The sequence below is a fragment of the Furipterus horrens genome, unplaced genomic scaffold, assembly GCF_987537825.1.
Source record: "Furipterus horrens unplaced genomic scaffold, mFurHor1.1.pri manual_scaffold_15, whole genome shotgun sequence".
NCBI lineage: Eukaryota > Metazoa > Chordata > Mammalia > Chiroptera > Furipteridae > Furipterus > Furipterus horrens.
In genome coordinates this window covers 7275765-7419943 of record NW_028327185.1, presented here as the reverse complement: position 1 = coordinate 7419943, position 144179 = coordinate 7275765, and the positions used below count along the sequence as shown (strand labels likewise).

General features: G+C 42.1%; 1 protein-coding gene and 1 long non-coding RNA gene across 2 annotated transcripts; one reads left to right on the top strand and one right to left on the bottom strand.

Annotated features, from left to right (window-relative positions):
• Positions 1 to 25963: 25963 nt before the first annotated feature.
• On the bottom strand, positions 25964 to 47736 carry LYPLAL1 (lysophospholipase like 1). The gene is made up of 5 exons (XM_090263216.1): positions 47622 to 47736; positions 41956 to 42055; positions 32392 to 32561; positions 26881 to 26996; positions 25964 to 26306 (listed from the first exon to the last, which is right to left on the bottom strand). Exons 1-5 carry the CDS (start codon positions 47713 to 47715, stop codon positions 26067 to 26069), a joined length of 720 nt encoding a protein of 239 aa, XP_090119342.1. The 5' UTR covers positions 47716 to 47736; the 3' UTR covers positions 25964 to 26066.
• Positions 47737 to 47849: 113 nt separating this feature from the next.
• LOC149992329 (uncharacterized) lies at positions 47850 to 143579 on the top strand. Its single transcript, XR_016508344.1, has 3 exons — positions 47850 to 47939; positions 49369 to 49462; positions 143501 to 143579. It is a non-coding gene; the product is annotated as an uncharacterized LOC149992329 (long non-coding RNA).
• Positions 143580 to 144179: the final 600 nt, after the last annotated feature.

Genomic DNA, 144179 nt, shown 5'->3' with positions numbered 1-144179 from the left:
CTGGATTTTTTTGAACCTTACTTATTATGTTGAGGTTTGATGGCAACTAGTTTATTCTTCATCCTTTTCTCTAAAAATGAAGGGATTTAAAGCTATTCCTTTTCCTCTGAATATAGTTATTCCTGTACCCTCTGGATCCTGATGGAAAAGTATTCTTTTCCATTGCTTTTTATATTGTTTTATAGTCCTTTTTGATGTTTTCTTTGTTATCCGTGGGTTCTTGAAGGGCATGTTTCTTAATTCCCAAGTATTTATTATTCCAAATAAAGTGCTTTAAAGAGAAAAGGACCACCTTCTGTCTGTTGAATGATTATGACTGAAGAGCATGGCCCACAGAATCCAGAGTTTTGAAGTTACAATGTAAAGCTAAATTTAAACTTTTCTCCGTGGTCACAAACATGAATTGTTTCGACAAATTTTCTCCGTTTGGGAATGTAAGCAAAGGTTCGTCTCTCTGCGCACATACATGTATCAACTAAAGTTGTTCATTGTTCTTATTATTCACCACCTCTATGTTGGTACCATCTGGAGCCGACTAAGTCTTTCTCGATCTGGAAAAGATCTATTTTTTACCAAGTTTTTCTTGTAATGCAAATCATGTTGCTCTAATTATTTCGCTGCTGTGCCCCGTGGTGCATATACGTTCTGACTTATTGTGCATTTTATTTCCCCCTTGTTTATCCTGATTAATCCTTTGAACCCCTGTCTAGCACCTGTGTTTCCCATTTGTTTCTCTTTGCATTTGCCTGATATCTCTCTGGCCCTTCCTTTAATTGGATTTTCTTTTCTTTTTTTACTTTATTTTAATTATATAGCTTCTCACCCATAGAGTTTTTAAAAAAATACCAATCTGACTCTCTGACTTTTAATGGGAGAATTCAAATCAATTACATTTATTATAATGATTGCTATTCTAACTTTATTTGTTTTACTTCCTCTTTGTTTTTCTTTTATAAAACTTTCTGCTGTTGTAAGCAAATGAGTATAGGCAAGTTGGACTGCAGTTTCATTTTAATAGCATTACACTTCTGTCTCCAGTTTAATAGCCATACACTCCTTTTGGGATATTTGAGAGAATAAAACTAATTATTCTCTTTCAGGAAAATACACTTCTACCCCCTCCAAAAAATCTGTTTTTTCCTTAACATCTCGTGCTCCAAAAGGTAAGCTTTAGAATGTGTGCTTCTCACTTCTCCTCCCCGAATGACTCTGAAGTGTCTTTACATAATTACTCACTCAAGTTTTTCAAATATAATTTCATTATTTTGGTTGTAAAATTCATCATAATTTATTCATAGTAAGTCCCTTCCCCAGAATTCCTTTTAAGAACGTATCCTGGACATTCTTTACCCATTTGTGCATTGAGTTCCATTGCTCTATTTTAATTTCTCTCTCTGTTATCTCTCTCTTAAGGTCTTAACAGCTTTATCAGGACATAATTCATAAACTATACAATCTATCCCTTTAAAGCAGTCAATGGCCTTTAATATACTCACATAATTGTGCAACCACTGCAATACTTAATTTTAGAACATTTTCATCACCCTGCACAAAATGCCATATCCATTTGCAACCTCTTCCTGTTTCCCCCCAACCCTCCCAGCTCTAGGCTGTTAAACATAAAACTTTTTACTTAGATCCATGAAGGGATCCAAAGTAGTGTTAGGAATCAACTATATATAGATAAAGTCTCACAAAGACCGAAAACTAATTAAATTTGCTTACTAGGTAATTGGATTGTGATATATCTTTACCTAGGCTCTCTGATAGAATAACGTTAACCCTCTGGGAAAAAGTAACATCATCAAATTATTTCTCAAGCTGGTTATTTCAAAAAGAAAATTAGCAAGAATCACAAGACTGGAGCGAGAGAGAGAGAGAGAGAGAGAGAGAGAGAGAGAGTGAGTGCTTACATATTAGCCTCCTGGTAAAAGCGGCCATCACTACATTTTGTACAGATATTCAGAACACAATAAGAGACAATAATAAACAATTATATGCCAATGAATCTGAAAATTTTAAATAATTTTAAATTGTCAATAAATGCGAAAATAAAATGTACACATTTCTTGAAAAACACACCTTACCAACACTAACACAAGAATAAAGAGATTATCAAAACAGTCCCTTTCCTATTAAGGAATTGAATTAGTTATTAAATAACCTCCCCACAAAGGAAACCCTAAGCCCAGATGGTTTCACTTGTGAATTCTCTCAACATTTAAGGAAGCAATAAAACTAATATTATAAAAACTCTCCTAGAGAATAGGAAAAAAGGAACACTTCCCAACTTATTTTATGATGCAATTAAACTTTGATAGAAAAACCTGATAAGAACATTACAAAAAGGAAAATTACAAGCAAATTTATCTCATGAAAGTAGTTGAAAAATTTGAACAAAATATTAGCAAACCAAACACAGCATTACATAAAAGGAATAGCACATCAGGACCGAATGTGCTTTCAGATTCAAAACTCAATCGCTGCAGTTTATCACATTAAGGGAAAAGGAGGGAAAAACCATGTGGCTCTTCTTTCGTTTATATCATCTTTATAGATATAAAAGAACACAATGCAATGCCCATTAATAGCAGACACCCTTAGAATCTAGGACTAGAAGAAAACTTTGTTAATTTGATGAAGGGTATCTATCAAATATCTACATCACATTTAATTGTGATTTATTGAAAAATCTGTCCTTGATGTTGGGGAAAGGAGGCAGAGTTGCCCACTCTTGTCATTTCTATGAAACATCCTACAAGAGATCCTAATTAATGCAACAAGGCAAGAAAAAGAAATGAAGGGCATCAAATTGGAGAGAAATAAATAAAATTGCAATATTTTGAGACAAAATGATTTTAAACACAGAAAACCCAAATGATTTACAGCCAAACTATTGGAATTAATAAGTGAATTTAGGAAGTTTGTCTCATCCTAGGTCAATAAAAACAAATGGAATATTAAATTTAAAAACTACATTGACAACAGCTTCAAAAAAGCATACATCTCTGAATAAATAAAAGATGTACATGACCTCTACCTTAAAAACTAAAATCAAACAAAAAACATTATTGAGAGAAACTAGTTTCCATTCAACAAAAGACGCTATCAAGGAAAACGATAAGGTCAGAGAATGGGAGAAAATATTTGCCACCAATTTATTCAATGGCAAACTCAGAATGTGCTCTTTAAAATGCCTGCAATTAGATAACAAAAGAAAAAAGCCAGTGGGAAATGGGGCAATGGTACAGTAGACTGTTTCCAAAGGAAAACATCAAAACATCTAATACATGGGTGAACAGGGGCTCAGGGAGACGCCCACTGAAGGACAGTCCACAGCCTTGAACCTCAACAAGAGCAGCTGAAGTGGAAAGTACAAGGAATATCCAGGCTGAGCTAGAGGATGGAGCAGCTAGAACGTTCACGCACAGTAGCGGATCTGGGGTGGGAGTGTAAATTGGGAAATCATTTGACATTTTATTGTCTAGCCAAATAGTAGCATGATCTGTGATCCAGTGTTTTCACTCCTAGACATTCCTACCCATGTGTCAGGAGACACGCACAGGCCTATTCATGTCAGTGGTGTTCATGAGGGCAAGACACACACACACACACACCTCTTACTTCAAATGTCCGTCAACATCAGAATGCATAAATGAGGGAACCTGCTCAAGGATGAGTGGCATTCAATAATAAGGATGAATGCTCAGTCCATTTATGTTGAGTGATGATAGAAAGAAGGCCATGAGCAAGGTGACCCCATTTTTATAAGGGCCGAATGCCAGCAGAAATAAGCCACATGTCACTCCTACTAAGGCTCCTGTGTGTGTTTGTGTACGTGTGGGGCTGGTTTTCTAAAAAGGTAGAGAATGATAGGGTAACCCCCCCAAACCTCCTGATAGCAGTGTCCTAGTTCCTTGCCTGGGAGCTGGTTCCTTTTGTAATTTTCATGTCAATGTCTTGCTTTGCTATTCAGAAGTAAAATGCCCCTTACCAGCCTCTAGCCTGGTCTGCCTCATGCTTTGTGACGCCCGCTGCTGGCTTATGAGATTTCAATTGTTGAAAGCAGTGCCGGGAACACAGGACTGGCTTTTCTTATATTAAGCAATGGCACCCATCCACATCCATGTACCGGAACATTGTGCAGTCATTAAAATGATCATGTGTGTGCATAAACACTCGTCCCAGAAAGAGACTGATTTTGAACGTCGTTCCTCCAGTGTTACCTAACAAAACCACTGTCTTGAATAATTTGTGAAGGGGTCCATGTTGTTTTCTAATAATATAGACACATATGGATGTGGGTGTGAGAGAAATCATTGTATACCAAACTGTTATTTCTAGATGGTGGAATTCATGTCCTTTGAGCTTCATCTGTGGCATCGAAAGGTTCTATAGTAAAGACAGAATGAAGCTTTCTTAAATGGGTTACTTGTAGGTGTCCAGGTCGTCATCACAATATTCCTCAGTGCTGCGTAAGATGTTCAGTTTTCCTACAGTCGTTATGCCCCGAAGCAACTACAGAACGGAACGGTTTACAATGAAAGCATTCTCTGTGGAAATCCACCAGTGCCCACAGAGGCTGAATTAATTGTACCAACACCCTCAACGTCCACGGGCCACGATGACGCAGCCCCAGCAACTTCCCTAATTCAGCGCTCGGCAGCTCTGACTCCTGGTGGTTTTTTTCCAACTGCCCTCTTCCAGACATGGAGAAGGACACAGTCAGGCCAGGGGAGTTCACGAATTCTGATGACGGGCATTCAGGACGTAAAGAAAATAAGGATACCCAGGTCAGCACCTGAACCTGAAGCTGGACGTTCGCTTGTATTTTAAAACCCACCACGCTCACCTGGGGGAGGGCCAGGTGCGGCGCACAGACGCGCTCGCAAAAGTCCATAAAGCAGACCTCATCGCTGAGTGCGTTAGAGCCCAGAGATTTATGACAAAGTGATATATTTTCAAAGAGCGGCGCAGAGAGTCTTTTAACGCTGGATTTGTCAGAGACCTCGCTGACATCAAACAGCTGCTTTTCGCTCAGAGCCCTGGACTCTTAAACTTCAGTGTTTCATATGGTAAGAGATTGGAAACTTGGGAACCATGAAGTAATACTTTTCTCTGATTTGGAAAATTTGACTCTTTAACAATGAAACTTTAGATGCATATTAAGAAATACTTTGAGAAGTGGTATATAGTGTTTTCTTTACAGAGAGACTATCATCTGGACCAGTAATATTGCTCTTTCAAAGTTTAAAAGAAAATCTCTGAAATTGATTTCATCATGTTAACAAGAGATTGACTTTTTTAACCCTCTCTACTCTTTCCCCCTTAAACTCACCTACATTTTTTGTTGATTCCTTCTAAAAGTCAAATAAGTACCACATGCCTGAGGCTTTAATAAAAGACTTCTAACGTGGGTCATTTGGTTTTGGGCCTTAAGAAATAAATCATATGCCAGGAGCTGGATTGCTGTCATGCCATATTCTTGAATAAACACGGTGCCTCTCCTCGGCCGAGGCTGCTGCCAATGTTTATAATTTTGTGCGCGCTTTAACCCAGATGCAACGAGCTGGTCTTAGCGCACTTTCCTGGTTACCGATCGCATTATAAACCACGGAAAGCGTGCGAACTGAAAGAAGCAAAGCCTAGCTTTGGTTTATGACTCTATTCAACTTTTGGTCCAATGGACTCTCCATCTTGAGCAGGATCAGAAGGGAAAGAGCTATTGCTTTTGGACGTAAGAAGCATGCGGTGCTCGGCATTCCAAATGCACAGGAGGAGCAGCTGGCCCACCCAACATGATCTTAACCCTGCACCATAAATAGCAGAGCATGAACTAGAACTTCCCCAAGTGAAGAAACTTATGAATTCCACTTGACAGATGTTTCTTTATAGGATTTTTACATTGCACTTTTTTGTTTAACAAATAAAGCAAACCTTCTTTAGTTTGGATTCTATTACTCATTCTTCAAGGAAAAAGACTGAACTAAAAAGAATGAACATATATTGATTATAAGGTACTAAAAAACTGTGATCCATTACCTCAAAAGTTTGCTTCTTGGATGTAGGAGAGGGTGAAGCTAAAGAACTTCTATGCACAATCAATGGACATGAACTAAGGGGGGTGGGATTGCTGGAGGGAAGAGGGGTACTGGACAGAGGGGAGCAAAGGGGGGAAAATTGGAATTACTGTATTGTAACATAATCAATAAAATATACCCCCCCAAAAAAAGAAAAGTTTGCTTCTTCTGGAGAAGGCATTACTACTACTAACAAGAATAATATATTCTTGAACAACTATTGTATCGTGCATGGCACTATTTAAATGTCTCATTTAATATTCAGTGCTAAACTGGAGAGAAAGCAGTTTCTGCTCACGTTCACATCACGATGGACCCAGAACTCTAACTTAGGTGTGGCTCTCCTTAGGTGTCTGGTCTTTCCACTACATATTTTCTTTATTTTATGGAAAATCTAAATTCAGGCTAAGTCTACTCATTCGTCAGGCATTTGTCATAAAGGGGGTGGGGGAGTTTTCCAGGCTGGGGCAATAACACAGGATGCACAGGGTGGCGTACTGGTGTTCTGGGAGGCAGTCAACAATATCCTTTGCTTCTCCTCTCACGTTTAGATCCGCCTGAGAAATCAGACCCAGGCGGAGAGGAAACTGTCAGCTTGGTTACTGATAAAGAGGGCTGGATAACGTGACTTTAGACCTACGGATGACAGACTGTTTCCAGTCTAGATCTTGGGCCAGCCTGCCTACAGGGGTCTCCAGGACTAGGAAAGAGGGTTCCTGCCTCTCCTTGATCTGGGGCTGGCTGCTGCCAGGGGTCAGTTCCACTCAGTTGAAAACACAGACTATAGACACCATCTCCCAGTCAGATCACTCGATTCTCCTCGGGGAGCAAGTCAGAGGTGGGGCCAGCAGCCAGGACTGCTACGCTGGCAGAAGTTTTTTAGAGAACTTGGAGGCAAATCAAAAAGCAGTTCTCTCTCAACATTCTGCAGCCCTTTCTTTTCTTAACTGTTGAACCTGAAATAAACTCTCCCCTTGACGAGCTGCTCCCCCTAACTCACACCGAGAAGAATCCCTCGCGAGAGTCCGACGCCTGTCCTCACAGAGCCGCAGCCCCTCAGGGTATCCACTTCAGTCCATAGTGTGCAGTTCAGGTTTTGGCACCAGAAGGCACTGAAATGGGTCCAGTTTTGTCTTGATCAAATTAATGTGAAGCCCAGTTTTATCCTAGGGTGTAAATCCTCTCCTTACCCTCTTCCCTATTTCAAACTAGGAGACACCTAGCTCAGTTATCGGAGCAAATGCATAAAACAAATAGACACAATAGGGGTCCTTTAGTTGCACATCGAGAGTCAGCATAGAGATGTCTCCAGGCTGGTTGGAGTCCCTTTCGTTACCAAGTCTGCAGGGAATGATTAAAGTAAAGATTTCCTGCTCTAAGTGAACATGCAGCAAATATCAGTTTATGATCATTAACATCCGAAACCGTGCTCCCCACTGACCACTGGCACTCCGGCGCCTGGGTAGAGTTGTGACTTGTTCGGCAGCTGCAGGTCAGAAAGGATGGAGTTCCTTCAGGCCCTCAGAAACTGAGTGGTCTAAACATCCTGAGATGCTGGGCTCCCTGCCCTGCGTGTCCACAAGCGTCCCGGGTATCACGTGACTCCCCCTCTGGACCCTGTGATCCTGACACTCATGTATACTAAAGATGACGTAACGGCCCAACTCTAAGTGAAGACATGAGTGAGCGAAGGATCGGTTCATGGCAAAGAGGCCTCTTCAGACCCGTATCATGGTTACTACCGTGGCCTCTGCCTATGGAGTTCTAGGAACAAGAAAAAGTGACTCTCGGGCATTTTTTCCAGGGGGAGAATCCCCTTTGGCACATTTCTCACCAAAGGAGCTGGTGATGCTTCTGGGCCCCTCTTGTGGAGACTTATCCTTCCACCATGTGCTCTAAAAGGCAGGGTCCTCCTCCTCTTTGGACTTAAACAATGAGCACTATGTCAGTGGCAGGACTCGAGTAGTTCTTTTACCCAGGAAGGTAATCTCCACCGGACCCACATCTCAGCCAGACCCTCTCTGTTAGTCATGGGCCTGCCTGGCTTTCCTGCCTTTATATTCCTTTATTGGACAAGTTCTTTCCGGGCACAGACAATAACTGAGCCCCACCCCCCACCACACTGTCACACTGTGCCATCACCAAGGCCACCTAATAATTAATGCTCGATCTTCAAAGGCTGGTTTTCCAGCTGCACTTACTGACTCTACCAGGGACTTCTTGGATTTCAGGCTGCATCATATAGGCTTTTGCCATTTGGAGTCATTGTTTGACAAGTGGTTAATGGTAGTAGAATACTGTGACCCCCTCTTTTGCCCCAGTTAAAAATGTGTACCTTAATGAATCTTCTGTAAATCCGTTGAGTACCCTCTGAGTTGGGAAAAGTCCAATGATTATTTAAAAATGAGCAAGTGAACAGATTCAGTTACAGTTACCAGATTAAATGCCTGTCGGGAAAACGCTGTAATTTAACTTTACTCTAGGCCTCAATATAAAGAGTTAAAATCTTATGATGTACTCTAGAAGCATACTTGAGGAACTGCCAAGATTTCCATTATAACCCCTTCATGTCAGGAGTTTATATTCTGTCACATTTAGTTTGGCTATAAATTGGAATATGATCCTAAATCTTACTTTTAAGTTTAGACCTTATCATTTTAAAACTATTATATGTGCTAACACAAGAAAACACACACGCACATTGCAAGTCACAAACACACACTGAAGGTCACAAACACACTTGTGTGACAAAATCCTTTCTCTCTATCCCAAGAGAGTGCTTCCTTCACAGAGAATTTCTCTGCCATGGTGAGCAACTCCCTGAACTATGTTACATTCCCAGGCTCCCACCCACTTCCCGAATCCTGTCTTTCCATCTAACTACTCGTTTACGGATTCAGCAAACAAGCTGTGTGCTTGCTGTGTCCAGGAGCTATACTGGGAATACATCGGGAGCAAGCAGGCGGCAGAGGCGACAGGCAACTCTCTTACTCCTGTTTAGGTTATACTTTCTAATCTGTAAGTGGGAAATAACACACTTCCGGTCACCATGCCCAATACATTGTAAGCTCTGAACGAAGGCTAACTCTTATCGTCTGACAGCCTCCCCGGCTAGGCCAGGGACAGATCAGTTAAGAGAGACAAATCAAAAGATCATTAAAGTCATTTCTCCTGATGTACAACTTTCCTGGGACAGACCCTCATCAGTACCTAATCCACACACGTTTGAACACCTCATGGGTATTCACTCTATGCTCAAGGTACATCTGCCATAGTCTTTTTTTTTCTTTTCTGATAATTTCTGGTTGGATTCCCATAGTGGCCAAAACATTTTAATATAAATAATGGTAATAAAATTATATATTCATCTTCATAGTCCAATCGCCTTATTTTATATTGTTTTAATGGCTAATACAATTGTTAAATGAGATAAAATTTATAGTTATTTATCGGTGCTGGTATAGGAGAAATAGGGCCCTATTTTATTTTATTATTTACTACTTGATTTTCCGTGATCGTCTCAACGTGGTACAACAGGTAGTACGTACGGTCTGCAGTAGTTCCAGACCTTGCCGCAGAAGTTAAATGCTTTACATTCTGGGTTATTAGGGACAACGTTTGCTCTTGTAGGAGGGCATTTGAAGTTCAGAAAAATGCTCCTCAGGCAAACAATGGTTCTCTTGGGGACACTGACAGAGAGACATTTCCACTGAGCTCTGTGATGTTTTTAGAAATCATCTAAGGTACATATCTCGCATTAAGCGTTCAAATAGATTATTCAACTATAATCCACTCCATTGTTTTGGTATTTCCCATGATCACAGAAGACTAGGGGAGCTTTGAGGGATAGAAAAGGTATTGTTACTGGGATTAAACGAATGAATGGACCATTTTGGTAGAGATACATAGGGGATACTTTGTATTTACTAGGAGGTTGTCTCATTGATAGGTTTTCAGTGAAGGTTTTGAATGAATGAATGTCTGAAACTATTAGTGAATGTATGAAGTCATCATGAGGTCTGAAGTACACTACTCAAACCTTGCAGGTATTTGTAAGATAACTCTTCATATGAAACAGAGGCATCATTACTTGCTTTGGGATAATAGCAAATGTTCTAATTGCTAAGGCTGCCTGTGCTATGAATCTTAGTATCCCATGATCTGATAAAATGTGTTGAACAAAACGGTTGAAAACTTTGCCTCACCCCTTCCCCCCACCCCCACCCCAGGAAACCACATCTTCTCACATCCAACACCCCTAAACAGTAAGAGCAGTCCCCTGCCTGAAAGAATCGTGTGCTCTTAAGTGGATAGAACCCAGACACACATGTTAGTGGATGACTTAAATCATCCCACATGGGATCCATATAGTGCACATTTCACTTAAAACAAAATTTTTTTTAATGTCCATATGTTTGTTTGGCTGGAAATCAAGTTTCATTACATGCTCCTATTATTCCTCTGTATAACAATTTTATTTATAGGCCATTCACACGAGGACTAATTTCTTTGATAGAAAGGCTGCTAATGCTTATTTAAGTTCACTATAATGAAAACAACATTGTTGGAACTACAAATAAATGTCGAACCTTCAAGCTATGCCTTTGGTCCTTTCCCTGATCATGAAACGTCACCATGTCAACCTAGTCTTTTGGCTCCTTCCACAAATGTGCTGAAGGTAGACGGGAACTTTATTAAATGCTGGCAATTCATATATAAAACAAGCACAGTGTGCTTAATCTCCAGTGGGCGTGAGAAGTCTCCCTGATGCCAGACTGTGTTTGAATTTAAACCTCGCGTACATAATGAGCGTATCTTAGAAGAGTACACAGGAAGTAGGCAGTTTTACTTCTGACTACCCCGTATGTGTGCAGACACAGAAGAAATGACAAGCCTGATTGTTGTGCTACTAGGCACAGGTATTTTCGGTCAGATCACTCTCTCCAAGGCCGAATGTAAAAGATTGTCTGAAATATTAAAAGCACCCTGACGTCAAGTCAGATGCTGGCCTATTTTCCCACACTGATCCGTAGGTAATTAGATTATGCTCTGTAAACAAAGACTTGGCTTGACAACGTCATTTTTTTCATTCAGCATGGTCTGGTAGTAATCAAAGATGCCTCAGTATTAACTTTAGAATGTGTATGTTCCCAGCGAAAGACGTTTTCTGTTTCAAGATCGTCACCTTTGTGTTTCAGATGTTTACATTTTTGCTTACAGATGTAGCTGTGAGCAAATACATCACTTAGTGTGTGATTTAATGGTGTGGTTATTTCAACTTCTGCAAAGTGTCTTGTCAGCCAACAAAAACCATATGTTCAAAACGAAGCCCCAATAATATGTTAATTACATTAACATTTTCTTCTTCCTCAGGACTTCTTGGTCAAAGAACACAAACGAGAGATCTTGTATTACACAGATCTACACAGAAAAGCCAGGGTGAAAAATTGATACTTTATAAAAATCATTTTGAGTGACTTTGATCTTTGTCACATTCTTACTTTTATCAAGTACAAAGATAAAGAAATGAGTAAAGTATATAAAAAAAAGATGTGACTGTCATTGTACCTCCAAACCAGAGGCTGCATATATTTTATCCATCATCTGTTGGCAAACGAACCTTCTTAGACTCCACCGTGGACACTCAGTTAATGTTCCTAAGTGATAAAAATCCCAGTTCAGTAATCAAATGTTTTGTTCTACAGAGGAACCAAATCTATTTCAAAATGTCAGAATCTCCTTCCTTTTCAAAGCTGAATAAGAATCCACTGACACACACCCGGCATTTTGTGTATCCGTCCACCCTGCCGTGGACACTTGAGTCGCTTCCCCGTTTTGCTATTGTGAATAATGCTGCCGTGAACACGGACACGCAAATACCTCTTTGAGACCCTGCTTTCAATTTCTTTTGGTAATATCCCCAGAAGGAGAACCACCGGTCACAGAGCGGTTCTATATTTAATTCTCGGAGGAACCGCTACCCTGTCTCCCACCGCAGCTGCGCCGTCTTCCGTTCCCACCAACAGCGCGAAGCCGGGTTGTCCCCATCGTCGCCGACCCCCGCTGTCTTTTCTCTGCTAGTGCGGGGTCCCCTTGCTCAGTGTGGTGTGACTTGCGTTTTCCTAGTGACTATGATACTGAGTCTCCTTTCCTGTGACCGGTGGCCATTTATATATCTTCTTTGGAGAAATGTCTACGTGAGCGTTTTGTTCATTTTTTAACCTTTTCATTATTGTTGTTGCTAGTTCTTTATAAAGTCTTTATATAGTTCTTCATGTAGCCTAGGTGTTGACCCGCCTACCAGGTACGTGATTTGCAAATATCTCCTCCCCACTCTGCAGGTTGCCTTTCACTATGGTGACTGTGTCCCTGGCTGCACAGAAGCTTTTAATTTCGATAAAGTCCAATTTATATTTTCTTATGTTGCCTGTGCTTTTGGTGTCATATCCAAGAAATCATTGCCAAATCCAATGTTAGTGAGCTTTCCCCCATGTCTTCTTCTAAGAATTTTATAGTTTCGCTCTTATGTTTAGGTATTTGATCCGAGTTAGTTTTTTGCATATGACGTAATGTAAGGTCCCAACTTCGTGTTACACTGCTTTAAGAAAGAAAAGCGTGTGTATGTGTGTGCGCGTAAATAAGCCGTAGCGAGGGTCGCTGAGCTTGGGCGTTTCTGTTGATTTATAGGAGAGTGAAGTCATCTGAAGTAAAGAATACCACGTTCTTTCAAATCTGTGTAATAAATCCCTGCCGCAAACCACAGGCTGTAGATGATCCAGGTGATGCTTGTTTATTTACAAGTAAAGTTGTTTATTTCTGAAACACCTAAAAGTTAAAATGGAGAATTTCAAGAGTAAACTTGTCTCCTGAAAGCAGATGGCCAGTTTTATGGGAAAAAAAACCACTGCAGTGGAGACATGTAATTTCAATTACATATGTGCGGACAGATTCTACAGTGCTGTGAAAATTCTGTGCTAACTATTCTCCATGTATGTGTCATGGGGAGCAAAGGAAAAAAATCTCTTTCTCAAAGAGCTTCATATTTAGTGAAAGTAAGACAGCTAGTATCTGCCACATAGAAATAATTCCATATACATGCTGGTAGTTGTTGGGCATGCCTTAACCGTATGAGAACATATATGTAGTTGCCAAGAGATACTGATGTTCACCATGCAAGGGAGGTTGCCCAGAAATGCCAGCTAGTCTGCATGGAAGCCGGTGCAGATAAAACAGCAGTCTGACGGAACTTCCCCAGGAAGTGCTTTTCCATCTGGTTACAAAGTGATGACCCTTTTTATTTTTGTGTGCTCTCGTTTGGGTGGCATTGTTAAAAAATTAGTAAATAAAGGAATAATCATGAACATCTTCTATCATTACCTAGTGACATCTGTCCTTTAAAAAAGACACTCACACATATACAGCAGTCCCTCTCTGTGTTGCGGCTGGCTCACTTATCGTGGCCTCACTGTATCATGGGATTTAAAAAAAAAAATTTAATTACTTATCACGGATTTTTTGTTATATTGTGGGATTTAGCTGTACTGTATATGTATGTTGTTAAAGTTATATGGGTTTAAGAGTGTAGAATAAATGTGAGGTTCCTACTTCGCGGAGGGGGGGATCTGGAACGTAATACCCGCGATAAGTGAGGAAATACTGTATGCACACATATGCAATGTATGTAATATAGGTAACATATATTCCATGCATTGTTTTTATTACTATGCATGCTTATATGAATATATGTATTGAAGATAATTTCTTGCTGACAGAAGACAAGTATTTTTAGTGCCCAGAAAGACCAGGTTGAGATACCTCGGGTGCAGGCATCTCCGTGTTCCTATACTGCTGGACTGTTCAGGACGGTCACCTCTGTGCTTAGTCAGGGTTTGATGTTTCAGTGCCCTCCCCGGGCCTGTTTCAGATGACCCTCTACATTCTTGTCATCTGGATTTCATCTCCATGCATGCAAGATATTCACCCACGTGGCCCTCCATCTGTGCAAAATTGTTAAAGGATCTTAAGGATGATTTACTTAAAATTCCAAGCGTTTCAATGTACTGGCAAGAGAGATTATTTTAAACATAGAATTCTGTTTCTTTTGAGATGCTTTATTCAAGTTTGTGGTCATTGTAGTGGTCTTCTTAGCTATTTTCAAAGATTGATTTAACTGAATTTTGACAAGTAATTTTTTTAAAGGGCCTCTAAAAATGTCTTCGGCCTCAGAACTGTGTCCCCACATGTCAGTGGCCGGGTGAGATGCTGTGGGTCTGGCCTGAACATTGGCTTGAGACTGGCCCAGGCGCGGCTCTGCTCTAGAAGTCAGCTCTTCCCCTAGACGGCCCCCCATGAAAACAAGGCCCCCCAACACCCTAAGGAGATTCTCTGCACCCGTCTGTGGGGATTTAAACTAACCAATATGGATCCCAGCCAAGCACTGACTGAGATAACATTTCAGGCCCTAAAAACCAACTGAGGTAACAGAATTGGGTTAAAGGAGACAGATAGAGACAGATTATTACATTTGAGGACAGGGAGTTGTCTTTTAAACTTTAGTTACAATTATACGCAAGATTTTTAGTGACATGAGATTAGCTTTATGTCTGTTTTACTTGTATTTTGCTTTTAGATATTATTGAAACATATGGTCGGGACAATACAATCTTAGCTAAACTCATTTTCTTTTGACCAATGGATTGACATTGCTAAACCAATCAAACAGCAGCAAGGACTTACTTGGCAGGTATTAAAAGTAGCTCAGGTCCTTTGTTTTTGTTTTCAAAATGGCCCCCATACAGAATGGTTCATTACAGTCCATAAGAGCAAACTTGGAAAAGTTAGGAGAAACACAGAGTAAGTATTAACTAAAAGGAAAAATAGTCTGCTATAGGCTAAACATTTGTGCCTCCCTCATCAAATTTGTACGTGAAAATCCTAATGTCCAACATGGTTTTAGGAAGTGAGAGTCTTTGGTGATTGATTACATCATGAGGGAGGAGCCCTCTGGAATGGGGATTAGTGCCCTTTGCAGAAGAGGCTCTGGAGAGATCCCTCCCTTTTTCACCATGTGAGGACACAGCCTGCAGCCTAGATGAGGCTCTTCACCAGAACCCAGTGGTGCTGGCACCTTGATCTTGAATTTCTAGGCTCCAGCAAATGAGAAATAGATTTCCACCCAAGCTGTGGTGTTTTGTTATAACAGCCCAAAGGACCTAAGACAGAGTCTGTATTTTCTATTTCATGCTGTTCCAAAGCATCAAGGCTGACAAAATGTCCTTTTAAAACAGACATTAAGGAGTAAGTGATTATTTAAATGTATACTATTCTCCTTTAAGAAAACCATTTCATGGAGAAAGAGTGATACAATAACAGTCCCCCTTTACTTCTATAAAGTGTCAAAATCCAAGGATTATTTTTTAATGTCATTCTTCAACCGATTATTTTCATTGCCAAGTCCTATACCATCTAAAAACATTCCTGTGGCACTTTTCCAAAGCCATTTGTAGCGCATACGTTTCCATTTAAAGCGTAAGTTTTTTTCCTCCAACAGGACACACAAAATTTAAGGAAGAGGGGCTGTTCAATGTGCAAGACTATAAAACGCTCAGCACCACAGTGGAGCAAAAGGAAAGTAGCCTTGCCAATGCCAGCCCTTAAAAGTAGGATGAAACCCAAGTTCATTTCACAAACTAAGAAATATTAGCCAGGAAAAAGATAATTTAGGTCAGAGTCAAAACCATACCAGAAATCAACACCCAACTCCTGTTTTTGAAAGAGTAAAGCATAGTCCCAGGAAGTAGAAGTAACTCGGAGAAGATCTTATCTTTTCTGATTAGATTTAGATTTCCTCTCTTGAAGCACAGATGTGTCCCAAGGAAAATATAAGCACTTTTGGGGCAGAGGTTTTTAATCTATGAATGCTCATTGACTTAACAACTATATATTCTGTAATCTGGGTGGAACTGTGCTCCCAGTGTAAGGATGTGAACAAATTTAGAAAGAACAAATGTGGATTTCTCCACATATCGTTCACCCAGCAGAAAAAGAGAAGAGTTGGCAGAAACTTAAAACCAACAATATGTGTACATTTGTAACAGTCAGAGAACTTTGGCTACGCACGACTTCATCCTTGGAAAGATGGGGCCCAGTGCCCTGGTTCCGAGAACCGGGGCGGAAGGGGAAGGAAGGCAGCTGGGAGATTTCTGGGAAAGGCTACATTGTCAGGAAGAGGACAAGTGAGGAGACCTTTCTCATGTCACACTGCCTCTTTCTTCTTGCACTGAATTCTGGGGTGTGAGGATGCATTGTTTCGTCCTCCGGCAGCCACGTGGTGGCCCCAGGATGGCAATTGCCAGGAAAAGGCCAGTATGTGGGGAATGGCAGAATGAATGGACAGAAAAGGCTGGGTCCTTGATGTCAGCATTGGATATTTATACCAAACCTGAGAACATTTCTCTGTTCTTTGTGAGACTAGTAACTGTCTTTACTATGTAAAGTCATAGTTGACTGGGATTTCTAAAGCCCAAATCACTTTGTATCAATCATTTTAGTTTTTCATGTTTCAGAAGAGTGAGAGGATATTCTATTATGATACATTATCTTTCATTCAAGGTTAAGAAATCTATGAATTAAATTGATCAGGCAAGATAAAAGTAAAAGACTAAAATAAGGCCGACCCAATGATAGCAGGGGTAAAAAAGAAGGGGATAGATATATAAGAAACAAATCAGAGATGGACTCAAACAGAACTTGGGGACCAGATATGGGAAGGTTGGGAGGAAGGGGTAAATAACAATTATTCTATTATTCCTTGTTGTAGGGCTGGCGGCAAAGCTGCACTCAGCTGTAGGAAGAAGAGCATCAGAAACAGAAGCAGGATTGGGGGGAAACACGATCAGGTTATCTGCCTTGGGACTGGTGCCCATGGGACGATATCGATGGGAAGGCAGAGACCTAGCAAGGGCAGCTGGGTCCAGTGTTCAGAAGCAAGATTAGTTTCCGTTGCAGTTGTGTGAATCGGACACATAGAAGGGAGGGTTTGACAATTTCCGTGTTGCAAAGACGCCCACCGTGGCCAATTTCAAGCCACCAGCTTGTGAAATTCTGAAAATGTTCCAGTTGGAAGCCAGTACAAGCTGTCTAAAAAGCAACTCAGAAGAAGAAGCATCACTATTATTGGAATTGGAGGTACATGCATTAACCCATTACATATATGCGCATGTATACTGTATATGTATGAATGTATAGATGATGTAGAATATACAGAGAAAAAAATATATATATACACATGTAGATATAGTTGTATGTATGTACATACATACATTTATCCCCAGTTCTTTCCATTGAGGGCCCGGGAACAGCTATACTCCAATGGAATGAGTCTACTTAATGTCCAGACCCCGATTTCTAAATTCCTTGTTCCATTCCATTGGAACCAGCAGGCCTTGGAGAAACAACTGAGGCAGTGGGCAGGGCAAGAACGGCACATGATGGGCCTGACGCATCTTTCTGAGCTGTAAGGTAACGCGGTGTTCAGAGGATGAGAGGAAGATGCACACCGAGGCCAGCTCAGCTCTCGGCTGGCCAGTTCTGGGACAACCTCAGTGTCCAAAGCGACAACATCATGTTACAACTCACTGAACAGGGAGCCATGAGTTGATTCTGATATAAATGAAAAAACCAATTAAAACTTGGGGTGGGGGATTAGTTACTGCCATAGTCTTCAGATAGGTCTTCAACCCCTTGCTCGCCCTCTTCTCCTTCCTGCACTCCCGTGGGGGTCAATGTTGGTACGCTTGATGTTGGCCAAGAGGCCCCTTAAACTCTCCTCCTCTTCAATTTTTTTCTTTTTGCTGTTCCTTTACCTCTGAATCACTGATTTGAGCCTCTGCTTCATCTATGCTACTGCCGATTCCCTGTAATAGTCTTCATTTTAGTGATTGTAGTCTTCATTGTTGACTACTTCTTTTTTATGTTTTCTATCTCCATTTTTAAGTTTCCTATCTCTTTGTTGAAGTTCTTCAAACCAGCTTTCTCTACTCTTTCCTCTAAGTTCATGGAGCATCCCTGTAACCAGTGTTTTGAACTCTGGTCGACTGCTTGCCTCCATCTTGGTTAGCTCTTTTTCTAGAGTTGTATTCTCTTCTTTCATTTGGGATATGTTTCTTTCCTCATTTTTCTGTGTATTCGGTAGGGCTGCTCTGTCTCCCAGTCTTGGTAGTGGCCTTATGCAGTAGGTGTCCTGTGGGGCTCAGTGATGCAGTCTCCCTGGTCACCTGAGTCGTGTGCTCCAGGAATGTCCCTTCTGAGGGGCCCTCCTGCTGTAGCTGAATCCCCATTGCTGTTGGTACTGCAGTGGGAGGAACTGACCCTCAGCTAGAGTGGCTGTGAGGACTCCCCGTGACCACCGTGGGTCTGCCCTGGAGGAGCAGGATTTGCTTTAGCAGGGCCCTGGTGCCTGCTGAGTGTGCCCTCTGAGTGTGTCATTTGTGAAGGTGGCTGCGTGGTGCCCTGGTGTGACCCGAAGCTGTGCTGGTTCTGCATCCCCTTGAGCAGTGCAGGCTTAGGGCAGCTGCCACCTGCGCCCTGCTTGGGACCACCTGCTATGAGCTACAAAGTGACCCGCAGATGGTTCCCACTTGTGCCTGGGAGGGGCCCAGCTGTGGCTGGTGCTGGGTGTGGCGCTGCCTAGCGCACGGTGTGAGGCCCACTCAGGCCAGGTGCTGCTGCTGTGGGGTTTGCAAGCTTTGTAGAGATTTTAGGACAGCCCACAGCATGAGTGAAGCCAGGCTGTTTTTATAGAAAAGCCACTGGAAGTGGCTTGGGTGAGCCAGCAAGTTGGGGGGGGGGGGTCTCACCGAATCACAGGGTGGGGTTAACAGCTTTAGGCAGGGTGATGGAGACTCAGGTATAGCTCACACCTGAGCCTGCAGGAGGCGTGCTCAGCAAGGAATGATGGCGTCTGACTGCACCTCAGTGTGGGAGAAGCTGCCCCTCTAGCCCTCGCTGGACAATTCAGTTGCTCCTTGTATGTCCCTGGTGTCTTTTGAGCTGGACCTCAGAGCGAGCAAGTCCCTTAGCAGGTAAGTCCATGTGCGGGCACTTTAGGAGGGACGCCTGGGGCTCCGGCAGCCCCCCCCCACCTCACTCAGCCCCAGTCCCTGCTGGTTTCACAGCCAGAATTATGGAGCTTTCTCTTCCTGGCACTGGAACCCCGGGCTGGAGGGCCTGGGACCCCTCGCTCCTCAGGGGGGACCTCTGCAGCTGAGCTATCCCTGATTCTCACTCACCACATGTGAGTGTGGACCTGCCTGCCCCTTCCGAGCCTGCTTCTCCTGCTAGTCTGGACTTGGCATCTGTATATCCTTAGTTATAGGATTTCTGATGGGCTAGATGTTAGTCAGCTCTCAAGGACGGTTGTTCTGGGGTTGAACTGTGGTTTTGATGTGGTCCTGGGCAGGGGTAAGTACAGCATTTTCCTACTCTGCCACCTTGACGGGAAGCTCACTCTCATTTTAAAAAAAATGTTAAAAAATGTACTGGGTGAGAGTAGTTAATAATCTTGTATGTGCTCAGTTCTGCAGTACACCATCTATAGTGCACTGTGTCCTCAGCCCCCGAAGTCTGGTCTCCTTCTGTCACTATGTATTTGACCATTTTACTGCCTGTCCTCCCCTGCTAAGCCCGTCTGGTAACCACCCTTGTTTTCTGGGACTGAGTTTGTTTGCTGTGTTTGCCGCTTTCTGTCTTCTGTTCCGCGTATGAGCAAAATCAGATGGTTCTGTCCTTTTCCAGCTGACTTACTTTGCTCAGCGTGATACTCGCAAGGCCCTTCCATGTTGTTGCAAATGGCAGTATTTCATCTTCCCCTGTGGCTGAGTACTGTTCCGTTGTACACATGCACCACGTCTTTGCCCCGTCATCCATGGAAGAACATGTAGGCTGTTGCTGTGTGTCGGCTATAATGCTATAATAAACATAGGGGTACATATATACTTAGGAATAAATGTTTTTAAGATTTTGGGGTACATACCCAGGAGAGGGACTGCCAGATCCTATGGTAAGTCTATTCTTAATTTTTTTGAGGACACTCTATACTGCTTTCCATAGTGGCTGCACCAGTTTATGTTCCCACGAGCAGTGTGCAAGAGACCTTTTTCTCCACGTCCTCTCCAACACTTGGTGTTTCTTGTCTTGCTGATGACGGCCATTCTGACAGGTGTGAGCTGATGGCTCATTGTGGTTTTCATTTGCATTTCCCCTAGGGCTAGTGAAGCCAGCATCTTTTCACATATCTGCCGGCCATTTTCATGTATCAGTAAAGTATCTGCCCATTTTCTAATAGGATTGTTCTTGTTGTTGTTGCTGTTGAATTGTACAAGTTCTTTATATAGTTTGGAGAGTGGCCCCTTGTTGAAGGTATTGTTTGCGGTAACTTCTCCCATTTGGTGGGCTGCCTTTCTGTTTTGTGATGGTTTCTTTTGTTGTTATTTGCCAACATGCTGACTGTAAAGTGTTGTCTTCGTAAAAATTAAATCTGAACTTGGGGGAACATTTGCAGTTCAGTGAATCTTTAGCTATGCTTTCTGAACAATACCACCGTGGCGCTGTGGCAGAGGGAAAAGAGCGTGGGGAGGGAGAATTGTGTCTGCCCTGCTTGCTGAGCGCTTTGAGTAGTCTTCTTTTGGTCTCCACTTCCCTGTGTGTAAAATGGTAATCTCTAAATTTCCTCCAGCAATAAGAGGTTCTGATTCTGCCTTGGCAGGTGTGACTCAGTGGGTTGGGTGTTCTCCCACAAAACGAAGGGTCGCTGGTTCGATTCCCAGCCAGGGCACATGTCTGTGTTGCAGGTTTGGTCCCCTATTATTTGGGGCGTGTACAAGAGGCAACTGATCGATGCTTCCCTCTCATATCAGTGTTTTTCTTCCTCAAATTAAATTTTAAAAAGATAAATATAAAAAAAATTGTTTTATTCTGTGGCTGAACTAAGATAATGTTAACCAGCTGCCCTAAATCTCGCCCAACATTTCACAGGATAATTAAGAAACCTAAAAAAAAAAAGGAAAGAAAAAGAAAAAGAAAAATGAATTTCAGCTACTATTTGAAATCAATATATTTTTCATTTGCCATTTAAAAATCCTGTTTTTAGACTTGACTAAAGATTTATTGCCGTTGAAGTGAAATTTCTAAAGAGAACCATTTATTTGCTTCTGCCAGTTCACCGTGAATTAGGCTTTAGCACTTCTCTCCTGTTACGTGGTAGAGAAACTGGCTTAATAGTTCATGCCCAAGGGAAATGCTTCTGTCTCTTGCGGCCGCCCCCACCCAATTTTTCAATTACAATAATTTCGTTGGCAAAAGAGAGCATACCAGAATTGGCAAAAATTTATATGTCAAATAACTCATATGTCAAGCGTATCTCTAGTTTCAATTGGACAAGCCAACAACTGATTTGAAAAAATTGGGATGGGAAGAAAGAGGAAAACAAAATGAAAAGAGTGGATTTAAGAGCAGTACTACGCCCTTAAGACGAGGCAGTGACACACTGAAACAAAACAAAGAAACAATTAGGCATCCGTCACAACAACACAAAGTGAAGTAACAAGCTCTTTTGAATCACTGTTAAGATGAATTTAAATAGAATGCAAAAGCATCAGATTTTTTCATCACTTCTTAAGAGAGACACAGAGAGAGAGAGAGAGAGAGAGAGAGAGAGATCCCAGAGGCCCTGAACTAAACTACTGGCAAAAACCTAAGTCACTAATGGGCATTTTGCCCAAAGCATGATTTCTTCAAAACAGGATGTCCACTATTCATCATAGAACCATTGATTCCATTCCCAAGATAAGACTCATGCTGTGGCTTTCACAACCAACCCAAAATAAAAGGCCTAAATAAAAGCACAAAGGTAATGCACACAGTAACTCGAGGGCAGCACACAACTATGTTTTAAAATAATATTTCACATTTTTTAAAAGTCTACTCGATATCTCAAAGGAAACTTCACACGCGTGTTCTAACATCCTCAAGGACGAGAAAGGAAAGCATGAAGGCCTTGCAGCGGGATTAACAGAATTTGAGGGAAGTGCCCGGGAAATCGTAGTGAACATGTGGACCAAACTGTAGGGTCAACTGGGGAATAAATGGTTTTCCATCCTATTTCCCTTTGTGAGAGGAAATTAGGAAGGCAACTCTATGTGCCCCCCCAGTTGTCCCTGAGGGTCAAAATGGGGGGCATTTTGTTATATAAAACACCCTTGTCCCTCCTGTACCCACCCCTTCTGGATGAACAGGTGCGCGTAAGGGACAACTGGAAAAAGGTGAAGTTATACCTACTAGAATAGGACATAAATTACCTGTAAGTGGAGGAAAGGAACAATTATGGAAACTGAGGACCCCTTAGACTCCAGGAGCTTATGGAGAGAGAGAGACCCTGATGAACAGTCTTTCAGGACTATCCCTGGAGCCGTCCTCAAAGTGGGAAACACCCCCCTGTGGTCTCCCCAAACTGTCACGAGCACCCAAAGTCACCTGCCTGCCAGCCCTGCCATCCCCTCACAGAGGACTCAAAATTTGATTGCCATTTTTTTTTTCTTTTAAAGAGGTTATTTACTTTTAGAGAGAGGAGAAGCGGGGGAGTAAGAGAGGGAGAGAAACATCGATTGGTTGCCGCTGGCACCAGAGACTGACTGGGACTCGAACCAGCGACCTTTTGCTTTGCAAGATGATGCTCAGCCACGCCGGTCAGGGTGATTGCCATTCTCCTTCACCTTACCCAGAAGTCTGTGGGAACAGCAAAGGATGGCTGCAGCCCCTGTACAAACCCCCTCCTCATGCAAACAAAACATAGCTATCAACCCTCCCCCCAAGACAGCGCCCTGCACCTCCCATGACTGCCACTCACTCCTGTGGTGAGGACAGGTGCCACCTGATGTTGGTGTGGACAAAGGACACGGGTGGGGGCGCCTTCCCTGGGCTTCCTCTGCAGAAGCAAGGACGGGACTCCACTGTTACTCTGAACCGGGGAACTGGGGTGTATCATTGGCCGGCAAGGGGGGCCGCAGTGCAGCAGCGTCACCTGTGCCCCATTTGAGAGGCCTAACAATCGTCACATGGGTGTTAGCCCGTCCCCCTGGAAAACACAGGGGCTTCCATCTTTCCAAAGAGGCTTCCACGTGTTTCTGGAAAAGTACAAGCAGATCACATGGCTCTCAAATGTCTGTGGAGATCCCTCCAGAAGGAGGCTACCCTGGGTACTCTGGGGTAGCTTTCTAGGGATCCCCACCATGGGAATCGCCCACTTCGGAAGGGTGATAAGAGTCTGCGCCCCTCTGTGGCTAAAGTGACCAATGATGCCCGTCAGGTCCGCACCAGCCCACGGCTGGTGTGGAGGGGGCAGCACGCTGCCCTGCGTCCCTGCAGACCGAGGGGAAGCCTGGTTGCGCTCACACAGCCTGCTTGGATGCCTGCCTCGGGCCAGTGGGGAGGCTGGCGCGGAAACAGGAGGGGGACAGCGGTTCCTCACGGGAGGTGGCCAGGACCCTGGGGGCACAGCAGAGGCCAGGGCGGCAGGGGTGTCTTTCCCGGGCCTGGAGTCCTGTTCACACTGAGCTGATCCGGTTGCAGCCACACAGCCGGGTTTAGCAAGTGTGACAGAGACAACACGCGCAGGGTCTGCGTCTCCCCCCAGCGCAGGAGCATGCTAAGGCTACCCCCTTTCTTTTTAATAATTTTTAATATATTTTTAATTGTTCTATTACAGTCATCCCCTCTTTCCCCCATTGCTCTCCCCTGCCCCGCCCACCTCCCGCCTCTCCCACAGTCAATCCCGGTCCCGTGGTCCATGTCCGTGGGTCATTGACATTAGTTCCCTGACTAGCCCCTTCCCCTTCTTTCCCCCCTTCTCGCTACCCCCTTCTTCAGAAGCGTCTCCACGTCTGCACACCCAGCACATTAGCTCTCTGCAAACATAGTTCTGGCTCTTCATGCATTAGAATCCCTCGGCGCTCAGGCCTGCTAAACCAGCTGTCTCTGTGTATCATATCTGAGTTCTCTTGAAATGTTTGCATGCTTTTGATATTTTCTTGAAATGTTTATACGGTTTTGGTAAATCTGTTCTCTTATCATAGATCAAGAAATCCCTTTTACATGATAAAGACATTTTGTTTAAACACACGCTGGCTAAATGCTATCTGGATATTTTCTTTTGCAAACCAAAGGACTGTAAATTCTCAGCGGCCCAACTGCCAGTCTGACCCACATTTGTTCTCCGTTCCTTCTTTAATGCGTCAATTGAAATACTCAACTTCTAAAAGAATACATTTAGTTTCCTTACCACAGATAATATTTCTTAGTAAGTCTTTAGTGGAGGAAAAAAAATGCTATCAGTAAATGTTTTACTTCAAAGATTACAAAAGTAATCAAGCTCATTATAAAAATTCAAACAGAATATAGAGTTTTTTTTTAAAGTCTCCTCCACTCACTCTCTCCCCTCTTGCAAAGTTCCAGTCTCCACAACACAGAATGTATTCACTGATGCTCTCCCCTTGCTGCCATTTTCCCTCTCCCATGGAAGAGAGCACCGAGGCTATTCCAGCTCCCTTGCTTTAGGAAAGACACGTTTCTGTGGGCAAAGCAACAAGCGGGTTTGGGATGGAACATGAGGACAACGGCCGAGTGGTCTCCTGGGAGGATCAAACCTTAAACCTGGTCTTCCCAGCCTTAGCAAGGATTTTTCAGGCGTAAAGAGATCATACACATATGGACAACAGGTGTCTTAAGATGAGTGAGTGAGAACTAGACGCGGGAGGGCCTCCCCTGAATACACTGTCTTGTGCAAGGGGGACCAGGTTGTGCATGATTTGGAAAGAGGTAGGGAGCTCATGATGAATGGGACTGAACACTATCTATCAGCCCAGTGGGTGGAGGACCAGAGTTGGATGGGAGTTTATCTGTATAAAATATTTAGATCTGTATCCTATACACAGAGTAGCTTGTAGAGAAATATTTGTAACTATTACATGCACACACCCCTCTATCTCGGGCAAAACTATACTAGTAATACCTTAAATTTATTTAACTTTACATTTTAGTAAAAGCTTTACATATGCTATCAAACTTAATCCTCACACAGGAATTTCACCCGAGTACCCTGTATCAGGGATTGAGATTTATCCCCGAGTATATGATCAATAAGTAGCAGGACAAATATTCATTAAAAAATATATATATATATGGATTCCTTCCCCTTGTACTGTATTTGCTATGCATGCACTCAACACTGATAGGCCTGACACCCTTATCTATGACATGTATGTATGTTACTCTCAGGCCAAACTGTAGCCATAAGGATTTTAAACATGAGTGGTCCATGTATACTCAATCCAATGCATTTAAAATGTCAAGAAGTTTGAAGGTCATTAAAAGCTTAAGATAATTAAAACACTGCACAAACTGATTTGTATTAGTTAAATTCCCAGTTTCTCTTTTCCTCCCCCCTCCACTCCCCCGCGTATAAATGTAAAGCTTATAACTTTAAATAAAATGAAGCGGCTCCTGCTTACGACCAAGATGGAGTCACAGGGACCAGATTTATTCTTCGACCCGGAGCAGCTACGAAGCTGGACCCACCTGTTTCCAGATGTTGGACCTGGCAGCTCAGGGCCGCGGCCGCGGACGGAGGAGGAACAGCGGGGGGAGCCCTGCACAGGCCCAGCTCCCTGCGCGAGGCCAGCGTGTGCGGCACAGGGGGGCCCGCGCGCAGCCCACGTGGAGACGGAGCCGGGAGCCTGGGGAGCCCGGGGAGCGGGCGCAGTTAATGCCGACCTTAGTGACACGCTGCTCCTGTCCGAGGTGCTAAGAATTACAACAAGGCAGTAAACTGCTGATATTCCTCAATGTTTTAATCGTCAGGGAGCAAAGGATGACTTGGCAGGACGTCCCTTTGCACAGAGGCGTCCCCGGGGCGGAGCATCGCTCGATCCCGACTCACTCGCGCGTCTCTCCGGCCTCTCCGGGCAGCTTGGCGAGGACCCAGGAGCGCAGCCTGCGCAGCTCCTCGGGGCAGAGCTCGTGGCCGAGGCCGGGGAAGCTGTGGAAGTGGGCGCCCACGCCCCGGGCCCGGCACGCGGAGCTGGTCTCTGCGCCCCAGGCGTGCGGCACGAGCGCGTCGGCCGTCCCGTGGCACTGGAAGAGCTCGGGGAGCGCGCGGTCCCGCGTCTGCAGCGCCTGGGGAAGGGGACACGCAGATTCCAGCTGATTTCACCAACGCTGCCACGTCTGAAGGGAAAGAAGAGGGAGGCGCCGACCCGGGACCCGCTGGTCGGCCCCTGGGCCCCCTGTGCGGGCCGCGCCGCCTCCACGCGGGACTCGGTCACTCGGGAAGACAAACCCCGCACCCAGAGGGGTATTGGGGGTGGGGCGGGCACCGAGCTGCACCTGCTGTGCCCCCGCTGGCAGGGAAGCTGCGAAGCTGCCATGGGTCACGCTCCCAGGCGACAGCCTGGCGGGGGGGACAGCTGTCGGCCCTGCAGCTGCCTCTGCTCCTGACACGGCCCTCATCGCTTCTGCGCAGAATACATACAACGGCCACACGTGCACCGCGCACTCCTGTGCCTGTCCTTAACCTCTGACACCCTGCTTAACGGTATCTTCGTACAGGACACGTCCTCAGTGTTAATGACAAGCTGGAATAAACCACGTGCCTAATTCAGCCGTTACTGGCTCTTACTTATCAACTTTGTTTTAGTTTCAGTGTGTGAATATTTCATGTTTTTTTTTTTTTTTTAAAGCTTGAACTTACCTGGTAAACCGCAGATGTTTTATTCAGAAAACTAGAAAGCGCGAAGACTCCCGCCACATCGCAATGATTTCTGTACGCTAAATGCATGGCCATGCACCCTCCCATAGAAAATCCTCCTAGAAGAAGCAGAAATCCACTTCTCAGAAGGAGCGGAATACACACAATAGTAATTCAGAACAATATATCTATGCCAGTCTTCCATAAATATTTTTTAAAATATCTGAAGACCTTTAAAGCGATGCAGTGTTAACTCCGTCTCCTTTAGATCTCATGGACAAAGACCAGCTGTGCGTAAATGACACTGTCCCATCTATATCATTACTGGTAAAGACATTTGTCACAGAAGGAGCTGGAACTGAACAAAGCAATCAAGTTCATCAAGAAAAAAAATTGATCATTATTCAAAATGAATCACAGTGTGTGTTATTTAATTTCTAATGTTCACTTATATTTTTATACTTAGGAGTCCTCGCACTGCAACGAGAATTAATAACATGTCTTTTTGCCCCCAAGTCATAAGCTCCATGAGGAGCTATACTTCTAGTGCCTGCCACCTCATAGATGCTCTGAATTAGGAAAGATCCTCAAACATTTGGGGAGACAGTTAAAACATTTTTTTGGATTATAATATTATTTTGGAAACTGACTTGTGATGGTGGAATTAAAGCATATATACTTATCTGAACTTCTAAAAAACTAAAAAAAAAAACAATTAATTCATTGACTCATTTTATGTGCCAAGCACTGTGCTAAGCCCTGAAGATATGCAGGTTAATACACAGGGACCCCTGTGCTCCGGGGCAGGCAGAGACACCCCAGCACGTGGGACACAGCAGGGAGGGAGGCCCATCGCCAGGTTAGGCACTCAGTGTAACATTCCGTATCCTGAGGCGGTTAAAAGGTGTCTCATTTACAGTCCATGAGAAATACAGGAAGTAAATCACATAGTTGCACACTTGTGGAAATATGAAAATAGACTTCGCCGTAGAATTCTGAACTTTTAATTTCCAGCCTCTTGCTTTATTTCAATTAACAAAGTATAAAGCTGAGCTCTTAAAAGACCATAAATTTGAATTTACTACAAACTCCTTTACAGCTGAAGGGAACTTAAGCCCCAGGAGATTAGATGACCTGCTTAAGGCTGTACCCCTAATTTCAACTGAAATCCAGATTGGTTGCAACAGAGTAATGTACTCTCTACTGTCTGCTGATATTTATTAAAATAGAACTACTTTAACTGGGGCAGGCTAGTAATGTTATTTTGGACTCAAGATACAAATGTATGAGTAAAGATTACCAGCCTTGGGAAGTTTAGATTTTAAAAAAGGGCATAATACGTGAATAATTACAGTATATGATAAATATTACATCTGTGGTTTTCAGCGTATCAGAAGGAAATAGTAGGGTCTTACCAGTAGTAGCAGCTCACCATGGATGAGGACAGCTTTAAAGGCTCTTTCAAAATAACCCCCAAACCAGTCCCAGATGCAGATACATCTAATTAGGGGTTCACAAATAAGCTTGGTGGGGGAGTAGGGAGCATAAGTATCTTAAAATTGTATGTAAACTTTGCATATGCGCATCAGATTCCCAACAAGGTTAAAAGCCACAGACATCATTACCTATGAATCTGCATTAATAAATCTTTGATGTGCCCCATTAGAATATGAAGAGCTTACTGTAGACAAGACTATTTCATTTCCAGTAAAATTACATAGATGAACAAGAAGATCTCTAGGGTTTCCATCAAATTTTAAAACCTTTTCTTTAATGCTTAATAATCATTTGTAAGAGTTAAAACAGCAAGGACTTGAAAATTTTCAGTTATTACTAATACAGAAGTCTACTCTCAGTTTGGGAATAAGACCCTGTATCTCTCAGAATAGACTTTTAGCCTTCCTTAAAGTTCACAGAATCAATCTGAGCAAATGCTCACTTCAACTTCCTTCATCTCCTCCGATCTCCTCTCTTTTCACCATTTACTGACAAAATGGATTCAAGGTTACTTATAATCACGGATGCTGCTAATGATAAAATTACATCTCTAAAATAAGGGGTAATCTGATGGAAGGAGAGCTGGGGTTGGGGAAAGGTAAAGAGGCCCAGACAACAATCTGGAGTAGCATCGTTAGGGGTGCATCTGGACATTGGACTGCTTCCCTATAGCAAGGCAACCTAATGTAACAGAAGGAATCATACTAGATCGTACCGGGAGCTTTCCTTATACTGCATTCCTGGGTGCAATTTATCAGGTAGGTCTTCATTAAACATGCGACTCAGAATCAGACATTTTGCACACAGCCCCCTGCGACTGACTCTTTTATAAAGTTCAGGACATAAAGACAACATTTACCAGACTAGAGGTGCATGTGAGCAGGAATTTCTGTCTGTTTTGTTCACTGATGTTCCCTCCATATGCTTAGAACAGTGCCTGGCACACAGTAGGTGCTTAAGAAACATTTAGTGACTAAATGGACAAATGTTCCATAAGGATATTTCTGCAGGGAGACAAATGTATATCATCAGCCTAACAAGAACAACAAAGGAAGAAAGAAAACATTTTCTCACACAGGAAATATCATTGTGAACAAACACAAATGCATCCTGCAAGCAGTTAACTTCATCTTCAATTCTCGTAATTTACAAGGCAGAGAAATGGACTTGCTGAAATCTTGTTACTTACAAACTTAATGTAACGTACCCACTCCCACTCTCGGGAGGTAACCTGCCATTCCTCACCCGCCATCTCTGACAGCACAAGCACCTTTAGCATGAGGCTCAACTACGGAAAGGGACTGTGTGTCTATTTTTGCGAATAGAAAAAAATTTAACACAAAGGGCTAGTTATTTGAATTCAATTTCCATCTACATGTCTAAAATGCAATATAAAATATACTGTCCAATAAGTAAATACCAAATAGTAAACTCATTGTAGGTTATGGTTATAATGTATATTTATAGTTGCTGGCAAGGTATTAAAATGTCAAGAGTTAACATTTCAACATACATTTAAGATTAACGAGCTGAATAAAACATGTTAAAAAATAATAAACCTAGCTTTTATGCACTCCTTAAATAAAATAAAATAGAAACACTATATAAAAAACTATACTGGGAAAAAGAAATAAGTTGATCTATCTGAAACAAAATCCAGAGGAAAAATACTTACAATTCAAGTTTACTATCATTTGAACAGGATTTCTAAAATGTAATAAAATCTGCTCTCCAAATTTCAACAGCTCTTCCATTTAATTTACATAATTATCCTTCAGAGTGAACTGTGATAAAGTCTCCAAAGATCTGGGAATGTGTATCTATTTGAATATTTTTCTCACATAAAAATGACAGGATAAATGAAAAATTTATCATCTTCTATGCAAAGCTGTTAGAAGAGCAGTTCCACTGCTTTGAAGTTCTGATAACTGTTGCAGAAACATAAGCTGTTTAATGAAGACATATATAAATTAGAAAGGAAGTCGAATGCTATCGTTTTTAAGTTTTCGCTCCAGGGAAGAGCTGCAGAAGAAACCTGCATAAGGTCAGGACAAGGGACCCCAGAAATTCTGGTGGCAGGCTTCATGCTGGTGATTCCATCTATCTCTTTACTTTAATCTTTAAAAAGATTAACATGAGTATATACCCATCACGTAAAGTGTTTCCACTATACAAACAGAAGTAAATAAAAGGAGTCATCTGAAATCTCACTAACATATAATTGTGATGTTTTTAAAAATTACTTTTTTATGTAATACTGACTTGAAAGTCTTTCAAAATATCACGAAACTCCATAATTATATCTGTATTCACTGAATACATACTTACTAAATGCCTTCTATGTGTAGGGTGTGTACAGTATTTAATGGTTACATTATATTCATTCATATTTAACAGACTAATTTCTTCAACCATTTTTCTCACGATGGGTAGTTAAAGCATCCATGTAAATTACTCAGATATAACACCAGAAGCACTTGCTTCTCCCTGCTTCCAAATTCTGATAATATGCTCATATTATCAAAATCCGTATAATCCAGTCATATTATTTGTCAGGTTGTATACATTACAGATCAAAGTTAAACCTAAATTATATCGATTATCTCTTAACAACAAATTATCACCACCTAGTGGCCATAAAGGGAACCTCATTCTTTACAAAGTTGTTGACTGAGTCAATGGATCTGGGTTCTAGTCCCAACTCTATTTTACATTAGCCAGCAATCTCTTTGATTTTTAGTTTCATCAAAACTGAAATAAGAATAAGCTCCCATTTTACCTATAGCAAGGCTAAAGAGAGATAATGTATATGAAAACAACTTGTATAACTTAAATACTATCTAAATATGAAACATGATATTTAATGACAATTTAAAACCTGTCAAATGTCATGTAAATGTCAACTATTTTAGTCATATTACTACCATATTACTTTCTAAGCATAACAGTACAGTCAAGAAAAATGATATATACCTTTTCTACTTTAATTGTTCACATTATACAGAAACATATCAGAAGAAGAGGAAGAGTTTCAATACAGACACTATCAGAGAGGCAGACTGTACTAAGACATTTCTGACATTCTGTGCACTGGGCATTCTCACCACGTTAACCAAGCCAGAAGACAGGATGATGTAATATTAATAACCCTCTCAGAATACAGGACTTGAACCCACGTTTTCTTTTTAACTATACTGCCAACATTGAGAAAGTCATTTAAAAGTCACTATTTTATGCCTGTTCTTCCCCTTTTATCATGCATGTCCTCTGTAGAATCATGTTAGGGATAAATGTATACAGTTAAATAAATAAATTTCTTATGTCTGATATTCTTCATGTAGAGAGGGAATTCTTAATTTGATTTATAATTTCATTATTAATACAACTCATTAAAAATTAAGTTATATTTGAAAATGAAATTCCTTCACCAAAATAAATATGTTTTGTACCATACACATTCTAAATATCCAATCTTATTTTGTATGTATTACAGAAATAGAGATATTATAGTTCATGTCTTTGAGGACAACAGAAAAACGGGTATTAAGCAGAATAAAAAGCTTACATGAAGGCACATTACATGCCCTCGGAAACAGATTGCTGAAGTCATTTAACGAAAGGTTATAAGGACATTATTCCTGTGATATTAACTTCGAAGAGTTTACTGTTCATAAATCCAATGTTATATTTTGACGGTGTACTTAATCATGGCAATAGTAGTTTAAACATATTGGCAAACCGTAGGCTAATGAAAATACATTGTTTTAAAAGCTGAAATGAATAATCTCTTAATTGAAAATGAAACACGGGGTTCTCAAATTGTTATTCTTAAAATGAAAGTGAATTAAATTTCATGAGCTATTGTTTATAATTCTAATATTTTGAAACCCTTAGCATGTAAAGTTTATTTGAAACTATGAACAGGTCAAGTCATATACAAGAGCTTCTAACCAACATTCCAAGTAAAGTTCAACATGTTGAGTTAAAGGTTTAAATTACAATATTTAAAGGTCTTACCTACTAATATCCTGTTCTTCTTGATGCCACTTTTTACTTCATCGTCAATCAAATCGGTAAGCACTTGACACATGACATCGATCGACTCAAGATGCTCTGGGCAGTCATTAGATATTTTAAATCTGTCAAACCATACATTGGAGATTCCCCCTTTCATAGGAGTATACGGTCTGTTGCAAAAGAAGAAAAAGAGAATATTATTAAAATAGGTGTTTTAATTTCTAAAACATCAGCATTTTGAATAAACAATTGCCACTTCCTCCAAGCTTTGTGAATAAAAAAATGCATGTTAAAAGCATCCCCACGCACGGCATTAACTCACCTCTGTGTGTGTGTGCTGATTCCATTAACCATGACTGATGCCAGTACAGCTTTCTCCTCTCCATCGTTTGATTCATAAATTCTCCAGAAAACCCTCATAAAAATGGAATTTTATCTACCTAAGTATATAGTATGTATGTATTTTTCTGCTTTTTAAAAAATGACTGATTAATCATGTCTATTTTCTAAAATTTTCTGCTTTAATTCTTTTCCCTTAATGTAAGAATCAATTATTTTAGTATTCACAGCTAACTGAATATTTGTCCACGCAAAAACTCACTACCTCAAAAGTGAAAGAACAGTTCGCCAATGTGCTTTTAAAAGTTAGTTAATTTGTAGCACTCAAGTATGAAAGGTGAGTTAATAACTCAAGGGCTTTCTTGACCATATTCAGATAGAGCATCCTTAGAATGGAATTGGTTCACTGTTTTGTTTTGTTTTTTTAAATGAGGACTTGGAACTACTTTTAGCTACTCAGGAACCTTGTAATGAAAAGTCTAATGGGATACAAACGGTCTTAGAAGCACTGGTACCGATATCCTATACTGCTTGCATCAATGAGGTCTCAAATGGGGTGCTTTGTAAGACGTTTTATGGGATAAGATGATCTGAACTGGGTGTCTTGTTGAACAGGGTTAACCATATAAGGCGCTTTACATTTATGTAAAGGCGGGATGGTTATGGTATGAGTGGATCTTAACCCATTCGCTGCATAGTCTTACTCCGGAATGCTCTGCTGAAGTGCCAAAGGGACCCGTGACGATTTGAAAGAAATGTACACCGTTGACGACCACAGATGCAGAACTCCTCCTTCGTCTGCGACGGGGCCCCGCTTTGGAGTTAGCTGTATCCTCAGCCCTGGAATGAAGGCCGGAGGGCCGGAAGGCTCCAGGTGAGACCTGACAGTGGAAACTCCAGGCGGGCTCAGCGAACCCGCGGAGCTGGAAATAGTCGATTCTCTTATCCGCTCTGCCCAACCAAAGGACCCCCAGTCTGTGCAGATCGGCCCTGGGAAGCAGGCAACTTTCGGGACCACCGGGTGGGACTGAAGGGGAGCTACGCCGTTGCCTCTGTGCTGACCAGACGCCTCCAAAGCGCACGGGCATCCAGGTGAGCAGCCGGGAAGCCCAGGGGAAGGTACTTGCAAAGTGTCTCAGATAAACTGAAAGAAATCTGGAAACAAGAGCACATCTACCCAGGATCTTCTGTTTATTTACTAAAACAGACCATGTTATAAACATTACTTTGCAACAGGCTTTCTGAAAATTGATTGTGTATCTCGAATTTCCCTATAAGGCAGTGCATAAAAACCTGACATTTCTCCCAGTTTATGAAGACACATATTTTATGTGTGTGTTGTTTTGATGTTTTTCATATAAATTTTATTTATTTTTTGCACCGCTCCCCCCCCCTCAATCCTTACCCTTCACACTAAACCATTTTATGATCTAAAGTATATCCTTGAATGTTTTTCTTGTACACACATTAAAACATGCATCTTTACAGGATATTTTTTAGAGCACTATTGCTTTTCAAAAATTAAAATAGCCTATTTGCTTTCACATGCACCTTTTCTCTTTTAATGATACTACGTGGAAATCCTTCCATCGGATAGACTTCTAGCCCATCCTCTGAAATGGCTAGTTAACACCTTATGATAAAGAGGGTCCAAGTTCAGTCAGCCTACTAATGGGCATTGACTTGGCCCTCAGGTTTCAGCCCCTGAGAATGCTACATTAAACATATTTGTATGTGTTAGTACATACTGGAATTTTTATGCCTATGAAAGAGTCCATAAAAAGGACTGCTGGGTTGAAATGTATAATTTTCATCTTAAAAGATGTTTTAAAGTCACTCCCCTAAAAGCTATAAAAATGAATCTTTCAATAAGAGCAAGAGCAAGAATACCCTTTCGCCCACAGCACTAATACCAATTGATGCTGAACACTCAGCAGTGTGGGCAGGTGTGCTTGGAAATCACCCACCATGACATGGCCAAACGCGTTCCAAGTCTTCAAAACATTTAACGGAAGTTGAACGCAGCCTCTCACAACAACGCCAGCTGGTGCACTGATGGAGATGGGTTCCTAGCACACTCACCTAGCGGGGGAAGCCTGTCCTACAAGGGGCCCGCTCTCCAGAAGATAATTCCGGTTTTTGGGGGGTATTCCTTCATGTGTATAATTAATAGACTTCTCTCCAATGCATCTAGTTCTATACTGTCCTTGGGAAAATCAAGAAAATAGTCACGAGCTCACTTCTTGTGTTTTGTGATTCAGTGAAGAACACGAGAAGGCTGTATTTTGGTCACTCCACTGCCCTGCCTACCTACACTGTGTTAGGGTCGCACTGGTGGTATTACAGTGGCTGTAAAGTGTGTCCCACGTTGGGTACCGCAGATCCCCTCTCCCTGCCATCGTCACCACCAGGATCTTCTTCGGCCTCATCCTGCCTATTCTCAGGTACCCATTCTTCTTTACTTATCTAAGAAATTATCAAATATTTAGTGAATTGTAGAGTAATGTCAAATAATTGTCCTTAAAAATCCTTGTGGGATTTTAACTAACATGCATGATTATCTGGGAATTTGCGTTTGATGACACAGATACGAGGGGCGGGGAGGCTCGCAGACTGAGCTCCCCGGGACCTGCCCATTCCAGCCCCCAGCGAGGGCCTCTCCTGCCCTGTTCTCCACGGGGCACACAGGATGAAGTTCTCCTGCACTGGCTCTTGACGGGGACTCCAGCGGAGGCTAAATGCCCTCATTCCCGTCGGCCTTCCGACCTCAGAAGCTGCTTTGCTCAGGAGGAAAATAGATTGGAATCAGAAGGGGAGAGAAGACAGCATTGCAAGCCTTCCCCTTCCCAGAATCCCTTTCTCAGGATTAACTTCCTTCAAGTACTCTGAATATGAAAGCAGGTACTTTCCGCCTAGTATTACTGTCACTGTCAGACCAAATGAAATCCCAGACTGTGCAATTTGTCACAAAACCACAGTGACCCTCTGAATGAAAACGGAACATACCACGCACTTTAAAGCTGAATTCGACGGTGACTCTCCTGAATTATTTCTACTTCCCATCGCTTTATTCTGCTCTTTCTCTAAGTGTTTATTTGTCTGTCTAAGCACTTAAATAAGGATGATATCATAGGCTAAGATATGAATCATTCTGGGAACTCAGCCATTAATCGAAAAAAACGACCTTCATTTTACTTTTCGTCTGACAGCGCCTCACTCAATTAGAGATAGATGCTCCAGTGAGGTGAAATCGCTGCGTCAGTTGTACTAACATAGTTGCCTTTTGTTCTGTTAGCTAAGAAAACCAAAATTTTGTTCAAAAAACATAATTGGAAAAACTTAATGACACAAGAAATAATTTAGAACTTTTTTGTTATGAAAACATAATTAAGAATGCATAATTCTCTTAAGATGGTAGAATAACCTTTAAATAAAGCATAAAAGTAAGATTGTTTTTCAAACAGCTAACACACTGGTACATATGTTATACTCATTTACCTTCTTTCTCAAATAAATCACTTTATTAGCGGGTATAAAAGAGCTCAGACATTACACAATAAATAAATATGTTAGGCAAAGAACATCTGTGTGGCTCCTAAATCAATCAATCAATCAAACCATTGCACCCTGCTCAAATATTAAGCTGAAATGAAATAGTCAAGGTTAAAAAAAAAAACAAGAGTTGACATTCAGCCTGATGCCAAGTTCTGTTTTGATCTATGTTCCCTGAAAGTCATAAACTCAAAGGTCACTCATAACCTTTCAGATAATGTCGCCGGCCCAGTCTCCCCTCTTTGACCTCGTTTGCAAGTGCTCCCCGGTGCTCACATCCCCCCCTGCTTTCCTCCCGACAGGGTAACCACCTGACTGACCCAGAGGCTCTGCACCTGATACCCGTCCAGCTGGAACACTGCCACATTCCTCTGTGGAGGGCCCCCACTGATCACTGACATCTCAGCTCCAATGTCACTTCCTGTCACTTCCGCACGTGGCCTTCCTGTAATGCACAAGTATGGTCTCCCTGTCCCATTGTCCTACTTAACTGTACAGAATTTATCACTATTTGAAATTACTACCCTTAATTTTTTTTCCATTTCTGTGTGAGGTCCCTGAAAGTGTGGACTTTCTTTCCTACAGGGATACCTACCCCCAGGGCCAAGAACAAGCGTTTGCTGAATCATGAATGCCAACCATCATTTGTGTCACTTGGATAATTTGTGTCAGCTTGAAATGAGAATATCTAAAACTTTTATTTACATACTTAGACTTTAATTCTTTTAAAAAACCCATATTGTGATTTCTAGGAAAAGGTAAAAATTTCTTTTTTGTTACTCTTTCAAAAAAGAATATGTTTCTAAGAAAACAAGTTTTTACATACTAATAGGTATTTAAATATGCTACTTAAAATGCTTACCAAACAAGTAAAACTATTTCTACAAAACAGCTCTCTTTAGCAGTTAAGTGTACTTGTAGTACAGATCTACTGGTGTGGGGAAATAGGTCCCTAGTCTTGTGCTTCGGATAGAAATCTTATGTGATACACTAAAGATGAATTCATTGTTTACTACACCTCAATCAAGTGTCTGACCCTGTTCTGGAAAATACAAACAGGTGCTTCATGTGAAAAAATAGCGAATCAAAAAGCAGTAGCACTATGCAAATCTTATTACTTTTAGAATTTTTCAAAACACCAAGAGAAACTATATATCATCATATGAATTATTAATGGCTTGTTAAAAACTTGTTATTATTTTTTAAATGGAAATTCTAATAGTAAACCCAAACCAAAAAGACTTCTAATTACAAATACAATTAAAGTATGTCATAGAAATGAAAACATTTATTGAGCACTTCAGTTAAATAGTCCAAATTAACATAATGAAAAAAAATGAAGCAATATTTTCCATTTAAATCAACACAGCAAGCTACATTGCTGACTTTTACTTAATATGCCCCTAACCAGGCTGATTAAAAACATCTATTAAGTAAGGTTGAGGTAAAGGAATACCTTATAGCCAAAAAGGCAATTTACAGTTTAATCAAAACATACTGATATGCTGTAATAGACCACAACTGGGTAAATATAATAGACTGTTGTTCTCCTCTTACATTCTTTCAACTATGTATGACTTGAAAGCAAAAATCATAACCTTGTTTGCATTTTTAATGTTTGTAGATAAAATATATATGACAAGTATAACATAAAAAGGGAAGGAAAAGGATCCTGTATGGCTGTAAGGTTTCTACATTTTGTGTAAAGTGGTAACAAACAAACAAAGTAAAATGTTTGATATACATATATATCTTGTAATCCCTAAAGCGATCAGGAATAAAATAAGAATAGATAACTAGAAAAAGAGAAAAAAAAAGGTAGTAGACAAGTTCAAACATATCAACTTACATTAAATGTAAATGGGCAAAACAAATCAGTTAAAAGAAAGGGACTGGTTAGACTAGTTTAAAAAAATTTTAAAAGCCCAAATGTATGTTGTGTGTTGTATGTTGTATGTCTGTAAGAATCCCATTTTAAATATGTAGATAAGTTAAAAGTAAAAAGATGGAAAAATACATAGTAATGCTCATCTTCATATATGCTATATAAAGAGTAAACATAGGAAAGCAGCTAAGTACTGTATCGTTATTAAATAAAGTACATGTCCAGGTATTACTAGAGATAAAAATGACCATTTTATAAGATAAAAGTAGCTGTTAATGAGGAAGACCAATGAGAAAATGGGCAGAACTCAAGGAAGAAACAGACTAATCTACAGTCATAACTGGAGATTTTAATTCTCATTCTTCGAGACCGAATAGAAGAGCTGATAAAATGAATGACTAAGCAAATATAAAATCTGAGCAAATGCATAAGCACCTTCAACTACTGACATTTATAGAGTTCTACACCCAAAATGCACATGGGACAGGAGACCATGGACAAGACCATAATATAAGCAGCAGCATCAAAAGACTGTACAGAACATTTTCTCTGACAACAGGGAGATGTAAGATGAACCGAGACAACAAAATCTTCAGTCAAGAGAGATGTGGTTCATATTTAACAATTAAAATATTTTTGATCTTATGATTTTCAATTACATATTACACAGTTTCTAACTGAGAGTGTGAGACATCTGGGATTCAAGCTTGGCAATGTCTGCAATTCTCCTAAAAGAAAAATAATTTCACAATAATGCTGAAATACATTTTCTAATATGATTAAATATTAAACAAGCCTCGCTTATTATGCTGTTCAAAAGATCCCGCCCAACATTTAGAAAATCCTAAGTCAAAAGTTTTGCAGCCATTGGCAGCCTCTGATCAATAACCTGTGGTTTCCAGTCTGCACAAGGACCAGTGAAATACCGCGGAGCCACAGGAGGTACAGCTTGCTGAACATGTAACATAAAATAAATTTGCCGGGTCAGTTCCATGTTCTGGTGTTTCTATTTGAAAGCAATAAGCATATTTTACAAACGAACTTAATTTGTATATTAGTAGCAAACTAGCTGGCACGATTATCCTTAACTATTTGTTTTATTTCACTGTTTTATCAATAGGGCCTGATCAAGGATAGAGACCTGAAATGTAACAGGACACTATATAGATCCTATTTACAGTAAAAACACGTATACATTCTTTCTGAATATTTTGAAAAGCTCTTCAGTTCCAGAATAGGAAATGACAAATTATACTGAATTGTGAGGTCTTTATGTCTTCATTTTAGGAATTTTAGAACCACTGAAAACAGGAAAGCAAAACTTTACAACTCCATGCTCACAAGAGTGCATTTGAGACTAGAAAGGCTTTTGGAGGGAAGTGGGATTTTCTTTTTAATGTTTCTGACTTAAGAGTAATTAAGTCTAAAAATAAAAGGAAGCCTGGTGTATAAAGACCTGTTCTTAGGTGCAATCCAACTTCTCTTTGTATTGATTCAAAGACAATAATGCTGTTCATACTTTAATTACCTCAGATATTTGTTTTTTGAAAACATAAACAGCTCACCACACTGCAACGTTTTTTTTTTTTTCCCTGAAGGAGAAACAAGACACTAATAATACTGTATGTGTGGGACAAAGGTGTCATTTAAAGCAGGGTCTCTCAAGCTGGACACCGCTGAGATCTGGGGCTGGACAATCTTTGGTAGAGGCTGTCCCGTGAAGTGCAGGATATTTAGCAGCATCCTTGGCCTCTACCCACTAGAGGTCAGAGCCTTGTATGCTCCCCTTCCTCCCAGTTGTGACAACTAAAAATGTCTTCCAACATGGCCAAATGGTCCCTGAGGACCATCATCTCTGCTTGACAATGAATGATTTAAGTCATTTCATTAAAAAATAAATCTTACAAGTTCAAGAACTGTTACTCATGAGAAATTTAAGTAAAAATAATATGATCTAGAACAGTAGCTCCCAACATACTGTGATGGGAATTCCTCTCTAAGATTTCAGACTGTGCTGGACTTCCACATACGGCTGCAGAGAAATAAAAAATGTATTAGTGCAACTGAAGAACTAAACTTGGAATTTAATAATTAGCATACAAATTCACATGTACTGTACATGTAAAATACACATCAGATTTGGAAGATCTGGAATGAACAAAAGAATGTAAAATATCACTTAGTAAGTCTATATTGAGTACATGTTGAAATTATAGTATTTTGGATTTAATGGGTTAAATAAACTATATTATTCAAATTAATTTTAGCTGTTTCTTTTTCCTTTTTTTATGTGGTGTCAAGAAAACTTAAATTTGCTTATATAGCTCATATTGCATTTCATTGGTTAGCGTGTCCAAAGAGCTGCTGACTGGGAAAACATATAATATCAGAGAGTTACTAGGAAATACTAGTTCAGTGAAATGCTTCAATGGTTTATTCTCCTAAGTCACAACAGCACCCACAAATAATCCTGTGCTTAGTGTGCGGAGAATTCTGAGCTCTCCTAGGTCTCTCTGGCCTCCCGTTTGAGGCACACTGGTCTAGCGTTCCTTTCACACTGGTGAGGACATACAATTCTTCAGCTGGAAAATATTAATTCCTAGAATCATATTGCCAGTGACCTTCCGCTGTCATCCTACAATTACATTTCTATTCAGCCTGTGTCCTTCTCCTTCCCAACATCACTGCCCTAAAAACCAATAGCCAATCACAAGCTCTTCCGACGTTTTCCAAAACAGTCAACTTACAGTACAAAAATAACCCATTGGTCCTGTGGTCTTTTATCCATACTATCAAACTACTAAACCACTCTAAAATTATATTAAAATAATAATTTTTTGAATCTCAAATCTTACCACAAAAGTATCATTTTATTCTTCTCCCTCTTTCAAGTCTATCAACTGAGGTAAGTAAAATCTTAATAGCACATATAAAAAGGTCCTTAAAGATCTGTCTACTTCTCCTTAATACTAAGGCAATAAAAAAATAAAGCAAAGCATTTGCATAAGCATACACTGTGTTTATATGAATAAATCAAGAACAGATAATGGAATATCAGGTTGGGCTGCATAGCTCAGCACACATTACTTTTCTCACACACTCACACACACACACACACACACACAAAGAATTTGTAAGCCCTACTTTAAAGAATGTGTTCAGAATAAAAGAGACTATGCAGATGCTAACTTAATAATTATAGAAAGCAGTTTGACTTTAAAACTATACTAATCGCGTGATTGGGCGTTTTGCTAAATACATCTACAGGTTGCATAATCAAAATATTTATTAACTAGACAATTCCATATTTCTATCCTGGTTCACTCATTCAAAAAGCTTATTAACATTATTTCTAAAACCTTTTAAGTGTTGAAAGAACGCCACAAACCCCTTTTCCAAAGATTGGAACTCTGGCTTAACTAGATTATTAGAAAGATTATGCTCGTTAAATCCATTAGTTTCTTTTTGGGATGCATGAGGGAAATAGGGAGTCTGCAAGGTGAGCAATCTGCAGGGCCAGAGAAATAAGTCCCGCAGCCATGTGTACGACAAAGGTGAAGGGAAGAGTTCCAGGGAATGTTTTACAAAGAGGAAGTAAATTACTCACCTGGCGAAACTTGGCCCAATAGTGTAAATGCAAAAATAAAAAGAGTCTGGGGTAAAAAGTACCCCAGCTTAAAATATTTTAAATACAGATTCAGGTTTAAAGAACATCTAGCTGGTACATTTATTTATATATGTTTTATGTCAAAAAGTTATCCTGAGCATTGAGATCAATTACTACTTACCTGGGAGGAGCTGTCGGGTAAATAACTTTTATGTGCTGGAACGTTAAATCTTGATTTAAAACCTGCTTGATCCACCTTCTCAATCCTTGTCCAGAATCACCTGATGAATCACAAAATCTGGATTAAGATAATACATTTTGACAATATAATGTATTTAAAAGCAGTCTGTAACTTTCATGTTATACAGATGATGGAACAATAAATAAAAAGAAATCTCCATACTTAAAAATAACTGCACAGAAACTGATTTATCAATATGAACTGATCAGGCATCAATAGGTAGAAATAATTTTGGTTATTATACTCCTAACTTCACCATTGATCACTTTAATGATCCTGTTTCAGCTTGAGTTATGTTTCCTCATTTGTTTAAAGGAACAAATAAATGAGGTAAGTCAATTTTTCTAAATTAAAGTTATGTATTTTTGTAATTTTAAACACTTATTTCTTATGTTTACTCTTAAAAATAGTAAATTCCTAAAGTGCCTAAAAACTTCTGTAGTTGGAACAACCTGAAACAATTTTCTTGATTAAAATAATATAATCCTTCAAAAGGGGCATTCAGCATGCTTTTATTTTTAACCTTAAGAAATTAGAATATAATTTTGGTAACATGTTTGCATGACCTCAAATAATGATTATACATCCCAAGGCCAAAAACCCACCAAAATTCCTCCCGGAATTAATGTGTATTTCCATAAAAAATGGAAGAAAATATAGGCCCATCTTATGTGGTCCTGAAGAGGAAAATTGAAGGTAACAGCTTTAATTTTTTAATTAATTCACAGAATATCTACCGAATACCTACGAACGTGTCAGGGACTGTGCTCACTGCTGGGGAGGCAGTGATGGGCCGCGAGGGGCAGGAAGGGTCCCCACGCTCACGGAGGACCGTGTAGGGAGAGAAACAGCCAGTTCTTCACCTGCACGTACGTGAAAGACGGCCGTAACTGCTGCAAGGATGAGCCGCGCGATGCTCCAGCGTCTATTGTATTCAGGGGTGACCCAGTCCAGGAGGTCGGGGACCACCGCCCTGGAATGTGAGCTCTGCAAGGCAAGGCTCCTTCTGTGTGTTTTACCCCCTGTTCCCTGTTCACTGAATGCCCGGGCAGCCAACGGTTTGCCCTCCCATCTACAGGACGGTGAGAGCGGCGTAGAGAGGGGAAGGGCATCTCAGAGACGGCGCACGGCAAGCGCTGAGCCCCGAAATCGGAAGGGGCGGGCTGGCACCAAGAACCGAAGAGCAGAAAGTGAAAGGAAGGGTAGGGGCTGCAAGATGAGGGGGGTCACACTTTCCAAACCAACTGCAATAAAGAGTTCGGCCAGCCTCTGTCCTCAGTTCCTAAGAGGTAACCTCCAAACCCCTTACAGTTTCCTGATTGGCGTCTTTGTCATTCATGGACGGGGCCTCAAACCACAGGCCAGCTTCTCCCAAGGAGGTGACTCAGGGCGGGAGCTGGCCAGCCAGGAAGACCAACCATGTGATTAGAAGGTTGGGGCTTTGAACCATATGGTATCGGTCGGACCTCCAGGAAATAAGAGGAGGCTGCTGACTTGAGCTCAACCCCAAATCAATCATGTCCGTGTCATAAAACCAAAATAAAAACCGCATCAAGAGGTCAGGTGGAATTCCCTTCGTGAGGGCATCCTTTTGAGCACTGTGTTCCTCCCTGCTGGGAGGTCGTTTGTCACTAAGGACAGAAGATTCAGACTTAGAACCTTCCCAGGCTTTTCCCTGTGTCTCTTCTTTCGGCTGGTTCTAATTTGTATCCTTGCGCCATAATAAAACTGTGATTATAAGGGAAAAAATGAGGCTAGCGGAGCTGTCGGAACCGGACACAACCTGAGAGCACCGGGATGCTACAGAGATATTTTGGTGGCAGGAAGGCTGGCTTGCTCCTAAGGGTGACTCCGGACACTGTGTGAAGACAGAACTGAAGGACAAAGAGAGACGTGGGAGATCAGTGAGGGGTACCGCTCAGGGACAGACACTTAAACCACGTAACAGTAGCAGACTGTACAGAAATAGCTACTAGAGATATTTAGGAGCTAAAATGAACAGAAACTCAATAGATTAGTTATGGGGGGGAGTCAATGGTGAAAGGTTTCAATGGTGATGGTGAGGTTTTGGCTGGGACAGCTGGGTGACCGACACAGTACTTGACACTTTACACTGTGACAGGGAACCCATGAAGCAGCTGCTCCTTATCCTGCTTTCTTTCCGTTTCTTCATAGCACTCACTGTCCCCTGCTATGTAGTGTTTCCTCCACTAGAATGTAAACTCCAGGAGAGCAAGGATTTTTGTGCGCTTCCTTCGCTGCTGTGTGCCCAGAGCCTAGAACAGCGCCTTGCACAGAGTGGCCATGTAACAGATATTTCTTGAATGAATGGATTGATGAATGAATGAATGAATGATTGCTAGGCTGTTAGATAAACATGTCTTGAGCTCACGGAGACCTAAAATAGAGACACGGATTTGTGTTTCCTGTGTATAGGTAAAAATAGAAACTGTGGGCTTCTATGGACTTTAGCCCAGGGAGAAAAACGTAGGATGAGAAGAGATCCTAGGACCAACTCTTGGGGAATCTCAACATTAATGGACAGATAGAGGAGGATGAGTCTGCAAAATAAACCAGAAGAAGCAAATGGAGGCAGAAAGAATGAGGAGTGTTTCAAGAAAGCTGAATGCTGCTGATAGTTCGAATAAGAGGAAGACTACCAAATGTCCACGGGTTGCCCCAGACTTGCTGAGATAGACAGGCTCCTCCCTGGGCCCAGCGGGCAGCAAACCACGACCTTCCCTTCTCGTTACAACCAATCAGCGACTAGAGTGAAGTACACGGTTGCCTGTAAGATTTACTTTGATGGGGGTGGGGGGCGTAAGTATTTTCCCTTTGTCCACACACACTATCAAGAAAGACTATCCTTTCGGTAACCTTACTTCATTTAACTGCTAAAAAAGTTATACCCCTGGGTGGAGATAAAACATGCTAATGAGACATGGGACACATGAAGAAGCCTTGCCTCTGCGTACTTACACGTCACTTTTCCCACATAAGCCTCTTTAAAATTCTCCCCAGTCTTCATGCAAGCAGCAGCCCATTCCCTTCCCCTTTGCGGTGCTGGCTTCCAAGTAAACCTTCTTTCTCTCTGTTGGTTTCTGGTGATCTGTTTTGATTTCTTTCCCGGGCGATCACAAGAACCCAGGCTGGTTGAGTGGCAGGCTTCTCCCCTGCTATCTGGGAGGCCAGGGTTCAATTCCCAGCCAATGCATCAGGCTCTGGTGAGCTCTATCCCGGGAGATGGCAAGAACCCAGGGCGTCAGTGACATAACATGACCGTATGCGGAGAAAGCAGCACATGCATAGTTTGGGCCTCCGTGAACCTTACAGCTTACTGTGGGATACAGACATTAAATCAGGTAATTACAAGTATGATGAATACCATTGACCTCTAGTGTCCTAAGGAAATACATACGAGAATGAGTTAATCTAATCTGGGAAGCTGAACAAAGCTACTTAAACTATCATTTGTTTTTAACATCCTGAGAAAAGGTACTTCTTTGGTATTTTAGTAGCAGGAAAGGCTCACATGGAGTTGGCTAAATATAACTTACACTGTATTTGTTCTTGCCTGGCTGCCATACATATCCTCAGCTTTTAAGATAAAAAAAAAAGCAAAAAGAAGAAAATAAATAAATAAAACCCTAAATCTGTTTCTAAACACTCTTTTTCAGTCTTGAAAAGCAAAGCTGAATGCTGCAAAATAATATCCCTCCATCCAGTCACAAAGTCTCCCTTTAAAAAGCGAGTACCTCATTCCAAGAATATGGTAAAACTATTAACATCGGTTTGCCCATATTTGGATTAACCAGAAGCCAAACATCTATAACATAACCATATATATTCAAGTCTAATGTAAAGTCATACTCCTAATAAGAGTTTTATTTATGAAAATGGAGCTCTAAGTATACAGAAATTGCATTATACTGGCATAATTGGCAGAGCTCTGGATAAATTCTTTGTTCAAAGTACAAAGAAAAAACTATATGTGTATATATGTATATACACACACACACAATGGACAATTCAGTTTCAGAGATATACAGTTACAGGTTTTTAAAATGTCATAATTTGACACTAACAAGAGTAAGAATAGTTAATTTAAACAAAGTGGTCCAGGAAAAAAAGAAGTCTAGTACTTCCCAAAGATATTGTAAAATAATTACTTTATTTGTTAAAAGGAGTGTGGTGCTGGGGAATTTCCGGGTGCTTACAAATGAATACCCTGGAGCCCTGAACAGTGTTCGAAATAGCCACCTAGTGTAAAGCTTTGCAGTTACCCTAAGACACCTCACCTTCATCAGTTAGGACTTTCCCTTTAGACACCGTTGGTCCTTTTAGCTTTCCAAAACGATACACCCTAGTACAGTTTTTTTTTTTTTTTTTTTCTTTAACCTTACCCCTCCAGAGCACTGATTTTGGATCCAGAGAGTGCTGGGTTCAAGTCCCAATTCCGTCACCACTCAAAAGTAATAGCCACGTAACCTTGGACAAGCCGCTCGTGCTATCAGGACTCATTTCCAATGACAAAACGTCGCACACCTGCCCATCCCCAGGTCTCCACCCCGCACCTCTCTCAGCCCCTCCACTACCCAATCACCATCTTCTTGAAGCCTACATAAGTCTCAGCTCAGGGACCCCTTGCCCCGTCAAAGGCCTTAATGAACCCTGACCACAGCTTCCCCTCGCAGTCCCCTTGTTGTATCTCACGCACTGTCGTGTGATCTCCCTCCACTGCTGACGCAAACTGATTGCACTGTCTCTGTTTTTAACTGTAAGTCGTCGGCCCCCTGGGGACATGTGTGGCTGCATCTCATTTCAAAAAACAAAAACAAAAACACCCACTTCCCAAGAACTTACTCTGGGCCAAGCACTAGGTGATGCAAAGATTAAAACAAGGGTCCTGACGCCTGAGGAGCTCGACACCCAGTGGGGATGACAGACATAGGAAATTACAGGTAAATTTCAGAAACTCCGTACCGAACTAAGCACATGTTACCGAAGGCAGGTGGACTTGACTCGGCGCTATACCTCGGGGTGCTTAGTGACAGGAGGGGGAGAGAGAGGGAGAAAGGAAGGAGGAGCGGGGAGAGATGATAAAAATAATGAAATAACTGTGAATCTCCACTGCCTACATCACTGCGGGAGACTGCAGAGAAATGGTAAGTAATCCGACGCAGCTGAACACCCAGATCACTACCGGCTGACCCTGGAAAGCAACTTGTTTGTCTCTAGTAGGGGACTTACCTTCCTAACTTGCTCTGATTGAACCTGGGGGAGAGGAAAGGGGGGCACCAGGGGTAGCACCGAGACAATGTTGGGGATGCAGAGCGGGACACGTGGGCCGGAAGCGAGGGCGCTGGGCCCGAGATCCCAAGACACAAGGAAGGTCAAGGGGGGCGGCGGGGGACAGGTGACCATGCTGCCGGTGCGTCCACAGCCGCGGGGCAAGCGAGGGGCCACGACGGCCCCCCTGTCCGAGCCCCCAGGGCCCTACTGGGGTTAGGGGCACGGAGGCTCCTCCACTGGGGGCAGCACTGGGGCGACGCCCGGGAGGGCGTTTCCCAAGCCGCAGAAAACAAGGACGTAAAACTGTTATCCACCTGAGCCGTGCAGGAAAATCAGAGAGGCGCTGTGCCTTCCAGCCGGCGACACCACGCACCGCTGCAGGCGGACGGGCCCCGACACAGCCGCCATGCCTGCAGCGCGGCCCGAGTCTCGCAGGCCCCGCCCCTCCGCCGCCCCCGCGGGCACGCGCACGTACGCGCGGGCACGCGCGAGGGGTTGGGGCGCGCGCTTAAAACGCGCATGCGCAGAGGGACACGCTTCCCTGCCTCCAGGTCAAGGTTGAAGCCAGCAGTTCTGTGGATGCTGCGAGTTAGTTTTTGCCCGCAAGTGATGCTGTACAGGTCACAGCTTCGGTAAGGGCAAGGGATGTACTTACTATTTTTGCCGTAGGAGTTTTGACTGCAATCCTAAACCCCGGATTCTGTTTTTGTTTGGAAAGATAATGGTATCAAGACGTTTAAAACTAAGAAGTATTGTCGTATATTACCTTCCACGTTGGGGCTTGAACAAGTTGTAACTTGTTATATTCGGGATACAGTCGCCATGTAATAATACCTTTTTGTATAGTTTTTAAAACTAGTTTATAAAGTACATTTGTCTTAAAGAGGTACTATTTCGCACCCACTGAGATAGCTAGTATTGAAAAAATGGAAAATAAACGTTGGCCGTGATGGGGAAGACTCGGAACCCAGTGCACTGTTGACGGGATTGTGAAATGATGCAGCAGCTCTGGCAGTAGTTTGGCAGGACCTCAAACAGTTCAATAGAATTACCGTAGGGTTTAATCATCCTGCTCCTAGATGTGATGCAAAGAAAACAAGAGCAAGGACGGAAACAGGTGCTCGTACACCGGTGTTGACGACGTTGGTCGCAGGAGCCAACCCCAATGTCCATCCACAGGTTAATGGGAAACTAAAGATGTTCTATAGACATACAGTGGAACATTATTCTGCCTTAAAAAAGGAATGACGTGTCCCTACATGCTACAACATAGATGAGCCTTGAAAAAGGAATGAAATTTCCCTACTTGCTACAACATAGATGAGCCTTGAAAACAGTATGCTAAGTGCAGTAAGCCAGTCACGGAAGAACAAATATGGTATGATTCCACTTATATGACGTACCTCGCATGGGTAGATCTATAAAAGACTGAAATTAGGGCAGTGGTTACCAAGGGCTGAAGGATGGAAGAATGGGGAGATACTCTTTAATGGCCGTAGTCACTGAACTATATACTTAAAAGTGGTCCAAATGGCTAATTTTATATTATGTATGTATTATCATAATCTTAAAAACACCCTCTCCTCCCCAAATGGAATTACTTTCTATATTAAGTCCTAACCACAGACATCTTTCATTACTCAGTGTTGTAGCTCTTTCCTCATGTAAAATTCTGAAACAACCCAGTAGAACATTAAGTGCTATAAAGCACCTGACTTCCATTCGATTGTAGTCTGCATCATATTTAAGCAATTACAACTTATCTTTTTTGTTAAAGGGAATCACCGTACTCACCGGTGACTGAACTGCTTATCTAGTATGGGTGGGCTGCCAAGATAAGCTCTATGCTATCACACTGTTATCCTAGTGCTGTGGATGGGAATGGTCCCATATGCCATTAGTTAAGCAGATCAGAAAGGAGCTTTGAGTCCTTTTACTAAAACCTATAGACCTGTATAAGCCTTGAGCTGAGAGTACTGAGAGTGAAGTCATTAAGGAATACAGGCTGGGGTGGGGTTGAGCTCTAATGATCAATTCTCAGAAAAATACTTCTATCTCTAGACCTGCCTTCCCCACGTGAATCTCGGTAACTTTCAAGAGCCAGGTGAAAAGAGGGCAGAACTCTGCTAGAAGAGGCCAGGTGGAGATGTGCCAGGTAAGGCTTTAAATTCTTTTCTTAGAACTCTATTTCCTGACAGAAAACCTTGCTGTGCATGACTCTGCTTTGGAGACAGCAAAAAATCAGAAGCAATGATTTAACAGTTATGATTATTATTTTTTCTAATAATAATAAGCAACTGATATTCACTGGACTTTCTAGGTGCCAAGGACCATCTTAAGTAAATTCCCATAAAACTCTGTACTGTTACTGTCTGTTTTTGCCAATGAGGCTCAGAGAGGTAGAGAACTGGCCAGTCCTTTGTAGAATCTGGACTCATATGTAGGGGCTCTCTGATTCCAGAATGCAGATCCTTGTTACCCACATTTACACATTAGCTCACAAAAATAAGACAAGACACGTCCCAGCTATTTTATTTCAAAACAAATAGAAAACGAAACTTCCGTGATCTGGACTGTAGCCCTTCAGAATCTCTATTGATTAGCAGTTCCTGTGTTTCTTCAGCTGTCTCCAGTTCTCCTGGTGTTAGGTGCTGGTTTGCTCCCCTGCCAGGAGGAGCACCAGTCTGAGCAGCACCTGAAGGCCGGGATTCCAAGTTTCACCTAAAACCTGAGCCTTCCCATTTTCAGGATCATTATTAGAATCAGCCAGATTCTTCCAAACCTAATCAAAGTGCTCTTTTATTTCCAGTGATTTAAATGCTTAGCTATTGTTGCTATTCCTTTCATCTTTATTTATAGAACAAACAGAAGGTTTTAGATGACTATATTTAGAAATGCCATCTGGTAGGCAAACTATTGAACAAAAATGTCTTGTTCCTTTCATGTGACTGCATTACTTTGAAATGTAATTAAGTTCCAGGATGGTTGTTTGCTTCTTTTATGGTGGATCTTTTGCCCTGTTGAACTTGGGGGGGAAATTATCCCTGAAAGATTTTTATTGGTACATTCTTTTATTCTTTGTATATTTTTTAATTTTTGTTGTTGCTCATTCGCTTTCAGCCAGTCTGTATGCCCATTATGGGATACCCTCCTTTTTGGTAACTTCAGTGTCTAAACTAAAAGAATCAAGGAAAGAAAGTAAAAGCAAAAAAGCAAAAAAAAAAAAAAAAAAAAAAAAAAGAAATCTCCCTTTTTGCAGGGTTTCAATATCTGTTGGGATGTAAATATATCAATGTTAGGGTTAGAGGTCAGAGTTAAGTTTGCTGTTCCACTATGTGTTTAGAAATCCTTTAGGATGCACTTGCTGGTTTTTAAAAAGTGATTGAAAGGTTAGCCATATAAAGTAGTGTATCTGGTATTTTCAGATGGTGACAGTTAAATGAAATCTCATTAGTCATGCAGACATTGCAGTACACATTTGTTGTTCTACTCATTGTTGAGCAGTGAATAATACCCTCTCTTTTGATTGGTTTACACCTGTTGTATTGTTAAAAAAGAGAAACACATGTACATAAACAATACATAGACGTCTGGTAAAATGTCTCAGCATTAGGTGATTCTTAAAATTTGATAAATTAACAGTGTAAGTTTCTTTATACATTCCCCTTATCCATTTATGAAAAATAACTAGAAAAAAAGACTTAAAGGTCCTGAATTCTAATAAAACAGAACTAAATTCTTTAGAAAAGAATGGTGATGTGAGATTATAAACTTAAATATAGCCATTGCCTCAGTTCTAGGGACCTTAAACTTTTTCCTGTTCTGGACTCAAACGCCCTATATACCTGCTTCTACAGCAAGCAGGGCCGGCCACATTACACTCAGCATTTGCCCATCTGACTGTTTACTTTGCTGTCTTTCCTGTTCCCTACTCTCTTGCTGTGGGCTGAAAAGCAATCAACGAAAATAAAGAGCTTTACATTAATGCTGCCACTGTGTTAAGTCCTTTGTAAGTATTCTCTTACTTGAGGGCAGAGTGCGGGTGTGTTTGTGTGTGTGTGTGTGTGCGCGCGTGCACCCATATTCCCCACTAGTTTATATTTACATGGTCGTTATAGAGTACGTAATAGACAAAGAATGTTCAAAAATGTCACTAACTACAGCTGTGTCAATAGGAAAAATAAAAGAGGTGAAGAAGCCATCTACTGAATAATTTACATTTTTAGAAACACACTAACCATCAGCTTTTGGAACCATGGTTGACAATCCCAACTTCTTATTTCAATTCGCACCGATGAGGGTCTTTGAAAAACGGTTTATCTGTGTTATTTATTTCTCTCTGCTAACAACTTGTATATTCTTCTTACTAAAATTGAAGTCTAAATGGAAAAACAACAATATTTTGTTTATGAAGACAAATGGGTTGACTGTAATAAAAATATTGGTTCACGTCCTGCTTCTCAGTGAGAAATGCCACCCATGAGGTCTGTTGGCACTTGAAACATAATTTCAGGAAAGCCAGAAAAAGTACATATTTTACTTGCAAAAGCATGAATTATTTATTTTTCTTAAGAAAAAAATGTAAAACGCATCAGTATTCAACTTAGGCTGAAAACAAGTTAATAGCAATTTTTATCTAAACTATGTAAAACATCAAAGGCCTTGTAATATCTTAACATACACTGTAAGGCTGTGTACCCTTTTCTAGCCAGCATAGACATAAAATTTAAAAATCTAAAAAAATTAAAGCATTAAAAGATAAATAGTAATCAGCTTTTATTAAGTTACTTATTTCTTATTTTTAAAGAGTAGATTCACATATGCTGTATAGATTTAAATCTTCCTCTTCCCCATAAAAAAATATCCTATTTATTTAAGTTTTTTACATTATGCAGGTGGACCTGATAGATGAAAAACAGTGTTTCATGGTTATTAAAATCATTGACTGTACTAACAGTTTCTCCCTCTTGCCACCCTTGTCAGAGAAAATTCTTTTCAGGCACATGGTTAACATCTGGAAGCCACTTGGAGCAATAGCTACCACCAGCTTGTTGCTTAATCAGAGAAGACATATTAGAACGGACATAGAGAAGGCAAATCCCATGTACCTTTGATACACACGCATAGACTCAACTCTCCTCGTCGTCTTAAAGCCATTTAGTCCGACGAAAAGACTGAACGATGAATAAACATGCTCTTTGTCTTAAAAACAAACTTCCAGAAAACATAAAAATGCACTACCAATGAAAACGCTTGATTATTTCAGTTCACACAGGACATGGTTTTCATCCTGACCCACGGCCTTGGCCATAAACACAAGGTGAATGCATTTTTTTTTCTCCCTACAGCTTGTACTTTGTGTAAAGCACCAAGTTTCCCTCATAACATCATTAAGGGGACTTATTCATTTCTGACTAAGGAAGAAAAATATAGAGTGTGATATTAAAAGTTCAGCCACACTCTTTGGACGTAACAGCGACCATTTCTTAACTGTGTTTCCCAGATCTCTCAGGCATTTCCAACTGGGTCCATCCAAGAAGCTTCTCGAGGGATTTCATTTAAAAGATTCATATGAGCTTTTAAAAATGGCACATAAATACTGTAAAGAACCAAATATATGTGTTTTTAAATAATGGTCTCTATCACACGTTAGGAGAAAAAAAAAAAAAAGCTTGTTTTTTTTATAGTCAAAGATTATGCTAATCATGGCAATTATTTGGGGATCTGGAGCTTAAAATGAAGTTCTTTGAAGAGAGAACTTTAATTTGCAGCTGTGACTGATGTTCCCGAGATTGTCATTGTTTGTAATTATTGTCTTTTTTGACCTGTGGTTGACTAAATCCTTTCCTCAAAAGATGTGGCCACATTCCACGGTTAGTACATTCCAGGATGTTCCGCTGAAGTTTCTTACCCACCTCCCACACTGTTTGAGGAAGTTCTTTATTGGCTCCCTGAGAGTGTCTCTCTCAGGCCTGGCTGTTTGCAGTCATTCCCATTAAGTTCACTTCAGCTTTTGGGGTATTTTGTACCCAGAGCTGTGAAGCCTACTATTGATGGCCGTCATCTGAAGTCACGTGGGTGACACACAAGTCTCGTGGTAAGCGGTATGCAATCAGCGATTTCTCACATATCCACATGCCTCACGTTCATGCAAAATTGTCCATTATTTATTCACTACGTCCCAAAAGCCGGAGTCTCAAAAAAGTTATAATGACGCACAATTCCCGAGCGAAAGAAAGAAACAGTGTTTGGCTTCCTAGAGATGGTGTGGATATGGACACCCTGCCTTATGAAGTTCAGCCGGATACCAAAAGCATAGGCAGCGTTACCTGGGCTGGGGTAACACAAACTTCCCACTAAACTTAACCACGTTAGTAGCACCGGCGGCTAATCATCTGTGTCCTGAGCACTAGAACCAAGATAATCGACAGTCTTAAAGAATTTACGCATTTTCCCTGTGTCTCGGAGTACAGCAACAGGGCAATGAGGGAAAAGATACATCTTAAAGCTTTCTGCTTAGTGGCTAGAACCTGCTACAGTTCAGCCACATCCTTCTTGTTTCCGCCATTTGGGAATATGTAACAGTAAATTGAGTATGAACTCGGTAGTAGTAACACTGGGAGTAATAGTGATGGCTACACCGAGAGTAATAATAGTGGTGGGAATAGATTTTTTTCCCCTGGAAATCATCTTCCATTGCAGGGTTTGCGTTTGTTTATGAGGAAAATACTTCAGTGATGCATTTTATTACATCATGGAAGATAAAAATGGCAATACAATCAGCTTATGTAACTGTAGCCTTTCGTCGTATCCAATAAAATATACTCAAATAATCTGGGAAATTTGTAGAAGGTTACTTTTCACAGTAACCTTTTTTTTTTAAATGTAATTTTGAAATGTAATTGCAGCTTTTAAAAACTATAATCAGAATTCCCTCATTTTATCCTGTTATTTATTAATTGGCACATGATTTTAGACTACCAAAATGGTACTCCTCCTGAACGTTAGGCATGCTTTTTACTTTTCTCAAGTAGTAGTTATATATTTTGTCTTTATTTACTACTACAATAAATATTATCTGATACTGCGAATATTGGATTATATAATGGTTGAGTCCATTGAAGTCATTTGTTTGACCGCATGATACAGAATATTCATAATGCACTTTGTAAATACTGTTGGCAAATCAAAGCGATATCAGACTTTGGTCCTGCCCTTGAGGAGTTTATGTTTAGTAGGGAGACAAGAAGTGCACATATCTGTCCTATAAGGTAAATACTATTAACTCCTCTAAGAAGGTTACAGGTAAAATTTTAACAAGGTCAGGGGAGAGAGAGTACATGTCTAGCTTTGGAAAACCAGGGGGAGGCATATGTGGAATAGAATATTCCAGTTCTCTAGTTATCATCATCCGAAATTCCCAGCCACTGGATTCCAGGGGCACCTTCTTGAACTGCTGTGCCCTCTCTCTTTGCTGAGGTTCAATATGGGGAAGGAAGGTACCTGGCGATGTACCCTCTTGCCTCTCTTTTCCTGCTTACCTTGTTCTGGCTCCATCAGGCTGATGTCCCGCTCCTGAGTAAGGGGTGTCTTCTCGTGATAAATCTGAGATGGCTCGTTCTCCTGGGACAGTTGGCGTGATGTAGGGGGCCCGTGTGACTGGGACCGGGAGACTTGCAATAGATGTTGGCCTCTATTGAGTGCTGGCTGATGGGCTGGTGAGCGACTGGGTGACCGGGCGAGCGGGTGGCCGCCAGCGAGGAAACAAACCGGCCCGGGGAAGGGCAGCCGGGTCCCAATTTTATCGTTTAGTGTAAGTTCCACAAGAACACTTTGCATCCCTCTCTGAACGCAGTTATAGTTATTCAAGAAGTATTTGCTGAACGTAATGTTCCTCAAAACCCTCAGTTTGTGCATTCACATTACAGCATTTAGATTGTTAGGAAAAGCTCAGTCTCCTTGTAAAGGGGTAATCCCGTTTCACTCCTGGGTAAATAGATCATTATGCGGTATTTCCAACAGCTTTCCTGAAAAGGGCCCCTCTGTGGTTCAGAAAGGAACACAAAGGTGATTAGATTTTATGAATTTATGCCACTTCTCATTACATATAGTATTCAATAAAAAGAAAATCCCACACGACAATTCTGCTTGCCCCACGGGTCTAGTACCATAAACGTGCGTTCTTACAAATTCTACATCTTGGCGTTTGTTTGTCAGAACGGGGTGGAGGTAAAAGCATTCGTGTTGCCAGTTTATGTGATGCCATAAAGCAGCATTTTTCATTTTTCAACACTTATTAGCTCAGCCCCCCAGCTGTGTGGTACCACACCCTGGTGTGAAATTGAGAGGGAGAACTCTGACAAGTTTATATGAGCTGAAATTTATACTTTTTCTTTTGGGTGGGGGAAGGCTTTTTATTTTCTTTTTTTTTTTAAAGGACATTATAATTGTGTGATTTTGCATCATAAAACTTCTATAACAGGAAATAATACCTTATGGGAATGATTATCAGTATATCATGATTGGCTCTCCTAAACAAATATTAACAGCTATGTAATAGAGGAGAAGTGAAGCAGGAAGTTACTGAATTAATTAGTTAAAGAACTGATGGACCCATTTAAGTGTTTTTATTATCTTCAGCAAAATATAGATAGAGTCCAGTGCCTTGCATGACAAATATGCTCAAAACTGTGAGCCAGTAGAGAAAAGTAACAGCTCAAACTCTGCCTAAATTGTTGGATTTTGATGTAATTATTCATCTGTTGGCTTCAAATCTTTATTTTCCTTGTTTTCTGGAAAGCAATTTCAAAAAGGCAGAAGTGAATTGACTTCACACAAGTCTGGTGTGGCCAGGAGGAGAGGGGCTAAAACATTACAGTAGCATGATGTAGCGCATTAAAATGAAGTGATTGACTACACGCTAAAAATTTCAAGATAAACAGACTTAATCATTGGCATCTGCTTTCAGCCTCTCTCACACACCCCAGCACGTGACAAGCAGAGGGGAGATTCTTGAAGCATTTTGTAAGATCCATCATGGGGGAGGCGGTGCAAGTCAGCTCACATAAGGCTCTTTGTATTTACATTGTGTGAGAGGCTTCAGCGTCAACACGAAAGCAGGCTTCTCGTCTTCTCCTAAGGAATGCTTTCCGTGGGGAGGTAGCATGGAAGAAGCACCTTTACAAACCCTGACCAAGGCTTGAAAAATATGCTCCGACTCTTCCAGCCAGATCCGTGCGTCCAGGCTCGCATCACGCACGCCCAGGCTGGCCCTGCAGCGAGCGCACTGGCAGCAGCTTTCCTTGGCCTCGTGGCTTTGTCTGCCCATGTCAGGTGCAAAGTCACCCTTGTAAACCTGCGGAAGTCCTGACAATCCAGGGCCATCTTCAGCTGGGTTCTTTTAAACCTCACCCTCATCCTGTGGTTCTGGACATGGCAGCGGGCATCTTCAAATGGGGCACTGATGTTTACGCCAAGGGAAGAGGCTCTTCTCTAGAAGTGAGTGAGCCGTCTTTAAGAGCCCTCATGGAAGCCCAGCTTGCATCTCGTGACCATGGCTGTGAGGCCCAAGGAAGCTGCAGCGGCAGGCAGCCACTGAGCCAGTGCTGACGTGGAGAGACCCAGTCTGGAGCAGAGGGCACTGTATGGGGAGAGAGGGAGAAATGGTTTTACAGGGAGCACGTGGTACTTGGAGCAATGGAAGAAAATGGGACCCACTGGTCTTCTTAACCAGCTTTTATGTACACGCCCTGTCTTAACTTGGGAAGACTCCGAAGACATGCTAGCTTTTGGAAACACACATCGGTTGATTATTATTATTTTTTAAATAGGAGAGGGACCTGATCGTGTATGTTACAAGATAGCACTGAAATAACTCCAGAGACAATATGTTGGGTAGATTGAAAGAGGCTATGAGGAGGGACACATTAGGAGTCTTTTTTAGACTAGGGAGAGACAAGAAGTACCCAGGTTTAGACAGTGGTTTTCAGGGTAGTGGAAGGCAAACTGGAAAGGTGGGCAGGCTTAGAACTGGGAGGTGACGTACAGGAAGTGACAGTCTGAAGTGACCGTCTCCAAGTGTTCTGGTGAGGCTGTTAACACAGATAAAGAATACAGAGGAACAAGCAGGTGTAGCATGAAGACAGTGAGTTCAGCTTTTTGCGGGTTATTTGAGGTATCCACAGAGGTTTGATGACAGATAGAAATATGGGTCTAAAAGTTAGACTAGACTGGGGACAGAAGTAAATTTGGGGAGTCATCAACATCTAGGAATCAAATAAAACCACAGGAATTGAAGAAACATGTTGAATGAAAATTAAGAAGAGGAAATCAAACCTAGGAATAATTTTTGAAAGACCCATAGTTCAAGGCTAAGCCATGGAAGAGAAATCAGGGAAAAACCCTCAGAAGACATCAAAAAGGTCAAAGGAAATGTGAGGGATATTGCAAAAGCGATGAAGACCATCATTTTGAGATGGAGGGAAACAACTCCGGGTGTCCTGTCAGGATGAAATGGGGCAGTGGGGTTTGGCAGGCAGAAGGGTTGACAGACGTCATGTCCACGTTTCAGGCGTACAGCATCATCACTTGACTTAACATATATTGCAAAACGATTGCCACAATAAGCTTAGTTAACATCCGTCATCTCATGTAGATGTAAAAAAAAATATGTTGTTACTTAGGCTCTCCTCCCTTAGGCACTTTCAAACACACCCCATAGTAGCATTCACTGTCCTCATTATGTTGTAGTTATATCCCTGGTATTGATTTATCTGATAACTGGAAGTTTGTTCGTTTTGACCCCAATTTCCCCCATCTCTCACCTCTGAGTTTGTTTGTTTTTAGATTCCACGTATGAGTGAGATCATACATTCTTTGTGTTTCCCTCTCTGACATTGTACTTAACGTGATGCCTGCTGGGTCCATCCATGTTGTTGGAAATGGCGGGATTTCCGTTTTTGTGGCTGAATAGTACTCCTGTGTGTGTGTGTGTGTGTGTGTGTGTGTGTGTGTGTGACCAGCTTCAGCAGAACTGTGGGGCTAGGACTCAGATTTTCAGTGGCTCAGAGTGGGGATCCGGAGTAAAAAAGTGAAAATGGCAAGGGTAGCCTATTCCTTTAAAAATTTTATTCATAAAGCCAAGAAGGAGACAGGGCTTAAAAAAAGGGGGGTATTTTTAAATATGGGGATGACTGAAGCATAATCGCAGTTGACAAGAGAAGCCAAGGGAGAGGGAACCTAGAACAATGGCTTGAACAAGGACTGTGAACAGATAGGAGGGAGAGGGGGCAAGAGTCTTGGATGGTAGGTACACACTTCCTCTAAGACCACAAAGAAATGGGGGCATATCCAAATGGTAGGCTAGTGAAGCTAAGAAGGACAGAAATAGGTGAAAGGGTAAGGACTTACAAAGGAAAAGGAAGGCGAGTAAAAATGGGGAAGAATTACTAAGCAGCCATAAATGCATATAGAAAATTTTAAAGGGCTCATCTACCTTGCCATTAAATTTGCGCTGGTAGCACCTGAATAGGAAAAGAGGAGAGAGACGATTTTTTGATCCTGTATTGGTGATAGCAGGGCAGAAGGTCAAGGTGAGGGGCTCTGAGAAGGCCGTACAGTCTAGGCTAAGGAGGGAAAGAAGGAAGCCAGGGAAGGATGGGGAGAGTAGAGAAATAATGAGAGGATAAAGCCTGCAAGTCTCCATTAGGGTCTCTGAGCCAATTTAGGGAGACCCAGGGAATGAGAGAGTTTAAGGTCAGGAAGTTACATGTTATAAAAGACATTGAGAATGAATTATTTCCCAGGTGGAACCGGCAGATTTTCATGTAGAATACGGCAGTGTGAGAAGACTCCTTGAGGAAGTAGGATTGAGCAAAATCTTAAAGAATTGGTAGAGTTTTAATGCTGGGAAAGAAGGAAGACATTCTGTGCCCAAGGTAAAAAAACAGTGAAAAGAAAAACAAAAACAAAAAACCCAAAACAGCATTGGGGACAGGCTGAAAGAGTAATCGGGGAGCTGGGAGGAGGGGAGGCCCCCGCCGGGCAGGAAGCAGCATGAGCATGGATCTGTCTGGAGCAGAAGTTGTACTGGAGTTGAGGAGCATAAGAAAGATGGAGAGAGAAATTGAGTTTGGGTTTTCAAACCCTCTTGCCTTATAAAAGGGTTTGAAAACTCGTTACAGGATTGAGGCTCTTCTCTGGTGGACCCTTGGGAGCTCTAACAAAATACTGAGCAGGGGAATGCCATGAAGAAAGTCACGGCTGAGGCACACGGACCTGGGTGGAGACGGCGGAAGGGATTTCAGAGGGAGGAGTCAGTGCCCAAGGGTGGCATCAGGAGGGCCCAGGTGACAGGAGGTGGCAGGTCTGAGAGCTGGAGGAGTGCTGTGAACGCGACAGCATTGGCGAAGCATTGACAAGAGCATCTGATGGCCAGTCAGAGGCAGGGACCATCAGAAGAAAACTATAGGGCTTCTAAAATTTTCAGGCCGGGCGGCCTCCTGAAGGGTGTGCAGATGTGGGACAGGAGAGAGCGTGCCGGAGTGACAAGTGTCAGAGGAAGACGTGCCCCCTGAGACGAGCCAGCCCAGCGTTTCTGGTTTGTGCTGTGAAAAAACACATTTCCCAGGAAGCCACCGTATGTCAGAAGCTTACGCACCAAGGGACTGTCATGTTGTTTTCTTCCTGAGAAGGGGCCCACCTTGTCAAGAGGTGTCCGCAGCAGGCATCTGCCTGGCGTGAAGAAGTGCACCTGAAACCTATATAATTTTATTAACCAGTGTCACTCCAATACATTCAATAACATTTTTTTAAACCTTAAAAAAAAAAAAAAGAAGTTGGGTGGCTCCTTTCGTCACTTGGAGCAGAGACCTCTGGTGAACAGCCTTCGTTAATGGTGGCTGCGTTCCAATTACACAAACCTTGAAGGGAGGATAATATGAAAAAGACCATTTAATGACACCTTGATTTTTTTCAGTCACAGCTGCACAAGGGTAGCAGGCCCCGTGCTGGGAGCTCTCCCTTTGATTGCAAAGCATAAAATTTTTACAGGCTTTTTTCCCCCCCTAATAAGTTAAAATTTGGGGGTCTCTTCTATGTTTCATTTGGGCAATCATCCATGACAAAATAGTCAAAAGCGCATAAACAGACCCAGCTAAAATATGTTTTTTAAAAATGATTTTGATGGTCCCTCGTTATTTGGGTTGTGGAAAAATGTGGATTAGTGAATATTTTAAACGGACTTTACTGTGTAATAGATTGAAAACTGGGCTAGATCAGTAGTAACCAAGAGTAATAAAAATATTTCTTGAAATGGTTGTTCGATGGCAGAAATATGAGAATTTTATTATATTTTTGGAATTCATTTTTTTTCTAAAATATTTCCCTGAAGTTTACTTTTATGGAACATGTCTTTTTAAGAGCATGTTGTTTTATAATTACGTGGAAGTATGCTACACGAGGCAAGAAAAGTCTCTCGACTATAAGTAGATTTTGTTCTCATTATTAGACCATCAAAAGGGGCACTAAATGTTGCCAGTAACGACTTGTGTTTTCTCCATGCGAAGTGTGATTAACAGAACTTTTTCCCCACCAAGAGTGTGATTTACAGAACTCTTAATTTGGTGCTATATTTAGAATCTCAGATTCTTCCGTGAATTCTGAAGTCCTTGAAATACTTTTTCTAATTCTTTATAGAATGAGAGTAGGAGTGCTGTGTTCGTTGGTTCCCCAGGGCCACCGTAATACGTTAGCACACACTGGGTTCCTTAAGAAGACAGAAGTCTGTTCTGTCTCAGCCCTGAGGGACTGAAGTCTGGAATCACAATGTGGGCAGGGCCTTCCTCCTTCCTGAGCTTCTAGGCGAGGGTTCGTCCTTGATTCTTCCAGCTTCTGGCCGTTCCTGGCAGTTGTTGGTCTCTCTCGGTTTGGACTCCATCACTGCAGTGTCTGCCTCTGTCTTCCGTGGCATACCTCCCTGTATCTCGTCTCTTCTGTGCCTGGGTATCCCTGTGCCCAAATCTCCCTCTCCTTTCGTTCATAAGGACCCCAATTGTGGGGTTTAGTGCCCACCCTAAATCCAGGAAGATTTTCTCTCAAAATCCTTAACTGATTACATCTGTAAAAACACCATTTACACATAAAACAACATTCTGAAGTTTTGGATAGACATGGATTTGGGGAGAGGGGGCGGTTGGCACACAATATTCATCCCACCATAAGGGTAACAAAAATGGCTCATGCTTGCATTATTTCCCATCCTACACCTTGTCAGCCAGACCAGCTGTAGAAGAGAGGGCCTGCTGGGATGAGTGGCCAAAACCGTGGAGGCCTCGGGCCGTCGCACGGAAGTGTGACCTGGCAGGAGAGCCATTCCTGGGGCCTTGCGTGTTCCACGGGGCATTTTCTTGGATGAGCCCACACCAAGACCTGTGGCCTGCAATGCATAAGGCTTCCAAAACTCCCCGGTTCTTCCTTCCATGGGAGCATGTTCAGCAAGCTCCATTCTGATATCTAAGCCTGACTCACCACATACTAGACTAGAGTGCAGAGGGTCAGCTCAGCTCTCTCTCCAAGGCTGTCATCTGTGTCCTAACGGGTATTGCCAGCAGCCCTTGTTTGCTCCTTGAGTGCCACCTCAGGGACGTAGGTGGGTGAGGTGGGACTCAGAGACCAGTGAAAAGAACACAATGATCATTTGTAGGTTCAGTAAGTGTTTTTGTGGCTCAGGCTAGGAGGTCTCTACATCAGAAAGAGAGGGCCCGGTGCTGTTATCACATACCTTCTGCCTTAGCGGTCACGAAGTGTGGCTTCTGGGACTGGAATCTCAGTGCCTTGAGTATTTCGTCGAGTCTCAAAAAGTTCATATGTCGAATGGGAATAATATTAGTAACGCCTCTTGGACCTGTGGTAAAGATCAAATCAATCTAGATGGGGATCTAGAACAGGGCCTGAGACATTGCACATGTTTAATAATGTCCAGTTGTTATTGCTGCGATGCAAAGGGGACTGGAGTTGGACAAGTGTGTATATGACCCTTAACCTCGGGGCGATGATGATGATGATTAATACTGCACGGTCCTTACCATTTGTAAGATTTGATGCAGCCATTTTTAAAGCCCTTCAATGTAGTCAGGGGAGTGATGGGCTAGACAAATGAACTGGAGAGAAGTTAGGTCACTTGTTCAGATAACAGGTAATGGCAGACTAGGGCCCTCAAACCTAGGTCGTCTCACCTGTAGGCCATGCCATGTGTATTAAAGGAGAGAAAAAAAAGGATGGATATTCAGTAACTATGGAAACAACTGAGAAACATCCTGTGTAACGGCAAATGCACTCAGGAAACGTGCGTTTTCAGCACGCGCTCTGGCCACACCTTCCCTCTCCCGTCTTCTCCTCCGCAGGCCGGTTCCTTCGCCTCTCCCCCTCCTCAGTTCCCAGAGCCCTTCTTTGCTTCTGGGACTTGTTTTCTGAGCCTACACAGCCCCGCCGGCCCCCCGACACCTCCGGAACTTTCCAAATAAACTTTCTCTTACCAAGAAGAAAACTTGCGTTTCAGGCTCCTCTCTGCCATTGGGGCTGGAAGAAGGATGTCCAGGCTTTTGGCAGAAGACGCTGGCTATTCACGAGGTGACTCCTCACCCCTGAAGTTCACGGGATGGACTTCAGCTGGCGGAGCGCTGAGTTGTAACGGGCAGATTCCTTCTCCATTTGCTGAGTTCGTGTTTTCTGGAAAACAGAGTCTGGCTCGCGGACAAGCTTGTTTGTATAGTGTTTGGGTCGCCATGTGTTCGGGAGATAGTCCCATGTGCTGCTATTGATGCAACGGGGATGAGGCTTTTAAATGTTGATTCTATGAAAATGTAATATGACTGGTCTTGGACAGGTGCCTGAGTCAGACCACCCACCAGATTCGTTTTGCTGCCAAACAGGTCAAACAAATTCAGCTGAAGGGCTTTGAACTCTCTTGATAATGAATAATTCACATTTCATTTTAAATGCATGGTGAATTATGCTGAACCATAAATGCTGAAAAGTGCTTTTTGGTGCATTTTTTTGTGAGGACCTTTCCCCTTTGTCAATTTTATGTTTAGGATTTGCTTTAAAAAAAAAAAATCATTCTACCTTGTTGAGGGAAAGATAATCCTTTTATTTATCTTTTAAAAATAAACCTTACCCTGGGATGTGAAATCAGTGCTCAAGGCCATCCCTTAGAAAAAATGATCTACCTCATGCTCTTTTCGGTGTTTGTTGATCAGATCTAGTGACCGGAATCTGCCTTATTCCCACTACTTGTTGCCCCGTTAGATAGTCTTCCGAGGGACTTGTAGGAATTCTCCCACCGGAGACTAGCTTTCTGCCTGGAATATAGCAGGAACTAAAAAATGCTTGACGACTTGAACTGTGTGTCCAGCACCATGCCACAGGTCATTCTTACCAGAGGCCCCTTCTAAACTGACCTTTCCTCTGATGTCTGAGGTCAAAGTTCCTCATATCAGGAAGCTCAGAAGGACACATCTGATATTATGCCCCTCTGGTCTGTGTCAGTTGGGTATGGCAACCAGGGCTGTCCTGCCTTCATCAGAGAAGAAAGTGCCTGCGTCTTAGCCCTCCCTGTTCAGAGACAGCTAAAGTGGGAAGGGCCTGCCAGCACCCCCTCTGGCTGGTCAGTTACCGTACGTCTAGGGGGACCCCCCCCCCCCCGGAAATTGCATTTTCCACCACTCTTCCAGATGGTGAGAGTGAGTTGGTCTGGCGTCTCTATTTCCATATTCTTTCCATTTTAATAAATCTCACGTGACCCAGGCCAGCATCAGGGCAAATCAGTTCCTTGCTTCCACTTCCTAGTAGGTTCCCAGTGAAGGCCATATTAATTTATGTTCTGATAAAATTACAGTTTTATTTATGCTCTATATGGATCCTCCAATGCCACTTAGATATCCATCCCTTTCTCAAAGCTTCCGCACGACTCTTAGACTCCCCCCACACTGAGAACCCAACTCCCCTTGATAACAGCTCATACTAAGATCAACTAAAGCCACCAACTCCAAGAATGACATTTGTGACTTTCATTCCTGGTGCCTGATCTTCCACAGCACCTTGGCTCAGGAATACTTACTAAATGAATCTCTCAGGATCCATTTCCACAGGTTTCTTTCACTGTTTCTCTTTTATTCCAATAAGCTGTGCCGTTCTAGTTTGAGAAAAGAAAAAGATCAGGACCTCTGTTTATGAAACTCAGAAGAGAGATTTTATGCTGTGTATTGAGAAGAACAGTTTCCCCCCCCTGAAAACACTACACACCTCTGGTTCATCTCTCTTTGATTCCAGAGAGAGCTGGTGAAAGACAGCTGTTTTTCTCTTTAGGAATTTCCTTCGGATTATTCTTATTTCGGTGTGCTAATCCTCTGTTTTTGAGTTTCTTCGGCTGAAACTGCACATCTCTGAAAGCCAGAGGGTTTTTATTTCTGATTTGCAGTGAGCAGCAGAAGGGAAGGAATGTCTGCAGAGCCAAGATCTGGTTTCCAAAGGAGCCCTTAGAAGTCCCGGGGAAGGCGTGGGCCTCGGCCATGAAGGGCGTGGTGGGGGCGGTGGAGGGAAAAGCAGACACCAGCGTAAACAGATGATCTCCAAGGTTTTACAGAGTGTTAAGGGTCTTTATAAATACAAACCTCAGGGAAACCCAGCATCTGACCGCTGTTGGAGGAATGCCCTTGCAGAAGGAGGAAGGGCGGGAGGGGCGGCTGCTGATTTCCAAAGAGACGAGATGTCAGCCATTTTAATGAGAAAAATAAAACCCCACGGGATGATAGACTTAATAGCAGAGAGGAACTGGCCATTATGCGGGAACTAAAGGTCTTTCATTAAATACTCAGGCACAAACCTTAATGTCTGTTTTTCCCAGTTGGGAGAGAAAGGGAATGGATGTGTCCCCAGGCTTTATGAATGGTGCCGGGGATAGACTAGAACACTGAGGAATAATTACCTTGATGAAAACAGTCATTGCATAGATAATTTCATACTTGTCCATCCACTCACATCCTGGAGCGAGTCAGGTGAAAACATCTCTTTCTCTCTGCGTCAATAAACAAATTGTCATGGGTGGGTCATGAGAGATTAGGGAACGAGGGGCTTGATCCTCTTAATTTCCTCCTGGGGTGGGGGGAAGGCTGTGTTCTCCAAATGCCTGGGGGAGCTGCCTGCTGGGACAGTTGTCGCACCTGCTGAGGTCTGCGTAAACAGATAGAGCTGATGGGCCGCCCCCTGAATCGTGGCCCAAACAAGTTTTGTGCCATCAAAGGCTTATATCCTCTGAAATAAAAGTGACAAGAAATAGAGTGGACTATCCAATAATTCCTCCCAGCTGTAAGATTTGGAGCGAGGCATGGTCCAAGGCAGAGGATGCCTGATCCAGTTAAGACCTCTCTCGTTCTTTATGGGATGTGAGTGTTAAATGAAGCCCCAGGATCTCTGGGTTCAGGTTCCAGTTGTTTACTAAACGAAAAAAAAAAAAAAAAAAAAAGAGCCCACAAAGACTGTTCATGAGGTTCTGTGCTTCACATCATTTCTACCAAACATGTTGATGAGTTAAGTATAAATGAATCAGAAACATACGGTTCACATTTCTGTGGAAATCCGCAGGGTATATTAAGGGAATTAAAGGGAAATGTGTGAGGCCAAACATATTTAAGAACTTAACGAAACCAAAATCCACCAAAATAGTTTAACATTTTCTGGCGAGTCTGTTCCAGTTTATTCTTTTTTCAATATGTTTTCTCAATTGCTTTAAACTTACATTTTACATGATGGAAGAGGTTCATAAATAAAAATAATATATTACAGTGGATTTACCAATGTGTCTCCTTGTATTAATCCCAAGTAGCGGAATTTATCTCAGCTAATGATGCCATGGTTAGACATAATTCAAATATTCATAGATTAAAAACTCTAGGGAATTTGGACTAATTACAAAGAAGGTAAATTGTGAAATGGTAAAGTCAAAGTTATATAATATATTGAACTTCAATCCTTTTAAGTACATGAATTATTTAAACTCACTCAACAGTATTTAGTATTGTTTAAGGCACTGTCCCTGGGTGTTTGAGGACCAGGCAAATATTGAAAAATAAATAAAACAGACACGGAATATACTCTCAAGGAACATACGAGGCTGCAATTTAGCCCATGCTGAATTATCATAAACTCAGAGGTACAGTATTTCCTACGACACAGCTTAAAGCAATTTTATTGGATTTCTTTGCAAAGGGCCTCTTAACAAAGTGGGGAAGAGTCTATTACCCACTTGGAGAAATGACACAGGTATGCAGTTAATATGCTCATGCAATGTAGCATGTGCCACAAGGTAATCATTTCTCACTCTAGAAGGAGGTGGAAGTTACCCTTTGTTTGAAGTTCTTAAAGATAATCTGGTTTTTTACATTAATTGTCCTATGAGTGAAAGAGACAGTTGGGTCAATTAGATATTGTTCTTGTCATTGGCCTCCAGTGAACGTGTCTAACTTCACTAAAGAATATTATGCAGACGCGAGTGGGTAAGGAAGAGAGGGCATATTCACTTCTTATGTATGTTCTAACAGCCGTGTGAAAAACACCAGGAACCGTAGGTTATGCCCGAGAAAGGCTGAAGGGGAAACCTGGACTTCAGGTGTCAGAAAGAAATACAAGGTGACTCTAAAAATATATCATCCAGCTATCCTACTGACTTACGTAAACTGAAGTGTATGCATGGGCAGGCTTACCCTGGTTAAAAACACAGTTGTCCTGGTGTTGGTTATTCAGGCTCCCTAGATGTCTAGAAGGGACTGGACCTTCTGGCTTCGTTTTTCTTGGAAAAGGCAACATTGTAGGATGACACTAGCCATCAGCCAATGGCCTTCAATAAAGGCAACTCCTTGAATCGGAGTCTCTTTGGGGACTGTGGTAGCTTAGGGCCCTGCCATTAGTTGGTGTTTAGGCAGTTCCATGCTCTGACTGAGTCCCATCCCATTGGAGGAATGGGTGTCATGGGACCCCCGTGGTGGTGGTTGCCAGCTTGAGGCAGGGGTGTACTGGGGAGGCGGGGAGACATTCAGTGCTGGGGGCCACTCTGAAGAGTGGAGGAAGGGAACCCCAGAACTCTGTCTTCCCAGGAAGTCAGGCAGGCTTGTGTGTTTTTCTCATGATCAGCTACCAAATGTGTCCTTTGAGGGCCTTATTGAACTAGCACTTGGAAGTTGGGGGACTTAACTGTGTAGCAGACACTGGGGGCTCTCCAAAGAGCGTGATAAGACCCTGGCTTGCCTGCGTCAGCACCTGAGATCTTACCAGGGAACGAGGCTGAATCCGCTAGGAGTGTTGCTTCTTGGCAAGGGCGGGCTGGGTGTTATCAGCAAGGAAGATGTGAATAAATCACTGTGGGGAGAGGATGACTGCCGTGGGGGGGAAGTGGGGCGTGGTGCAAACAGTGGCAGGAAACCAGAGCCCAGCCATGGTTTCGACATTAATGCCAGCTTTCATTTCAGGAAAATGTCAAAGAATTCAAACAGGAGGAGAGCAGGAAGAGAGTATTGAGATGTTGCTGAGAAGTGGCAGCGAAATTTGGTCAATCTCAAAATTAGTCATCCAATTCTGTTTATTTGGGACACCAATAATGCACTGGAACATTAAACATTAACTCTTAGAGAAAATTTTAAAGCATTCAAGAAACCTATTTCATTGAGAATATCATTTAATATCTAAAAAGTAGAGAAAAGAGACCCCAATCGTTTTACTTTGGGAGAGACTAATGGAGAGCTTTAAGGTCTAACAGCCTAGTCTGTCTTTGTAACATGGAGTTCCTGCATTATATGGATGCCAGTATTTGTATTCTTATTTCACTAAAGATTCTGTTAGAAAATAGACTGTATTGTGCTATTTTTAAAAATGTTCAAATAATTTAAAAACGAAGTATAAAAACAGACATCCTCATGGAAACAGAAAGAGCTGTGTTCTGCAGGAAGGCTGGATTTCACAGATAGGATGTAAACAACCGGATTTTTTGAATGTCCTGTCTCTGTACAGTTTAGACTGACCCAAAAATTGAATCAAATATTTTATCTATTTTGCTTTTTGGTAAAGTCTCAATACATGGGATTTAAAATGATCAGTCAGTCCCATGAGCCATCCTGATTATAGACCTTCAGGATACCATCAATATAAGCTCTCTAAGTTAATATGCAAGCCTACTTTAGTTGAAGGGAATGCATTTTTTGGTTTCAGATTAAGAATGGTAAATTTAGCTTATTGAAAAATAATTTTGCCTACAATGGATTTGCAAAAATAAACTAGTGGATATACATGCTTCAGTTCTGTGTACTGGTGATATTGAACTCTTTGTAATCCCCCCTTTCCCAAATGCATGCCTGCTCACACCATGTATTTATGTCTTTGCAAGAGAGTTCTTCTCCATCTTACTACCTAAGAGAATTCCTACTTATCTTTCATGTGAGGCTTTCCTACCCCTCCCCTCCTCCCATCGTTCACTTAAATGTGACTTCCTTTGCTCTCATGTGATGCTTTTCATATTTTTAAAAAATAATTTATTTGTTTATTTATTTTTAGAGAGAGGGGAAAAGAGAAAGAGTGGAGAGAAACATCTCTGTGTGGTTGCCTCTCACTCACGCCCCCAACTGGGGACCTGGCCCGCCACCCAGGCCTGTGCCCTGACTGGGAATCGAACTGGCGACACTTGGTTCGCAGGCCAACCTCAATCCACTGAACCACAGCAGCCAGGGTTGCTTTTTATATTTTTAACGGGGATATTTCATAAGTGTATAGACTTCCCTGTTTGTTTAATGGCTGCATAATATAGGTTTTTTGTTGTTGTTGTTTTTTTTTTTTTTTTTTTTTTTGTGTGTGTGTGTGTGTGTGTGTGTGTTTTTGCATAACATAGTCTTAAGAGACCAGGAGCACCAGACCCCCTAGATTCAAATCAAAGCTACTGGCTCCATGATCTTAGATAGTTCCCTCTAATCTTGGGGCTCTTGAACCCTCACTCATCAGATGGGACTAATAATAAAAGTTACCTTATGGGATTCTTGTAAAGAATAGATAAATTAGCATAAATATATAGGACTTCCGGCCAAGATGGAGGCCTAGACATACATGCTGCATCTCCCTCCACAACTGAGAAAGAATACAACTACCTCAAAACTAGAGACTACCAGAAATTCCAGAGAATCAGGCTGCATGTAAGTCCAACAAACAAACATATAAAGAAGAAATACTCATCCAGACAGGTAGGAGGGGTGGAACTGGGGCAGAGAGGATGTGGTGTGGTGGTGGCAGCAGCGGCAGCAGCGTCGGGCTGCTGAAAAACGCAGTCACACATTTAAAAAAGTCAGGAGGGACACCTGGGGAGTGCTCCGGCACCAGACCAGACTGCACAGCTCATGGTCCTAGCTCCGGGGAAAATAATAGCCTCATTGCTTCTGACTCTGCAGACCAGTGGGGGTTGGGGTGGAAGCATAAACTGCCAGTCTCTCAGCAGAGTCCACTTGTTTAGAGGGCCCCCACAGTACTAGAATGTCCACAGACCTACCCACTCTGGGAATAATGGCCAGGCCAGCAGTTAGAGAGGCACCAGTCCCATATGGAAGTGGGAGAAGTGCCTGGATAAGGGGCGAGTGCTGAGATGCGGCATTGTTCCCGCTCAGACTCCTGCCCCACATATAGTACCACAACATGGTGAAATGGGTCGCCCTGTACTGACGAGAAAACCTAAGGCTCCACCCCTTACAATGTAACAAGAATGACAGCTCTACCTGGGATGCGGAGGCAAACAAACACAGGAATCTGTCAAGATGAGGAGACAGAGAAGTATGGCCCAAAAGGGGGAACAGATCAAGGTTCTAGTGGGAGAACTAAGTGACGAGGAGATAGCCAACCTAACAGATGAGGAGACAGCCAACCTAACAGATGCAGAGTTCAAAACACTGGTGATAAAGATGCCCACAGGCTTGAGAGATATGCTTAAGTATGGCAAATGCATAAGAAAAGAAGTGAAGGCTATGCTAAATGAAATGAAGGAAAATCCATACAAAACCAATGGTAAAGGGAAGGAAACTGGGATTCAAATCAATGATTTGGATCATAGGCAGAAAAAAAGCAGTCAACCAGTACAAAATGAGGAAACAAGAATTGAAAAAAATGAGTAGAGGCTTAGGAACCTCTGGGACAACTTTAAACGTGCCAATATCCAAACCATAGGTGCGCCAGGAAAAGAAGAGGAAGAGCAAGAAATTGAAAACTTATGTGAGAAAATAATGAAGGAAAACTCCCCAAATTTGGCGAAGGAAATAGACATACAAGTCCAGGAAGCACAGAGAGTGCCAAACAAGCTAGACCCCAAGAGAACCACACCAAAACACATCATAGTTAAAATGCCAAAGGTGAAAGATAAAGAGAGAATTTTAAAAGTATCAAGAGAAAAGCAGAGAGTTACCTACAAAGGGGTGCCTATAAGACTATCAGCTGATTTCTTAAAAGAAACTTTGCAAGTAAGAAGGGACTGGCAAGAAGTATTCAAGGTGATGAAAAGCAAGGACAACCAAGGTTACCCTATCCAGCAAAGCTATCATTTAGAATGGAAGGGCAGATGAAATACTTCCCATACAAGGCAAAGCTAAAGGAGTTCATCATCACCAAGCTATTATTATATAAAATGTCAAAGAGACTTTAGAAAAAGAAGATCAAAATTATGAACATTAAAATGACAACAAACTCACAACTATCAACAACTGAATCTAAGAAATAAAAACAAAACCCAACTAAGCATACCAGAATAGGAACAGAATCATAGGTATGAAGATCATTTGGAGGGTTATCAGCTGGAAAGGGGAAGAGGGAGAAATGGGGAAATGGTGCAGGGACTAAGAAGCATAATTGGTTGGTACAAAATAGATGGGGGCAAGTTAAGAACAGTATAGGAAAGGGTGAAGCCAAGAACTTATATGCACGACTCATGGACATGAACTAAAGGGAGTGGTATTGCTGGAGGGAAGAGGGGTACTGGGCAGAGGGGAGCAAAGGGGAAAATATTGAAACTACTGTAACAGCATAATCAGTAAAATATACTTTTAAAAATAAACATATAAAGCACTTAGATTTTTAAGCATTTTTCTCTTATGTGTATTGTATCCACAGAATTTAATGTATAATATTTGTACAATATATATTTATTTCATAATTTATGGGTACAAATGTTGCTGAAAAATCTTAAATTATACATCCATGTTTATGCTATTCATAAAGCACAAAGAGGAAACTTGGCAATATATTGTTAATATTAGAGAAAGATAATTTTAACAGGGCAAGTTTAAAAAAAAAACTTGGAGGCTGTCCACCTTAAACAAATTAACCAGAAAGTTGCCCGATCATCAGTACATGCTGCCTGGGCTCCTCCTTTGATTTTAAACTCACAGCCTTTAGAAAAATAATGTTTACTTCTGTTTTGAATTTTTACTAATCTAACCTGGCAAAAGAGACCTAAACAAGCTTAAATCTTAACTAATTTTTTCTTCATTTCCTCTAAAACATGTGGGATATGTTTGCTTTATTGTTTTAAGGAGTTGTTTTATTGATCCTTTTATATGATCCTTTAGTACAAAAGGTTTTGATATAGTGGGACAATGTGCTATTAATCCAGTAATAATAATGATATACTACCAAGACCTGGTGTACTCGTATACTCTGCCTTATCGGTGTCTAGCCTTTTCACTGCCGTTTTAATTCCTGCCATCTCGCTTTGAAGCACTTCCCGGTTATTCCGGGAATGGTTTCCCAGGGCTGGCCCGCTCTCCTTCCCTTCCTGTGCCTCCTCAAGGAAGTAACAGTGCCTGGGGCTAGTATTCATGTCATTTCTTCTCCCCCGTCTTTAATCTCTCATTAGTGTTTTGTCAGGAGAACCACGTTTACCTTTGCACCTTTATTCTGAAAATATATTTCAAGAGCCCATTATTTCTCACTAAAATATTTTCCTATGGCTTGGCTTCTAATCCTTTTGCTCATTGCAAAAGCTAAAATCTCTTGTTTTTCTTCTGCTAATTTTTACTCATGACACCTTCAAGCCCCTTGTACTAAATTTCTATATATATATATATATATTTTTTTTTTTTGAAGGCTTTCTGCATATAAAAGTTTTATATCCCTTTCCCCACTTTACTGTAGTGGCCTGTATTATTCTTACTCTGGTGAGTTTTAACTTGAAATATTTCAGTTGCTGGATCTTTAGCAGTTCCTTAACCATATTTCATCTTTTTATAGTACGTGTCCCAGGAGCCCTCAGAGAACCTAATCAGGGTACTTCAGTCTCCCGCCCTCTCTCCTTCCCTCTGTCCCTCCCTCCCTTCCTCTCTCTTTTCCTTCTTTCTTTCCTTCTTTCTTTATTTCTTTTTCTTTCTTTCTTTCTTTCTTTCTTTCTTTCTTTCTTTCTTTCTTTCTTTCTTTCTTTCTTTCTTTCTTTCTCTTTCTTTCTTTCTCTTTCTTTCTTTCTTTCTTTCTTTCTTTCTTTCTTTCTTTCTTTCTTTCTTTCTTTCTTTCTTTCTTTCTTTCTTTCTTTCTTTCTTTCTTTCTTTCTTTCTTTCTTTCTTTCTTTCTTTCTTTCTTTCTTTCTTTCTTTCTTTCTCTCTTTCTTTCTCTTTCTCTCCTTGCCCCTCTGTCTCTCCCTTCCTCCCTCTCTCTCCCTTTTTCTCCATCTCCCTCCATCTCTCTCTCCCTCTGCCCCCCCCCCCTTTTTTGGCAGATCCTGCCTCAGGTGCATTTGTACAAATAGCACAGGAGGACGCCAGCCCCATGCAGACAGCAGCAGCCCAGGGTCATACCTGTCCTTCTGTCCTCACTTTGGCAGACAGAGACCTTGACTGTGGAGCCTTCACGAGGGCCTGGGCGCCTCTGGGTGCCTGAGTCTGTGCTTCAGTCAGAGCCTGAGCTGCAGCCACATCTGAAGCCTAGGACTTGGATTGACCCATGGCCTTGGCCTTGGTCTGACAGAGCTGGGGGTCCTTGGCAGTGTGGGCAGATTATAATCCCCAAGCCTGGGGTGAGTGATATAGGCAAGTCGACTGAGCTTATGGCTGCCATCCTTTGGAATCTTGGCTTGACCTGCTGGGGCTTTATGAGGCTCTTGATAGCCCCAGAAAGTGCTCTCCTGGCCTTGGCATTGTAGGCCTGCATCTTCAGGCCCTTCTTGTTGTGCTTCTTGGCAAAGTGCATGTTTCTCAGGAACGTGCGATCTGTCTTAAGAGATTCATATCTTTGGGATTGTGGTTTCTTGAGGCTGTTTCTGTGCCATTTTCGGGGCTGGTTGTGTGTGCTGTGGTCCTTGGACTTGGCCATCTCTGCACCCACGCCTGCGTCTCCCGAAGCACCTGGGGCTGGAAGAGAAGGCAGTCTTTCTTCCTGAGTCAGTTCTTCAGTGATTCCTGTCCTATTCTGAGCTGGCTATTGAACTCATATTTAGTCATCTTATGTAGATCTTCCAGAAAGTTGGATAAAACACATTAATGTTTCTTTCTCTCTTTCTTTGTGGTTTCTTGGCCTCAAATCCTTTTTTATGTGACATAAGATCGGGCCTCTGAAGCCACTACCCTGCATTTTCTCAATGTAGTTGTCACCATAGCTTTCTGAAATGCTTTTGTATTAACAGAAATATGTGGGCTCATCTCTTATGCCGGAGATACTTTAAAATGAAAAAAAAACAAACAAACAGAAAAACAAAGCACAGAGGTGGGGGGAGGCTGGGAGGGAGAAAGAATAAAGACAAGAAAGAAGAGTGTGCAAATATAAAGGATAAATCAAATGAGGCAAAACGTTAAAAAAAAAACACGAAAGAATAAAAAGTATGTCAGGCTAAAATAAAGCACTGTCTGCCCATGAGGGAGCTGGGAGGACAATAGCTACAGACAAATTTCCAAATGACATGGGGGATCAAATTTAGGCTAAGAGAAACAGAGAGCCAAGAAAGAGTAGAATTGAAGAGCTTAAAATTAAAGAAAAGATTCTTGTACTTCTCCATTACAAAGATCTCCAATGTCAAAAAACAAAGCAACCAGAAAAAATAAAAATAAAAATAAAAATAAAAAACCCTTTGTTCCTTTAAGAAAGTCATTGTCTTGGTATTCCTTTGGCCATGGAGGTTACTCTACTATTCCATTATTTTCACTTCTGCAGAAACCATATAGCATAATTTCTCCTCCCCCCTCTTCTCCCTCTTCTTCCCTCCTCTTCCTCCTCCCCCTCCACTGCCATTTTAGTATCTATTACATCCAGGTGCCTTGTGCTCATTATTTCATTTAATCTTTACTATAATCTTCAAATTAGACATGCGTAGCCTATATGTTCAAATGAGGAAATTGAGGCTTCGGGGATTAATTTCTCCAACTAATTCACCTAGAAACTGCTTTGGGGCACATCCTGAGACATGTGTATCCATGCATACCCTCTGTCCTCTCTGTCCTGCTTCAGTAACAACAATACATTTTAAGAGAATTTTGCAAAATGCCAAAGAGACAAAAGCCATACACTAATAAGCCATGTAAGTACCGGCGATAGTTCGGGATCAGAAGGGCTTCTTAAGGGTCCAGGGTTTGGTGTCAGGGAGTTCCTTTTCTGTTGAGCGTGTATGAACCAAGACGTGGCCGTAGAAAAGGAGAGTCCCCATGCAACGATTCCTGAGCTGATAGGAAGAACAGCAGCCCAGAGGTGACATTTCAACTTGGTACCCTCCGATTGAGCCCACTACCTGGTGCTACCCAGTCAGTACTTAATAAAAGTCGAATGAATTAATGGGTGAAGAGAACCAAGTGAATGAAAGGAAGAACTAATGACTGTCATAGAATGAAACAGAAGGGGTCCTGAGGCCCCCCCGGCTGGTCTGCTACCTGGTATATTAGCACGTGTGATGGAACGGCCCCCCGGAGCTTGGTAAGCCTCCTTTTAGCAGACTTCCAGATCTTCATCCACACGTCACTGAGTGGCGTTTTTGGCCACCAGGCTGGGAATTCACCAAATGACAATCGCACTTGAGTTCCTCTGGTGTTTCCACAGCCCTTGAGAACAGAGGCAGCAGGGCACATGGGGGTTAGCAGGGACTCCAGCAGTATGAGCGCTGCTCCTAATTCTGCCGTCACGGCTCTGCGGTGCACTTGCGACTCCCAGACCCTGGGAAGAGAGGCGACGTGCAGGTCCCCTCCATGCAGTGGATGCGGGCTATCCCACTACTAAAGAGAGGCTGGCAGAGAACACTCCTCAGCGGCTTGCCAGGCCAGGAGGCGTGCCCATCACGGTGGCAGGTGCTGCTGAGAGACCCCTGGGGCCAAGTAGTTCCAAGCTTGGGCTCCACAGCCAGACCGCCTGGCCTTGAGTTCTTCCTCGTGAGCAGTGACCTTGGGCAAGTTACTTAATGCTACTTCTATGCCCTCCCCTATAAAAGGTGGCCGGTAATAGTGCCTATTGCATAGTGCTTGAGCGAGGATCGAATGAGCTGATAGGAAGAGTGGATGAAACTGTGCCTGGCCCTTCTTAAGCTCCATTGTGCCGGCTCTTATTATTATTATTACCATAAGGCAGCTCTTTGTATGATGGGGAGGAGGAAACACATGGGATTTAGGGTGTAAGACCCACATGAGACAGAAAAGAGGTGGCGGGGGAGTGGAATGTGGTTGGATGAGCAGAGGCGTCACTGTTCCTTCACACTGTCTCCTTGGCTGGCACCTGCCCGCCCCCACCGCGCAGCTGGAGGCGTGCCAGCCTGTGCTGGGGGAGGGGACAGAGAGATCCCGGAGGAGGGAGAAGCGTAGTTTCCCAGAATGGCCGCCTGGCGCCCACTTTCTAACTAGACTTACTCAGGCTGGATGGGAAAAGGGGCTGGTGGGTCTCCAGAGGTGTGTGAGGAAGAGGAGGGCGGACGGTAATGACCCAGCAAACTGACACGCGGATCACAGCGGGGGCAGGAACTGTGATAAAAGCTGGTAGTCCGGCTCCGTTCGTCCTCGCCCCTGGGTTGGGAACCACCTCTCTGTTCAAACAGGTGCTTAGGAGGAGAGGCTAAGGATTAGAACACGGGAAACCCCACGGCCGGTATACCGCGCGCGTTGCCTCTCTGCAGCGGAGCGGTAGCTACGTAGCACAAATAAGAGAGAAATTTTGCAGTTACCTGGTTTGCCTGATCAGTTCAGACATCCACGCTGGATTGGTCATTTTTGTACGATTGGTTGTTGCCAGATACTCATTTGGAGGCTTGAATTATCTAGTTTAGCTGTCCAAATTGATCAGATTAATCAAATTCCATTGAGGTTTTGGTTTGAATTGCATCCAGTTTAATTTTTCTATTCAAGTATTTTCTACATGTCTAGCTGAAAATAGCAGTACAATCAGAGGGAATTAAAAACCGTCTCACATAATTTAGTGATAACATAAAGCATTTTAATCTTTACTCAGCTATTACAAAAAATATCAGTGATCACATTTGAAATATACAGTCTGTCCCTCAGATGCCCAAGTCTGTCAGATCAGTGTAGTCAGAAATCTCTTCTTCCTCAGCCATATTCTCACGCGCTCTGATCACGTGTTTGCTGGGTGTCCCAGGCCAGCATGGAGGCGATTGCTTGTGACACTATTAAAATATTCTCCATACTCATCTTTCTTTACCTCTGGAACCTTTTCCTTCTTTTCTCTCTTTCTTCTTTGTTTCTTGAGTTCTCTCTCTTCACACCCCCTCCCTGATTTAGTAAGAACTCCCACGGACCTAGTGATACTCCCCCAGATGCATTAAGTTGGGGTTACGATGCGGTGCTGACACCCAAAGGTGTCATTACAGCAAAAGGCAGTGAGGGCACCCACCTGGGCTGCGGGTTCGATCCCCAATTGGTGTGTGTACAGGAGGCAACTGATCGATGTTTCTCTCTCTCTCTCCCTCCTCTTTCTCTGTCTCTAAAATCAATGGTAAAAAATATCCTCAGGTGAGTATTAAAAACAAGCAAATGAACAAACAAAAAAACCTCTCTGCCCTCAGTGTAAATATATCACCTAAGAGGGGAGAAAACTTCCATAAACAATTTGTGTGTGCTTTCCAAATCCATCCCCTTCCTGCGTGCCCTTTACCTGGACAGCCTCAGCTCCCCCGGGGGCCGTCTCAGTGACTTTTTAACTGGTCTCCTGGCTCCTGGCGGTCTCCCCGAGGTCCTTCTCGCTGCCGAGTGATTCTCTGAAACACGCGCCAGGGTGCCCTTCTTCTGCTGGCTACCCAGCTCATACAGAATAAAGCCCAGCAGCCTTAACTAAAATGGCCAGCACGTGGGGCTCGGGCTGCCCACTGGCCTCCCGCTGTCCTTCCTCTTCGCCGCCACTCAGCTGTCACAACCCCCTCCTTGCTCTAGAGGACACAGCAGTCGGGTCCCTGATACCCCCTGCGTCCCTTTCTTGAACGCTTTTCTTCCGCTGTTACATGTGGCTCTCTCCCCCCCCATCCTTCAAGTCTCAATACCTGCTTATTGGGACAGTCCCCAAAACCTTAATTAAAACTGCATCCCCCTCAGCACTTCCTCTCCTCCTGTGCTCCCCACATTCGGCTGTGACCAGCACATCCGGTTTTACATTTTATACTTATGCATGTCTGTATGTCCTTCTGTGTCTGTCTCTCCCTACTAGAACAGAAGCTCCTGAGGGCAGCAATTTTGTCTTTGCCCTTCTCCCTGCCCCCCACGTATACGCCACGACTGGCCCCCGCCCCCGCCAGGGCACAGGATGATATTTGGCACATCCTAGTTATTAAATAAGTATTTGTTGAATGAGCAGTTATATGATAAAGCGGTATACAAATGTATTGGCATGTAGGCAACTGAGTATATGGGAATTTTGAAAGAGGTGCTTATTAATATTTTGAGGATATGTTTTTCTAGACATGCTGAAACACAAGCACCTTCTCATGCTAATAATATGCATCGGATGGAAGAATGAACTGCCATTTCTTTTTTGAATTTCACACATCTTTCCTCCCTGAAAACACGGGGAGTGTTTTCCTCTCTCAGTTCTAAAAGATTACCTGTCCCTCTTCCGCCATGTGGTGCTGAAGTCAATCTGATCACATTTTGTATTTTATAGTTATATTTTTATACCTTGAATCTCTTATAGACAGACACCTACCATGGATTAATATTGACCTTTTCAGGAAAAAATAAAAGAAGACTCAATAAATAATTCATTGACCTGGTGCTTCCTATGACACTGAGGCAATCGTGCAAACACATCCTCAGTGAGAGTCCTGCCTGTGCGCATGGTCCTCACTTCCGCTCGGGGGAGGGGTATGCTTGCCCAGCTTGAAACGTTTGCCATCTTCCCAGTTAAGCCCTGGCACCGCCCCGAGTATAGGCTGTGCTAGTAAATCGTGGGAGCGGAGGTTCTTATTTTCTGCCCTTTAAAGTTAAAACCGATTTAAGATTATTTTTACTTTCATCATATTGTTTCATCAAAGCAAAACCCTCCGAGCACGAACCAGTGCGGTTAGGGCAGCGGAAAAAACAAAACAAAACAAAACAAACAACATTACAGCGTTTTCCTGTGGTTGTGTGATAGCCAAGCCAGGCCGAGCTGCCATCTGTCTAATTCCTGTCCTGAAATTCAGAAGGAAGGGCTGAGCCACGGGGACGCCGACTTGGTCAGTGAGTGTCGTCCGAGGGAAGCGGAGAGAGCCCTTACCGTCGGCCGATTTCGTCCCCGGTGTGAATAGGCCAACAGCAGTCGCTGGCTTACAGATCCTGTGTTGTGTGTGAGTGGGAGCCCCTGGGAGTTTCCAGCACCTCCATCTGTGGCGTCTCTGCGGGCTGAGTCTTGCATGAGCTCTCCAAACTCATTTCCTGCTCACTCCACCCCAGGGCCTCTGTCCGGTCTTGTCCTCATGGCGCTGTCTCCAGCCCTCTGCACTCCCTTTGGCGTCTGTCCCCCTTGCCCATATTCATCTTCTGCTTTAGCAAATTTTAACAAACATTGTAAGTGCCACCTTCTCTGAGATACCGTCCCTGGTGAAATCAATCCATGTTATCTCTCTTTTAATTCCTTTATTATTCATTCATTCATTCATTCATGGTAAAATTGAAAGCTTCCCTTGTAACATCTCTTGAATACTCCGTGTATTCCCTAAGAACAAAGATATGTCTCATATAGCCACACTAAAATGATCTCATTGGGAAATGTACAATTAATACGGGATATGCTATATGACTAATAATGATGCGATCAGGAGAAGAGAAGTAGACACAAGGCTGTTTGAGGTTCAGGTAGGGTTTGTAATACATTTAATAGCACGAGGAAACCATGACCTGTTTGAGGAGCTTAGGAAAGTCCGTGTGGAGGGCGGGAAGTCTGCGGGATGAAATGATAAAATATTCCCGTGACTGTTCATATTGTGGTCACCTTTTTCACTGGACAATTTAGTACCCAAGATGGTCTTCATTTTGACCTGATGTCACTTGAGTGTGATCCGTGGAACCTGCAGAGCTTTGGACTTGACTTGAAATCATGGGTCGCAGAACAGATGCCTTATATTACTTATCAAGACCTAAATCAATAGTGCTCCTTAGGAAGGGGAAGCCTTTGTTCTCTTTCATTAGGAAAAACTTCACAGACCTCAAGGATGTTTGTTTAGTTTTGTTCCAACTCTCTGCCTGGATGCACAGGACCTAAGCTAGGGTCCATAGAGGCTGGGCTGGACAGGGGCTGGGTGTTTCTGGCCAGTGGGTGTAAGAGCAACTCGCTCCAGTAGATCCAAGTGTGGGATCAAAATCAAAAGCCAGGAAGGCCAATTAAGGGCTCAACCTCAAGAGGCAAGGCCGAGGGGCAGAACCCACCAGCTTTTCCAGGAATAAGGCGTTTGGATTGAGGCAAGAGAGGACCAGACCAGAACAAGGGATTTGGACAAGAGAGTGGGAGTAGAGCCTGGACACTGTCCAGCAAATGTTGGAGCAGCCCCGGGGACACTTTTCCTGGGCACGTATGGTCTCAGCTGTGAGTGAGGAAGGCGCTCTTAAGGGCTGAGCTGGTCCTTCAGGGGGTATCAATCTTTTTGGTGTAAACATCTGTGAGAACAAAAGTAGTACAATGTTATCTGAGAAGTTCTATGATCAAGGCATGTGCCAAGAGGGAGCAAGCCTTGGGGTTTGAATGAAGACTTCAGAGGCGTGGCACTTGGGAGACGGGCAGGAGGGTTAGGTGATTGGATAGAGGTGCGAAACGCCGAAGGAGGGCAAACCGTATGGGCCAGGATCGATGTAAAACAGCGTCCTGTGTATTCGAGGATCAGCGGCGAGACCGTAGAGCCATACCTTACGTGGAATATGCAGAAAGCATGTCTGGACCTCTTAGGTGCAAAGAGGTAAAGCAGGAGTCAGCCCGGAACAGGCAGGGCTAGGACTGAGAAAGTTCACCCCACTTGTGGCTTCCGGAGATCATTTTGGGCTGCCTGGGCCATCGCTGGCTGACATGCTACAGAATCGGGTCTGCTGGGCAGAACACAGCAGCAGCAGTCTTAGGGCGGGGGTCCCCAGGTCTCCCGCAGGTGGCTGCCTGAGACGCATCCGCTCTCCAGCCATCAGTGGGATTTTCAGGGTTGTAGCATCTGCCCTGCATTAATAGGGTTCTGTAGACCTTCTTGCCGAGGCGGGAGTCCTGGGGGTAGAACTGGAGGGGAAATAGGAAAGTGAAGTCTAATAAGGGGAAGACAAATATGGGGGGGAGGGGTCATTAAGAAGGCTGAATCTTGGTGGGCTCATAGGTTCGGCATCTTAAACCAAGTTCAGCGGCAAAACTAGTTCCAGACCCCAAGGATCTCATCGGTCCCAAAAGATGGAACTGGCTCACACAGGATCATTTCCAGACTTGAGCAGGTTGGAGACTCTGGAGTGAAAATTCTTTAGAACTTATGGCTGAATAAGGACTGAATAGGCTGTGCTGATATTAATCAAAGGGTTTGCTCTGTAATTGCGAGACGTCTAGGCTTTGTCCTTTGGGTAATTTTTGAAGAATTTTGAGAAGTGACCAGACATGGGATTTATTTTTGGACTATGACTCTGGTGATGATATGGAGAGTCTGGAAACCTGGAATCCCATCAGGGGGCATCTTGCCTTACTTTAAGTTATATATTCATGGTTTGAATTGAGTCAATGATGATGAGGGGGGTGGAAACAGGGAATACCAATTTATTCCTTTATGAATTGTTTGCCCTTAAAAAGATGTGGTTTAAGACTTTTTGAAAAGGCAGTTGCTTTCCATGTGCCCCTTTACAATTGAGTTTCATCTGTAAAGGGAGAGATGGGTTCTTGATGTGTGTATTCATTTGCTTCCTAACCCCATATTAAAATCCTTCTATTTATTGGGTAATACCGTTGACTATCATGAGGGTCTTTTTTCCCCTTTTAAATGTAAGGCTTAGCTCTGTTACCTCCTGATAGAATATTGAACCTTAAGCTGTCAGTCATCTTTTTCTTCGCATGAATACAATCAGGTAATGCATTTGGAATGAGGGATTAGGAGCGTGTGTAAAGATCCTGGCCCCACAGGGGGAGCAAAGGGGGCTGCTTATGTTTCCAGTTAGGGAGGCTAAGATGACTGAGAATAAAGACTTTTGCCTGCTTCCAAGTCTTGACCAGGTGATGCAATAAGGAAAAAAGTACCTTTCACGGCAAACAAAGATTGAGCAGATCGGGTTTCGTGAGACGATTTGGAAAGTTTTTCTCAAGTGCACGTGCGGAGGTTCCCACAGCAAGTGATAATGGATTCCCAGAAGCTCTTCACGCACATTGTATCTGTGACCAGATGATTCACACAAGAGAGGACAATGAGCTAAGCCCACTGGTGATTTCAAGCCACCTCCCTTTTTGTTTAAAGGAAACCTAGGCTGCTTTATGTGATTATCAAATATGGCTGAACTTTGTCTATTTCTTTCATTGGCATCTACCTCGAACGTTGGGTAGCTTTGTCTAAACTAAGGCAAATGCTCCGTCCCTCCCCACCTCCCTCCCTCCCTTTCTTCCTTCCTTCGCTTCCAGTATTATGGCTCAAACTTGTGTGCTGGTGCATGCAGGGTAAGTATGTCACATACATGCTCTAGCCCTTTGAGTGCCGTGTGTAATTCAAAATTTGGATCAGCACGAGAAAAAATTATATCAGTATATAACCTGAGATCTAAAAATGAGAACAAAACATAAAATATGAATTATTCCATTGTTATTTACATTTATAGCCATAAAAAAAGAGTTGCTGGGAGCGATGCTGGCACTTTTGGGAAATTGGTCAGTGTCGCTCACCGTGATGCGGGCACTCAAAGGGTTAAGTATACATTATTGAATTAAAGGGTGCTGACTGTTCTACTTCCAACCTACAGGGTAGGCAAGGTTTTTGTCCCCTTCTGCCGCCCAAGAATTAAACATTTTAATACACCCTTCATTCACAAAATGAGACTAATTATTTACCATCAAAGATGAAGTATCAGTCTAAAGTATATCTACATGGAAACTCTGACTCAAACATTCCCATCAAAATTTATTTTGTTACCCACACAAAACCAGAAAATAAACACATCTCCGGGGGTGAGGTGTCTCATCCCAGTGAAACAAATAATTGCAATGATTAATTTTGAGGCAGCTGTGATGCTTAGAGGGATACCTAAGGACCTTTATGGTCCATTTCAGAATACTCAACAAAAAGCAGAAAGCATTCTAAGGATGTTTTGAGGTGCAGACATTAATCATTGTAATGTCTCACCTAATACAAGGTGCCAGCAACGCCCAGACTTTGAAACACCACGTCTCCAGTTGTTCAGGGTAAATCCCACTTTCCAAGGGAGACCCTCTTCCTGCTGCAGACCGGCATTTAATAGGGTTCGAGAAATCAGGTGCCCCCAAGGAAGATTTTGATTTGGAATTGGATTCTGCAGAGAAAACTAGTGGATGTGCTACCTCCATTTCTCCAACTGGACGGTGGCAGAGCTGTGAAGAGCCGCTTCCTGCCTCTCCAGCTTCCTCATTTTGGCAAAGCCATCCCTTCCTGGGTGGTCCAGTTGGAAGTGTGATTCTGGGAGTCGTTCGTGGAACTCAGCCTAAAGTCTGTTTCTTTGGCCTCTCGATGATTCTGTGAGCCACCCAAATCTGGTAATAAAACCCGTTCTTCTTAAAGTAAGTAGAATGGATTCTGTTATCACAACCAAGCATATTAGTATATCTGATAATTGCTCTTGTAGGGCTGACAGTGCTGGCAGCCGGTTTCAGCTGGGACCCAACCAAGTTGCATAACAACAAGAACATGGGCATGAAGGGAAATGCTTGTGAAAGAGAGAGCGCTAACTCGTGGGACTGCATGTATGTAATCATGTATGGCCAACAGTAGGATTTGAGCATCTGAAGGATGACCTCTTCTATTTGTTTCCTTACAAAGTAAAGCCCCTAAGGTGATTTAGACTATTTATCTAGGAAGTATTTTATCCTAGAGATAGTCTGATATTAGACTAGCATTTTGATGGTGACGTTTTATTTTGTAAAAGGGTATTATTGTTATCTCCTGGCACCACTTCCCCAACATCTTGATTAGTGCCTGAGATAATATACTTCCGTGTAGAGCATAAACATTTTTCAGGCATTGAGAAAAATAACTACAGCATACATGCCTTTGTTCCATCCCTGAATCTGAAATTGTGGGACCAATGAATGCGTAGGACCATGCATTTGTCACAAAGCTGCAGATTCCTCTTTAAGCATAGTAAATACTAGGACCATTGTTTCAGAATACTGAGTAAATATTTTTAGAAAACTAATAAATTTATTTTAAATTTGTTGAAATGTGTTAACACATTGCGTACGGGTGGCGAGAATTCTCGTCATTTCTAAAAGGCATTTAAATACCCCGGTACGCAACGTATTAGTAAACTTACCTCCTGGTCTTCGGTTCAATGACTTTCACTCTGCAAGTTAAACACCACATATCAAAAGGATATTCTTCTCCCAGAGTTGAAATTTTAATAATCTTTCCAACTATCTGTTAAAATTCACAGCCAATAGCTTAAATAGTCAAAACAAGTTAAAAATTCAACTTCTACCCAGTCATCTTTTCCCAATTGTTTTCTGAGCCTTTTTCTGGTCAATATAATTGGAAAAATCTCAAGAAATCTGGAGCCATTTACAGTTCTCTTCCACTTAATTTCACATTTGTCGAATGCTTGGTGTATAGTAATCTTTGTGCGAGGCTCCAGACATGAAATGAAATGAAGTAAATAAAATAAAATAAAATAAAATAAAATAAAATAAAATAAAGGAGGAGGTCAGAGTCCCAGAGGAGAACTGGCCACATGGACACACAGATTGGACGTAACGTGCCAAGGGCTGTGACAAGGGTCAGCACCCGTGGCGTTTGGGAGCATAAACCCTGGTTGTCCTGTGTGGTCACACACTAGAATCACCTGAAGTGCTTTTAAAAAATACAGATGCCTGGCTTCTACTTGGAGAATATCTGATGTATCGCTCTGAAATGTGTGGCCGGGCTTCAGGAGTTTTAAAAGGCCCCTCGCTGATTCTAAAATGGAGCCACGCAGAGAACCCAGCTCCGCAGTCTGCTCTGGGACCAGGTGATTCCTGGAGACAAGCCTTGAAGGAGAGAAAGCAGATGACACTCTTAATCAGTCGGTCTACGTCGCGGTCTTAACAAGCCACTTGTTCAATTCCTGTTTTTCCAAATGAACAAAGCTAATTCTGATGCAGGATAAAGCCACAAGAAAGCTGTCCCTAATACTTGAGAGTGTGCAGAGCAGTTTCCCATATGTGATCTCCTTTGGCTTGCTCAACACCACCGTGGGGAGCGAAAGGAAATCGGGGAGGGGGGGCGTGGGGGGAGCTGTTTGCAAAACTGTGTCGGTAAAGTTGCAGTGCCCACGGGGGAGATCTGCTACCTAGATTTCCCTGTGTAAGAGTGGGCTTTTTTCCAGCAGCTGTTCTTATTCTTGGGGTAAGTCAAGAACATTCAAGTTGAAAAACTTTGGATTTGAATCCAAAAAAAAAAAGAAGTAGAGACATCTGGAGAAAAGAATGATGCAAGGCCATACACTTGGGTGGAGGTCAAAGGAAAGGCAGGGGCTTGGTGGCCAAAAAGCAAGTGGAAGGGGCTGATGGGCCGCGCTACCATGACTCCGCAGTAACAGTGAGCACTTGGGAAAATCAGCGGGTCATGTTGAAAACAACACATTTTGAGAAACGATGACAGCTCCATTTATTTGCGACTTGGATTAAACTCCTGAAAAACGAACAAAGGGAGCTGCTGAAAGACGCTGTGCTGCAAGAGGAACCCGCAGAAAATGCAAACTCAGGCTCGACTTATCAGAGTCAAGGCTCTTAGTGTCAAGAGAAATAAAAAGAAAAGAAATCTAGAATCCAGCAGTCAGTGCGTGCACTTGGCGCAAGTCATTTAACCTTTCTGTTCATGGATAAGGAATATATTTTTCGTTCGGGCGTGGGTCAGCTTTGTTTGCTATAACTTATTTGTGTCATAAAATAAGCAGGCTCCTTTAGAAAAATGTTAGGCTGCAGAACCATGCTAAGTCATCTTATCCAGGGAGAGCCTGAGCTACCGAATTAGAAACAGATGGTGCAAGGGTGGTACTTCTGTCCACATTCAGCTGCACGCCCTTTTGGAGATGATGGGATATTAAATTGGAGACAAACCTATATGTCAAGAAAACAAAATAATGTGGGGTAGAAAATAATTGAGAGGAAAATGGAAGCCCCAATTTCCTTCTTTCTTATTTTACCTGGATCGTTTGTTCAAGATGGCAGCTGCTCTGATGTTTCTTCCCTGGCCCCCACCTGCCCTTCCCCCATTCACCCCATCTCTCCGGTGTTAGGAAGACTGGGTTTGGTGGCTCTCCTCTCTGCCCCCTCAACCCCTCTGCTTAATGCACTCAGGGCTTAACTCTTTCAGTTGGGATTGTGTTTTTATCACCTCAGCAATTGAATTGACTCTTTATAATTTATAACCCATATGACTTAATCATTCATTATTCATTTAAAAGCTTAGACTTTGCTTCTCTTACTAGAAAGCTAAATATAATTCCCAGGGAAGCAAAGACTGTTTGTCTAGTTTACCATATAGCCCTGTACCTGGTCTGATCTTGCACATAATAGACAGTTAAAACAAATTTGATGGATAAAAGAATTGAGGAAGGAAGGAAGGAACAAACGAACAAACATAGATGAGCTTTTTGGGGACATGTTTCTCTCTGTTCCCAGCATTTAATGATCTTCTTGATCAGGAACCGAGAAGCTAATGCTTTCAAAGACCAAGCTGGTGACATAAATGTGCGAAGCTGCCCCCGTCTGCAGGCTAGGTTTCCCTCCGGGCCTGGGTTTTATCCCCTGTCATAGGCTTTTACCAAATATTGGTTGAAAAATGAAATGTTGTGGCAATTCCTCTTTGAATTCTTTGCTCAACCCATTCTTTCTCTATGCAACACTCTTACTTCTTAACCTTTATTTTTCTTCTTTATCACTTTTGGCATGTGCTTATTCTCCGCACCATTGCTGAAATCTACCAGAAATGCTGTCATCCCTGTCAAAGCTCCCTTGTTCCAAAGGAAGTGGCATGAAGGGAGAGTTTGGACATGGGCTTGAGTGCCAGCTGTCTGCCTCCAGCACTCATTAGCTATGGAGGATTTGGAGAAGTAACTCAATCCTCCTGCACGTCAGTGGACCCTTCCGAAATGGGGCCAGTTCTGGTTTCTCCTTCATAACATCGTGATTAGAATTAGCCGAGAGCGTTTTTATAAAGCATATAGAGCAGTGCCTAGCACAGGGGAAGTGCTCTATAAATATTTGTTAAATACATTTTTATAATAGAAACTCAGCAGTGAGCGTGTCTTCTGCTCTCTGTTACGCATGACTTGGGTGAAAGTGTCCCTTCTGGGTCCTTCAGAACTGTTGGCCACCTTACTGCCAAGTGCACTGGTATCAAAACAGTTCAGCGGGGTGGAGGTACAAGAATGCAAACAGGCGAATTCAGAGGAAAATATACCGATGTCAGGAAGAATTATTCTGCTTTATCTTTTCTCTTTACCACTTATTACCTGACGGTACATGCAGGGGTGGGCAAAAGTAGGTTTACAGTTGTCCATATGGAAAAAGACACGCAGGCTATGATTATTACAATAGCTTTTTTTTTTAACTCAAAAGAATGTCACAGTGCCACTGTAAACCTTCTTTTGTCCACCCCTGTATTTATTTCTTTATTTGCTCTCCGGCGCGCCCCACTAGAATACGAGGTCCATGAAGACAAGCAGTTTGTTTTGCCCACTGTGATAACTCTCACTGCTCCACCTGGTGCTTGTCAAGTATTTCCTGAGTGAATAATGAATGAAAAAGACAGCCATTGTACCCATAGCTGAGTTTAATGGATTTTGGTGGTGGTGGGGGGTGGCGACTTGGAGTTTGAGGCTATCTCCTTGGATCAATATCTGGAATGGAGCTCTTTTTCTCTTTTCTTATAATTGCTAAACTTTAACAGCGCCACTCAAGTATAATAAAAATCCAATAAACCAAAGAGGCTGGAAGGGGTACAGTTTTATAAGGCTTGCCATTTGCGTACACCTATGAAATTATCGCTGTACACAAGGTAGAAAATAGAACATAGCCATTATCCCAAATGTTCCTGACCCCAATATTCAACAGACTGAAAGGGGGTCAGTACAGATTGCCAGGTGTAATCAGGAATAGCGTGGGTACCGAGCGCTCAGAGGCTAGATGCTGCGAATATTTGTACGTTCTTCAGTTTTAATTGGGGACAAGTGTTTCTCCCGTTTTTTTTTTCCTGAACCCGGGCTGTGAGATAAGTTTTGAGAGCCTGACCTTCTCTCGCCCATGTCCCCAGCCCTCGAATTGACACATGTGCCACGTGTGCCTTGGCAGTCGAAACAGGCATCGCACAGAAGGCCTGGTGACAGAACATACTTCTTCGTCTCCCTGGCCTAACAGAGGGGTCCTTTTAGGTCATGGGCCAGTTTTCCTCCCGTTGGTTTATTGACAGTTTGTGTGTTCATGCTCATTAAGTAACTTCTAGCAACCTTGGCTAAATAAGTTGGTAAAAGGCTGAACTCATAGTCAACATTGCTTCATAACACACACACATGCAGAGCTCGTAATATATGTGACAGCTGACTCATTTAAATCACCCAATTAATTTTTTGTAGTCTTGTATAAATATAATAAAGTAGCTATAGAAATGAAAGATGTTCTCAAGTTAAATTTGACTCCACCGGACTCACAGAATCAGAGTGAAACTTATGTTTCATTTTAGGGGCTTTTACAGAAAGTTGTTTTGAAGGCAAAATATTTTTAGAAGATTGAAGTTGTGTCTGCCCCCATTTTTCTTAATTGCTTTTTTGAAAAGCCCACTGATTTTATAATCTATTAATTTTCAGAGGAAAGACTGTACTCTTTTGTTGGTGCAGAAAGTTGACTCTACCGGTAGAGCACATAGATGCATATAACTCAGCCTCATCTTAAATATATTTGGTTTCAAATCACACTTTACTGGCATTTTAGTTATTTCTTGGCTCTTCCCACTCACAGAACACTTGGGTGCCTTAAACAGCACCTTCAAACCTGAGTCAAATAGAGCTCTGAGGACATTGGACAAGAAGTTAATTTCGATAAGTACCGATTGCTGGTATTCGTTTCTCTTCTTGTCGCTGGAGACAGTGACCATGTCCCATAGCATGTCACATTCTGTCAGGAGGGAGAAATGACAAGGATCCAGGTGTGCAAATCAAACTCTTCTCTGTTAACAGGGATTTGTTTGTTTTGTTTTGTTTTGTTTTTTGAGAGGAGTGAAATGAGAATATAGAGCTAAGGGAGAGGGGCGAATTTCAGCTACCACATAGCATTTGAATTCTTCTGGCAAAAATACTAGTGTTCTCCATGGGACTTAAAGAGCCATGACAATTAGACACACAGAATATCAATCTATGCAAAGAGAGGGAGAAATGTCATAGAGTGATCTAGGGATCCATTTTGGGACAAACACCAAGAATTCCTCGTTCTGGCGATCTCCTTTGTTATTCCTTCCGAGATTAAAGATATGATTTGTTGGACTCGTCTGTAGGAGAAGTTTATCTCTCCTAAATAGGTAGGACGTGAAGTAGAAATAGGTAGTGAGTGGATATACAAAAGTGCTGCTAGAATCTTCCTTTGGTTTGGTTTTTCCCCTTACAAAATGGCCTCTGAAGGGAATCTGCTGGGTTGTACATTATTTCACTCTGGCTTGGACTCTGTTTATGCAGACAAATAAAATAATAGAGTGGTTATTCTTTGACACATGTCAGCAGCCAAATTCAGCTATCTAATAGGAAGGGTAGAAACAAACATTGCTGATACAATTATATGAAAATTACTACAAAAAAAATGTCCAGTTGTCCACCTGGTATCATGGTTCGATAAGTGTATTGTCCCTCATAGGTTATGTGATGTATTCATAACTAAAGGCTGTGCAATAGCAGATGGTGGACCTGCGTCTCCAAGTTCCACAATCTTTTCATCATACGCCACTGATAACCCACTGGGTGAGCTGGGTGAATTGATGATCAAAATGGGCCCCCTCTCCCAGTTTAAATGTTTTTTCTCATGAACAAACCTTCTATATATTTAAAATGACTGTTTACCAATTGATGCTAAATAAAAGTTGTGTGTTCTTAGTTAATCATGATATTGAAGTGAAAATTATTTTTGGTTCTCATTTGGCCTCTTCTTGCTGATCTCTTGCTGTAGAGGGTGAACATGAAGGCCTATCAGTTCAGAAATGAGGCATGGATATGGATAGAATCAGGAGTGAATATTTTACACATTTCTGCATGTTTTGCTATCATGGGAGTTAGGTGCTCTAGAAGATGTCTGAAAGTATAAAATCCAAGAGTGAAATAGCTGGTGCTGTTTCTCTTACTTAAGGCTCTAATCTAAATTACTGCTAAGCACAGACAGAACGTATTTTTGCATGAATTTTGTTCTGCGATCACTCTTGAACTATGAACACAGGAAAGCACTAGATATGCTACTATATAATCTAATTAAGAAAATTCATAGCCAAACACATAGAAAGGGAATCTCAATCTCAATGTGGCGCACAGACACACACAAATTATTACCTAAAATCAAGAACACCAGAAAACAATATTATTGTTACCAATACCATTGAAATTACTTTCTTTTAAAAATTGGGCCTAATGATAAATTGATATATAAGGCTCAGATTCTTAATGAATCGTAATGAACAATATTTGAAAAAGTACAGATGATAACTGCACTGAGAAAAACATCATATTATGTGGGACAAGACACAACAGAGCCTGTGATGAGTTTTGTTTAGCTAATTATAAAACCAATGACATTTTTTACACAGGATTAATGAAACAGTTTGAAAGATTATTACCATATTTAACTTTGGTAATGGTTGTTGTCGGCAGCCGTCCGTCTCGAGAGACGATGGTGTAGCTTCTTAAGAGTCTATCTGCACCGCCGAGAATGGCTGTGCAGTCCGACTCGGGAGTGACACGGTATCTGTCTCCTCCCGTGTTGAATCGACATCTTGCGATGATGCTGGAGTGTCCTCTCCAGTGAAGCTGAAGCTACAGAGCCTGGGCAGGGTGATATGGAGGGTCTGCTGTTGCCCATGCAGCAGACCCCCCCCTCTCTTCGCAGCTGAAGGGCCCAAGGGAAAGACGGAGTCAATACAGCTTGGCTTCAGGTGCGCCGCAGGAGTTGCCGGTGTCGACTACAACGTCAAACCGCCTTAGGGACTCCGGCTCCGGATTTTCTGTCGGGGTTTACTCCCTTAGCCTTTCCCCTGAAGAGGTATGCCGCAAGGCAGCGGAGGTTTTTTGGAGTCAGAGTTTTCCTTCTCTGATGTACCCTGACTGGAAGATCGAACCAGCGACACTTAGCTCGCAGGCCGACGCTCAATCCACTGAGCCAAACCAGCCAGGGACTTTGGTAATGGTAAGGCAATCATAAATACCTGGTACACATTATTTTTCTCTTTCATTTACTACATTTTACCCATTATCCATTTACTTTTTAGTTTATCATTTACACCATGCTTATTAGTAATAAAACTGTCTTAAGGAACTAGACAAAGAACATGTATGAATGACCCATGGACACGGACGGCAGTGTGGGAACTGACTGTGGGGTGGGATGAGGGGAAGAGGCCAAAGGGGGAAAATTTTAGACAACTGTAATAGAATAACAACAACAACAAAATGATTAAAAAGTAATAAGAAACAAAAAATGCAATTTTTTCCTAATTAAGCTGACCTTTCTTACAAACACACTTTGTCCCGTATGCATGAGCCTCTACTGTGACATGCGTTACTCTTAGTTCTGCAAATAAATGGAACATTTAAACATTGCCTATTGCATAGATGTTATACTGCACTAAGGAGCACAAGATCTGGGTTCAGAGGCCTGGCATCGAAGCCCAGCCACTTACTAGCTCTGTGTTTCTAAGAAAGAAGAGAAATCTGCGAACCGTTGTTTCGGATCTGTTAACCGGCACACATAACGTCACAGGATTGTAATGAGAATTTAGTTAATAGTGCACATGGAAGTTGCCTCTGAACTGCCGGGTACTTAGTAATAATGCTGTGACTATACGTAGATATTTGATAGGCCGAATTGGCTTTCACCTGCATATTTACTCAGCAAAGACACCGCGTGTTAGTTTCACCAGTTCCGAAGCCTGAAAGGGCACGGGAACTCCATGGCTGCGGCGTCTCCCCTAACTTCCTTCTGGGATTCTCGAGATGATTTGAGGGGAAAAGCCAGAAACAGATTCAGAAACTGCCCGGGAGACATACTATAAACACAAAACAAAACCAGGCTGATGTCAGAGCAGGTGACTGAAAAACGAGAAGACTTGTGGCTGGAAAAGTCTGCGATCCCAGATGGTCTCCATCGAAGGAGTGTCGTGCCCAGGGTGATAAGTGACTTGTGGAAGCCTGTGGCCGGCATGTGTGAGTCTTCTCTGACAGCCGAGGACACGCGGGGGGCTGGGGCTGCATGGAACGCTACACCTGTCTTTTCAATAATGCTTGCAGCTCCGCCTGTCTTTCATCAGGGCTTCTTGGTGAGCTCTGCAGACATACCGCTGCAGCTTTTAGCAGAGAGGTTAAACCCATCTTTGGAGGGAGAAATCTTAGACTCTTGTGATAAAGTAAATGGTGGAGGGTCTCACAGTGGATTGGAACAGAACAAAGACATTCTGGGAGTCCTCTTTAAGTGAATATGGTGTATGGTTTGTTTTTTTAATTTTTATAAAACCGATCCCTGTTTAGATTGGACTTAGAAATTAAACATTTAAAAGCACTTACTATGTGTGGGACAACGTGCAAGGCATGAGGATTATATAGAAATGAGTACAGACTAGTTATGCATAAAAGGAATTTATATTTAAGGGATAGAAAGGCATCCATTCATAGCTTGCAAAAATGGAAGCATTATAAGAGTGGTATAAATAAATGTCAAATGAGCATAGGAGAGGAAGTGATTTTGGTGGAGTAATTGGGGAAGACTTCATAGACGATAGAAGAGTGAATTGGATTTTCATAGAAGTGCAAGGAATACAGGAGCAATAGCTGCAGAAAATGCACATGTAGGTAAAAGTTAATGACCCATTTATAGATGAGCAAATGGTCTGGGGTTAGCAAGTATGGGGTTAGCAAGTAGTCCGGCGTGAGTAGATTAGACACCGTCTGTGTACGGCTGTGTGTGTGCGTGAGAAGACTAAGAGACGAGTGACTGGGAGGTGGGAAGGTTAGTCTGGAGGACGGGTTGTTACGACTTTGAAACTGAAAAAGGAAATTCATTTTCTATTCTATAGAAAATGGGGCAGGTGAGGGGGCCCGGTGATGGATGTGAACACAGTAATTCTGGTAGAAATGTGGTCAGTGGTTAAAGGAAGGAGGGACAGACAGACAGAGCCGTCCAACGACTCTTAGAATGAATCAACAGAATTATGAGGCTTGAAAGAAGGTGAAGTCAAATATCTCAGACACGTATCTCCAATGAAATCCCGAGGATTACGGAAGAAGAAAGTTAGGGATGACTCTGAGATCTTCGGCTGATGGGTGACGATGCTATGGATTAAGAAGAGACATAAACCTGGATGAGTGGGTGCGAGATGAGAAGGAAGATATTAACTTAGGTTTTGGTGTTGTAAGTTGGATGTGCACCTTTAAAAAGAAGGATGAAGTCAGTATGGAGTCAGAAATGGATCTTGACTTAGAAAAGATGCAGGTCTTCTCCCAAGGTTTGTAGGCCTTCGTGTAAGAATGAAATTAGAGGACCACATGCCATATGCTAAATATTTCAAAGTTATAAATGAAGCCACAGACTGTTAAGTAAAATATAGTCTAACCTCCTATCATGACAATATTGTCTACCTTGAAGGCCAGGTTTGAATGAGAATTCTGCGCTAAAATGTGGTGGTGGTAGTTTAGGAAGGGCCTCCGCATCCTCGTTTCTTCCCACCTGGCCCCGTCTGTACAGGGCACGGCCCCAGGTGCACTTCCGGGAGGCCCCCACCTGCAGACTCAAGCCCTGTCCATACCAACACTGCCTGCAGTCCCCTTTCTCATGAACAACCACTCCTTGGCCACCTCTGGGACATGGGGTACATTGTGCTCATCAGGAGTGTGGTCCCAAAGTCAAGAAGAAAACCCTTGGGCCCTGGAAGCAGACTCAGCAAGATTCCAATAAGGAATTCTGAGGTCCTGGGTGCCCACGATGTGGTTTCCATGGAAAGGGGTCGGCTCCAGTTGAGCACATCCTATTGGGGCTGTGGACAACTCACCATGCCTGGGGCAGAACGGGTGTCTCAAGTCTGGAGTCCAGAAGAGGCTCCTGTTCCCCCGTCTAAGGCGGTGCTGAGGAGAGAGTGAAGGAAATAGCACGTGGAGAGGAAGAGCAGAGGTGGAGAGATGGCACCCACATTGAAGAGGCAGGTAATATAGAGCCCGAAGACAGAACGAGAGGGGACAGAGGCAGCATGTGCGGTGGGCACTTTCAAGAAGTTTATCAGAGGAAAGGAGCAGTTGGAGGAAGGGCTTACAGTGGGCAAAGAATAGAAGAAACTTTGTTAGTATATTTAAAAATTAAAATGTTTTTATTAGAAGTCAGCTTTTCGTCGAGTGTCCGATTGCAACTGTAAAAGGTCACCAAAACTAGATTCAAGGTCTCGGAACAGAGTGACACTTAGAACAAGGAGTGTAACTGATGAAGTTCAGATTTATAAATACAAATAAGGGTAAAAAGATAAACAAGGCCAGAAACTTTTTTTTTTTTTTTTAGTGCAAAAAGTGTATATTGACTGCCATTTCTGCCAACTTTAATGAAAAAAGTTGGGTATCGAGGAGAGCTTGTATGCAGGATAGAGTCTATGGTATTTCTGTCAATACCCTAATGTTGATCTTTTTAATGTTATTTTGCCTGATTTTACATATGAACCAGGAATGTCTGTGCTTCTGGGAAGGGAACTAGAGGGAGTGTCCTCTGAACCTAGGGCTGGGCCATGAGAAGAACAGAAGAGTGTAAACTACACCTTGGCCCAGGGCAGCCGCAGCCTTCCTCAGTGTATTAGACAGAGAAGAGTCAAATGCGTCAAGAACCAGAGACACCAGAGGAGCGTCAGTAGCAAATGGTATTTTAGTGATAAAGGAAATAGATCGGGGTAGCTGGGCCCCGGGTCTGAAGACCCCAGGATTTTAGTTTCGTTTTCCTCCTGTACTGTTTGAGAACTGGGAGAAGATATTCCACTCACAGCCTTCGTTTCTGCATCTCTCTCTCTGTGTTGGACTGTGGGGTTTCCCTCCCTCCGAGCTCTGGAATCCGTTGCTCCTCCGGTTTCTTTCTTGGAAAGGTAAAATAATTAAAATGATGAAATCAGTGCTGGATTCAAGAGGGGGCGCGCCCTGGGCGCAGCTGCCCGCTTACACTTCCTTCCCGTTTCGGACTCTCTTTCGAAAGGCTCCTAAGTGTCTCCGTGTCGCACAGTGGGAAGATATTTGAACTAGATAATCTCTGAGACCCATTCCAAGTATAAACCCCTGTGATTCTCCTAAGTCAGGTACAACTTTGCAGATGAGGTCGGGCCTGAGTGGGCCTTTGAAGCTGGGCCGTATATTTGGATTAGTGGGTAGGAAAAGGGAAGGCATTTAAAACAGGAAGAGGAGCATAATAAAAGAAAGAGGGAAAGGGATAATACTGGCTTTTTTTGGCAGAGGATGTGTGGAATAATAGAGAGACTTTTCTAACTAAACTGCAGGGATCGTGAGGTAGAGCAAAAAGAAATAAAATTTAAGTACTTGCTTTCCAAAGGAGGGAAATGTTATTCCTGGAGACTCTGTCTAACTTAAAACTCCAAAAATTCAAAACAAACTTTCCCAAGGAAGGAACGCGTTTTTGGAATGTATACAGTGATTGTTATTTTAGTGTGTATTTGCGTTGAAGTTACCTTTTACATTTTTTCCCCCTTATTTTGCTGAGGGCTCCTTCCCAAGCTAATGGTGGTGGTGGTTTGCATGCTGTAGTGCTGTGTCCCGTTTCATTTCTGTTCTAAAGTTATTGATCTGGGGTTTGTTTTGAATACTAGCTTTGATCAGCACCATTTAATGCATTTGGACAGCATCGTGAAAAGATTAAAAAGTGAGATTTGAAATGATAATAACAGCGCTTGCTCAGATCATAGAACCAGAAGTCACTTTCAGAAACCCTGACGCAAGGGATCCGGAGAGGTTCTCCTGCCCCTGACAAAGAAAGGCTTGTGTTGCTTTCCGCTGTATTGCAGGCGAGGGCAGTCCCATAAACAGTGTGCAATTGAGTCTGTTTTCAAATTATGCAATTCTGCAGAAATTAAGTAAAGTGGGTTTCTCATTGGTTCAGAGTTGGCACCGACATTTCTTGAACCCCAGCACTTCAAGGTTTTCATCACTTAAGAGTTTCACACACATGCGAGCGTTGTGAAACCGCCCTGGAGTCAGGGATGCGTGCTGTTTGTCTTTGCAACTCTCAAGGGAGCTCAGAGGCATGCCCCCAAGAAATAGACTCAAGTTCACACTGGCTAGATGAAACCGTTCCAAGGAGCTCCCACTGGGAGGAGGTAAGATTACAGTGGAGATTCATAGTTCAGGAGCTCAGGACCCGGCTGCATGCTAAACGTAGGGGAGCCCTTGATCGTTGCTGATTGGCTGCTGGCTTAGGCGGTGCGCACTTCCAAACACACCTGTCCTGCCCATTGCTGTCTCCTGTGAAGCACGAGGGAGTCATTAGACACCCGGTCCCTTGTGACCCAGCAGGATTCGAGGATGTGTGTCTTGGACAGGGAGCTGAGTGAGGCTCGGGATCCGGTGGTGCTGCGGTGACACAGGGGACAATGTGGAGTGCGAGGCGTGCATCTGGACGCAAGGTGCGGAGCAAAGCCCGCCGCGCCCGCGCTCTCCGGAGCCAGCGCCAGAAGCCCAAGCGAGGAGGGGAAAACTCCCATCAATCATCGGGATGGTTCGGAACATCCAGATGTGTGCCGACACGAGGGCCGTCACTGGGGGGTCTGTGGGCTACTCCCCTGAAATGCTTTCAGTTGTGGAAATCATCCTGAAATAGAAGTTTAAGTAGAAACAAGACACAGAGGACCCGTGCATTCAGCCCGTCAGGGACTTGCACAAAGGTGAGGACGTTACCGTTCTTCATGGCAGTAGCCCCGCTAAAGGGGCTTCAGCCTGTTAGCTTCTGGTGCTAGGATTGTACATTAAAAGTTATTGGATAGTTCATTATTAAAAATAGATTTCATTTAGTTTTTTTAATTTTACCATCTGGAAGACAATTAAATGTGTTCTATCTAGGACTGAACGACAGCAGAAATATAGCAAAGCAGCTGTATGTGAATCAAATGATAGAATAATTTAGCACAGGCCTCTCTATATGAATTTAAAAACAAACTCTAAGGTCAAACTTAGGGCAAAACAGAAGTGCCATCAGAAACGAGGGCACAGGATTTTTTGTGTATTTTTTTTAGAGGATCTCTGTGACAAATTTAACTTCTTCCTAAGGCCAAAAGCTATGACTTACACAACCCGTATAGTGTATAATAGAATGTTTTGTTTGGCCTAAATATAATTTGAATGCAGCAGAAACGGGAAAGACCTTTGATCTTCTGGTTTGGCCACACGAACACTAGTAAGAATAATTTATTACCAGGTCAGACCTTAGGTTCCCAAGCCAAACTATCAAGCCAGTAGTTTAATTTGGGAATATGGGTTAGGTTTTTAGACTGGGTTCAGAGACACTTGAAGTGACCCTGGAGCGACACAGATATAGAAAGCAGAAGATGACATTGAAGACATCGACACTGGGGACCCTGAGGGCCGGGGACGCACAAGAGCTTTGTTTTGAAGTCCACAAGGGCACGGCGCATCACCTTCAGAAAGTGGGGGCTGCGGAACCCTTGATGTTCTTGACTTCAAGTAGTGGGCCACTGTCCCATTATTATTTTTCTCGTCGTCCAGTGGGAACAAAAAACTTACTCCAGTTTTTCCCTCGAGAAAAATAAACAGCCAACAAAAAGTCAACAGATAGGTGATTTGTCTCATTTTTATAAACCCTCTGAAGAATAATCGAGGAGCGCACGGGGGTGGTGATGGGGCCTGTTCCCAGAAAAGTCACCACTGGATTAGGAAAAGGTGGTTGAGGACATCCAGACTGTTTTCTAGAATCTCCTTGTAGGCCACAGCCAGTGTGACTCTTCAGATACATGAGGCACGTCTAGACACAGCAGGAGAGAAAGGTGTCGCTCACGTAAAAGCCTGTCTTGCATTGAATTAGAGGTGGAGGAAAAGGGGTAATCACCAGCTTTGGTCTTGTAAGTTTAGACATGGGAATGGCAACTAGTACTTTTCCTTTAATATTAAATAAGTTGAGATGCAATTCACATAACAGAAGATTCATTCTTTAAAAGTATACATTTCAGTGATTTTTAGCATATTCACAAGGTTGTGTACCTATCACCACTATCTTATTCCAGAACGTTTTTATTAAATCTCTCCTCTCCTCCCCTGCCAAAACCCAAAATCCAAAAAAACTGTGCACCTGTTATCTCAGCCCCTGGCAACTACTAATCTACTTTCTGTCTCCATGGATTTACCTCTTCTGGACATTTCATGTACATGTAACTTATATACTTATATTGTGCCGCCTTCTGGGTTATGATTTCTTTCACTTACCCAAGTGTTCAAGCTCATCCATGTTGCGGCATGTATGAGTGCTCCAGTTCTTTTTTATGGATGTTATTCCTTTGTGTGGGTTGGCCCTGGCTGGTTTGGCTCAGTGGATTAAGCGTCGGCCTGCGAGCTAAGTGTCGCTGGTTCGATCTTCCAGTCAGGGCACATCAGAGAAGGAAAACTCTGACTCCAAAAAACCTCCGCTGCCTTGCGGCATACCTCTTCAGGGGAAAGGCTAAGGGAGTAAACCCCGACAGAAAATCCGGAGCCGGAGTCCCTAAGGCGGTTTGACGTTGTAGTCAACACCGGCAACTCCTGCGGCGCACCTGAAGCCAAGCTGCATTGACTCCGTCTTTCCCTTGGATCCTTCAGCTGCGAAGAGAGGGGGGGTCTGCTGCATGGGCAACAGCAGACCCTCCATATCACCCTGCCCAGGCTCTGTAGCTTCAGCTTCACTGGAGAGGACACTCCAGCGTCATCGCAAGATGTCGATTCAACACGAGAGGAGACAGATACCGTGTCACTCGCGAGTCGGACTGCACAGCCATTCTCGGCGGTGCAGATAGACTCTTAAGAAGCTACACCATCGTCTCTCAAGACGGATGGTTGCTGACGACCTTTGTGTGGGAGTACCATATTTCATTTGTCCCTGCATCGGCTGGTAGGCATTTGGGGTGTTTCCACTTGCTGGCCTTAGGAATAATGCTGCTGTGACATTTGTGTACACATTTTTGTTGGACGTACGCTTCCCGTTCTCTTGGGCGTTTACCTAGAAGTGGCATTCCTGTACATAACTTTTAAAGGAACTGCCACATGGTTTCCCAGGCAGCTGTAACGTTTGTATTTCCACTAGCAAGGGAGGCATATTGAAATTTCTCTACGTCCTTCTCAATATACACTATTGGATGTCTCTGATTATAGCCTTCCTTGAAGTGACATCTCATTGTGGTTTTGATTTGCATTTCTTTCTGAATGACTAATGATCGCGAGCATCTTTTCAAGTGCTTATCTGTCATTTGTGTATCTTCTTTGAGGAAATGTCTATTCAAATCCTGTGCCCATTTTTGAGGTAGGTTAATTGTCTTTTTATTGTTGTAAGATTTCTTTATGTGGATACTAGGCTCTTATGAGGTATGTGGTTTGAAATACGCTGTGCCACTCTGTGGGTGCAGCTATATATTTTGACGGGTAGTCAGGGTGGGCCTATTAGAGTCCTAGTCGTCAGTTCTGACCAAGTGACTTTGGGTAGTTTCCTTCTTAGCCTGTTCTTCAGTTTCATCCGTATTCCTCTTTATCCGCCCCCCCCACTTGCCCCCACAATCTACTTAATAAGATGGTCAAGCTGGTAGATAACTTGGTACAAATCATACAGCTTCTGCTTGGCTGAACACGATGCTCTTTTTAACCAAATGATTCTGAAGCTATCTTAACTTGTGTCCATGATAGATACTCAAGAAAAACAGGGAATGTTGCTAGTAGGTAGAATACCACTTTCAGGGAATGGTATTGTTGAGGGGAAACGCTGCCGACAACCAGAACTGCCTTACTTAAAGATAGTGACAAGACTACAGAGAAAGAAATCAGGGTGAAAAATGAAGGTTCTGTAGTATTGGCTGAGCACAAGAGGGATCAAGAAGGTCGCCCTGAATGCCCTTGGTTCCATAACGTCCCGTTGAAAAGTATTGGACCCTTATCCAAAGTGAACCAATACTTAACCAGGTTTTTTTCAAACAATGGACTTTTGCACTTGGTGAAGTTCGTGGGGAAGGGTGGCTTTCCTCTTGTGGCTGGGTCAGCGGCCCAGCTCAGTATCGGGGAGTGTTTTCCTTCAGATCGTTGGCTGCTCCGCGTTAGGGCCCCCGAGAGGGGAGCTTTGTCATATCTGTGTCCTCTCCTGGGCCTAGCATTCTTTTGGCCTCCTCTAAATCTGTGAATAATGTCTGCCTATACAGCTGAGAGAAATTTGTCATCTTCTCAATTGTAATATGTCATCGCTTTCATGCCCTACCTACAGTGCATGCTGGCCGCGGGGAACTTGAATGTGAGTGCACTTGAACTTGTCAAACTGTCTCCGAGCATAGACATGGGCTTTGGAGGCAGCCCCTTTCTAACACTTCAGAAGAATGGCACAGAGACGAGGGTCCCACAGTTATTGATTGCACTTGGGCTGTCTGTCATTCCTAAGGCACAATAATGCCTTCCCTTGGTTGTTTTTATTTTTCCCTTTGCGCATGACAGTACTTCATTATTGCCACAGGGGGAACTGTTGGCTTAATTTTGCTTTGGAGACGCTGCTGCTGAAATTATTAAGCTAATGATTTATATCCCCTGTGATACAGCAATCTCTTGTGCTTAAAACGGTTACTATGTTTTGTTTACTGTTTATAACTACCAGCGCTGGTGCCCCGAGAAACCCCAGCCAGCTTACAGGGTTTATTTATCCCTCTGGATCTTTAGAAACCACTGATTAATACAGAAAAAAATTTGAAAGGCTGATATTTAAAAAAAAAACAAAAAACCATAAGCTATGAATTAAACCACTGTGCTCCGCTCTATAGGAGAAAAAGTTCAGGGAGAATGAACAATGGATATGAAAAACCTACTGCCTCTCGCGATTGCTTCTGGGTTTATCAAAGTGGAAAGTATGAGCGCTTTTCAGGAACACAGCGCTGTGACTCCGTCGGTTTGGGGCTATGAGATCACCAGCATTTCCCCTTGGGTGCTGCACAGTTTACCATATTAAGGAGCCGATTTTCTTGGAGAAACGTTGCACATGCTTAAAAAGGCCTTTCAGTTGGAAGGCTGGCAGGACGTATGCATTTAGCCCCCAGGCCAGGCCCTGGCGAAAGAAGCCTTTACAACCAATTTGCATTTCTTTGGTTCTGAAGTGCTTTTCTTTTTGTAACCTGAGGGAAGACACAGGGCAGATGAACCGTGGGGTAGGGAGAGAGAGGGTCTGTGAGTGTCGACTTCTGCAGAAATGGCAAAGGATACTTAAGACAGTGTTTAAGGCTTGGCCCTGTTGCCTGCTCATGAGAAAAACAGGGAGCATCCCAGTCGATTCCGGCAGCTGCAGCCCAATTCTGCACCTTCGATCTTGGGCATCACAGCCCCTCGGGCCGCTGGGCTCTGTTTCCACTGCAAGATGGCTCCCCAGCCCCTTGGGCAGCCCCCCATCTCCGCTGCTCTCCTCATGGGCCACCTCTGGTTATTCACGGCCTTCTCCTCTGTGACTCTTCCACACAACGAGTGCCCTTCCTTGCGTGGCCCTCAGGCACTTTACACACCATGCCAGGCCAAGGGACAAGACTGGTCCGTCCCTTGTGTAGCAGGCCTGGGTGCAATGACAAACAGCAGCTCTCAGGGGTCTAGGACTGTGGGCCATCCTACCCAAAAGGCGGGGCTTGAGCAAACCCATCCGTAAGCAGGAACGTGACAGCAAGGCCCCGAGTGTGGAGCAAAAACTAGTTCACATATGGACGTCTCTGTCCAGGTTCGGCGTCAGATATTCCCTTGATAACAGAACTTTCTAGAGCAAAATGCAGCCAGACATTGATAAGGAAGACAGAAGTAGGTCACTGAAACACCAAACCAGGGAGTCACGAGATCTATTTTATTCCTCCTCATAACCCATTATTTTTCTTTAGGAACATGCAAACTTGGATCATAAAAATATTTACAATATTATAACATGTACGAATATGGAAAACCTATTATCCAAGTAGCAATTTTAATTGGAAATACATAAATTCCATGGTGTTTTTATTTAGAATGTATTTTCAGTTAAGTATTGAAATTACTTCCCTTCTTGTATTAGAAAAGTAAAATGAAAAAAATAGAAATTTTCTGAAACTTTTTTGATTAGTTTCATATTTGATTTTCATTGTAACACAATGTCTTGCTGATCCTTTTTAAACTCAAACTGTGATTAAATTACAAATTATTTTTAAATCTTAGAAAGTCTAAACACCAGTATGGTATGTGATCTGAAGTTTTATACAAGCACAAAACAGATTAAATATAATGTTCAGGAAGCATGACAGGCAAATATCTGTAATGTGTAGGATTTTCTAGCATGAAAAAGTCTGGCTTTACTAGTAGATATGGAGATTAGATTTCTCATAGTTAATCAACAAAATACATTTTCAAGTTTCCCCAGTGAAAATAATTTGAAAATCAAATCCTTTTTCAGGGAAACCAGTGTTCAACAATTAAGTATGTTAACTGAAAACAGTTGGTGTTACTTTTTAAACATTACTTATGATGCGATATTTCCAGTCTACAGCATTGTAATATCTCCTTGTAACATTCATTTAGAACATCACCCTAGACATAATAATCATATTAGCTTTAGAGTATCTCTTGTACCCTAGCAGCTCCTTGTGTTTCTGCAAGGCCAGACGAGTTTGAAGGTAGAATGTGCAATCGAAAGGTGTCAGACACTCCTTAACACTTAACTTCAAGTTCAGAACACATAAAACTATTCCTCAAGAAGAGGAGACTCAAGAGAACTTCTCTCACTTGGTTACCTTCGGGGGTTAAAAATAAATAAGAGATTGAAGCTGTAGCTTTACTCTGACTTCTTAAAATTTAGCTTCTATTGAACTATAATATACATACAAAAACATAGTAACTTTAAGGGTATGATTTGATGAATTTTGACAGATTTGGTTGTATAACCACCACTACCATCATCACAATGTAAAGCCGTCCCATCATCCTCAAAATTTCCTTCTTGTCCTTTGATTTAACCTTCGAACTGCCAGCCCCCAAAGGATAGTCACCTCCTTCTGTTACTTATTTCTGCAAATGAGCTTTCTGCCGCTCTCTCTCTCTCTTCTCCTTCTAGGAGCCCCATAATTAGTCTATTAGTCTGACCAATGATGTCTCCGAAGTCCCTTAGACTTCCTTAAATCTGCTTCATTCTTTTTTCTTTCTTTTCTCCTCTGATTGGATGATTTTAAATGATCTGATTTTAGTTCACTGATTCTTTCTTCTGCTCAATCAATTCTGTTCTTTAACCCCTCTGTTTTTTCAATTCACTCATTTGTATTATCACTTCCAAAATTTGCTTGGGTCTTTGAAGTATTTTTTTATCTCTTTGATAATATTCTAATTTTGTTCTTGTATTGTTCTTCTGAGCTCATTGGGCATCTTTAGGACAGATGTTTTAAATTCTTTGTCATGTAATTTCTATACTTCTGTCTCCTTAGGTTTGGTTCCTGGAGGGATATTAATTATTGTCCTATTTCTCTGTGCACGTTATTACTTTGTATTGGGATCTATACATTTGAAAAAAAGATCCACCTTTCCTGTCTCTACAGACTCAGTACAGGAAAAAACCTTCTCCTGCCAGCCTGGCTAGAGAGTCTGGGTATTTCTCAAACCTTGTGTGTGGATATGTTCTCCCTGGACTTGTGTGCGTAAATTTCCAATTATAGAGTCTTTCCGGGTACCTCTTTCTGGGGCTGACCACCCCGGCTCCCTCTGGTACCTGCTGGTAGCGTGCAGAGTACTCCAGGACTCCGGAGCTGCTGTGAGCTTCCCACTCTTGTTCTCATGGGCACCCAGGTAGCTGGAGGACAGCGGGTCCAGTCCACACTCTGACTTTAGAACATTGGACCCCACTCTCTCAGGCAGCACAGGAGCTAAGCTGTCTTGACTCTGTGTCTTCAGGTCCGTGGGATAGTTGAGCTCAGTTCAGATTCCCCTCCATATGCTGCTACCGGGAAACTACCTCCAGGCGGTAAACTGGGGAAATTGTAGGGACTGTCTCCTCTGATTTAATCCAGGCCTCGTGATATTCGTATTTGGCCTCCAGCTATCTTAGGGCAGCTAGGCCCCCCCCCCCCTCACCTCAGCACTGAAATAGTGATGTCACCATCTCCCGACTTCCTCTTCAGCGTGCACCCACAGAATTGCCTGAGGTTATTAGGGTCCCCTCTGACCAAAGCAGAGCATTGTAGAAATAGTAGATTTAAATGTTTGCTTAGGTTATGTGGCTCTCCCAACTCCAGTGAGCTATTAAAACCAAGGGTAGAAAGTTTTGAAAATTTAAAATTGATCAAGAAATATAGAATATTTATAGAAATAAATAAATATATTGCTTTATAGAAAAAGAGTGCAATCTCTATAGCATAGTTTCTTTTACTCCGATTCTTTATTTTTGTTTATTGGAAGAAACAATAAAAAACTGTTAAAATCTATGGTTAAAGGCAGTTTACACATTGCTGGTGTTTAATGCAGTCCCTTCAAGGTAGCTCAAGACTTTTGGTTAATACAGAATCCTTAAAGATTTCTTTTCCCTCCGTCTTTTCTTTGGAGAGGTCTTGGTGGTGGGTCATACTCTAGTTTTCATTGTCCTGTGATGGTATCTTGTCTTCTATGATAAAGTAAGCTAAGCTGCATTTTGGGGTATTGCGTGCTGTTATTGTGAGTTGTTGGTGATCCTTCTGGGATATTTTGAACTTTGCTGCTATTCCTGGTTCCCGCAGTGGTTTCATATGATCTCATCCAAAACATTCAGAATAATGTTTGATCAAAAATCTGGAAACTTCATAGCCCGGCCGGTTTGACACATAACATTAGCTATCACAAGGCCCAGGCAAGCTTCAGGATAAATCTCTTCCACAGATTCACACAGAGGAGACAATTCAAATGTGAAATGAGTCACCGATTTTTGCAAGGGATGTCCTATGCCAGCAGTTTCCCCTTCTCTGTAGTCGCACTTGCCACAATTTCAGCTACCCAAGGTCAACCACACTCCGAAAAACATGAGATGGGAAGTCCTGAAACAGACAATTCGTAGGTTTTCCATTGGGCGCCATTCTGAGTAGCATGTTGAAATGTCTCACTGCCCTGCTCTGTCCTGCCCGGGATGTGCATCATCCCTTTGTCCAGCATCTCTCCACTGTGTGCGCGACCCACCCATTGGTCACTTAGTGGTCCTTTCAGTTACCAGGTTTCCTACGGCAGCGGCACAGGGCTTGTGTTCCGGTCACCCTTTCCTTACTTAATGACGCCACATTCACATCACCTTTTTCCAGTGCACTGTTCCAATTGCTCTATGTGATTATTAGCTACTGTTAATCTCTTACTGTACCTAATTTATAAATTAAACTGTATGTGTGTATAAGAAAAAAAGTATGTGTGTTTTATATATATATATATATATATAATGTGGAGTATATCTATTCGGTGTCTTGGGATGTATTCCCTGCAAATAATGTGTGTGTTGGGGGGGGGGATTGCCGTGTAGACTGTTCTGGGGGATTACTAAGAGTAAGAAATTCCTAACAGAAGGAACTTATCAGTGAAGTATACTTCATGAGAAAGTCACAGCGCTTCGAATATCCCCGAAGAGCTATAATTTCCTGTAACTTGCATCCTCAGCGGTAAAATGAAAAGGATCCGTGTCAGCGGGAAAACGAGATAATTTATACCAGCAACAAGAATTCCTTTATCTTAAGTTGTGTGGTAGCTCACCACACAAATATCTCCGGTCTAGATAACATCTGAACTTAGCTCTGAAACATTTCATTTTGCAAAGGGATTTTTAAATGTTTTAGACGAAATTATTTTAATACTTGAGGTGAAAACAGTTACGATAAAGACAAAAGTATCTGCACAGTCACTCAATTTCTTAACTTCGTGTTGCTAATATATTTCTTCTTGGCATTTCACCAAAGCAAATTTAACCTAAAAACCAACAAACAAGCAGCAGTTTGTTTTTACACATTTTAAAAAGAGCATTGTTATTCAGGTGAAAAGGATGGTGAAAATTCTCGGTGACATATTTTCCTACTTCCATTAAGTGCTGTGAAACTTAAGAGAGCGGCATAAGGGGGTATTTTTTATCATGCGATTGCATTACTGTTTTAAAGGATATTTTGTCCCTTTTTATTTGTTTATAAAAATCCACGATATGACATGAATAGTGATGACTGTACCTTGGGTTTTCCACTAAAATATCAGAGGCAAGGGCTCTTAACAGCTTGGGTCCTATTATAGCATATAAATAACTGCAAATATGGCTCTTAAAACTTTTAATTGAATAATGTCATAAAAGTAGACTTGGCAACAGAGGCTTATTTTAGAAAGCTTGGTCTTAAACACTAAAAACACCTTATCCAATAAGGCTTTCAGGATAATTCCTTTTCTGTTTTTCTTTTCCTAAAAGAGTTCCTGTACTTTAGATTACGAGACCCTTCTAATCCCCGAGGTGGATCTTGGATGGATCCATGTCTGCCCTGGGAAACCTCAGGACATACAAATCAGCCTTCATGTCATCATCAGCGTTAGTCCCCGCCCTTCTCATTCCCCCCACCCCCCATTTATATTACGTGCATAGTCTTTTTGGTTAGGGGAAGGGGGATCTTTGGTCTTTTTGAGGTAATTTTGTGTTTGTGCTTTATCATTAATTTTTTAGAACTCGGAAGAGCAAGACATCCTTCAGGAACTTTCCAAATGAAGTCAACAACTTAGCTTTATCCCACAGCCTCCATGTCTCCACTCCACATAAATCCACTAAGGACTCAAATAAACATGTGCAATGATAGGATGATAGCGTGCCTCATGGTTGTGATAGGAAGAAATGCTGAGATAATTGTCAGCCAGTGAGACGACAGGAAGTTGGGGGGCAGAAGGCCCCTGAGAGGTGCAAGTGCTGGACTCTAGCATCTGCGGTTTCTCCTGACCTGGAGTTAGTATCTCAGATGGTGGTTTTGTGTTCTGCATCCTCCAGCGAAAGGAATCAGCAGAAGTTCACGAGGTGTGCTTCTGTTTATATGCTTAGCTCCAGAAAATGGCCCAGACAGTTAAGCCCATCACTAACCGCGCCCCTCAGATTTGAAGTAAAGAACCCCAAGTTGGATATCACATAGAAGTGCTATGTATCAGACTGGCCATGGTGTCAAACTGGGAGATTAAGAGGAGGAGGTGTTGGATCTCCTCTGATTGAGATAGCAGGTTGCACTGGACATATTAAGGGATTGGAATAACTTTGCATCATTTCTGTCACTGTGGTAACGAGGATCACACGAGACCATGTTACAGTAACAAACTGTGGTTCTCAGTGGCTTGACACACGAAGGTTTATTTCTCATTCATGAGAAGCCTGAGGCCTATCAGGACGCTCTTCTTCATCTGACAACTTCACCATCCAGAGAGGGCGTGGCCCCCAAGGACGTGGGCCCAGGAAGGGAGAGCTGGAGCACTTGTGGGTAGTCCTGCGAGAGGCGTCGGTCCCTTTCTCCCAGACACGGGCTGGATCATCGTTGCTACATGGTCCCAGTTAACTGCAAGGGAGGCCGGCCGGTGTAGGGCCTGCATTTGGTCTCCTGTATGGACTACTGGGTTGGGACCAAATTTCTCTGCCACAATCACAGACTGGAATTAGACAGATTATGTGCTTCCGTGTATATGGACCCAGGGGCCGCAGATTCACTCGAGGTTCATTTATTAACGCTTGTTCCCCAACCATTAATATCACATGAGATAATCATAATAATAGCAATGAGGTACTGAAGAGTTACTAAATTGTAGGTACCATTTCAAGCACTACTCCTGTATTTGCTTTTGTATCACCTGTGTTGTACAGGAGAGGAAACTCTGGCGCGACACGGTAAATGACTTGCCCAAGGTCACGTGGTAAATAAGTGGGAAGGTCATTTTGGAACCCAGGATGTCTGGCTCTATAGTTAAGTGTTTTGCTTTTTGTATTTGAAGGTGAAAGCGCTGTAGAGCCATTTGAAAGCAGGTGAAAGCTTGCGTTTCTACAATAATAGCACCTCATGGAAAGAAATCAGTGGACAGGTGCGTGTGGGTGGCAGCTAGATAGGAAATGGAAGATGTTGGAGATGTTTATACCATGAGCTGTCATCTCTCCAGAGAAGAGCATGGATTCGATGAAAAAATGAAAGATTTTACTAGAATAAACCATTCCCTTAGATAATTTACCTCTATGCCTTGCACTGTAAATTACTACTCATGTCGCCAGAGGAGAAAAGTCAGTGCTGGAAATTGCATCTTGGCGCTCTCCAAGTTATTCTTGACCAGAATAAACTGAAAAATCATATTAAAAGTCTCTCTCCTCTGTCTTCTGAATTTTCCTTCTTACAAAGGTATCGTTTTCTTTTTTCTTTCTTTCTTTTGAAATCATTTCTGCAAACACCCTCTATTTCCTAGGTGCTTGCCAAAGTTTAATCTATTTTAATCGTCCAGTCTTGGTAACACATAATTTCTATTTAAATTAAATATTTAATGCCTTTTTTTTAACTAGTAAATTTCACATAATGAGTTTCTATAATCATACTTCTTTGTTCAAAGGGAATAAAAACATAATTAGGTTTACTATTATCTGTTAAGAATTAAAACTTTCTTTTAATTATTTTTTCCATCATCACATTACTTGGACGTAAACACTTCCTAAGATAGTATATTTTCTCCCAGCACACCATAAGAATGTCTGTTGAGTGGTCTAATAGTAAATGCAGCTTTCCAATGAAAATGGAAATTTCTGCTTTTGCTCTGGACCGTTTAGGACTATGCTGTGATTTGAGGCGTGTTTCACATGCGTGTCTCTGTCCAATCTATCATGTTTATGTTGAGTATCTCACTACATCATGTTTAAATGTAAACAATTGAGATTTGTTTCCCTCCGCTGGAAATTTCTAAATAACAGTTCTGCATATTCCGGCTCTAAAGATGTGTCACGGCAGCTGCAAATAACTTTTAAAAAGAAGCGCTGCGCGGCAAGCTCTCGTGTTTCACCCACACTCTGGCAAGCAAACGGGGCGCGCTTTCTGGCCCCAGTTCAGCCTTTGTTTTGCAAACCAACTTCCTGCGGCATGAGAATATACATTTTCCTGGGCCAGATATTCCAAAGTGGACACCAGTGTGGGACTCCGAGCATTTTCCAGAAATCCAGCTTTGGGACGTATGAGCATGGAAAATGCCAGATTTCTACTGTTCATGCCAAACATGTAGGCTTTGGAGGCTGAAAAGTCTCAACTGTGGCATATACTGCCAGAAGCAAGCTGTCTTTTGGAAACAATTCTCCCTGGCAACGGGTCGGCCCGCCTCCACCTTTTCGGGCAGTCTCCATGTGGTCTGCTCGGCACCCCCAGAATGGTCGGTTCCTTCCAGTTCTGGGAGGGAAGTTGGATAATCCAAAGAGGCGGGGGATGCTGGTGGACAGGGGCAGTGTGGATGTTTAATGAAACGGAAGGTAACTTTTTTAGGTTGTCATTTTTGTTCTCTTTTTTTTGTGTGTGTGTGGAATTTCCTTTCTCTACTCCTTCCTCCTTGGGGGCCAGGGAAGTAGTTGCTCATCCATTCTGCACCGTACTGAGTCGAAGGGCTTTAAAATGTCATAGTGTCATGGAACAGGGAGCAACTCTAGGTTCTGGGGGACAGTTTCAGGCGGTGATCAGAGAGTCTCTTTGAGGGGGTGACATTCAAAACAAGACCTGTCATGAACATGTTAAGGGGGCGGGGAGCATTCTTGACAGTGGGGATAGCTCATGCAAAGCTTTAAGGAGGAATTAGGTTGGTATGTTTATGGAACAGAAGACCAGGAGGGCAGATAATATTGTTCGGTTCACCCCTTCCTCCTTCCAGCACAGGAGGCTGAAAGTTAGATAATAGTTTTCCCAACATCTCTTATTACCAGGTTTGGTCATTAGCCATTAGCCTACTTTGAAGCAATGGGACTTATAGAAAAGTCTGTTTCTGGGTAATGAGATATAAGCAGAAATTTTGGGAAAACTTTTACTTTCCTAATAAAAAGACAGATGCAGCTTTTCTCCTTCCCCTCTTCTTCCTGCCTAAAATACAGATATGAAGGGGGAAAAAAAAAAAAAAAGGCAGACAGCAGCCACATTGTAACCAGGAGGGACTAGGCATGGTACTAAAATCTAGCTTGCCAAGGATGGTAGCATAGAAACGTAATTAACCTGGGTCCTTGGTCACATTGCCTTTTGGACTAATTCTAAGTTCACTTTCTGTGGGCTTTTTGATAAGTAAATTACTAATGTCCACAGGGTTTAAGCCATTGTTAGTCGGATAGTCTGTTGCTTGCAGCTAAAAGCATTCCTGACTATTTCTAACAGCAGAGCTAGTGTGGGACAGTGAACGAGCAGGAGGCCAGAGAAACAGGGTGGACCCACGTCCTGTAGGCTTTCGTAGATCATGCTAAGGGACTCGAATTTTATTTTGTTAGGGTGACTTTAAGCAGAGAAGTTTTGTTATCAGAATTACATTCCTTTTTTTTTTTTTTTATTTTGATAGATGAAGGATAGACCAAGGGGAGAGAAAAGAAGAAGAGAGAAGGCAAGTTAGGAAGCTGTCCTCGTAGTCAGGGAACCAGATGCAGGTGGAGGTGATGACGAAGATGGTGGTGGAGACGGGGAAGAAGCTACACTCAGCATATGTTGTGCAGGTAGACCTAAGTGGGTTTTCTCTGGCCCTGCACCTGTGAAGGGAAGGGCAGAGAGTGGTCAAGGATGACTCGTAGGTTACTTGCATAAAAAATTTGGGGTACACAGTGGTGCCATTGACCGAGACGGAGGAGATGGAGAGGAGCTTGGGGGGGGTGAAGGGGCAGCCAGGTGAATCGAGCCATGTTTGGTACATTACCTTCGAGATGCTTACTACCCAACAGAATGGAGTTTCAGGGAGAGGTTATGGGCAGATATATAAATTTGGAATTTTGAGGTTCCTGGCTGTGATCTCTAGGTGAGTATTGTGTTATAATAAGAGAAATTCGGGAGGCAATATATGCTTCAGAGGGAAGAAACACATAAGGTTTGGGAATATATTGACTTTGCTCTTAAGACATTCGTCTGGCAGGAAGTTGGAAGGTATGGTGCTCCAAATAGTGATAAGCTTATTAGTTGATAACTTAGTCTATGGGAAGCGACCACACGTAGAGTGAGAAGGACAGTAAGATGGGAGGGCATTAGGCTCCTGATCGCACCCTCACCGGGTCTTTGTTCCCCAATCGTCTTCTCAGTGGGATTCACCATGGCAACCCCAGGGCTCCTGCTCCCCTCCCAGGGCTTCCCTCTGTCCCTCTGCTTTGCTTCCGCCCATCCTGCTTGGATACATCTAATGCACTTTCTCTTTTATGTCTTTGCTTCTCTGTTATTCCCAACATAAATTACTTCCCCGCGAGGAGAATTTTACTGTTTCCTGCTTTGTTTACCGCTAGGAACCCAGTACATATAACAGTGTTAGGCACACAAAAAAATGCTCAAGGTATATTTATTGTGTGATTTAAGAGCCTGGGAAATCCCAAACGTGGAATGGGTGTTCAGATTAGGCAAAGGTCAAAGCTGAAATGGAGAAGATGAGATCAGAAGAACAGATGAAGCATTCAGGGGACTGGATACTGAGAAAGATCTCAGCTGGATAAAGGCAGTAACTAATTTTCATTGGAATGGGAGAACCCAGCCCCAGGCATCAGGCTTCCGACCCCAGGCGCGTGGAGGAATTTCTGTGGAAACCCCGCTCACAATGAGGCAGGAAGTAACGGGAAAGCTTCTAGAGCATCTGTTCTCATGAGATTTTCAGACTTGAATCACAAACCAAAGGAAGTTTGGATAGTTCGGATAAAGTTCAGATACGGATCTGAACTTTGGGGGTGGTTGTGGAAGCCAAACTGAATACAATATACTCCAATCATCTAAAGACTTAGAATTCACTTGAGAACATTGGCCGTGATGGTATTCACAGCAAACATTTAGTGACTAACCTTTCCTTCTTGCTGTACATAATCACATTGAAATAGAGAAAACACATAGGTTTTCTGCTCTCATTATGTTTCTTAGAGGTGAAATTAAGTCATCATGTTAATCTGAGTTTGCCCTGTGTTCAATAAACCAACATGTTTATATATATCTTAAAGTAATATACCAGTGAAAATTGCAAGTGAAATCAGAGGCACTGAAGTAACTATACAGATACTTTTAAATTTCTCCCATGTATGGATCAATGAGTATTTTTATTATAATACAAAACAATGGCTCCCAAATGATTTTATTTAAAATTTATTTGTTTTTGACCTCCATCAAAACACAGGGCCAGCCATATGCGGTATAAATTATATGTTGGGTAGTATTTCAGTTTAATGCGGAAGAACAGAGTAATTCCTTTCTGTTTATATAATATAATGTTTTGCTGAACTTGGTCTATATTTTAAAGCAATCAGCAGATAATGCATACTGCGGGAAGCAACCCAATGGGAAGTGGGCTTACTACGTGGTTTGAATCAGAATTGGGCAAATTCGACTGCATTTTTGGTTTGGCTAACACCTTAAACCAGTTTTCAAATATCTAGATTGAGCAGAGTTTAAAAGACGTACGGTCCAATTCTTTCCCCCTCTTTAAGCTGATGTGCATTTAATAGGAAATGGAATCTGTAAAGCCTTATGCTTTTATGGCTAACTCATCATTATAGCTCATAAAACTGAAGGAATGCCCAGAAAGTGAACAGGTCCAAATTTCTTTACCACCCCCCCAGAAAATGGGGGCAGCTTTTAGGAAAAACACCCCAAACTGAAAACTTAAGCTTTCAATGTACGAAATCGTCAAACCGGAGTTGATGACTAGGGTGTTAGGAGCACTCTTGTCCTTGAATTGAACTATGTAACAGAAGGAAGGGACCCTCTGGCAGAAACCCAGACTCAGAAGAGATGTCCTGTCCTTCAGTGCCACTCTCTTCTGTTCCCTAGTCTCTAGGAAGCGTTCTGTCCTGACTCGCAAAACGCTGGCCTCCCAGCACCTTCTGTTACGAACATGTGAAGTGGTCAGGACAACTGGGAGAGAAGAGCCTCAGGTACAGTTTAGTTTGTCCCCAAGGGTCATCAGAGGACCAGCGCTGCACTTCCTCACTGCCCTGGTGATCCAGTGTCCGTCTCCAAGGCGCTTAGGGACAAAGGGTCGTTATCATGGGAAAGGCTAGCAGATGACCTGGGACAGGAGAGGACTGCAAGGGAATCTGTGGGAGTCAGCTCAGGAAAGGAAACAGGACTGAGGATTCTTGTAATGAATTCTCTTTAATTTCAAGGGTTCTTGAAATTTTACTGCCTATTAGAAAGTGAGGGTTAAAGTAGTGTGGGAGCTTTGGGGATTCAAGAAAGGGATTTAGGACATTACGAGTAATTAATTTGTAACCTTTTGTGTTAAGGTTTTAAAATATCTGAGTGATGACAAGGAGATTGCTGTTAAGTCTGCACTTTGGGTAGTTATACAGCTGTATTTAATCAAGACACAGCTCTGTGATTTTACTGAGCATACTTCTCGGAGGATTAGGGATTAGGAGAATGTGACTAATGTAAGCAGAGAAAAGACATTTATCTTCAAAATACTCGGATAGCTCTGTTTCATAACTAGCGAGTGCTGTCAAAATGGCCAAGGTGAATAGTTATGATATTTATGAGAAATATTTAAATACGACTATCACATACTCCCAACTCTTCCTTTAAACAATCCTTATCTATTTCATTGTTCTTTCTGTAACGTGGTCTGTCACCTCCAACTTTGACAAGCCCTCCAGAAAACGACAAAGGATAAAAGAGGCTCAATAGGCAGAACGAAGAGAACAAGGTACCACTTGGAGAATTTTCGAGAAGTTAAAAGATATTAAAAGAATAAGAAGTAAGAGAAAATTAGGTGGTGTAAAAAACATAAGGAGACCAATAGGGATCACTTGAAGGAGCGAGAATAATTTAGAAAACAGCTGACAGCTCAGAAAAAAAAGAAAAAAGAAACGAACCCAAAACAAACTACCTGTTTGATATTTAGATTCTAAAATGAGGACTCAGGTCATTTTTCAATTCAATTCTGAGAAATTCTCAGATGAGATCTTGTTTTATCTTTAAATTTTGGTTAGTCACTACTGTTATGTGTGATGTGTGTATACTTCACTGTTATATTTGTTTTTAAAGTATTTTTATCAGTTATATATTCACACGGTGTAAAGGATCAGATTGTTCTACCAAGTGTGTGTGTGTTTAAAGTGCTCACCCAGACCCACCCTTCTTACCTTGTTTTTCTCTCTCTGGAAATAGTTTCACACCTTTTGCTGATCCTTCGGTCATTTAGCTCTATATCTCTATTTTTACTTGATTTTAAAAATATTTAATTATTATCTACTGTATTCTTATAATGAAAAACTTAATGAAGGGGGTGAATTTTGGTGATAACTGTTATTTCTTAGGGTTTGGTAGAGTAATGCTGCATAACAAAGGACCCCCAATTGTCAGTTGTTATGAAATCGATGGTTACTTTTCCATCATGAATGAATCCACAGACTGTCTCGGGCAGCTGTGCCTTGGGACGGGGGTGGGGGGTGGGGGGGGTTAGATCCATGTCCGCTCCTTGGGTCTTTCTGGGACCAGTGGCTATGCAGGGAATGCCCTTATAGACGAGAGGCCGGGATAACCCACACAGGCTCATGTATAGCCAGCCTCTGCTCATACTACTTCTGTCCAAGTTCATTGGCCAGAGCACATCATGTGGCCAAGTTCACACCAGTGGTCCTAGAAGATGAGAAGAGTGAATATTTGCTGAGCCCTGATACAATCTATCACCAAGGCCCTCTCTGCCAAAACACACACCCTGACCTCCCCATACCCTGTTCCAGTCTCCCTGCCCTCCCATCATTATTGTCCGCACATCATAATTTTGGCAAGACGAATATTGTTATGTAAATGTGTTTCTATGTACATGTACAAATGCTTTGTAAGTGTTTCTATGGATACACCATTTAGCATACTTTGAGTGCTCTCTTTCTGTACAACTTGTTTTCTTTCTATAATTAATAATTAACTTTTCTATTTGTTCATTTTTCTTAAATTATGCAGTTATCATTATCCTGATCTGCTTCAATATGGACTAGTTGCTTCTATCTGTCCTGGACACGGTGCCACCTGGGACCTTCAGTGTTTCCCTGAGGCTCCCTTTCACTCTTTCTTAGGTTGGCTCCCCATTTCCTGTAGCCATGAGTTGTTTTTTTTTTCTCGAGAAAGTATCATTTTAGTAGGTAACATTCTCTGGTAAGTCCTTGAGAAAAGGTGTAATGGATATACACTTTTGACACCCTCATACTTAATTTTTAGTTTAGCTAGTTTTAGAATTTTGGTTAGAAATGATTTTCCTTTAGAGTGTTGAAAACCTCTCTGAATCATGCCTACTTTTTAGTAATATCGATCAAAAGTTAAAAAAAAAAAAAACCAGATTCCCAGACTTTGCAAACTGCTATATCCTCCGTCCCCAACCCAGACCCTCAGAGAATCTACTCTTGCCCTCACTGAACTGAAAAGTAATGACAATCTATCTAAGTGTGGACCTTATGGTTTGAAATCCCTATCCCTCAGTTCTAGAATCATCTCGCTGACAATAAGGATACTAAGCAGTTTTTTTTTCTGTTTGTTCTCTCTGGTCTGGTCTTCTCATTTTCTCTATTAATGTCTGTCTTTTTTTTTTTTTTTTTTTTGTTCTGCTTTTTGCAGTTATTTTCACCCTTGTCTTCCCTATGTTTTATTGAGTTTCCCAAGTCTTCTGGATCCCTTTGATCACCACCCACTCTTGTTGAATCGCCTCTTTCTCTCTTCCATTTGTCAGTATTTGCTTCATGTAATATTTGTATTGGGGGGCTCTGTTGTTAGGTTTTTAATTGTTACATTTTCTTGATGGATTAACCCCTTTTTTAAATCATAAAATATCCTTCTTTGTCTCTGGTAACAATTTGCCTTAAAGTTTGTTTTGTCTGATACAGTAAAACCACTCAGCTCTTTTGGTTCCTGTTTCTGTGGAATATATTTTTCTCTTTTTTTAAAAAATTTTCAACCCCTTATGTCTTTGAATCTAACGTGTCAACAGGATGCAGTTGGGTCATTGTTTTAGTCGTCCCCCTAATCTCTGACTTAATTGCAATGTTAATCAATTTACATTTAATGCAATTACTCATGAGGCAGGATTTGCATCTGCCACTTTACTCTTTGCTTTCTACGGCCATGGCTTTTCGTTTTTTAAAATTTCTTTATTACTGACTTTTCCATTGCTTTGAGTGGTTTGGATTCTTAGTTTGCAGATTTATTTCACGTGTGAGATGTCTTGTATTTATCTTTCTTGGAGTGTTTCATCTAGCAACTTTGTGGTTGCCTTCTTTCAGCTCCGTGTGCTCCAAGTCCAGCCTAGGTAATACCAGTCAATTCAGGATGCCTCCTCCCTTCTGATATTTAATATGTTAAACATTAAGTTACTGAGTCAGGAGAACACTGTTCAGTTCCTGGGCAGGATGTTTTGTCTGGGCCTCTTTGAGATGTCACTTACTGGAAGCTATAGTTTCAGGCCGTGGTCATCACCTTTTGTTTTAATCTTCTTTTCATGATATGGAGACTGTATAACTCAGCTCCTTGATACACAAGGCAAGCTTTGTTTTGGGGTCCTGCCTTGCACAAAGGCCTCTGACTGCGTCTCCGTCATCCCACTGAGCCAAATTCTCGGTCGTCACTTCCAGCTTCCAGACCTGGTCCCCCATTCATGTGCATTCATCCAATGTCATCAGCAGTTCTAGTCCAGTTCTTGCCTTTTCTTTGACCAGTCCTGTGTTTATTTGCCTCCTCTTTTTTTTCTATTTCATTAACTACTGCGTTGTTTTGCGGGGAAGGAAGGGAGTCAAAACCTGAATGAAAAATACTTTACAAGACACCCTTTGACTAGAATATGAGCAAATTCTTTTAACACTTAATCCGTAAATCATTATGTTCCTCCACCTATTTTTCATGTGTTTTGCTTCCTGGAACATGTCAAGCGCTTTCTCACCTCAAGTCTGAATAAACAGTTTTCTCTACCCAAATTCCTCTTGTTCAGGCCCCTGCATAAGGCTGACAGTACCTTTTCCATCAGAGAGGCAATCCCTGATCACTCGATACCAGTGGGGCCTCTTCCCCTTCTTCATTATTATTTTTTTAACCTCAGAATTCTGTTACGTTCCTTGGAGCATTCCCTGAGATGTATAATTTATTTATTTTTTTAGTTAATTGGCTGTTTATATGACTGTACCCCCCTATCAGAAGGTGAGTGCCATACGCAGCGTCTCTGTGAAAGTTGGGTGGTTGAGCCACTGTCTGGCCTCTGTTGAATGAATATCCAAAATTTGTCTTTTTTAGGAAGTATGCCACCACTAAACAGGAATCGATTTGACATACACAAAATTTATAAAAGTCTACATTATCAAAACATCTATTTTTTTCCCCTCATGAATATAATGGGCACACTACACCCCAAATCAGTAAAGTCTGTTGATAACAAGTGGTAAGGAGATCCAGATTTACAGGTTACAAATCAGGCACAATATGCCGAAACTTTATTTAGAATTATCCTAAGAAGCAAGTCCTTGCATCTAAAGGTAATCCTTGGAGTTATTTGTGTTGTAGTTCTCTGTATTTGCTTTAGGTTTTCAGAAACACCTTTATTTTCTCATCTCCAAGTCTATAAAATTTGAGATCTGGTGATGGAAAATCATGGTAAGATTTCCTTTGAGTCCAGAAGCAAAATTTTAGGTACTTGTTCAAGAATTATCTTATTCGCTGAAGCGTGACATCTTGACATGATTAAAAGCCTTCAGAGACTAATTCTAATTCCCTTGTGAATTTTTAAAGTTATTCTTTTACTTCAGAAATATTTTGGAATCTCTTAAAGGTGTAGACGGAAACAAAAAATCTGAATTACTTACTTAGAAAGTTTGTTTCTAAAACTTCAGTGTGAATGAGTTAGATTTTGAGATTGAGACATGTGTGTAATTAAGAATCATTTGATAGCATCATTTCCTGTTGACAAATATAATGGATGAAAATATGCTTTCACATCGTATGTTCTATTTTCTTACCAACACATGGGAGTTACAACTGGAACTCTATGGTTTGGAACAAAGATAACCTTGAATGAGGAACTTTAATCAAATGTAGCACAGTAGGGAAAATATACACAAGGAGGCCAAGAGAACCCAGACCCTTACACTCCTGTGCGTGTGCAGTGTTGACTGTAACCTGCCCCATATTGGATGTCTGTGTACCGCGTGAGAAAGTACAATATGAAAATTCAGCTTCTGCCTTAGTCATTCATTCATGTACACTATATTAGCCTGGGACGTTAGAGAAATATTTTAGGAACACCGCAAGAATTGCAGCCAACCGTCTTTTTCCGGGTTATGTGCAAAGTAAATAGTGACTAGGAAAAAACGCTTTCTGTGAGAGAACTTTTAAAAGTGGTCACTATAACTTCTGGTATAGGGAGAGGAAACGAAATTAAATTGCTGGGCTGTTAATGAATTTGGAGTTTGTTTAGGACACACTGCCTATCTTTGAGCATAGAAAGAAAAAAAAGGGTGATTTTAATTGGGGCCCAAATATTAAAAGAGATATTTGTGTATTGGAAAATGTAACAGCTGCAAACCAAGAGAGGAGTTTCTTTGAGGACAAGGAGGTTTCGACTGCTGTCTTCTGTGAAGAGGAGGCCATAGAAAGATTTTGCACTGAGAGATATTGCAATAGAAGAATTGGGATTTGTAATATTCAGTATTAGTGTGTATATATTTTTCCAAAATAATCGTAGGTCTTTGTGCCCCTTCATGGCTTATCTGTGTCATTTCTGTTCCAGGCAGCGAATAGAAGGCCCATTCAATGCTCTTTGTTGTTGCCAGTTCAATAATGAATACTTGATAAAATATTCAAAAATGTAAGATTCTTTATATATTATCTTCTTGAATTTTAAAAAATGTTGCTTATATTTCCTCCTCAATTTGACACATAGATTTGTCCTGCAGGGAATGTTCATAGTCACTCTGATTGTGCCCCCAGCTCACAAGTGTTCAGGTTCTATGAGAGCCACAGTAAATTAAAAAAAAATCAGAAGAACCCCAACTGGTGTGGCTCAGTGGGTTGAGCATCATCCCATAAAGCAAAGGGTGGCCAGTTTGATCCCCAGTCAGGGCACAGGCCTGGGTTGCAGGTTCGGTCCCTGGTCCAGGCACATGCAAGAGGCGACCTATTGATGTTTCTCTCCCTTTCTTTCTCCCTCCCTTCCCCTTTCCCTAAAAGAAAACAAAAAAAGACTTGCTGATTTTATTTCTTCAGCTTTTCCACTCAGTACTTAGCATTTTATTTTCCTTTTCATTGAGTTTGGTTTCATTGTAATGACTTTACAGCTCCGGGCAAAAAAAAAGTTAGATTCCAAATAGCCTCATTTTTTTTTTCATAGATGATTTTGTCCCTGTCCAGGCCTCTGATGTCCTGGGCTCTGGGCTGTGATTGTGAATTTGTCACATCATTATCCCCACTGCTTTTACCTTCACACTCACCCCATGTTAGAGATGTTCCTTTCCAGGGAGAAGGGCTGGGAGGGAGTCAAGAAAATATTTTCCTCATAACCAAGGAGCAAATTGGCTTACACCCTGAAAACCTGTCACACCTGAGTCCAGAGGGAGAGGCAAACACACCCCTGGGCTCATTTCATTAAAAAAAGAAACGAGCAGGATTCATTCGAACTTGTTCTGCCAGACTGGAGGTAGCCCAGCCACGTCACTGAGAGCCCAGCTCAGGACCAATGGGACAAGTGAGGTTTTAATCCTGTCCCCGGCACTGCCTAGCTAGGTAATATTAGACTTATTCTTTAGTTTTGAAAATATGAAGGTCTACATTCCCCCTGAGAAAAAATGGGGGCATGTCACCCCTTCTGATGAATAACCTCCCTCTCTTTACATCCCTGTAAACTGAGCCTTCATAACCATGCACTTCAATTTCACACCTTTTTTTTTTTCCTACTAGGATTAAAAGAAGACACAAATAGGAAAAAGACAAAATTTAGAAAAAAACAAACAAACTTACAAGTAGATTATGAAAGAGAATCCTGGTACATAGAAACAACCAGTCAAGACCTAAAACAATTTGCCATATGAAAAAAAAAAAAGTGAAGTCTTACTTAAAAAACAGAAACAGGAGAATGCAAAGATTGAAGAATCCCATTCAAGAGAAGACTAGGGGATGTGGTCTATGTGTTATGACCAAATTCTGAAGGAGAAAATTAGGAGGAAAGGAAGGGTGAGGAGTATGTTACATGGTTGAACTTGTCTTAAGTTTGGATAGGACAGCCACAGATGGTTAAGGAGCTGAAGAATGATTCACACTCGAAAACCCAGTCATATTTTGTCAGTAAATTATTATATCATCTTGACAAAATCTCATCCTATGACCTTAAAATCTTTTCAAAATTTATTTGTTTGTTTATTTTTATTTTTATTTTTATTTTTAGAGAGATTGGAAAGGAGAAAGAGAGGGAGAGAAACGTCACTGTGTGGTTGCCTTTCACTCACGCCCCCAACTGGGGACCTGACGTGCAACCTAGTCATGTGCCCTAACTGGGAATCGAACTAGCGGCACTTGGCTCACAGGCCGACGCTCAATCCACTGAGCCACAGCAGCCAGGGCTTGACCTTAAAATCTTCAATTAGAAATATTTGTTATCTCCCTGCCTGAATACTTAGCTTGAATATTACATAAGTAATGGAAGACAAATAAGTAATCACAGAAATAAAATAAATGCCTGAGACTGAGGTTTCCATTTTGATAACAGGCAATACTCTTGATAACATTTTTGAGAAAAGGTAAAAAATTAATAAAGGAATGCTTTTAAGAATATGTGTAAATTAGTACCTAATTTCTTTGAGTACAACCAAGAACAGTTGAATTTCCTCATACCTTAAAGATATTTGTTAGAAGTCAAAGCTTGGATGTAATTATAAGAAATTAGAAATAAAATTAATATAGCCAGTTTTACCGAATTCGACCAAATAAGTTACAAAAATCACAGGTGTAAGAAAAATAATAATATTCAGAGTCTTCAGATATCATTTTTACTGATATTGGCTGCTCCTCTCAGTCCAGGACAGGTATATAAGCGGTGTACTTTGGTCTGTTAATCCTTATACTATATTTCTCTCCTCTCCGTGTGTCCTACAATAATTAAAATCAGAAAACAAACAAGGCCAGATCCACGAGCAACAGGAAAATAGGCAGTACTAGAGAAAAATGTTGATTTAAAAAAAAAATCTTTATTTTTTTCCCTTGACTATTTATTCCCGTTATACCCTGCCCCCCCCCACCCCCCGGCAATCACCACACGTTGCCCACGTCCATGAGTCCTTTTTCCTTTTTGCTCAGTCTCTCCACCCCACCCCCACCCTTAACTCTCATCCTGCTCTCTATGAGCCCGTCTATTTTGTTAGTTCAGTGTGTTCATTAGATTCCACATATGAGTGAAATCATATGGCATTTGTCTCTCTCTGATGGGCTTATTTCACTTAGCGTAATGTTCTCCAGATCTATCCATACTATCGCAAAGGGTAAAGTTTTCTTCTTTTTTACGGCCAAGTAGTATTCCAGTGTGTAAATGTCCTGTAGATGTTTTACCCACTCATCCACTGATGGCCATTTGAGCTGCTTCTGTATCTTGGTGACCGTAAATGATGCTGCAGTGAACATTTGTTTTAAATAGGTTTAATTCTTTTTCTCATTAAGAAGAGTACATAGCTGATTCAGCATGCATTTTTCTCCTTTAGTAATGGAATTTTAATATTTGAATTACTTAGATTTATGAGGAGAATAATGTTCCCTGACAGCTCATTTGTTTTCGATGTGTGATTGTTTACTGAATTGCTTAATCTGGGACCATGAGATCATAGGCTAAGCACCTTCTTAGCGTTGGCTTCCACACCGATTTCTAGGCTCCAGAGAGAGGAACTCTTTATTTCACTTTTTTTTTCCCTCCCGAAGTAATTAATATTTTAGTTTGTGTTCACAACTCTTGATAGCAGGCATGGCAAGGGTTATACTGTTATAATTTCATAGATACAATAACCAAGACCCAATGTAGTGGCCAAAAGTTCCTCCTTCACACGGCTTTTCCCACTAACCCAGAGAGGAGCAGATAGCAATGTGTAATTAGCCAAATCGTGAGAATCAGCAGAGTAGGGTCCAGATCTGGTCTCAGAGGCGACAGTGGTGTCAGGGAGGGGGGAGAGGCCAAACGCCACTGACCCTGAACCTGTCAGATCTATCCCAGTTCTGCGCTGGGCAAAGCTTTTGCTTTTGCACGAAGATACTGTTCAGAACTAAAAGATAAAGCTTAGAGATACAAAGTCAGCTGGCTAGTGGTTGGCCCCGACCCAGCCTCCCCTGAATTCCCACCAATGTACTTATATGCAGTCAGTGAAAAATAGGAAAGTTCCTCCCCATCACACTCTTGGCCTGACCATTAATTTATTTCTAGGCTCTGAGAGAAATGTCTGCTTGCCAGAAGAGTCTTTTCCTGCTCTTTCGCTAGGGACAGTTTTAATAGCCAAGCATGAAACGTCCCCTGGAAGGGGACACTTCTCCCTCCCCAAATGTCTTCCTGCTGGCTTCTTAACTTGTCCTCATGGAATTTCTTTTCTTCTTTCACGATACCGTGTCTTCTTGAACCCCATTGATAATGGTGGACATTAAAAAAATGTTTCTTATTTTTCTAATAAATAATGTTTATGTATATTCTTACAAGATTCTGGGGTGAGAGTCCATTTTTTTTCATTTTCTATAATTTTTCCATAATGGGCTCCAGGCCTGCTCAAAACTGAAAATGGGGCTGCAGTTTGTCTTCTGAGGTAAAGGTTGGTTGGTGCAAAAATAATGTCTGATTTCGAGGTCTATTTTAAAAATGAAAAAGCCCATGATTATGAAAATATTTATTTGTTAACATAACCTCCTTTGCCTTCTACAACCTCATGCCATCTGTCAACTGGCTTATAAATGCCACGCTTGTAAAATTCTTTAGGTTTTGAAGCAAAATATGAATCCAACCGATTTTCAACCTCTTCTCTTGATGTCAGCCTAAGACCATCAAAATGGTTCTGTCGTCCCTGAAATAAGCGATAATCAGAAGGAGCAAGGTCAGGAGAATATGGAGGATGAAGCAATATTTCCCAGCCAAGCTCTTCCAAGAAATTTTTGGTGAGTGGAGCTGTGTGAGGATGAGCATTACTGTGATGGAAGACGACACTCTTTCTGCTGACTAAGGAGGGTCGCTTTTGGTTCAAAGCTGCTTTCAGATGACGAAGTTGTTCACAGTAAAGATGAGCAGTAATTGTTTGATTGTTGTCTAACAGTCTATCATGGACAATTCCTTCCATATCCCACCACATACTCACCATGACCTTCTTTGCATTAAGTCCTCCTCTTGGTTGGTGAACTCTTCTTCCTCCTCAACTGACCCACGATTAGCGGCATTTAATGTTGTGGTAAAGGACCCACTTCTCAGCGCCTGTAACAAGCTGACCTAAAAATGGTGCCTGAAGGTGTCACAAAAGCAATGATTCACAACAAGCAACACGCTGTTGCAGATTCTCTGGAGACAGTTCGTGTGCGACCCATTTTCCAACCACTGAAACCTTCCCAATCCTTCTCAGTTGGCGTAGCACGGTTGTGTGGGCTCTGTTACATTGTTCTGCACGTTCCCTAGAGGTAATGGTGGGGTTTTCTGTGACAACAGCTTCCAACACTTCAGAATTGAGTTTTTTTGGACGACCCTCTTTTGGCTCGTTTTTTAAACTGAAATCCCCACTTTGGAAATGGAAAAATCACCTCCTGCAGTTTCTTTTGGTCACTGCATCATCCCCATAAGCGCTCTGAATAGACTTTGCTGCTGTACTTGCATTGGCACCTTTATGAAACTCACAGAGTAAAACATTTCTAATGTGGCCTTTAGATGGGACGAACATGGGTGCAAATATCGCGGACAATTATGAACAATACTTCGATAATCTGAAAAAAATAAGGTATAAAGTAGTCACTGTGACATCAAAAAATTATAAGAAGAGGCACAAACTTAATAAATACTGTCTAAAACTTTCTTTTTAAAAAGTCGGACATTATTTTTGCACCAACCTGATGCAAGCGTTTCAGCAAACAGGAGCGCCTTCTCGCTGCCTCCTCTGCCTCTGGGCTCACCTGTCAGAACAATCGGGAAATAGCACAGACCCTCACACATTCAGGAGCTCAGTAGCATAAGACTGTCCCTTCCTATTTGAGACGCCAGTGACGAGTCCCAGGTTCTCAGGCTGCTCGTGATTCCGACCAACTGTCTTGGCTCCAACCTCAGGGGACCCCATGCCCCTCTTCTGCTTTGATAATTCTATAGAAACACTCACAGAACTCACTGAAAGTGCTATGCATAAGATTCCAGTTTCATTATAAAGAATGCAGCTACATGAAAAACGGAGCTGGGTGCAGAGCATCCCTGCCCTCTCTGGCCGGCAGCCCCCCCTCCCAGCACGGCGATCTGCCCGCCCTCTGCAATCTCCGAGGGCCTCGTTGTCGCAGACTTTTTATCTGGCGGGTCATTATGTAAGTGTAGTTGATTGAATAATTGGCCACATGGTTAGTCAGAATCTCCAGTTCCTTTCTCCTTTCCGGAGGTCAGGGAGTGAGGTGTTGGGTATTATTTCTGGGGTGACCAGCCCCTCCCTGGGAACTAAGAACTTACCTGAGTCACCTCTCCAGTCAGCGTAAACTCAGCAAGGTAGGAAGGGGCGCACTGTGAATAACAAAAGATACTTCCAAGGGTTTCGGAGCTCTGTGGCAAGAACTGAGGACAAAGACCAAATATATATATGCATATTTTTATTGCGTCACAGGGGGCATACTCTGTATTTATTTACTGCCTAGCTAGTACCGTGCTTAGCAGCAGTAAGAGGTGTACAATTATTATATATTAAATTAGTGGACACTAGAAGGAGTGAGCTATGTTAGTGCCAATTAGTAAGGCTGTGGTTCATTGTGAGAAACTTGCCCTAGCCTTCGTGCATGATATTTGGTAATGCTAGTCCACTGAACTTCCCTAAGGACCTCCCAGACGTGCAAGTTACCCCAAAGCCCTGTGCTCGATGGCCCTGAAATCCTGATTCAAGAATCACCAACCTGGGGTATTGATTAAAGGTCTCACATTGACTCAAGTGGGAAACACTTGCAATAGTTCCAAGCATCATCCATTTTCTTCATTGCTTTTTTATGACACAGGTACATTTTGAGTTTTTAATTTTATTTTCCCTGAAGAGCTAAAGTCTAGATAAAAGTGTGTGCGCACACACAATCTCTCACATATTCCAACGGGAAAAGGTCTAGTATTCAGATAGAACCACTTGAGAAGGTCAACCGATTCTATTTGACAGGCATACCTGATACTCAGCTAATCCTCCAGATTTTAATCATCTGGATTTTGTAAATCTGATGAGTTTTGTAGCAAAAGCAACTGTGTTTTGTGAGACATGAAACTGCTGTTTTCCTCCTGTTTTATTTTTTCAAGTCTGTCTTAGAATTTTTCCAGCTGGATGACTAATGCAGAGACTTTTCCATTCCACTGCTATATCATCCCCAATGTGAGTTATTAATCTATGATTTTATTTACAATCCATTACCTTTAAAACGAGTCATGGATGAGCAAGGTCCAGCTGCCTCGGGCTCATCAGTGTCCCTAACAGTTTTTCAAAGCTTGAGTTTATTCCCAAACATGTTTCCATGAACATTTCCCCCTATTTACATCCCTTGTGTATTTCAGGGAAATGTAAGCCTTATGTTTTCCTTTTCATTTATACTTAACTCATCAAAATGTTTTGTGAAGCAATTTAAACGTCCAAGAAGATTTTTATTACAGATTTTCTTAGAAATAAAATGTCCTATTTTGCCAATAGGAGGACAGAGAAACCCCCCTGGAAACCCAACAACTAAAGTTAGGTGCAGGACTTGAAACTAACGAAGGTTGAGTGGTTTCTAAACTTGGCAAACCCCACCCAAAATCACCTGTAGGAGATCTTCCTTTGCAAACTAAAAATAGGCAGTTTCGTGTATGAACGGGTAATGACGATTTCTGCCCGATTTGCTCCAGCTTATATCTAGCGGTGGGTCAAACTACAGTATTTCAGAAAATATAAAATAGAGCCACAGATCCTGTTGGCATGTTATAGCATGGACTTATCAGCCAACCTGGGCTAAATAAGACTTAACGTCTAGTTTGTGAAGAAACATCACAACACTGAGTTTTTCTGTATCTTTGTGGAGTTTTTCACGCTAATTAATTAAAAGAATGTGATTGAGGTAAGAGATGTTTCACTTACTGAAAAGATCGAAATGATTTTAAATCTTTTGGCAGCTTTTATATAGGCAATCAGTATAGCAACTCGTATTAACCTAGACTAGTCATTGTTAAAGTAAGTTCGTTAAGACTTCCTTACGACAATTGAATGAGTATATTGGGGGGTACAATAGAGACACATCTTGAGCTTCTGCGAAAAAATATTGACATCATTTATGAAGCACTGTTGCTAATACTCTCTAGTTTCTCCATTAGTAAAATTGACTTTGGTTCATTCAATAGTGAGGTCTATTCTTTCTTTCACAAAGTCTGAGGTTGGAGGTGGTGAGAAGGCCAGGAATTATGACATCGTTAAAAAAAGTCACATCTCTTTGACATCCAATCCTGACTCATCTGTTTCTCCACTCGGCACTGATTTGCCCACCTCTAAGTAGGAGGAAAACGTTGCCTTTGTGGAGTTGCTGTGCCAAGATTCTGTGAAATACCTGAAAATCAGCAGGCACTCAGCAAAGGCAACTTCTCTAACAGCCCAAGAGATCCCAGTGAAGGGTGGTGACCTTGGTGAGACCATTGCTTGGTGGCGGTAACATAAAAATGACCTCAGCAGCCCCTGGGTACCTGGACTTGATGATTTCAAGGCTTCTTCCAACACCAGTCTATTTCTTCCTGCTTCCCCTTCACCCAGGGACTGTCCATAACTGTTTTAAGGACGTGTGGCCTGGATTCACACAGCATGATTTTGACACCCTCTCTGCAATCCGACAACCCCTTATACTCAGCTACGCAAGTCAATTGAGATTCTGCACTTGCGAGTAGGATGGAGGTTAACACTGCCAGGAAAGGAGCCCCTGTTTTAATGAGACCCGAAAAGAAGCCAGAAGGAGCCTTAGCGATGTGTGTTCCTCTCTCCGAAGTACTCAAAGGCACATTTTGGATATTGCAGTGCTGGAAGGAAAGGATCATAGTTGAATGAGAAACTTGTGTCTGTTTAAAGGATCTTTGAAAGCATGAGTTAATTAAAAGAAAAACAAAACAACTTTCTTCATCGAAGCCATTGAAATAGAAGGGACCCTCAGAGGAGCCAGTAGCAGGACACCTCCCCCCTCATCTCACACCCTCAGGACAGATTTGACCCCTCAGTCCATCCAGTTCTTCTCCCCCCTTAGCTCTTGCTGGATCTCAAAGTACATTACTGTGAACCTCTCATTCCATGAAATTACCACAAATGTACAGGTGCTCGTAAGTGGACTTTTGTTTTTATTCTAGACTGTTCTTTCACTCATGATTTCTTTTAAGTCTCATATTTATCAATTGCATCCCTGTGATTATTAGAAAAAGAAATTTGGGTCAGTAGTCTCTTCATTATAAATAATTCTCAAAGGGGAAATTCTACAGAGAAATTTATCTTTGGCAATTGGTGTAGTTTACTCAAATTGCTTCCATAACTAGAGTATGTATCATGAAAATACTACCGTGATCAGAGAAATCCTGGATCAGTCTTGGCAAGTACCCACTCACTAACAAAAATGTATTTTGTATTAGCATTAGAATTTCTTTATTGTTATACTTGTTACATAAGATACAAACCAGTGTGGTACTGATTTATTGGGTTGCTTGTTTTTGACAGGTGGTTTAAAAGTTTGATGCGAAAGACCGTCTACACATTATACATAAAAAGTACAAAGAAATCATGAAAGAAAAAAAGCATTTTAACTACCTGAAAATTTAAAACTCGGTACTTCAAAAGACCCAAATCAAAGATTGAAGACAAAAAGCACTAAAAGAAATGTTCATGATGTTTAATTCAAAAATAGAACTGTGCTTGCTTAATAGATCCCACCAATCAATAAGGTAAAACTTAATACCCCAAAGGAAAAAATGGGCAAAAAATGCGATGAAAAGATCACTAAAACCATTTCCAACGTAGTACACGGTGAGAGTCATCCCCCCCCCCCATATCCAGTCAATAGACAAGTTTAAGATAGGACGGTAACCCCTGTTGGCATGTTTGTGGTTAACCAGAGACTGCCACGCCTGCCGGAGGGCAGGGAACCTCATGCACTTTTGGGACTCACTTAGGGATTAAGTGTCAAGGAGCTTTCGAGTTCAATCCCTTTGACTCAGTATTTCAAGATCTAAATACATGTCCTTAGAAATAATCAGAGATTGTACCAAATGGAGTTCCCAACAACGTTACTTACGGCGGTGAAAAGTTGGAAACTCTCCGAATACCCAATAATAAGGGAATTCTTCAACATCGTACACCCATGTCATGTTATGTCACGTAGTGATGCAAAGTAACGTTTTCGACACATTGGTTACAGAGACAGTGGAAATGAGTTTACGTGGACAAGATCAGGTTAAAAAGGTGACCTGACCTGTAGCTGCTATTTATTAAGTACTTATTCCAACCCAGCTACTTATTCATCTCCCTTACTCTCCAAAATCACTTCCTGAGGTGTGATGTGCTATTGTTATCGCCATTTTACAGACAAGGAAACTGAGGCTCCACCAGGTCCGGCAACTTGCCCTGAGGCACACGTGGACAAAGAGACAGAGCACACAGGCCATCGGACTGTGACGTCCGCAGGAGTATCAGTTGCCAGGTCTGTCTCTGCTCCTCTTCTAACCACCACCAAAGCTATATGTGTGTGTTTACTAAAAACAAACGTAAATTCAGAGAAAAAAACGAGTGAAAGGAGACACAGAAAACCGTTCATGGTGGTGATCTCCTGTGACTAGCTATTACTTTTATAGTTAAGAAGAGTTAATACTAAATATAAAGGGAAGCATGTAATTCCAGTGTAGCCTTCTCCACGCATGTACCTTAATTTCGCGCAGAGAAGGAAGAGTTTGTCCTTCTTCCTGGGCAGAGGAGCGTCAGGCTGACAGCAGATTGCAGGAGCGGGCAGGCGGAGCTGAGGCGCGCTGGGTGTTACGTTGCTGCTTGCTTTCTGGTTGTCGTTAGGAATTGTTTTTCTTTCCTCCTAAGACCTCAGTGTCTTTTCATTATAGGTCAGCTGGTTCTGTAACTGAAAAGTTGAGTAGCAGATTAACTAGAGCCTGCTGTTGCTGTAATGAGGAATGATTAGGATCTGAAATAGTTTTCTCCCTCGCATGGAAAAATGCACCAATTAGTATTAATGAATCACTGCTTGTACCAGGGCGCCAGGTTTCTGGTTTTCCCAAAACATGAGGATGACTTAATTGTGGCCAAGATATTTTGTTTCCTTCTTCTTATTATTTTATTTATATTGTTTGTAATAAAATCTTTGTATGTAAGTGTCTGAAGTTTTCAGAGATACTCGTTAGAAGTGATGATGAAGGGTTAGGTTTAAATTTCTCATTGAATGCAAGTGTACCGAGGTTGAAAATGAGGAGCGGTTCTTGCTGTTGTTTTTTGATTCTATATCTGAAATAACCTGTGTAGTTTTATTTCGCTAGTGTGGTCAAAGGGGAATTTTGTCTTAATTAAAAAAGAGAAAGGTACCGTGTGGCAGCGAGTGTTGAAATGGCCATAGTTGTTCATCTGTGGCATGCGATATAAATTCTGTGAGCCTTTTGGAAGGCACTTTGACATATTTGTCAGGAAAACCTTTAAAATGCTTATCCTCGTTAAGCCATAAAATCAGTTCTAGAACTATATCCTAAGGAAATAATTAAAAACGCACAAAGATTCACAGTTACAAGGTGGAGAGTTGGGAACAGCCCTAAATGCACCCTTAGAGATAGATCCCTGTCTTGCTCATAGTAATGGCACAAATGCAAAGGAAAGTGTCCGTTACATACTAGGTGCTCAATAAATACTTGTTGTATGATCGCATAAGTGCACTCAATCAACGGACGTCATTTTCTCTGAAAATATTTAAGGGAAATTAAAAAGGCTATGTGAAAAATCAAGAAAAAATCGTCAGTATATGAGGCTGCTAAGCTTATTTAAAAGTGAATGTGTTTGTAGACTTGCAAGCTCCTATATGCCAGGGAACATTTTGGAAGGGTGCGGAAAACGGATCAAAACAAAACAAAACAAAAAACAACCCAACTTGAGAAGTTTTCTGAGAATACAAAGGAAAAAGAGTTGAAAGAGGTTATAAAAGACACAAAGGAACAAAGGACAGGCATCTAACATAAGGATTACGGGGTTTTCCAGGACAAGAAATCAGAAATCAAAATAATTGGAACCGAAGAACAAACACAATTAAGGACAATTCTGTGGAGCTGAAAAAAATGTTTACTTAGGAAATTCAAAAGCCTCAACACATTCTTGGCAAAATTAATAAAGAAAAGGAATTTGCATATTATATGGGTAAGAATATAAGACAACATGAAGAAACAAAAAAAATCAGTCTGGCTTTTAACTTTCCTGCCCTATGTACAGTTTTCGAGGGGAAAATTCTGTGATAGAAGCATTTTCCTCGCAGGCAATTAATAGTTCACATGTGGAAGCAATAGAAGAACATCGGATGTACAGGGATTCAGAAAATAAATTGTTCGTGAACATTTTGACAGTTTCGCTGAAGCTATAGCGTTCATATTAACTATGTATGCTATGAGCAACAATGTATGCTCTAACCAGGGAAAGTGAGGCTACAGAAGGACTCCTAGATCAACCTACGAGACTATCACCAGCCACGCTATCCCTTCGTCACAGGAGTTATAATAACAGCTTGTACCTCGGCATCACAAATTGACCTGTCTACAAAAAAGAAAGTTACAATGTGGCAACCCCTTCCATTTAGCACCTGGATAAAGATTAAACTAAAGCAATTTCCCTGATTGTTCTTTGACTTATTATGGAAATAAACAGCTGATTGGATACAATTATCCCTGGTGTGAGAGGAACCTCAGGCAGAATGTTCCTACCTACAGATTAATAGTTTCAATGAAATAATATTAACAACTATTTTTTAAATATACCATGGGATTAAGAGCAATCTCTGGGCTATGAGATTATGAGATTTGATCTTTCCCTCCGTTGGTTTACCTGTATTTTCTAACTTTACCACACTGATCAGAAACTGCTTTTGCAATTAAAACTGATTTAAATTAAAAAGTGTAGTTTAAATGGTCTAAAACATAATTCACCATAATCATATCATTTTGGAAGGAGGCACCAGGGAGAGCTTACATGTGAGAGATGAAAGAGTGGGCCAGGCAAAGATGGTTCACAGATTTGGATGATTCTTTGAGAAATATGAAATAATACCAGAAATAGTTAGTGGAAATAACAGGATGGCCACCACAAAGCCACACCTGGGAGTAACTTACTTAAACACTAAAATGTGGATGGCTTTCTACAGTTTTGAGGTGTAATTTCGCTCTTTTATCTTTTCTGAATGAAAATAACAGGACTGACGAGAGCCAGGTTACAATTTTCTACCGAGAAACTAAAGGCATTTTTTTCTTTTGAAACAGTGAAATTTTAACAGTTATTTCCTGATAACTCATGCTCATCAAAAGAAAAACCCTATTTATATATTTTACCATTTTGAGAAATAATTTGGCATCTGTATGTCCACAAAAGTAATACTTAAAGTGGTTATCCACTTTTCAAAGTTATTCCTGTAAAAATGTATAAAGTATAGAAAATCTCAAAATATAAACCAGAACATCCATATTTTTGCTAACCAGGGAAAATTACTATTAACATTTTAAAGATTATACTTTTGGTCATTTTCATCATCATGTATATTTTTAAATATTTGAATATAGTAAACATACTGTTTTATAAATTAATTTTCATTTACTATAAGATTAGAACATTAGTCTGCATCAGAAAAGTCTTAGAAAACAAAAGTTATTTTCTAGTCACCTTTTATTAAATAATATTTAAGTTGTATAGTATTTTATTTTAAAACTTTACTATCATAAACAATACTGAGGGTATTATGTGCATATAATGATACATGAATCTTTGAGCATCTCTTTCATTATTAGGATAAATTCCAGAATTAGAGTTACTGGGTCAATATGTACACAATTTAAAGATAAATAAGTCAAGTCTGACCGATGCCAGGGCTGACAACTGCATCCCGGGACAATTTCTGGAGAAAGTGGAGGACCGGGCAGGGACCGTCCACCCTTTGCGTTTGACAGTCATTTTCCAGAGCACAATAAACCTCCCAGGATTCGCTCTTGAACTAAGTCAGAAATTAAGACCCCCAAGGCCTGGAAACCATTTAATTTTTATTCAGGCAGTTCTGGAAGCGCTTGAAGACCCTCACAGGGAGGCCAATTCCCTTTGCAGAAGATGAAGGAATTGCTATTAACAGAGGGTGGGAAGAGAGCCATCTTTAAAGATCAGAATTGGCTCAGGATGGCCCCAAATAAAACATTCAATGTGTCAGGTCGCCCTTTATATTAAACTATGAGTTTTCAAGTTTTCTTCCATCTAAGAAGCAGAAACAGTTTTGTACCCGTTTGTGTCTTTGCTTGTTTTTAACGTTGAGTAAGAGAAAAGAGCGCTGCAGCTTCCGACCCTGGCCTGGCCTCACCTCTGGGGGTGTCCTAAGGGGCCCTCTATGCCAACCCCGCATCTTTCCCCTGGACTATGGCTCAGATGCCACATGCACCCGAGAAATGTTAGATTCCAGCCTTGCCCGCCCTCGTCCACCCCACGGGGTTAGTGGCAGTGGGGTCATGGGTGTCCAACCTCCTCTACAGCTACCCGAGGGCCTCCAAAGGCCTCGACTACTGAGCGCTTGTCTCCGTCTGCTTTCCCGGATGCCTAGGGTCCCCAGGGCCTGCGTCTTTCTCATTCACCTTTGTCTCTACGACACAGAAAAGCCGTTGAACTGGCGGTGGGTAAGAACGCCTGCCTTCCCGTGATCTCGCCCGCAGAGGGAATTCGTCCTGGCGTCTGACCTTGGCCAGTTTGGGAGCCAGAAGTGAAACTCATTGTGTGGTGCTGGGCAAGTTGGACGTGAACGCGTGTGTTTGTTTTTCTTTTGTAATTTGCCTCTTTGTGGCCTTTACCTATTTTTTCAGTTAAGTCCTCCTCTTTTTCCTGTTGATGTAGGAGAACATTTTCTAAAATGAATTAAGGATAATAACCCTTTATCTACCACATATTTTACAAATATCCCATCTAAAGTGTATTATTAATAGTGTTTTTAATATGGAGGGCTTTAACATTTTTTGTTTTTCAAATGCATTGTTTTTTTTTTTTTTATGGTTTTGACTTACACTTAGGAAGCCCTTCTCTACTACATGTTAGTTCTTCACTTTTTTTTTTTTTTTTTTTTGGTAGCTTAATTGTCCAATTTAATCCGACTTACTACATTCCACAAAACACCGTGTCAAGAACTTTTAATTTTTTGTGTCAAATATTTTAATTTGCAATTAAGTTTTGATACTTTCAGGCTTGCTAATGTGTAGATGTCATGAAATGAAAACTTCATTCTGAATTTTTTTTATTAGAAATTTCAAATTCTAAAGAGAAACCATGGCTCTGATGAACATTTTGGCGTGTTCTTACATAGAAGGCTGATACTTAGATTGAATCAAATCATCATTTTAAAAAAAAAGCAATCTATACCATCCAGGTCCTCCTCTTCCTCAAACACATCATTTAGTACAGTATAACTTTTGTTTCCTTTTGCCTGTGTCAAAACAATTTATGATGTACTTTTATATTGGGAGACTGAAAGAGTCTATTTTTAGTTGTTGTTATATGAACTTGGAGCTGTATTCATATTGAATATTATAAAACAGAAGACAATAAAAATGTTCATGAGTTTGCCCTCTTAAGGGGGGGATGCATGGAGCAGTGTGGTCTCACAAACACCCGTGCCCCTAAGACTAATACAAACTACCCAGCTAAGCTAGAGGCAGGGTCTGGCTTTGGAGGTCCCTTACTTTAGGGTGAATTGTCTTGGTACATGACTCTGACCATATACCTTTGCCTTATGATTTGCATAGACTTTGTTTCTCAGGACCACATTGTTCAAAACACTTGGTAAGGTGTCATGGATACAAGATATTTTGCACCTCTTCCAATTTCTTCTACCATGTCTTTGAATATGTTGATTGGTGCAGGGAAAACATGGAGTCAGGTGGGTAGACACTAAGGACAACTATGGGGCACAGGCCATCTGCGCGTAGTGGAATGTACCACCTGTTTGATGAACTTGGTCATGAGAAGTAACCCGAGGGCTTTCTTGCTTGATTATGGTAGAACTCGGTGTGTTCGGGTGCAAGATGAGAGCCAGGATGGGTGATAAGTGGCCTTTTTCCCACAGGCCTCACTTTTGACCTTCACCTTATCCTGCTCTCTGATGTGTTCATGGGTGTGGGTGGGTTCTCTTCTTTTCGGCAACTCACAGTTCTTTGAACACTGGTTAGCAGTGTCTGCTGAGCTCTGTTCCCTGCTCATCAATGAAGATGAGATCATCCCCCTCCAAAAGTTATACTAGATTACAGGGTGGCGCAAAAGTAGGTTCACATGTGTGAGTGTGTGAAACACATTGATTCTTGTATTATTATCAATTATTGTATTATTTTCCGTATGAACAACTATAAACCTACTTTTGCTCCACCCTGTGTTTCATTAGAACAGCATATGTTCCTAAAGCATTTATTAAATAATCATTCAGATTGTCAGATAGCTCCTATACTTCCCTTACTCCCATTCCCAGGTCAGTCAGCTCTTTGAGAGGGTTCACACCAGATTCATTTACAGCAAAGTGTTGTGTTCGAATATCTGTGCTAGTTTAGACAGCCTCACACAGAAACAAAGGTCGGAGATTGATTCACTAGAAAGAGCATCAACCCAGGCGTCAAAGGACATTAGCTGTGATTCCGGCTGAGTCTCTACTGAACCCTGAGAAAGAAAGACCTTTTACTTCGCCGCTGCAGTTGCTTCATGTGTAAAAGGAGAAAAAGAAAGCTTGCCTTACCCACTCCAGAGGTGAAAGACCTTTTGCAAAGCTTAGAGCCCTCCTGAAACGCAGGCAGCTCTGCTACCTCCCCACGGCAGGAGCCTTTCCCAGAGCGTCCCACGCCCACCCACCGTGGGCACGTCTGCTGCTCTGTTGAGAGAAACACGTTTTACGGCGGTACAGACGCAGACCTGGATCACGGGCCACCATCGTGTTTTCATTACAAACTCACATGCTTCAGCTCTGGCCCTTTCCACGTGCTGAACCCCATCAGAGTCCCGTGTGTTGAGAGCCTTCTGGAAGAGACCCAGCCGTTCTGGGGGAGTACACCATACGGACTTGGCCTGAAGCTAACTTCAGCCTGAACTTGCTGGGGATTGTTATGAGGTCCTATCCTGCAGGCTTTCAACATGAAGAACTCTCCTGGGCAAGGAAGGTTTGGAAATTCTTCAAGAGTGAAGAGTACCACCTCTAGGATTGAACACCAGGGAGGACCCTTTAGCCAGAATGGAACCGAAGTCTTGTTTCTTGCGCCGGCTGCTTCTCTGTGTCTGTGTGGCCTCCCGCCTGAAGTAAGTAAGCAGAGGATATAGTTGTAAATACAGTGGTTTCCACACTCCTGGGCCTGAGTTTCTCTTTGCCCCCCGCCCCCAATTGATGATAGTCAAAGAAAGAGATCCAAATGGATTTTGCAGGGATAGTCAGAAAGCCGTGTAAACTTGGCCTCTTTAGAACAGTAAGCGCAGCATAAGTAGCTGCCAGACAGAGAGCAGAGGACCGCAAGTCAACCACTGGCTGTGTTCGCTGCTCTGCGGGCCCGGCGGCCGCAGCTGCACACGTGTCCCAGCTCCAGAAAGTGACCGTGGAGACTTGGGGGCTCATGTACGCATATTCTGCCAAAGCGGGGTATCAGCCCCAGTGTGGAATGAACGGTAGGACGAGGACTGCGGGCTCCAGGTCACATTTCCACGAACCAATCTCTTGCCCCATTGCTGTTCAGTGTCTCTGTGTGGTGACATTTTCCGTGCGTCCCGAGTCGACAGACAGGCCCAGGGGAAGGCTGTGCATGAAAATGAAGACAGTGGTGTCCACTTATGACCCTTGGCGGCCCCAGGGTCGCTGGGAGGCTGACACTCAGCATGGAGAGGCGGACCCCCGGGCCCCTGGCCGTCCTCTGCATCACAGTGCCCTTCGCTGGTCTTTCCAAGGGGCCTGCTGGGGCTTGTGAAGTGTCTCTGCACATCATAGGCACTCCTTTTTCTTTCTGTTACCGTTGACATTGGATATGACGTGAGTTTCCAGCGTACAGCAGGCGTGGTGCTTAGGGGTTCACGCAGCTCACAAAGCGTTCCGCTCAGTAAGCCCAGCAGCCTCGGCACCACCCATAGCGGTTACAGCATGACTGTGTTCCCTCTGCCGGACTCGGCGTCCCCATGGCGAGATTACAGCTGCCGATTTTAGTTCTCAATCCCTTCACCTTTTTTTTTTTTCTTTTCTAAATAAAATCAGGTTCTCTTTCTAAAAAGCAGTAAGCCAATAATGCCCGTGGGAACACGAAGTGATTACATGAGAACATAATCCTCTCAGAAGTGTGTGGCACCTGAGTGAGGGGGCTCCTCAGCAAGCCCCCTCTTCTGGCAGGAGTGAGCAGGTAACTGAATTCCACAGGCCAAAGCGTAGTCAGATTTCTACACAGGACCAGGGCTCAGTTGTGGCTTTGTGGGTCATAAGGGGACTGCTGTGACAGCTTAACTCTCCATAGTAACGAGAAAGCAGAACAAACAATACTTACATCAGTGGGTGTGGCTCTGTTCCAATAAAACTTTATTTACAGAAATGGACAGTGGGCCAGGTTGGGCCCACAAGCTATAGTTTACCGACTCCTCTTATAGGTTACCGTGCCCAGTAACACACGTGTGGACAATACGAAAATTCTGCAGACAGCAGTGTCTGTATGTGCCGTTGTAGACACGAAGATGAATTGAGGCCCAGTTTTCTGCATATGTTACATTATCCGTCCTGGCATCCAGCAGGGCGGGATCTGGTGCTCTGTGCCTTTCATCATTGCCCGTCTGCAGTGCCCTCTGCCACCCTCGATCTGTCCTTGAGGACAGACTGTGGTGGCTTCATCCCTGGAACTGACTGCAGATTCACACTTTGCTGCCACTCACACTGTGCAGGGCATTCTTACCTTAGCTCTCTCTGATCTTCAGAACAATCCAGTGAAGTGAGCCCCGTTACTCCTAGTTCACACACATGACCACAGAGGCTCAGAGACGTTGCCTGGTCCCCCCAGAAGTCGACACTAGTGGGTAGAGGAAGTAGGGTCCAGCCCAGACCACAAGAGCGTGACCGCTCATGTCCTGCCCGATGCGCTGTCTTTGAGCATAAACGGTGTGCTTTGAGTAAGAGGAGGAAAGAGAGGAAACATCTTGAATCCAAATAAGGGAGCTAAGGGGGGTTGAGGGCGTGGGGTGTCCAGATCACTTTTAGGGTGGGTTTTTGTTTTGGTTTGGTTTGCTTTGTTCTAACATTAACATTGTGGCTCTGTGCTGGAAAGGACACGCTTTCTTCATTCTTCTTTCATTACTTGAGAATTTGTTGCAACCATTATGCAAAACCAGTAAAGGGAAAAACTTCTCAAAAAAATGTCATTTGGCAGGCAGTGCCCAGCTGAGGAGCAGGACCGGTCTCTCGGGAGAGCAATGCGCATTTTATAAACTGTCTTAAGAGACAATTTATGGTTTTGAGAAAACAAAACAGGAAATCAAATTAAAAGGAAAAATATACGTAAATAACGCCCGGGCGATGACATAGCCAGCCTAATCTAACAACCACGCCTTCAGCACAGGTATTGGCAGCTACAAGAACTTTCTGGCATTGGTTTGTAATTGGTTCATAGTGACCCCAGATGAAGAGAGATGCTTTATTATTCGATTGATACTGCATCACACCTTTGGAATAGATGAAAGCTAGTTTCTTAAATTGGAAATTTGGCCCAAAATATAAGGTTCTTGGAGTAGCCTTACTGAAAGCACTGAAATCTGACCTTCCTGCTGATGTCATGAATGTTGGTGCCTATCTCTGGATTGGCAGAGCTTTATATCAAAGTGAATTTAGGGTATGTCAGGTAGGTGTTCTTTCTGCCCATTATGCCATGATTAATACCTCTTAATCATGAGGTATTAAATACCTCTTAATCAGTGAGGGATTAAAAGCATCCATTACAAGAAAGCTGAGCTTTTATCAGAAAAAAAAAAAGAAAACCAGGAGTTATTTACTACCATCATAGTAAACACACACACACACATACACACACACACTTCATGTTGTGTCTAGTAAACAAAAAGTGTTTCAAGAGAAGAAAGTTGATTCTGAATACAACAGCCAGCCTACAACAGCTGCAATCTTCTTATATTAATTCTTGTTACATTTTCCAAGATCTGTGATGAGCAGGAGGTAAAGGAGAGAAACTCTAGACACTTGAGCAAGTTTAAGTTCTGGACCTTTACTGAAACATTTCTGAAAGAGGGTTCTTTTACTTTCTTAGTTATAAAACAATACTGTTAGGTATGAAAACTAAGATTTTTACACACCTTACATTTTCATTTCACAGTTTAATTGTATGAGTATTGTAGAGCCTCTATTTTACAGTGGAAATATTGAGACATTATATTAGTAGTATTAGTAGTAGTAGTAATAGTAGTAGTAGTAGTAGTAGTAGTAGTAGTAGTATTTCGCATAGCCAAGCTCTAAACCACTGCCCTAATCTGCCTCAAATGGGGATCAGAAACCTGTGCTGTCATTCAAGTGTGATGACAGTATCATTGGCTTGGTTTCAGCAGAACAATAGTTCATGACTTGCTTGGTTCTAGTGTTTTGTTTTAATGAGGCTGCGTTTATAAACAACACCCGTCTTGCTCGGTGCATTTTGTGCTATAAGGCCCGCCTCTCGGGCTGCCTGGCTATGGTCATCAGTTCAGCTGAACGCGCGTAACCGCATCACATGGTCATTGAGCCGCTCACCATCCAGGACACCTGCTAACTTCCTTCTCTGGCTGAGATGAAGTCCCTTAGACTTAGGGCATCAGCCCTGCACGTCCCCTTTTGTATCACCGGCACCTGGCACACAGGATAGCGGGAAAGCAAGTCAGCTTAGTGAGTCAGGAAGATGAGTATTATGGCTTGATTTATGTTTGTAAAGGTTTATGTGGTATGGTAGGTTATTTACACCAGGGCTGCTGGAATTCCTCTCTGTGTACACACAGCTCTGGTCTGGCCCGCACGGCTTGCCTTGACCAACAGGATGCTCTGCTCTGGAGGTCTTAGGACCTGGCCACCGGCCCAGACTACCCTGCTGGGGACACGTGGCACACCTGACCATAACCATCAGTCTCCAGAGATGTCAGTAAGGCCAAATTAGCCCATAAAGCCCCAGTTTAGTCACAGGATGATGGCAGCTTCTTAAATGACCTTGACTGATATAAGCAGACCCTCTCAGCTGAGTCCAGCCCAAATGGCTAAGCCACAGAATAATCAGCAAGTGAAAGGAACAAAATGGTACCCGCCCCCCCGTTTATGTCACTAAGTTTTGGAGTAGTTTTTTATATAGCAACAGATAGATGATACCTGTGATCTTTGAAAGCTGAATATTTTTATCTGTCTCACCCTTAAAGTACCATAAATAAAACCAGACAATTTAAGAGTAAGAAACCAACTAAAAGCACCCATTAAAAAAAAACCTCTTGTAGCTGAAACACAGTTCTACCACGTGAGGGAGGTTCTTCACAGGTAGGCAGCAGGGGACACTCTCTTCTTATCTTTCTTTTTCTTAGACAAACCCATGATATGAAGCCAAATTTGCAGGTCAGCCTGCAGGCAGGCAATCCTTCACAGAAGGACACATGTTGGGTCAGACCTGTGTCTCACATCGTGTGATAACACGTTAAGTGAAAAGAAATCTCCTGATATGGTTTTTCTTTGGAATTTGATTTACAACAATAATAGTTCCATGATAATGAACTTGGATCTGAGGAGCGGTCATTAGGGTCAAGTGGAAACAAAATAAACTAGGGGGAGAAAGTCCCGCCTGCTAAGAGATGGAGGACTCAGACCACGGAGGGGTGTGTGGGTATCAGGGGAGTGAAGGTTGAACTTGAAAAACAGAAGTGACACATTGACCCAGTGTCGGAAGAGGTCCGTGGCCACGTGCTAGATGGCCGATGGTCTTGTCCTGCGGGGAGGAAAAGGGGGCTCCCCCATTTTAAAGGGCTTATAGTTTTTCATAGCCAGATTGCTAAAAGCAGAAGAAAATCACTCCCTTATTATGAAAACTTTGCCAATTTAATATAAATACAGTGCCATTACCATATTTTTGGCAGTGAGTGAAATGCTTATTGTCTCAATTTCACAACAACTTTACCACGGGAGAAATATTGTTACTATTTTATAGATAAGGAAACTGAGATCCAGGAAGGTTGGGTGACTTGCCAAGGTCACAGCTACCAAGCCATGTACTGAGGACTCTGGCCCACTCCAACCCCTACCCCCCAGCACCTCCACTTAACCACAACACTAGATTGTCAGATGCCTGGAAACTAGAATGTGACGCGGCGCCCGGGGGAGGAAAAACACCCAGGAGCTGTGACACCAGTCCATTATATGCTTGCAAGACATGTAACTAAAAGGCTCTTTGGCCTATATCTTCGTCATTGTCCCACCTACATTGTCTCAGATGAAAATATCATTTCTTAGGAGGGAGACACTAATTCTGTCTAGCACTCGTTTTTTTTTTTTTTTTCCTTTCAAAATACTGAGTGAGAGGCGTTATTGAAATTTTTTTCCCTCCAAACTAAAACAATATTATTTTCAGTTAAGATTTGCCATTGTGTAGAAATACTTTTTGTTCATTGTGTAGACTGTAATCAAGATTGAAACAAATTCAAAAATCTGTCCCAGAGATATTGTTGAAAAGTCCCAACAGATATAAATTCTCTTAAGAACGTGGTACTACTGTTAACTGTTTTCTGCTTGCAGGACGTTGGGAAGACTTTATATCTGAGAAAGCAAATTCAGAAAAGAAACCCCCTTCTTAGATCAGCTGCACTAAGAAGACTCTCTCTGTTATACCACATACACATCATTCTTTTTGTAATTCGCTGTAGGGCATGATTACTCTGTTGTGAAGGTCTGGAACACAGAGTCACATGAACCTGGAGTGAGTCTGGAGGTGTCACAGATGGCAGATGAAACGCGTAGAGTGGGCAAGGTTTCCTAACCCCTGTTTATGCAACATCAAAGTTTTGATATCGTATCAGTTTAGTGTCGAGAAGTTTCACATGCAAGCTTCTGTTTGCAATTTTTTTTCTGTTGCCGACCATGATAGGAAAGGTGTTCAATCCAAAACCAATCAGTTATCATTGAGGTGCTCCTAACCCCTAACTGAGGTTTCCATGCTGCATCCTGAAGCAAATCTCTTCTGTAAGAGATGCTCAGATATGAGGGGTAGGATCTGTACTATTAATTAATTGACTCAGGATGCTGTTCTAATGTGCCTTTGGTATCTGCTATCTTTTTTTTTTTTTTTAATTGTTCACTTGGTTTAAATACAGACAACTAGGGGTAGGAAGGAAAGACAGAATGCAACTGGGGGCAATTTGAAAAGCTTGCATCGTGTAAGGAAGTAGCATCTATGGAGCTGAAATGAACCAGACGGCTTGCTCCTCATGCTGTGACCACTTCCTGTTATCTTGAGGCAATGACATCATCAGAGGGGATGGGACAGTCCCACCTCTGGAGGACTGATCCGACTCAATTTCCCGGTTGCTGTCCTAACTAACTTTTCCATTTTTTTTTTCTCAAATTTTGTTCCAGTTTAAGTAATCTTCGATTATTTCCAATGTAACAGTAAATACTCCTCCATCAGATAGGAAATCAGGAAAATCTTTCTGCTCTCAGTTTCTCTTTGGTGATTTTTGATAAGGTAAGGACAGCGAGCAATTTGAAAGTAGACTCTCTCTGCCCCAGGTTGGCAGGGGCGTGGAGCTTGGGGGAAAGCAGAGGAAGGTACAGGATGACGGGTTTCCTCACCAGCATCGATGCTGAAATACACAGAGTACGTTGCTTACAGCACCTCTGGGCTGGGAGTCAGCCCGGACCGCAGCTGGCTGGGGGCAGAGCTGAAAGGGCAGCAGAACCCAACTCAGTTTAACAACAAAAACAACAAAACAAAACAAACAAACAAAAAAAAATACACAAATCCTTTATACCGCCTGTGGACAAAATTACTGACTGACATGCTAAACCCATTAAATATGCATTTTGCAAATTTTGAAACGAGGAAAAATGCTATGTAAAAATTTTTACAGATGCTGAATGATTGTAAATGTGGTTAAAGACGTGGGACTCGCTCCAACTTTGTTCTTTCGGGGACTGCTATTAGCTTACGTTTGAAATCTCTGTTGGCCACGTAGTTCACATTGTTCTTCCAAATGTAATCATTCCCCTCTTTTATCTGATCTCCTACAGTCTCTCTGTTTTCATCAATATCTGACAGCAATTCCCAAAGATCCAATAGAGTCCACTCTCATATCCTGATGTGTGCTCTTTCCTCTCTTTGAAATCTAATCCCTCGGCAGTGAAATAATTTATTGTGCTTTATTTAGACTTTTATTTTTTGCATGTGTTTTGATACTATCCTTTGGAAAAAGAGTTATTTGGAAATTTAAACCAACTGTTCACTGAAAGTTATGAAAGCATGATTAAGAAATTTTCTCTCTTTCTACATCCCTTTTTAAGTCCTTCTTTTTTTTTTAGTGTGCTATGAAAAATGCCACAGAGTCCAGGGGTCTGGCCACCATGGGGCAATGAAGACAAATACTTCTTGGAACCCAGCTAACGGGTAAGCCACACAGAAGACAAAATGAGCCAGAAAAATTAGTGACCGTCTTATTTCTCTCAACTACCCTTAGATCATGTGGTGGCTAAAACCTAGAGATGCTGAATTCATTGAATGTGACCTTCTCGTGAAGTGATGGTGGCCCCAGCAGGCTGGCCTAGTAAATAAGTGGGAGCTCCTTGGTCCCAAATTGCATGTACTATATAATTCTATCTGTCTTGAGTCCTAAAGAAATGCATTTTGTGAGCGCTCTCTGAAAAGAAGTTTTTATGGGTACATTTCAGTCTAATACGTGCATTGTTAAATTAAAGAGAAAGCTTGTTCCAGTGAAGGAGTTGGCAGAAAACGATAAATCTTAATGGATAGGAAAATATGCCTTTCCATAAAACGGAAAGAAAGAAAAAGACACAGGAAGCAAGCAAGCAATAAACAAAACAAAACAAAATAAACAAACAAAAAATTCGTGCTTAAGGACCCCTTAAAATAGCAGCCTCTGCGTAGCTTCTCGCAACATGCAGCCTTTTCCAGGGTTTCTGGTCTCTCCACCTGCATATTGTCATTCTCTCTGCTCTTCGCCTTCTACTTCAGAAAATTGCC

Coding starts and splice junctions, on each gene's coding strand:
- LYPLAL1 (XM_090263216.1), bottom strand. CDS start 47,715: ATGGCGGCTGTGTCGGGGCCCGTCCGCCTGCAGCGGTGCGTGGTGTCG. Junction 42,056..47,621: donor GATTTTCCTGCACGGCTCAG/GTGGATAACAGT, acceptor GTGATTCATCAG/GTGATTCTGGACAAGGATTG. Junction 32,562..41,955: donor TACCCGACAGCTCCTCCCAG/GTAAGTAGTAAT, acceptor CTTTTGCAACAG/ACCGTATACTCCTATGAAAG.